The following is a 144,179-nucleotide window of genomic DNA, read 5'->3' as shown; positions in this document are numbered from 1 at the left end:
ATAATTTTATTGCTTTTCAGTAAAGTTGCTGACATGACTGAATATCGTGCAATATTGCTTTTCTGCAATTTTACTGGTATTCTATTAGGCACTGGTGTTATATCTGTTTCTTTATTGTTTATTATGTTGTAATTTTTCTGTTCAAATTCAGGCATAAGAATTTCCACCAGGATGAATAAAGTTCATTTGTATCTTGAGAAAATGTGAGATTTCATATAGCAGCAAGCTCAAACAGGTGATTTTTTTGTTCAATCCTAAGGCTTGGACAACGTAGAAAAAAAATATGTTAAAAAGAGGGTTGGAAACTCTATGCCTGCTAACACCTTCCTTACTTCCACACTACCCCTCACAACAGCTGAAGATGCCATGTTTGTTAACCCTCAGTGGACCACACAAAGTGTCCAGCAGATGTCACTGTTTTACGTTTATCATATAACCTCATATGGCTCCTGTACTTTCACTCATTTTATTAGTAATACCATTCTAATGCTAGGATCCTCTGTCGCTTTCAGAACAGCCCGAATTCTTTGTGTCACAGATTCAATAAGGTGCTGGAAACATTCCTTAAAGATTCTGGTCCATGTTGACATGATTGTATCATATAATTGCTGCAGATTCCACATACCCAAGATGCTCTATTGGATTTACCTCAAAAAAGTTTAGTAATGTTCAAATGAATAATAATGATTACTCAATAATTTATCAGTCTACTCAGGCTTTAGCAGAGCTCAGTAACACTGAGACTAATAACTGATCACATTGATTTATTAGTCTACTCAGGCTTTAGCAGAGCTCAGTAACACTGAGATTAATAACTGATCACATTGATTTATCAGTCTACTCAGGCTTTAGCAGAGCTCAGTAACGCTGAGATTAATAACTGATCATCACATTGATTTATCAGTCTACTCAGGCTTTAGCAGAGCTCAGTAACACTGAGATTAATAACTGATCATCACATTGATTTATCAGTCTACTCAGGCTTTAGCAGAGCTCAGTAACACTGAGATTAATAACTGATCATCACATTGATTTATCAGTCTACTCAGGCTTTAGCAGAGCTCAGTAACACTGAGATCAATAACTGATCATCACATTGATTTATCAGTCTACTCAGGCTTTAGCAGAGCTCAGTAACACTGAGATTAATAACTAATCACATTGATTTATCAGTCTACTCAGGCTTTAGCAGAGCTTAAACTGGCCTTGAATGACCAGAGAAACCCAGTATGGTTTTCTGCTTTGTTAGTCCATCCACCTCAAAGTTTGATGTGTTATGTATCCAGGGATACTTATAGAGAGGCTATTCAAGTTCCTGTAGCCTTCCTGTCAGGCCATTCTCCAATTACTTCACATCATCAAGTCCTCCACTCACTGGATGTTTTTTGGGATGTGTAAATTCTGTAGACTTGTTTTGCATGAAATCTTAAGAGATTCTGAAATTCTCAAACTGGCACATCATCCATGTCACAATCAAAGTAACTTAGATAACATTTTTTCCCATTCTCATGATTGATGTGAATGTTAACTGGAGTTCTTGGCCATGCACTGTGCTGCTGAACTGTGCTGATTTCCTGCATCACAATCTCGTGGGGCAAGGTGTTATCTTGTAAAAAGAACATCTGGGGCAGCCGTGAGAAATTCAGGCCTAAATGTGGATTTTTTTTTTTTTTTGTATTGAATCCATATGCTCTGGGCCTTTCTTCTGCTCACAATGAAAATGTAAGGTAATCCATGTCTTTAATGATATAGGCAGGGTTGTAGGGACTAAGGAGGAGCCCATCAACAATCACAATAGCACAGCAGCTTGAGTGAGAGCATGAGTAAGAACCAATGAGAGGAACCAAGACTTGGAAGGATAGACCTCTTAAGAGCATGAAGTAGAACCACTGAGAGGAACTATGAATCAAAAGGATATATTTCATAAATACATGAGGGCAAGCTACTCAGAGGAAACAAGACTCGGAAGGACAGACTTCTTAAGAGCATGAAGAAGAACAAACGAGAGGAACCAAGACTCAAAAGGAAAAAACTCCCTAAGAGCACGAAGAAGGACCACTAAAAGGAAGCTAGTCAAGTCAAGTCAAAGTTTATCTATATAGCGCTTTTTACAACAGAAGTTTTCACAAGGCGGCTTTACAGAAGGTCTGAGACCCCATAAGCATCACCAATGGTGACAGTCGCAAGGCAAAACTCCCTAAGAGCAAGAGGAAGAAACCTTGAGAGGAACCAAGACTCAATAGGGGAAACCATCCTCCTCTGGTCGACACCGAATAGCAAACAGCATTAGAATAAAATATTAGAATACAAAACGGGAAAAACAGGTGGAGCAATGGTTAATTACATAGTTTGAGTTTATGCAGCAGCAGCAGCATCAGAAGGGTCAGTTCATGAAGGTGAGGTTTGCACGGCATTGTACAGTATGAAGCTCCATGGTGGTCAAACTGGCCCCGAAGGCTGGCGAGCACCTGATCAAAGAAAAAGAAGCAACAGCATCAGACTCACAGGATGGGCAGTTAAGCTAGACTCAGAAGGATATCCTTCTTAAAAGCACGAGGAAGAACCACTGAGGGAAACCAACAATCAGCAGGATAGACATTTTAAGAGCATGAGGAAGAACCACTGAGAGGAACCAACAATCAGAAGGATAGACATCTTAAGAGCATGAGGAAGAACCACTGAGAGGAACCAACAATCAGAAGGATAGACATCTTAAGAGCACAAGGAAGAACCACTGAGAGGAACCAACAATCAGAAGGATAGACATTTTAAGAGCATAAGGAAGAATCACTGAAAGGAACCAACAATCAGCAGGATAGACATTTTAAGAGCATGAGGAAGAACCACTGAGAGGAACCAACAATCAGAAGGATAGAAATCTTAAGAGCACAAGGAAGAACCACTGAGAGGAACCAACAATCAGAAGGATAGACATTTTAAGAGCATAAGGAAGAACCACTGAGACGAACCAACAATCAGAAGGATAGACATCTTAAGAGGAAGAACCACTGAGAGGAACTGAGACTCCAGAGAAGCTTCCTATGTGCATGAAGAAGAAATCAAATAGAAACTAGAAAGAGTGCAATCTTTGAGATGAGTGAAAACTAGAAAGGGGAACTCATTCTCTGCTAATTGATACTGTACAAAAAGAAAATACAAAAAAAGTGGAAGTGAAAGCAAAGCCCAGCTTGTAGCCCAGCACTTCTCACAGATGCAGCTGGAGTACACAAGCAGTGTTCTTCAGTTTAGTTAGATTTGTTAATAATGTAGCTTATCCTAGATACACCGATCAGGCATAACATCATGACCACCTCCTAGTTTCTACGCTCATTGTCCATTTTATCAGCTCCACTTACTACATAGGTGCACTTTGTAGTTCTACAGTTACAGACTGTAGTCCATCTGTTTCTCTGCATACTTTGTTAGCCCCCTTTTACCCTGTTCTTTAGTGGTCAGGACCCCCATGGACCCTCACAGAGCAGGTACTATTTTGGTGGTGGATCATTCTCAGCACTGCAGTAACACTGACGTGGTGGTGGTGTGTTAGTGTGTTGTGCTGGTTTGAGTGGATCAGGTGGCTGGTGAATGAGGCCCAATATCAGGTTAGACAGCTCACTGGAAGTGATGCAGATTTTTTTCAATTTTTTGTGGGGAATAGAAATAAAAGACCAGATTCTACATAGTTACATTTTCATTTTTTTAATTTATATTTAAACAACACACTCTAAATGTTTCATATGAGCTTTCTTTCTTTGCTGTTTTTTTTACATTTTTTGAAGTGTGGTGTGCGTTTCACATGACTTTTTTCATGTATGTGAGCATTTGAGAGGTCAGACGCTGTCTCCTGTGTGTGCCAGCAATCAAGAAAAACTGTAAATACAATCAGGTGGTCAGACCTTAAAGTCCATGTTTCTAAACACTTTAGGAATGTTAGAAAATATTTCCTGAAAACGTGTGAAAAGACTGTGAACTATGTAGTATTGAGTTGTGGACAGACGGTTAAACTGTTTTTCATCATTTTTGTGTCCAGGATTTTTGGGCAGGCCTAAAATCGTGGCTCAATGATGCACTGAAGCAGTACTTAAAATCACCCCTCCACTAACGTTACAACATTATAAAAACTACAGCGCTAGCCTCGCTGACTTCAGCAAAGCTAAAGGAGCGATCAGAAATTTGGCAGGGTGGTTAAGAAGGCATTTTTCTGTGGTTGCCAACTCAGATCACGTATTTATTATAGCTTTAGACAGAATTTAAGTTTTCAGTATTCCCTGTTTACAGGGATGGGGGAGTAGCTAAGTAGCGTGCTACTTTCTGTAGCTAACTAAAAATCTTTGTAGAGAATAGCTGTAGCCGCTACAGTTTTATGAAATGTAGCTAAAAGCTGTAGTGCCAACAAATTTTTGTGTAGCTATAGAGATCATTTTCGCTACAATGTTGCTACTGGCTTCAGGCGGTCTGCACAAAATTTGAGCAATAGAACAAGGTTGTTAACTGGGCTAGTGGCGATTGTGCAACCTGGACTGAGCCATGGGCAGTCGAGCAAACGGTAAATTTTTGTTGGTTGTCACGCCTTTGGTTGTGTAAATTTGATTGTTTGTTTCTCTTAAACTCACTTGTTGCTGATCTTTTTGTATATTTGCAGGTTTTCAATTGTATGTTTCTTTCTGGCACAGGATTAAATGCAGTGTCTTGTTCACACTGTCATTTGGGCTTGTTTGGTGTGTCAGGTGGAGATTCACAAACATTCTGCAATCATGAAAGTAGCAAAAAAGTAGTGCACTACTCCTCAAAAAGTAGCTAAAAAGTAGCGACTACTTTTTCTGGAAAAGTAGCTACAAAGAGGGCTGAGGGCTCTTTTGTCCCAGGTGGTGTGATGGTGGTGGTTCCCTGTGTTGTACATTAGTCAGAGATTGTCCAGACAAAATAGAGCACCACCAAAAAAGACTGTGGCTGGCACTCACCCTCAAGTACTGTCCTAGTCTGGTCATGCTTCAGTGGCTCAACTGTACACAGTTCCCCACATGTGGATGACCCATTAGTATGTGATGCTACAGCTTTTTAAGGTTGAGTTGATCCACAAATTGTAGTGTAGACGGCACCTCCTCGTCAGGAGCTGGGGGACAGGTGGTGGAGGTCAGGCAGTGAAGGTATGTGGGGCAGGGGCACCGTCAAACAGAGAATGGAGGACAAAGCAGGCCGAGTGAACCAGCAGGTAATCAGTAACGCACCAAAAGTTGAACAAAAGTGTCCCCGTAGATTATCCTCACTGTATTTTTGTTGCTGTTGATTAAAGGGAAACAAAAACAAACTGCATCGTTCACTCCTCCCTCTTTTGTCTGTCTTCCAAGCCTTAAAATGGTTTGACAGAGAGCTTTGAGAACTGTAATTAAACAAGAGATTCAACTTTTCTACAGATCAGTTTGAATGTTAGTGCTTTGCAAACAAACACAATAGATGTTCTTTTTGTCGTACTTTGCAAAAAGTCTCATTTTCAATTGAAAACTCAAATATGAGATTATTGTATAATTTGTGCTTGAGAAATGTAAGCCAGCATGCAATAACAACTTTTGAGCAATTGAGAAAAAATGCCCAGTTACCAAAATATGTCTGGACTACTTGTGAATCACATCCTGGTGTTTGTTCTGGCCCAGTATACCAACTGGGTCTTCTGCCCAAATCCGGCCCACATACACTGTAAAGTGAGTAGAAACTAATGGATGTGGCCCAAATCTGGCCCAACTATAATGTTGGTTCCCAACATTCACTGCAGAATTGGCTCACAAATACAGACACAAGGCAAAATCATAAGAAGCTGTGAAGCTGAAGCTTAATAACACATTTTTATGTGGTGTGACAAACTCAGATCAAAAAGAGTGTAACATCCTGTCTTGCCCTGCCCTCGTCTTTCTGTTTCAGCCTTTGTTTTCCTGTTCTATGTGCTTTTTTTTGTTGTTGTTCTGTTTTTTGTCTTCTCCCCGGTCCTACCTTCTTGCCATCTGTCTCACCTGTGTGTTGTCTATAGCCCCATCGTCTCATTAGTCCTAGGTGTTTCTGGTCTGTACCATGTGTATTTATACCCCTGCTTTTGTGCTTTTTGTGCACTGTTTCGGTTTCTCTTGTTTGTTTTCTAGTTTTTTGTGTGCCTCTTTCTTTAGTTTTCTTTCTGTTTCAGTGTTTTGTTCTGTCGTTTGTTTGGTCACTTTTGTGGACACCTTTTTGTCACAGATTTTTAGTAAAACCAAGGACTTGCACTTGCATCCTGCCTCTTTGTCTCCCTCAATGTAATGAGGACACTTTTTTAGACTTATTTACCAACCGGGATGGAGAGACAAAAGAAAATGAGAATGATCTGTGGAAAATAATGCTTTTTTTATATACTTGGCAATGGACACAAGGCAAAACTGTATGAAGTTGAATTTGCAATTTTGGTGTTTTATTTGCTTGCAGTTTTTGGTTTGGTCATGGGCATTGGCACTTGTCGGAGAAAGAGGAACCAACCAAACTAAACCAGAGAGAAGAAGAGACACACAGAGAGGACTACACATTACAGAGAACCATAGAATTGACCTCTGAGGAGATCAAAATATTTGAAAACAGTCGACAGTAAAGCTGAGATCCAGTTCAGGATGAAGATCCTCATAATTTTCACCCTCTACCTGACCTCAGGTCAGTTATTGTACTTCAAATGAACTGTTTTACTGTTTTTACAGCGTTTTTTGTAACGTAACATTATATCGAAGTTGTATATTTGTATGATTTTTGTGCTAAAGTTAATTTGATGAGAATATGTTGGAATTTAATGAGTGAGATAGCGGAAGTCGATTGGGATTCAGAGTCGACTCTTGGCCAACGCCCCTGAGAGTCGAAATCAGAGTCGGCTCTACCTATTAAACAACATAAGCGGCTGCTAAGTAGGGGGCCACCAGGGAGCCCCTAACAACTTTCAGGTAATCACTGTAAGTTACCACTATTATGTCTAATAAGAGGCTGGAAAGAGGGCGAAAGTGACGGGTTAATCATGTCTTAAAAGAGAGAAGATTCGGTGGATAAGCTAAAAGATAAAGGCACGTTTTGATTTCATTTTGAGGTGTTAACGTCATGCTTTTTTCTAGCTTTTGTAAATTTTGAACTTGCAATCATCAGCAATACACAAAATTTCAAGTTTTTTTTTAATTTTTTTTAAATTAGCCTCTAATTTTACAGCACATCAGCCAGCAAGCAAACAGCTTTGCTAATGTTATATAAAAAACTTTAGGATTCATAAATTAGGAATGTTTATTTAACAGTCTTGTCACACTGTGGGTCAAACTGACCTGTTTCAACATTATATCCTCTCTCTTTTTTCTAGAGAGAGCCAGATTTTAAAGAGTCTATGCTCCTCACTTGATTCACGGAGAAGAGTAGCTCTCACATGTGTGTGTTCATGGCGGCTTCACATCTCCACCACCACAAATATCTTTAATTCATCGATTAAGTTAATAAATGCCAAATTAATAAATGAGCTGTCCCTACATGCAAAAAAGCTACTTTACACCTTTATTACCTTGAGAAGTTTAAAATATTTGTAATAATTTTTGGAGCATGAAACCTTTTCAGCTGGACTTACTTTGTGTAACAAACATGTAAACGGAAAATGACTAATTTAGAGAGTTTGTGGCCCCACGGCACGTGCACATTACACACATAAGGCTAAGGTCAGTTTGACTCAGCATTGAGAGTGGAGGCTACAGAGAGTAAAAATATCAAATTTTGACTGAAACTGATTTGCATTCTTTTGAAGTTGGACACACAGTGTGATTGCCTAATCCCTCCCACACACACAAACACACACACTCTGATACACACACACACAATTGTCTTTCTTTCTTGTTCAGGTTTCCTGTTTTAAACATTGGTAAAAAAAAATAAATAAATGTAGTTTTAAAGTAATTCTTTCAACTCATGCTGTGTGATTTGAACTGAAAGGGTTCATTTGACCAGGAACAGATGTTTTGTTTGTGATAATCATCAGATAATATGTCAAAAATCTTGAAAAAGTCTAAATAAGAATAAATAAAACAATGTCTAATTTTTGCCAATGTACAGAAAAAAAAACCGAAAAAAAATATTTTTTATAAAAACGAGTGAATTGTCATAAGTAAACCATGAACTGTAAGGGGTTAAAAACTTGATTACACTCCATATTGATTAAATTAATATTAATGAGCTAAAGACAATGTTTATGGATAAACATATATAGCTTTAACTAGTTAAACATGCAATATTGATTAAATTAATATTAATGAGCTAAAGACAATGTTTATGGATAAACATATATAGCTTTAACTAGTTAAACATGCAATATTGATTAAATTAATATTAATGAGCTAAAGACAATGTTTATTGGTAAACATATATAGCTTTAACTAGTTAAACATGCATCAGGTCAAACATTACTGCTGTTCCTTATGCTTGAACTCAACAGCAGGGTTAATACTTGTCCTTATTTCCACAGTAATCCAGCAAATCTTTCCCATATTAACCCTTGTGTGGTGTTCAGGTCTGTTGGACCAAAAGAAAAAAAATTGATGCCATTTATTATTATTTTAGCCTCAGATTGTTGGTCTTTGCTCATTTTCTGTGAAGAACATATAAAATAACCCATTTTCAGTGTCTTCACTCCGTTCACCCCCCACACATTTATATTACACATGTGGTGTTGGGTGAACCTGCGGGGAGTAAAAGTGTGGAGGTGCTGTGTCCTTCACTCTGTTCTCCTCCTACATGGCCTGCTGTTAGTGTGTGTGTGTGTGTGTATGTGTTTGTATATGTGTGTGTGTGTGTGAGGGTGGACAACATGGACAGGCTGCTGACTGGCTACAGCTGCTAAAGGAGAACCCTACACTGGACACTTGTGATATTTTGAACATCTGGTATTTCAACATTGTTATGGCTGTATTTATTTAAAAAACAATAATGTGGTGGGTCCACTAGTCCACTGAGTAACACACACATCAACACCACACAAGAGTTGAACATAAACAAAAGTAGACTAAAAAATAAATAAACATGCCATGATACTATACAGTCAAACTGACAGCTAAAATATGAATAGGACACATCAAATTTAATAATGTTAATAACATCAATAACTCCAAACGATAGCTGGAGGCTTCCGAGAAAAATGTCATTCTCTATGCTTTTTTTTTTTAACCATTTACAAGGTTTACATCTGAAGGAGTGCCTAGGCATGTGGGGACCCCCCAAAAAATCTGCTTAAGGTCCCCAAAATGCTAGAGCCGGCCCTGGTCAGGATACTTGGAATCGAGTCTTCAACTAAGTCGACACAAAGTTATTTCCAGTGTAAACTTGTGATTGACTTGAGGGAGTAAAAGCTACTCCTGAGGCTTTTTATCTGGTACCCTACTCACTTAAAATGATGGTTCTTCAAAGGTTCTTTAGTGAAGAAAATGGTTCTACAACACTCGAAGAACCACTGATTCTCATGGGGCAGTGACACGGGGCAGTCGTGGGCTTTAGGTCAGGGTACCAGCCCTGTGACAAGAAGGCCGGTTTGATCCCCTGAGCCGACAGGCCATGACTGAAGTGCCCCAACTTCTCCCTGGGCACTGTGGATAGGGCTGCCCAACACTCTGGGCAAGTGTGCTCACTGCTCCCTAGTGTGTGCATTCACTAGTGTATGTGGGTGTTTCACTGCATGGATGGGTTAAATGCAGAGGTCAAATTCCTCTGGGTGCAAACACAGTTGGTCAAAGGTTCTTGATTCAAATGTAAAATGGTTCAACAACACTCAAAGAACCATTTACCATGGTTCTTCAGATTGACAGAGAACGTACCATACATGGTTTTATATAAAACATTTTGAATTCTATATAGCACCAAAACAAGTTCTTCTATTCAATAAAAGCTTAACATCATAGCAATAGCAGTATGATTTTTGGTGCTATATAGAACCATTTTCAAATAGGTTCTATATAGAATTAAGTACAACATATTCTCCATCAATATGAACAAACGTTTTACGGTGCAAAGGATCCTTTAATCATGCAGAGGTTTCTTTGAGTGCTAATGGTTCTATGTAGAACTATTTAATTTACTGTCTTTTTAAGAGTATAATTGAGTCCTTCTGTATATTCCATGCCAGATGCAAACTCTGGTCACAGTATTACTGAGATGATGCTCTTCTGAGATGCAGCTCATTCTATGGAAAACAAAACTTTTCATAAATATGCTTCATACCCGGGCTGCAATAAATGAGGCTTAAAATGGAACAAAAACAGCATTTTTCATAGAATAACATAGAAAACATGAAATCAAAAACACGTTCAGCCATTGTTATGGAAATCCAGAGATGCCATAAGATAGTTATAATTTTCTGCATTGTTATCTTGAGATATCGAGTTGATTATTTTGTTATCCTGAGATAACAAAAGTTGTTATTCTGAGATAACAAGTTAATTATCTTGTGATTTTAAGATAACAAAGTTGTTATCTTGAGATAATAGTTAATTATCTTGTGATTTCAAGATAACAAAGTTGTTATCTTGAGATAATAAGTTAATTATCATGTTATCTCAAGACAAAGGTGTTATCTTTAAATAATGAGTTAGTTATCTTGTTATCTCATAAGTTATTATTTTGAGATAACGAGTTAATTATTTTATGATCTCAAGATAAAATGATCCAGAAAATTATAGCAACAGCTCAAGGCCTCTTCTGTACATTCTGGACTGAAATCATTATTTTTAAAATTGTTGACCACATTCTGCGGCAGTCAGGTAGGCAGCAGCCTAGGACCCCCATGAGCAAAGGACCCCCCGAAAATGCATATTATGGTTTTATCTTTTCTGCGATGCTGAATAATAAAGATAAGCTGTTGAATTAGAGGGACAAGTGAATGTTGTATCTCCTGTTTGTACGTAGTTACTCTGTCTTGTTTTTTAGAATTTTTCTTTGTATTTAATGTGATTTGTTGTATGTTCCGGATGAAAGAATGTAAGAGTGACTGCTTCCAGATCAATTTTGTCCTTGCAAGATAACAATAAAGACTGAACTGAACTGTATGTGCTGTATGTTAAATAACCTAGTCTGAAAGATATATATATATATATATATATATATATATATATATGTTCAAGAAATGTTTACATATTAGTTTTTGGTTGATGTCTTGACTGGGTTTATTTATAAGGACTCTTATTGTAGGGGGCAGGGCTTTGAGTCACCCCTGAGAGAAAGAGAAAGAGGGAGAGACGAGGGAGATGTGTGAGCTGGGTTGAGAATGAGAAGGAGTACTGGGTTGAGTGGCTGTGGCCGACAACAGCTGGAAAATAAAGCACCATGACTCATGCTAGAGCTGTTTCTGTTTTAATAGTAATGCTTGCTATGATATGTATTATTGTTATTATTATTATTAATAATAATAATATTACCGTATAGTAATTATTATTATAAACGACATTCAGCCATTAATATTTCATGAACCATTCTTTCACTTAACGCACTTTTGATTGAATAAATCTAGTTCAATTGCTTCTTACACTTTTTTTGGTTGAACTGACAAATGTTCAATGTGATTGGCAGGTCCAGTGAGCTGCTTTGATGTGATTGGCTACATAGGAGGTAGCGTCCTGATCGTCTGCAGGCACGAACAGCGTGGAGTTCTACCTAAATATTTTTGTAAGGAAACTCCAAAGGAGTGCGTAGAAACACAGAACGCAGAATCGGTTGAAAAAGGCAGAATTTTGTTAAATGACTCTGCTGAAGGTTTTGTCGTGTTGTACCAAAACCTGAGCTCTCAGGATGCTGGATCGTATGAGTGTGGAGAGGCTGGAGTGTGGAATCATACTCTGAACCTGAAGGTGAACACAGGTGAGAAATACTGATATGCTACAAAAGATATTTATATAATAAAGCAATAAGCCACAAGAGGAATTTTACCACAGGTGACAAAATCACTGTAACGCGCAGCCTCTCATGGCTTATTACATTAAATATGTTAAAATACAGAAAATATTTCAGAAAATAATTTAAGTTATTATTAATAATAATCAACATAAACAAGTATTCCGCCAATACATATTATTCCTTTAGAGTATGGTGTTGTTCCCAAGCAACCATGGGCCGCTGAATAAGGAAAACGTTCGGTCGCCCATCGCTGTTTACTGCGGTCATTTCATGATTTTTTTTTTTTACTTCTTGTTGTATAATAATGAATATATGATAACACAGAACAGGTTAATGCAGAAACTTTTGCTTTATAAGCAATTTTTGGTACCAAATTACCACTGCGAGTCTTATTTAGCACCAACCCAGTAGCGCCCTCTTCTCACACTGAGGCTGACTCTCAGATGTCTCCCTGCTCCCTACATAGTGCACTACATAGGAGTTTAAATACTGGATCCTGCAGCCCAACAAAGCAAAATACAGCTAAGAAACAGTCATTTGGGACTCAGACACATCCACACTCGATACATGATGCACTGTTGGGCTGTAGAGGCTAGAATTTCTAAACTTTCATAGCTAGAACACTATTAGGGACTACAGAGCCGTCTGGGATTCAGCCTGGGTTTGACGTGACTTCTGACTGAAACACGGACATTTGAAGTGTGTAAAACATTCAAGTGACATTTTTAGTCTTTTATACTGCAGTTTTACAGTTAATCATACTGTAAGTGCTTTAATTCAAGTCTGTGATATTAATGATGGAGCTGTTTAGGCTGTTGGCTCTTTTAGCCTGTTAGCTAGCTGACCAGCCCAGTTCTAGAACATAAGTCGCCCCTCAGTTTAAACAAAAACAGGTTCTTACTTCATCAGTACACTTGGTGCTCCATGTGAGCAGCATGAGAGTCAAAGTTTATTCCATTAACAGCACAAGGTCTTTTCATGCCAGTATATGCCAGCAGTGATACAGAGTTAAGTCACTGTGAAGTCACTGTCATAGCTGTGCGTATCTCATGGATTTAACAACAGCTTTGAACGCGGCTCAGCCAATCAGATTTTAGGACTGGAACTATCCGTTTTATAAATGGAATTATTTTAGAATTGTGTGATTCTCGTGACCTAAACTAATTCATCTACTGTGCATTCTGAACAGACCCACATTGTTTGGGGGCGTTGACTGTGACTGGTTATCTGGGAGAGAATACCACCATCAGCTGTTCCTATCCGGAGGAGTTTAAGGAGCATACCATGCTCTTTTTCAGAGTGGACATGAGAGGTTTCGAGTCTCTGAAAGACAGATTGTCCATCTCTGAGGACAGGTCATCTAGAATTCTCAATGTGAGTATCAGTGATGTGAGAGAAGATGATGCAGGACTTTATTACTGTCTGGCTGGGACTGGAGGGACATCGCTCAATTACATCTTCTTCTGCAAGGAGATTCAGCTACAGGTTACTGGTGAGAAATGTTTACTACTGTCTCTCATCATCATCATCATCATCATCATCGTCACTTTTATTTATATTATGAGAGACCATTATTAGTCCCACAACGGGGAAAAACCGATGTACAGCAGAAGCCATATTACACCAGCGTACTTACAGCAGAGCACACACACATTTATGTATCATTTATGTATTGTTTTGTTCTGTGTAGACTTCACTGAAACTGAAAATAATGTTATTTAGTAAATATTGCAACAAAATGTAACAATAAATCTTGGTGTATCATAAAGATGATGACGAGAATGAGGCAAGTGCCTTTATTACACCATCATAAACAACGCAGCTCCAGTTAATCACTGTTGAATTAAGAGTTGCTTACACTGTTAGGAGTATGAAAATAACACCTATTACAGTCACACTAACTTTCAGAGGTTTGGAATCACTTGCCGTATTCATATTTTTTGTCATTTTATACATGCTAATAACATACAATGTGGAATTTTCAGATGCTTCATTCAACAATTATATGAACAAGAAGTGAAGAACATGAGAAATAATATACTATAATTCTCTATTCTAATCATATTTTTCTCAAGTTATCTGCTTAGAGATTTGAGCTTCATTTTTGAAATGTGATTAATTCTGGATATTAATTTTATTACAACAATTTTTACCATTTAACCATTGATTCCAAACCTTGAACAGCAGTTCCTAATGCTTGAATGCACATTGTGTAACTACACGTCTGAATTTCTCAACTTTTTGCAAAAAATTGTCTGAATTTCACATCTTTTTAAAGTGTCATTTAATTATGTAATATGTTTCGTTTCCACATTCCAAACCATGTGACTATTTACAACAGCTAACTGTTTAATATTGATTCAAATATGGAAATAAGACCATAAAAGCCTTTTTTTTTTTTAAAACAGCAAACAAAACAACAGACGCTCCAGAAGAATCATCACCAGCAAGTTCAAGCGATACTGGTGAAGAACATTTCAGTAAGACCTTCTTTCTATATTCATGTTAAATGTGTTCTGGAAAAATCTGCTTTTAGCTGCAGCACCAGTGAGCTGGTATTTATTACAGGAGTCTCTAAAGCTTCACTTTCTGGTGTCACATGACACATTGTTTTACTGTTTTTTTTATTGTTGTTTTTTATTTAACTGTTTTTCATTCATTATATTTTATATTTATCCTTATTTTATCTTATTTATTAAGTTACTATATTATTGTAATTTTATGGTGTATATTTGTTTATTGAGTTTTCATGTACTACTATGATTATTATTACTTTTTAGCACTTGTTATGTTTTTACTATTTAACATCTCAATCTCTGATCTCTGTATTGGCTCAGCTACACTATAAATGAGGGTCTCCCTCAATGTACTCTGAGTTTAAATGAAGGTTGATTGATTGATTGATTCAGGCAGGGGTTCAGTGGTTTAGGGCTCCACACCAGTAGGGGCTGGTTGCACCAGTTAAACATAGACTAGTTGTAATGTAAGTGTTTACTAAGTTCAGGTTATGCATCACTAAACCAAAATGAGTTGCACTACAAACTAGTTTTAAAGTAGTAGTTTTAAGTAGTTACTAAATATTTACACCCTCCTCAGCAGGTGTATGTTTTGGGAAAAACACCAGAAACCAGATAGAAAGCACAAAAAGACCAAAAACATTACTTTTTTAGATTAACTAAGCTGAAAATACTAAACACCAACATATACACTGCAATTTTACTTACAGCTCCTAACTGGTTTTTAACTACAAGCATGGAAGCAGTTATGTGGCAGTTATTCAGTTTAACTTGTACACATCATTTTCTTCTATGCTGAATATTTTTTGTTTAGTTCAGATTGCTTCAGCCTAGAGAGAGTTAAATCAGAATATCCAGGGCATCTTTCGAGTGAATCTCCCTGTATAAGTGTGTAATAAAACTTTGGTCATTTAAGGGGTTAGGACATGACTTAAGGATTTGTGGTGCAACCAAATTTAGTAATAGGACAGTCTGAAACTAACTAGCATAACTAAGGACTCAGTAAAGACTTTACACACAAACTTAAGTATAAATAACATGACATCACAGCACCTGTACAGATACATTGTGGTGCTACTGGAAATAAAAAAAAGGATAAAAATTAGACAAAGTGTTTGAGGTCAGGAGTGAAAATATTGTGTTATTTTTTCTATCATGTGTCTGTGTTTCATCTCCAGGTTGCTCCATCATCATCATCATCATCACTGTATGTATCTGTGCAGCTCTGCTGCTGATAGGAGGATCAACACTGATCTTCTACAAACTGCAATGCAGGAAAACACAAAGTAATGTTCATACGCACACAGTGACAATACTAAACATAGGCAGTGAAAACACTGTAACAGTTACCCACAACTGGTTAATGCCACAGACTCCCTCTAGTGGAGAGTAGATGAATAGAAAATATATATGAATGTTTTGTCTCTTTCTGCAGACTCTGCCGATATGAGCAGACAACCAGAAACACATGCTGTTGATAAAGTAAGTAGATGAGGCTGAAGCAAAACACGTAAAAAGTGTTGTCTACTTATATATAAAAAAGTGTTGTCTACATATATATATAAAAAAAACAATTATCATAAGAGGAGAGACTTTTGAACACAGTCTCAAATCCAGCATTAACAAATCAGATTCAGCCCTTCTGAGTCTAAACCCCAAGTTCAACCAATCAGATTCAGTCTACAAGAGCCTAAACACCAACACTGTGGGCAAAACACGTAACAAATTTAAGTGTTGTCTACTTATATATATATATAAAAAAAAACAATTACCATAAGAGGAGAGACTTTTTGAACACAGTCTCAAATCCTGCATCTTTGACAGAATTTCATTTTGACCTTAAATTCACTGCCACCTTAAATTTACTGCCACCTTAAACGTACTGATACCTTAAATTTATTGCCACCTTAAATTCACTGCAACCTTAAGTTCACTGCAACCTTAAATTCAGTGCTCCCTCAAGTGCAGTGCAACATTAAAGCCATTATTTGTGCTGTTAAGACACCATAAAAGGAGAGACTTCTGAACACAGTCTCAAATCCAGTATCTTTCACAGAATGAATTGATCACAGCGTGTGTAGTACAGAGAATCAAAAAGATAGTGTGTATTAAATTTATTTATACAATTGCCCCATTTACATTTTCTGCTCTTGGAAACTTCTGGTGTCTATTATTTAGTGATGAGTGGAGTTCTAACCTGACTCAGAATATGTCTAAAAGTTATATATTAGCAAGTGAAATTATCTTAAACATAGCCTAAATATTTCATATTTTTCGTTTTGAGATGGTTGAAAGAATATTATAAGATTGTTCAATTCATTTCTAGACATTTTTAATTATGTCTTTTTATTAAGTGAAACTCTATAACTATTTTGGAAGATAATTTTGCTTATTTTAAGAATTAAAAAACAAGCAAATTTATCTTGAAACAAGCAAACTTATCGGTCAATATAGTGAGAATTTTGTTTAATAAAATTACCTTTAAAAAACATAGGAAATTTCTAGACTAATCTTTAATATTCACACCTCAACATAACAAATATTACATATGTACACTAGATTCAAGATAATTTCACTTGCCAAGGCATACTTTTTTGCAGTGTATGCTTTGCCAATCTGTACTGTTTTTCTCTGATTCCAGGATGATGCTGATTATGAAAATGTACCTGGCAACCAGAACAACATCAGCATGGAGCAAATCTACCAGAATATCTAACACAATATCAATCAGATTCATTTGAGCAGTGCCTGGACTCCAAAACCAGAGAACTAGATTCAGTTTACCACAGTCTAAAGCCCAACAGCAATTTGACAGACTGAGTAAACCAGAGTCTAAATCCCAAATTCGACCAATCATATTCAGTCTACCAGAGATTAACCAATCAGATTCAGCCCTTCTGAGTCTAAATCCCAAGTTCAACCAATCAGATTCAGTCTACAAGAGCCTAAACCCCAACACCAACCAATCACATTCAGTCTATAAGAGCCTAAACCCCAACACCAACCAATCATATTCAGTTTACCAGAGTCTAAGCCCCAACACCAACCAATCAGATTCAGTTAAACAGAGTCTAAACCCCAACACCAACCAATCAGATTCAGTCTACAAGAGCCTAACCCCCAACACCAACCAATCACATTTAGTCTATAAGAGCCTAAATCCCAACACCAACCAATCATATTCAGTCTACCAGAGTCTAAGCACCAACACCAACTAATCAGCTTCAGTCTACCAGAGTCTTTTTGTTTCCTATACATATCTATGTCTCTCTATGGTGTCTAGCATGTCTAAGTGCATTTGTCTTTGTTATATGTATGTATATTTTGCACATTGGAGATGTAGAAACAGTCTCATTCAGTTGTGCATTCTGTGTTGTATAGTCTGAATGACAATAAAGTTCATTTTGACTTGACTTTGACATTTTCAGTCTACCAGAGTCTAAAACTCAACACTAACCTATCAGATTTAGTCTATCAGAGTCTGAACCTCAACACTAACCAATCATATTCAGTCTAGCATGTCAAAACCCCAACATCAATAAATCAGATAGTTTAGTAGTGTGCAAACCTCAACACCAGCCAATCAAATTCACTCTACCAGAGTCTGAACCCCAACACCAACCAATCAGATTCAGTCTACCAGAGTTTAAACCCCAGAATAAACAAATCAGATTCAGTTTAGCAGTCTCCAAACCCCAACACCAACCAATCAAATTCATTCTACCAGAGTCTAAGCCCCAACACCAGCCAATCAGATTCGGTGTACCAGAGTCTAAACTCCAACACCAACTAATCATATTCAGTGTACCAGAGTGTAAACCCCAACACCCACCCATCAAATTTAGTCTAACAGCCTGACCACTGAAAGAAATTCAGTGTGCTAGAGTCCAACATCAACCAATCATATTTGGTCTACCAGATCATAAACCCCCACACCAACCAATCAGATTCAGTCTAACAGAGTCTAAACCCCAACACCAACCAATCAGATTCACTCTACCAGTCTAAACCCCCACCCCAACTGATCAGATTCAGTCTATCAGAGTCTAAACCCCAACACCAACCAATCAGATTCACTCTACCAGTCTAAACCCCAACACAAACCCTAACCACCAATCTGTTCCAGTCTACCAGAATGTGAAGTCCAACATCAGTCAGATTCAGCTAAACTCGCTGTAAAAGTTTATGGAAGTTAAAAAGTAAATAACCTGGTTTGACTTAGTTCATTGAACTTCCAATACTAAGTTAAACAAACAATCATTTGTGTTTTATATTTGTTAACTTATTATTTGATGTTCATTAAACTCAAAGATTACTTACTTTCTTATGTCAGTGTCAGCGTTTATAGTGCATTCCAGATTGGTAAAAGTTTATGATTGCATTATTTTTCAGAATAATGATAAAATGCATCATGGGCTTATCCAGATTGATTTTTGATACTCTTGACAGCTAAAATCCACATGAAATCTGATTTTGGCTTATCCAGATTGATTTTTGATAGTCTGGACAGCTAAAAACCAATGAAATATGATTTTTGGCTTATCCAGATTGATTTTTGAAAGTCTGGACAGCTAAAAACCACATGAAATCTGATTTTTGGCTTATCCAGATTGATTTTTGATAGTCTTGACAGCTAAAGACCACATGAAATCTGATTTTTGGCTTATCCAGATTGATTTTTGATAGTCTTGACAGCTAAAAACCATATGAAATATAATTTTTTGGCTTATCCAGATTGATTTTTGATAGTCTGGACAGCTAAAAACCGCATGAAATCTGATTTTTGCAGATCAGATCCAAACCACATTTGGAGGTTGTTTGAAATGTTATTCCAATCAAATTTTTACAGATGTGTCACAGTCTGGACGCTCTGGACACTCAAATCGAAATTCAAAGTGTCTTTTGCATCACTCGCAACACAACAAACAACAGCGATGTCAAATCAAGAGTGATGAAGTGCTGGGATTCAAGAAGAGCTCCAAAGATTCATGATGATGAAGAGAATCCTGAAGAGTTTGGAGGGTGAGATGATGCTCCTCCATCTCTCCTGCATCTGCGTTTGAAATCCACATCACCAGCATAGCTATAGTTACTGACACCTAAGTCGTTGCCATGGCAACCCATGCAGATAGACTGGTGATGTCTGGACACACAAATCTGAACACTTGTAAATATCAGAATGGAAAGTCAACTCAAAAGATCTGATTTATAAAATCTGATTTGCCTGCAGTCTGAAGACAACCTTGGAGGTGAGGCCATTTTAAGACTGAAACATCTTACAGTGGGGCAAAAAATTATTTAGTCAGCCACTGATTGTGCAAGTTCTCCTACTTAGAAAGATGAGAGAGGTCTGTAATTTTTCATCATAGGTACACTTCAACTATGAGAGACAAAATGAGAAAAAATCCAGGAAATCACTTTGTAGGATTTTTAAAGAATTTATTTGTAAATTATGGTGGAAAATAAGTATTTGGTCACCCACAAACAAGCAAGATTTCTGGCTCTCACAGACCTGTAACTTCTTCTTTAAGAAGCTCTTCTGTCCTCCACTCATTACCTGTATTAATGGCACCTGTTTGACCTCGTTATCTGTAGAAAAGACACTTGTCCACAGCCTCAAACAGTCAGACTCCAAACTCAACCATGGCCAAGACCAAAGAGCTGTTGAAGGACACCAGGAAGAAAATTGTAGCCCTGCACCAGGCTGGGAAGAGTGAATCTACAATAGGCAAGCAGGTTGGTGTGAATAAATCAACTGTGGGAGCAATTGTAAGAAAATGGAAGACATACAAGACCATTGATAATCTCCCTCGATCTGGGGCCCCACGCAAGATCTCATCCCGTGGGGTCAAAATGATCATGAGAACGGTGAGCAAAAATCCCAGAACTTCACGGAGGGACCTGATGAATGACCTGCAGAGAGCTGGGACCAAAGTAACAAAGGCTACCATCACTAACACACTACGCCGAGAGGGACTCAAATCCTGCAGTGCCAGGCGTGTCCCCCTGCTTAAGCCAGTACTTGTCCAGGCCCGTCTGAAGTTTGCCAGAGAGCATATGGATGATCCAGAAGAGGATTGGGAGAATATCATGTGGTCAGATGAAACCAAAATAGAACTTTTTGGTGAAAAACTCAACTCATTGTGTTTGGAGGAAGAAGAATGCTGAGTTGCATCCCAAGAACACCATACCTACTGTGAAGCATGGGGGTGGAAACATCATGCTTTGGGGCTGTTTTTCTGCAAAGGGGACAGGACGACTGATCCGTGTTAAGGGAAGAATGAACGGGGACCATGTATCGTGAGATTTTAAGCCAAAACCTCTTTCCATCAGTGAGAGCATTGAAGATGGAACGTGGCTGGGTCTTCCAGCATGACAATGATCCCAAACACAGCACTCGGGCAACGAAGGAGTGGCTCCGTAAAAAGCATTTCAAGGTCCTGAATTGGCCTAGCCAGTCTCCAGACCTCAACCCCATAGAAAATTTGTGGAGGGAGTTGAAAGTCCGTGTTGCCCAGCGACAGCCCCAAAACATCACTGCTCTAGAGGAGATCTGCATGGAGGAATTTGCCAAAATACCAGCTACGGTGTGTGTAAACCTGGTGAAGACTTACAGGAAATGTTTGACCTCTGTCATTGCCAACAAAGGTTATGTTACAAAGTATTGAGTTGAACTTTTGTTATTGACCAAATACTTATTTTCCACCATAATTTACAAATAAATTCTATAAAATCCTACAAAGTGATTTCCTGGATTTTTTTTTTCTCATTTTGTCTCTCATAGTTGAAGTGTACCTATGATGAAAATTACAGACCTCTCTCATCTTTCTAGTAGGAGAACTTGCACAATCAGTGGCTGACTAAATACTTTTTTGCCCCACTGTAAGTCTGCAGCAAGATCAATACTTTGAGTCAAGTCCAAGGCAAGACCAAGACCAGGAGAGTGCAAGCCTAAGGCCTAATCCCATTTCTTATTTTTTCCCTTACCCCATGTTTTCCAGTGTCACCTTGCCCCCTTGGAACTGAGTTACAAGGGGTGTTGAAATCCTCCCTCTGAAATGTGCCCCCTTAAAAAGAGCATTACTTCATTAACAGCTACTAGCACTGCTCTGGAGGTGACCCTGCCAGTCTGCAGTGATAGCAGAGGAGGGTAAAGTTCAGCTCCTGACTGCTGGGCTTTAGTTACATTTAGGGAATCATATGCTTTTAAAGAGGGACCCACCCCTAATTCTTTAGTGATATGAAGCTAAAGTCAGATATTCACCAGGTTCTTCTTCGAAATTTAGTTAGCTAGCTACTGAGACATCAGCATACTACTAGTGATTTTCATGCTTGTTATGAAGAAAAGGGCCATAATACACTGAAACAACATTAAACTAAGATAATACAATGACTTGTATTTTTTTAACAGAGTGAATTCTCACATTTGTGGGTTTCTTTGGTCTCTTGTCCTCCATCTGGCCGTTTTTTCTTTTTTTCTCATAACCTCCATTTGGAGGCCATGTAGCTCCAACACTTCGCCCTACCCCTCTATCTAAACAAGAATTGGGACACCCTACCCCTAGACATGAACACATAAAATGGAGGGTGAGGGCTAAGTCGTAGGGTTGAGGTGTGGAATGGGATTGGGCCCAGGTTAAGACCAAGACCAGGGCCTGTACTAATGATTATTCTCAGAGCATGAGCACTGATCTAGGATCAGCTTCCTCTCTTACTTTCTATGACCTTCCTAATGTTCCTTACTTTCTGTGTTTTTACTACTCTGAGAAACTTCATGAATAATTTATTAACTTTGTTTATTTAACAGGAAAAATACATAAATCCAAATCATTACTTCATAATGTAAATGTGCCAGATTTAGCCAGATGGCTAATTTTCATCTGCAGTCCCTGGACAGGTTGATGTTAATATTAAAATAAACAATGCTGCTCACACAAAAACCACAAGGCCATGTTAAAAAGTGTTTAGTTACCAAATACATTACACTAAACCCAGAAAAACTTGAACATGGACATGTCTACACAGGCACAAAAGCCTGTAATATAATGAATTGTTCTGTTGACAGATTTGAGTATCCAGCAATGCATTTTTTGAAAATACATCAGTAGTGGTCAAACTTTGAGGTAATGTGCATGGAAAGCAAATGCAGACTGACCATAAACACTTTTCCTCATTACATAGTACAGTAAGAATGACTGTTGTAGGGTGTTAATAATTTTACACGACCGCATAGAATAATGAAAATGGCCAAAAACATAGCAGAAAATAGCCAAAGATTAAATACAGTTAATAACGTTCTATCAACAGATTTTTAAGCAATGTAACATGAACAGTAAACTTCAGCTCTCAGGAACATTATTATTCTTTTAACGCTGGTAACATTTTCTGATAAGGAGCTCCACCTTAAATGGTGCATGAGTGCCTCAGTGGTCAGTGTGAACATCACTGATGGTTTTATTTCTGTGGAGTGAATGTTGAAGAGGAACCAGGCAGTTATATGTCCATCTACGCAGAGAATAAGCTACATGTCACAGGTAAAATGCAACAACTTCGTCAATTCTTTAAACATGAATTGTTTTTCTGTGCAGATTTGAAGGAGAATTCCTTTTTTCAAAAATTTTCCATGATAAAATCTGTGTGATATGTGATGTAAACAATCATTCAGAGTGTTTGGATGTGGAATGCTCTGTTTTAGAGGAAACTTAAAGTCTGAGAAAAAGTTTCTTTCAAACCACTATATACGTATCTAATATCAAACAATTTATATGAGAAGTTTCAGTCAGGTTTTCGTTCTAACCATAGTACAGAGACAGCATTGATTCGCGTTATGAATGACCTCAGGCTCAGCACTGATGCACAAAATCCTTCTATTTTGGTTTTATTAGATCTTAGTGCAGCCTTTGATACTGTTGACCACAAGATTTTACTCCAGCATCTTGAATACTGGGTCGGCCTCTCAGGCACAGAGTTTTAGAATGGTTTAAATCATATTTAAGTAATAGGCAGTTCATGGTTTCACTTGGAAATCATTCATCAAAACGATTTGCTGTTTCTTGTGGAGTCCCCCAAGGTTCAGTCTTAGGGCCTTTGCTTTTCTCTTTGTACATGCTACCTCTAGGTGAGGTTATTAGGAAACATAGTATAAATTTTCATAGCTATGCTGACGACACCCAGTTATACATTACTATTCCTTCTGAAGATCAAGACTCTGTAGACAGACTAACCAGCTGTGTGTCAGATATTTCTCAGTGGATGTTGCAAAATTTTCTACAGTTAAATCATGAAAAAACTGAATTACTGATTGTTGGTACAGAAACTCAGAGAAAAATTATTTTTGAGAAACTTCGTTCTTTAGCTTCATCTACCAAACCTGAAGTACAAAACCTGGTGTGATGTTAGACTCTGAGCTCTGTTTTACCCCACATGTAAACACGGTCACTAAAGAAATATCGCTAAAGTTTGGCCTTTTCTATCTCAGAGCGACGCAGAGAAACTTGTTCATGCATTTGTTACAAGCAGGCTTGACTACTGTAATGCTCTTCTAACAAGTAGTCTAACAAGTAGTATTCTAACAAAAACAAAACAGAGAGATCACATCACTCCCATTTTGAAAGAACTGCACTGGCTGCCTGTATCATTCAGGATAGATTTCAAGGTTCTGCTACTCATTTTTAAAGTTCAAAACAACCTTAAAGCACCTGCTTACATCAAAGAGTGTCTGTCTGTTTATGTTCTGGCATGCAATGTAAGATCTGCAGATAGTGGCCTTCTACTAATACCCTCTGTAAAATACAGAAAACATGGAGAGACTCTTTCAGTTATTCTGCTTCTAAACTGTGGAACTCAATTCCACCTTTTATTAGACAGTCAAGCTCAGTGCTCACTTTTAAGAAGCACCTAAAAACGTATCTCTTTAAATTAGCATTTAACTAAAACTGAATGTCTCGTGGTATTTATCTTGTAATTTAATCTTCTTCATTTTCTTCTGATTCTAATTAAGTACTAATGATCTTTTCTATAACTATGTTTTATCACCTGTCTGTAAAGCACTTTGAGCTGCCACTGGCATGAAACGTGCTATATAAATAAAAATTTTATTATTATTATTTATTTTTATTATTATTATTAACTTACAAACTTAAGATCAGTTGTGGAACCAGACATCAGTTCAATGCAGGGCTTTGTGGAGCAAAATAGTCAGTGGTTAAAAAAGGATAAAGAATAAAAAATATGTTTTCTGGTACCAGAGTCTAAACCCCAACATCAATCAATCACATTCAGCCTATCAGGGCCTAAACTCTAAAACCAATGAATCAAATTCAGTCAAACAGAGTCTAAACCCCAAGAACAACCAATCAGATTCAGCCTACTACAGGCTAATCTCCAACACACACTAATCAGTTTAGTCTGATAAAGCCTTCACTCAAATACTAACCAATGAGATTCGGTCTACCAGAGCCTAAACCCCAACACCAACCAATCAGCTTCACATTTTGCAAAGAGGGCTTATTCTCCTCCTAATGTTGACCCCACAAGAAGAAAAAAAGAGGAAACATTTACAGTTTATGTGTATTAATTAATCATTGATTAAACCTAATTACAGCAAGCTTTAATGTATTGTACTGGTAGAATTTACAGTGTGTTTGCACATGACTAAGCCATGAAAAGCTGTTGTTTTTTTTACAGTGTTTTTTTCTCTTTATTAGATTTGGTGTTTATTATACATCACAGGTTTCATCTTTTTAGTGTAAAATAAATGCTTATTCACATCTTGCTTTATAATAATAAAAAAATTGTGATGTTATTTTAATATTTTTTCTATTTAAACATTTAATAAATTTACTGAAAAAATATCACTACCTTAATTAATGACCGTCTATCCCCCAGAGAACTGGAGCTATGGGTCCTCATCCTCTGGATGTTTGGAGATCCATCGACTGCTGTGTAAATTCTTACAGACACAGTAACAAAAACATATAACATTTTCAAATATGTATGTAAATTAAAGGTAAGAGGCATTAAAACAGCCTATTTGCATGCTTTAGATAAATACCTTAAACATTAATAAAAGCAGGCTAGAGCACACAGAAAACAGTCTTTCCTATAAAACACTTCATAATAATTCATATTATTATTAATTATTTATTAACAATGCTTACTTATATACAAGATCTTATTATTTTTACATATTTTCTTATTACATATTTATATGCCTCTATTTTTGCTTGAATGTGTGTGAAATTAGCATTTCAAGCTTGAAACATCTTTTTTCATGGGTCGTCCATCAGTGGTTATCAAAACTATTTCATCATTTTCCACAAGTCACATGTTCTACATGAATTTGCATTAGATGTCTTGAGAGGAAGGAAATTAAGTCCTGCCTCTTTTTCATGTATGTTCAATGATACTGTGAAGTTGATTGACGAGATAATTTTGAAAGTAAATTATCTTTTGAAAAATCCATGAAACATACAGTCGACAGAATGACCCTGATGTCCTCCTGCCATTAGCATGGATGCTAGTTAACCTCATTTGGTGTATTTGCTAATTCTGTACTACAAACTCAATGCTGTAACTCATTTAAGCTGCTGTCAGTGAAGAAACATTGTATAAATGAAACCTTTCTCCTGAGATGAGGGCCTTTCACCATCCACAGCTTTTAGCTGAGCACTGTTTACCATATAAATAATTGTGATAAATAAACACCTTCTAAAGGCATCACTAACAAACAGCAAATAAACAAACATCAGAAAATTCCTGTTAAATAAATGAACTATGTAGAACATTAATTAGTACAGTTTATTTGTGTGTGTGAGAGAGAGAGAGTCGGTATTTCTGTTTATTTGTGTGTGTGTGTGTGTGTGTGTGTGTGTGTGTATGTGTATGTGTGTGTGTGTGTGTGTGTGTGTGTGTGTGTGTGTGTGTGTGTGTATGTGTGTGTGTGTGTGTGTGTGTGTGTGTGTGTGTGTGTGTATGTGTGTGTCTTTTTCACTTTGCCAGAAGTCTTTCTTTTTTCAGGCCATCCCTCCTTTACAGTGTTCAGTACGCTCTATTTAACAGTGAATACACACACACACACACAATTACAAATAAACACTGTGAATGGAACTAACCCTGTAAAAAGAAAGGGGGGGGGGAGAGAGCAGAAAGAAACAGATGTAGAGAGAAAGGGAAAGAAAAGAAAGAAAGAGATGTAGTCAGAGAGAGAGAGGAAGAGAAAGAAGAGAAAGAAAGACGAAGAGAGAGAGAAAGATAGCACAGAAAAAGAAGAAGAAGAAAGATGTAAAGAGAGGGGAAGAGAAAGAATGGAATGAGCGAGAGAAAGAATAAAGAGAGAGAGAGAGACAAAGAAGAAAAAGAAAGAGATGTAGAGAGAGGAAGAGAAAGAAGAGAAAGAACGATGAAGAGAGAGAGAAAGATAATACAGAATGGGAAAGAGAGAGTAGAGAGAGAAAGATAAAGAAGAGAAAGATGTAGAGAGGAAGGGGGGAAGAGAAAGAAGAGAAAGAAAGAGATGAAGGGAGAGAGAGAAAGGGAAAAAAGAAAGAAGTAGAGAGAGAGACAGGAAGAAAAAGAAGATGTACAGAGGGGGAAGAGAAAAAGACAGAAATAACAAGAGAGAGAGAGAAAGATAGTACAAAATGGTAGAGAGAGGGGTAGAAAGAGAAAAAAGAGAAAGAAATAGAGAGAGAGGAAGACAGAGAAAGAGAAAGAAAGGAAAGAAAGAAATGTAGAGAGAGAGAACGAGAGAGAAAGATAGTAGATAGAGATAGAGAGAGAGAGAGAGAGCTAACCCTGTCATACAGAAACAATCCTCTCTCACTCCTTTTCACAGGTTTGGTCTTGTAAAACGTAACAGTACCATCACCTCTCAGTGGTGCTCACAGACGTGTTTCGTGCTGGTGAGGTGTGACTGTGTACCGTGGCTGCTGATGCAGACCCTTCCTGCTGGTCTTGCTGGCGGTTCAGACCGGTTTGAACCAGATTTCTGTCCACAGACGCCATCCAGAGGACGCGCTGCCTGGATTTCAGAGAGCTTTCGCTACAGATAGAAGGGCAGGTGTGTTCGTCACCCTTCAGACAATTCAGACTCACCGTGTGTCTCATCTCTTCATCTAACGCTCAACTGCCCACTTTCCTCTCTCTGCCTCACACTTGTTGAGTTCTCCATCTTCCCGGCTGTTCCGTATCCTGGCCAGAACCTGTCCCTTTGCCAGACTGGGTTAACCTGTGGTCAAACCCACACGCCGTCTGTTAGGAGCCAGAGAACTCTCTGTCAGCTCTCTGCCGGCTTTTCAGAAACAGTACACAAAGAACCCAGAATCTGTTACCCTTCAGAACTTTTCATGAAGTTTCTGAACAATTCAAAGACAAGATAGTGATCCTCAGATCATATCCTGAAGGTTCTGAAACAGTTTACAGCCTAGTGTCTCTAAACCAATCACAGCCTGGATGGTAGATTTCTAAACCAATCACAACCTGCATTGTGGGTTCTCAAACCAATCACAACTTGGCAGTTGGTTTTTGAACCAATTTAATCCCATCTTCAGAGTTTCTGAACAAATCACAGCCTGGCTTTTGGGTTTTATAACAACTCACAGCCTGGCTTTTGGGTTTTAAAACCAATCACAGCCTGGCTTTTGGGGTTTAAAACCAATCACAGACTGGCTGTTGGATTTTTGAACCAATCAAGCCCATCTTGAGGGTTTTTGAACAAATCACAGCCTGGCATTTGGGTTTTAAGACCAATCACAGCCTGGCTTTTGGGTTTTAAAACCAATCACAGCCTGGCTTTTGTGTTTTAAAACCAATCACAATCTGGCAGTTGGGTTTTAAAACCAATCACAGACTGGCTGTTGGATTTTCGAACCAATTCAAGCCTGTCTTGAAGGTTTTTCAACAAATCACAGCCTGGTTTGGGGGTTTTAAAACCAATCACAGCATGGCTTTGGGGTTTTACAACCAATCACAGCCTGACAGTTGGTTTTTGAACTAATTCAAGCCTGTCTTGAGGGTTTTTGAACAAATCACAGCCTGGCTTTTGGGGTTTTGAACAGATCACAGTGCAAAGATTGGGTTTTGAAACAGTCACAGCCTGGCTATTGGGTTTTTGAACAAATCACAGCCTAGACATAGGTTTTGTAATTAGTCACAGCCTGAAAGGTGGGTTTCTTGAACAAATTGCAGCTTTGCTGTTTTTCAAACTAGTCATAGCCTAGCTCCTAGCCTAGCTCCAAACCAATCACAGCCTAGCTACTGGCAGTTGGTTTTTGAACCAATTCCAGCCTGTCTTCAGGGTTTTTGAATGAATCACAGCCTGGCATTTGGCTGTGATTGGTTCAAAAACCTAACAGCCAGGCTGTGAGTGGTAAAAAAGGCCAATGGCTAGGCTGTGAATCCAACAGCCAGGCGATGATCGGTTGGCTGTTGGAAAATCCAACAGACTGGCTGTAGGATTTTACAACCAACTTAAGCCCGTCTTCAGGGTTTTTGAACAAATCACAGCCTGGCTTTTGGGTTTTACAACCAATCACAACCTGGCAGTTGGTTTTTGAACCAATTCAAGCCCATCTTCAGGGTTTTTGAACAAATTACAGCTTGGCATTTGGGTTTTAAAACGAATCATGGACTGGCTGTTGGATTTTCAAACTAATTCAAATCTCCCTTCTAGGTTTTTGAACAAATCACAGCCTGGCTTTTGGGGTTTTGAACAGATCACAGTGCAGAGATTGGGTTTTGAAACAGTCACAGCCTGGATGTGGATTTCTTAGCTAGTCACAGCCTGAAACTTGGGTTTCTTGAAATTACAGCTTTGTTGTTTTTCAAACTAGTCATAGCCTAGCTCCTAGCCTAGCTCCAAACCAATCACAAGACATGCAGTCAGGCCAATTGGAAATGCTGAGTTGCCCCTAGGTATGAATGTGTGTGTGATTGTATAGGTATGTCTGTCTGCCCTGCGATGGACTGGCAACCTGTCCAGGGTGTATCCTGCCTTCTGCTCAATGACAGCTGGGATAGGCTCCAGCACCCCACCGCGACCCAGAAGGATAAGCGGTTTAGATGATGTATGTATGTATGTTTAAATCTAGTAAAATGTTTTTTTTTTCATTTGTTCATTTTTTTTTTCATTTGTTCATTTGCTGAAATATATTTAATGAAGAACAATGTTTATGTGTTTTATTGCTTATTGTGTATTATGTCTTGCATCAAGATGACTAATGGCAAGAATATCTTAACTATCCTGATGAAAGATTTTCAGAAATCATCGCATTTTAGAAAAGCAGAATTCGTTAAAATACACAAAATATACATTTAAATGAAAAATGTCAGATGAGAAATGTTGGACCTCAGTGTAAAAGTGACACTCGAAACCAGCAGCCTCACATTTGTTTCGTTTTATTTTTTATACAAAACATTTCTCGTCTTTCTCTTTTACAAAGCCCTATCCTTCTGTCACCCGCTCGGAGAGTAAGAGCAGAAAAGAAAGAGAGGAAAGAGAGAAAATCAGAAAGATAAGAGACAAAAGAGAGTGACAGAGGGAGAGAGAGAAAGAGAGAGAGAGAGAGGAAGAGAAGAGACAGTATCATCCAGGTCTTCTACACATCCTTTTATGTTTTTTTTTTTTGCTTGTTTTCTTTTTGTTCATGACTTTTTTTTTGTAGAGATACAAGAAGCACATCCTCAAACGCTTGTTCTCTGACTTCTATTTACAGGAGATACACCATGAACAGCCTCCGAATCACCATGGCAACATCAGCATCCGTCCTCCAACCTACACTGGGTCCAGAAAAGGAGGCGGAGCCTCCGAATCAAGGGAGCCAACTGGTCGAGGCCCAGGTTTTTAGCGATCCACAGGGGTCCAAGCACTAAAAGTCCAAACACACAAAGTTCCTGTGTTTGTTTGTTATGACCAGAGCAGACCACATAGTCACATTCTAACTGGTCATTTGACCCCCGACCTCTCGGGAAGGTGTTTCAGTGAGCGAAACACTGAAAGCAAGACGAACAGAGAAGTGTGTGTTTGTGTTTCCTTTAAAAGGATTTTTGGCAATGTTGCAAGTCTTTTTTTTTTTTACTGGTGTCTCTGGTAAAGGTGTTATCACATTCTTCTGAGAAAGGGTTAAAGGCGGGAAACGAATAATCTGACAAAACAAAAAAATTGTGACACAAATCCACCACTCCACCCCAAGAAAGAAAGACAGAAAGACAGAGAGAAAGATGGAGGGTCAAAAGGAAAGACAGAGACGGAGGTAGAGAAGTAGAGCATGGGAAAATGAGGCCTTGTTCACAGGTATATGGATATTTCTGGAAACTTATGTTTTTATACACACTAACAGCATTTCCAAAAGTCTTTCTGTCCCCACAAGGACACAAAAACAATATGATAATGCTCACATAAACTTGCAAACCCAATAGTTGGTGATATTACAGTGTTAAAATTTGATGCCAAATGCCTTGACAGGAACATTATAAGTATGTCTATGGATGTCTGAAGGGCTGAAGGTTTGACGTTTGTGTCTGTTCACTAATATCTTCCAAAGTTTGTTCTTAAGTGTGTTCTTGAGAAAGGTCCTAAGAAAAAGTCTATGTCAGATTCATGACGGGTTCTGAAAGCGCAGAACTGTTCGCACCTTTGTGCTCTTGAGTGTGTGTAGATTCTGTTCTTCCCTAAGAACAAATCCCACATAAGAAAACACTGGTGAATGTCAGTCTTCATGAAAACTGTGCTCTTCTGAAGAACGGTTGGTGAATGACACCCTCTAAGAACTTGTTCTCTATAAGAAAATATGAATAGCATTTTCAAAAAACTCCTGTTATGTCATCCTGTGGTAGAAAAAACAAAGCTAATACATTTTGTCCTGTGTATATTTAACCCCGAGATTATGAGGTTGTTTAGCAGCCAAAATACAAATAATGCTGCAAATGTTCTACAAGCAAAATAACGTTCCTGCATACTGAAGTGACGCCAACTGAAAATGAGTCTATTATTAAGCTTCAACACTGTTATATACCAACACCAGCTACTCAACCTGCGGCCTAAATCTGCCAGAGGAACTTTTGACAAAGGTTTGTGTGGTGCCAATCAGTTTACAGTGTTAGCTTTAGTGTTAGTGTTATGATAACACTAAAGTTACATTCAACTTAATATCTACTAAACTGACCATAATTGTCTTTAACTCTAAACCGGCTCTAATCCCAACCCTAACCTTAACCTCAACCCCAAACCCTGGTCCAAATCCTAACCCCAACCCCACCACTGATTAGAATCAACTGAGTGACAATAGATAGTTTGTTAACAATTTGAACATCTGTAGATAATCTATAGTGGACTATTCAAATAAAGTGAGACCTATTATTTATATTTTAACTCTTCAATTGTGGCACAATTCAGAGGATCAGTTCAGCCAAAAATGTATGTACAGCAAAATGCATCAGCTTTGGAACGTGTCTGTTCACCCCAGGATGCAATAGCAGCAATTTTAGAAAATGCCTTTCATTTTCCCCATAGAGGAAACCAGCTTTAGGCCTGATTCTCACATACTGCTTCTGTGTGGCGTGAAAAGTCTTGCTTTTCATTTCGGCGCCCATGTTAACAGGTCAATGCTTTCACACAGGCTGCACGGCAGAGCGTCCCAGACGCCGCACTGAAGTGTGTTTTGAGAATAGACCCTGGCGCCAACTTTTTCTGCACGCATCATGCAGCAAAACACACTAAAATAAGCCATGAAAATCAATGAAAATTAAACAGAAAACCATACACAAACTTTAGAAATTGAATTTGAATTAATAATGAAATACTAGGTAAACATTCTGTGCTGCAAACAGATTCGCAGTTGGTCTATCCAGCTTGAAACTTTTGACTAATCATGAGTCAGAATGCTGTCCAGGGCTTCCGAGTGGTGCAACGGTCTAAGCGTTGGCCCTATCATCAGGAGATCGTGAGTTCGATCCCTGGTGATGCTACAGCTGTCCATGGCCGGGAGTCCAAGAGAGCACAATTGTCCTCGCTCTTCACCCTCCAGCACTGGTGGTATTGGGTGACTGCGGGGGGAGTCCTAATGACTAAATTGGGGAAAAATCCACAAAACTCATCTACCGTGTACTTTCATAAATTAGATTTGTATTGAGCAGAGTGACTGAGGTGACCACTCACAAATGCTGTATGTAGGAAAGGCCACTTTACACAGAAGCAGTATGTTTGAATAAGGCCTTAGACCTGGGTTTCCTAAGATGGGCATGTCTTCAGAGGTCTATGGTGCAGAACACAGAGATCAAAGTCGCAGAGAGGATGTGATGTTGTGCAAATTATAAAGATATAATATATGATATTGTGTCCACAATTATAAAAAGAAATACGAAGTAAGTATTAATTAAGTACTGCCTTCCGCCCAATGACAGCTGGGATAGGCTCCAGCACCCCACCGCGACCCAGAAGGATAAGCGGTTTAGATGATGTATGTATGTATTAATTAAATAAGTATTATTATGTTTTTAACAAAATGAAGAACGGCAAAATCAGGGTGTGTTAATATTAAAAAGAAGAACAAAAGTTAGAGATACGAATATGTCAGACTGACAACGTAGTGCTGATGTAAAGCTAAATCAGACGAACATCTCAGATAATCTAAAGAGTCCTAAAGCTGAACACAGTCAAAGAGCACTGAGCACATACAAGCTGGCCGTGATGTGGTTTTTTTGGAAAGTATACATTTAAAAATATGAAAACTGAGCTTTTTAAATGCTCTGTTTTAAGTTTTAAAACACAGGAGACCAAAACAGCTTCCAAAATGATCCGTATACACAAGGACGGTCTCTGAGAATGAGACGGAAAGAGAGAGAAAGAGTGAGAAAGAGACATAGGATGACAGGAGGACAGTGAAATGTAGAATATACAGAGAATACAGGCAGTCAGACAGACTAATATACAGTATATAAAGAGCTATGATGAGAGAGAGAGAGAGGGAGAGAGAGAGAGAGAGAGAGAGAGACATAGAGAAGGAGTTTATGAATGGCAGTGAGATGGGCAGGGTGGGTGTTGGGGGTGACCAAGAGACAGAGACACGGAGGAGGAAGCCATCATCTTGTTCTTCTTCTTCATTGTATTCTTTCATCATCATCATCATCATCATCATCATCATCATCATCTTCCTCATCAGGTCAGGGGTGGATGTGCTTTTTTAAGGGTGCACTCAGCACCATCAGTTCACTAATACATGGAAATAATTACTTGTTTATCAGACGTCGCAGCAGCTTAGCAAGCGTAAACATCTTCAGTGTACCCAATAAATCACTGCTGTTGGAACAAAACCTTGTATCTCCATTTTGTATCGTTTTTCAGTTTTTGACATAATTTGAAAATGCCTATTGGTCTTTACATTATGTGCAAATTTCATGAGAAATTGACCAAAAGAAATGACCCAAAATAGCCTGGAAAAAATTCTGGTTGCACTGAATTGCATTAAAAGTAAAGTATGTTTTTTCCTTCTCCTGTAAAGTTACCATTTTGGAGATACGAGGTTTTGTTCTGACAACAGCGATATTTAGTATTTCTTTTATTATGTATATTATGTGATTATTATACGATTGCTATGAAGAGAAAATACATGTTATAACTTATTTGCAGACATTTAAACTTATTTAAAATAACAATTTGAAGTGAAATTCACAAATGTCTGCTATCATAGCAGAATCGTTTCACCTGATAAAGTAAAATAAGTAAAAATGACTAGCAATAATATTATAATAATCTTACAATAATCTTGTAATAGGAAATAATAGCTATATTAGCTACATTTGAGATGTACTTTATGTGTTTCTCCATTGTAATGTAGTCAGATTTCCACCCAGTCTCATGGAACTATCATCTCTAATCTGGGATTACGAAATGTTTACAAATCATACAGCTCATATGACACTGCCACAGTTTTACAAATGTTTAGCCTAGTTCATTTGCAAAGTGTTCGAGCTTGTTTGGAGAAAAACATTCCTTGGCTGTTCTGCAGAATCATACTGATGAATAGGTTTAGTCATTGCCTGAGTCATTGCAGTGAGTCAATAAACGACATAATCAATAATCTATACATTTTGGAATACACAGAATTGATACTCCAGGTTCGATCCCATGACTAGATCAGATACCTCCTCACTGTGATATATTCAGACAGGTTTGATGCCAAAACTAACTCCAAAAATCTCCTGTGTAACTCAGTGAGTGTGTTTAAATCCATTAACTGCAGAAAATCAGATTTAGTCAGTACTCCGATCTACATGCACTTGAGTAATCAGATAATGGGAAACTCTGGGTCTATATGAGTTAGACAGTAATCAGATTTCTGCTTTACAACCAGCCAATAAACTCACAGAAGACGACGTGACATAAACATAACGTAAAACTCCAACTTCATACCGCAGCTCTTTTTTTTTACAACACCACATTTTACACTAAAATATGAACAGACATCATCTAGAAGATGAAGAATATTTAAATCCTTACTCTCGTTAATAATGTATTTGGTTTCAGCGCTGCTCCAAAAGTGTTTCGCTGCCTCTCGTGGCGACGCTGCTCGCTTATTTCCGGTACCGCCGTCTGTTTTCACACATGCTCAGACTGAGAAATCCGAAAGAAATCAGAGTAAGAGTTCACAGCACTGAGAAATCTGATTACTGAGCTAAAATCCAGCACTCCTTATCATATTTCTTAATCGATTTTCTAGACCTTACACCGATCTAAGAAATCGGAGTGTGCTGTTTACATGACCAATCAAATAATCAGATAACTGCAGAAATCCGATTATGATCAGATTATTGAGTGCATGTAAACACACTCAATATAGTTGCAGATAAGGTACAATTTTAAGCTTTTTGAGCATTTTAGGGTCGTGAAATATAATGTAACTGCACCAATCTTGTGTAGAATATTTGAATAGAATAGATTGTAATTGACTCTAATATTTAATAAAGTATGCATGATGCTTTTTGACTAAAACTAAATGCTTGGACTATTTTTGAATAGAAAGAAAACAGGATGTATTGTTTTTATTGTCTGTATTCCATTAAAATAGCCCCTGCAGTCACTTTTGTGTATTTTTAATCATATTAAAAGACTCAGATTGAGTTGAACTGTGGCGTACATCAAGTTTTGGAGACTTTTAAGTCAGATATGAGTTTGTAAGTATGTAATTTAAGGTGAAGGCTCACCAAAACCACCAGATAATAACGATCTTTCATAAAACTTTCCATCTGTACAGCAGTACAGTAGTTGATGTTGATGATGATGATGTTGATGATGATGATGGCGACATCACACCTCCTCTTCCTCCCCCAGATCTCCGTGTCCTGGTCACCAGCGCCCTAGTCACAGACTCGTCACCAGCTGCATCTGTCCATCACCCTCTCCGTGGGCGGGCTCCAGCCCCAGCCGAGCCTCCTCATTGGTCCGTCGCGGCGGGGGCTGGTAGAAGGCAGAGACGTGGGCATGGCGTCCCGTGCTGAAGTAAAGCTCGTCTGGGGGCAGGGCCGACCGAGGCTCTGTCCCCAAACCCTCTGGGCTGCTGTCGGGATAGGACGAGTCCCTGTCCCTCGCGTACAGGGAGGCGGAGTCAGGCCCGGCTCCACCCACACTGTCTGTAATTTCAGCCGAGAAGCTTTCGGAGTCCTCCTCACTCTGGTAGAACACGGACTGAGCGTGTTCCAGGAGGCGTGGCTTCTCAGGAAGGCGGGGTTTTTCAGGAAGGCGTGGCTTATCAGGTAGGCGGGGCTTCTCCAAAGCCTTGTAGAGCGGCTCGTCCTCGTCCTGCGGCGGAGGCGGCGGCGGGCGGGGCAGTGGGCGTTGAGGCGGTTCCCTGTGACTAGAGGTGGGATGATGATGAAGTTTTAGTATCATGGCTGATTGAAAAATGATTAAATCGCAATAAACATGTCATGTTATTTTAATGAATATCATCACCGTCTCGAAACAAACAAGGACCTTCATAACGGCAACTTTAGAGAAACTTAAAATGTCTTTACATTAACTTAATTTTAATTTCACGCAATTTTGGGACATTTTATTGGTCCATTCCTCATGAAATTTTCACATAATGTAAATGACAACTTCTGTTCTCAAATAAGAAAATAAAAATTAAAAATATTTAAGATACACTTCTTTTTTTGAACGGTGACGATAAAACATCAACAACAATACTCATATTTGAAAAGCAGACAATTACTGAGGCTGTAGTCGGTTTAATTAATGAAACAGAGGGGAAAACAAATCAAATAATAATAATAATAATAATACAACCAATAATCAAAACACCTTTCAATAGTCGATTATGATTCCACTATAAAAACCTCAAAAACTCAATGTAACTGCATATTAAATAAACTCACCGTTCGCAAAATTCAAACTCATGATTGCAAACGTTAATCAATTCCATGTTGAGGGTCAATTAATTAAAGTAGTTATTTTTACTTTTTTTAATAATTTTTATAATAATAAAATTCAGAATAACCTGTGTCCCATCGCTGAGGAAACATAGTCCTGTCGCTCTGTTGCTGATTCGGCGGTCGTTCCGTAGCGGTCAGTGGCCGGGCGCAGGTTGCTCTGGACCAGCTCGGAGATGATCATCTTCTCCAGCGCTGCTGCATCCGAAAGGTTCCTCCTCAATCCGCTGCCTGGCGGCTCTGCCCCTCTGGGGGTCAAGAGGGCGGGGCTAACATCTCCGGAAACACCCCCGGCACCCACAGGAACGCCTCCCAGCAGGTCGGAGCTCCCGCCGTGGACAGAGTAGCTGTTGTTGTAGTTTCCGTTTAGACGAACTCCCTCCAATCCGCACGACTCACGGCTACGGGACAGAGTGCCCTCTACAGGACAGAGAGAGAAATGCAGCAGGTTAGTCAAGGCTAACTAATCAACATCGCAGCATTTACTACAGGCCAAAAGTTTGGAAGAAACACCGATTTTGTAAGAATAAAAACAAACCTGTCATTTTTTTGATGAAATAACTGAAGTTTTGTGTATATGAAGCTGGAAGAGTAGGGTTTGTTTCTGAATGTGTGTGGTAATACTGTGTGTGGTAAGTGGTAGTGAGTTGATCCACATGGTTCCTCCCTATCCAAAGCTCAGTGTTATGTTAGAGAGTGTGAAGAACTGTTACCAACACAGAGTGTCAAAGATTTTCCCATTGAATATGCTACAGTAAAGGCCACTGCATGCACTGCAGATGTTACAAAGCACAGCTATTGCACATAGAATGTGTCACAGTGAGAGTTCGTATCATCAAGCTCAAGCTCATTTTACACTCTACTACTTTGGATTTAATGGAATCAAACTTTCAACATGATTTAGTGAGTTTATTAGGTTTGGTATCATCTACCTAACTACTTACAAACTCACTGTTATTCAGCTGAAATGTGTTACAATGTGGCTAAACTAGTAATGCTGTAATGATTAGCATTTGTCTGTTTATCTTACAGACTTTAGACTGATTCCCTTTCTCAGTGTAAATTTCAAGGCACAGTTAATCTACTATGTTTTTGGGGTCTGTCATGGTTTTAATTTAATATACTATTTGTGCAAAGCTGACAGATAAGCTGTGGCGCTCTGAAAAATGTGTGCTGGAAGTCGCTGTACATCAACAGCAAAACAGTAGTGCATCACAAATAATATTGTGGCATGCGCCCGTCTTCTGGGCCTGATGAAGGCCGCAAGAGCCGACAGGAAGGTGGGGCCCGAACTCCGAGCCCAGACGAACCCCCGCAAAGACAACGGGGAGAGGAAAACATGAGTGGATGGGGGATGGCATGTGAGTCCCGAGCCCCGCTTCCTGGGTACCACCTCCGGCCCTGCAGCAAGACCACTTTAAATTGCCTCACGCTCGAACACGTGGTCAAGTTGAAGAGCAGGGGTGGTGATGGAGGCGGAGCAACTCGGCTCAGGAGCACCTTTAAAAAGAGCAGAGAGGAAACAGAGGGGAGAGGGACAAACAGCAGCAGTGGTGACAGAGTGAAGAGCGAGAATAGAACTGAAAAGCCACTGAAAAGTGACCAGCTTAGCTTTGGTTCTGTTTCCGTTTCATTTGTTTGTGTTTGGCTAAATGTTAACTGGCTGCTGCGACTGTCAATCCTGCCTCCAGTGTCCTTCCGGAGCCTGGGGTAGCACAGGGCGTGCTACACTGGTGCCGAAATCCGGGACCAGGGCGCAGACACCAAGGGAGTCTGCATGTCAGAAGAAGAAGCCATTTAACTTTAATTTTCACACCAAACTCAAACAAATGAAACTGAAACTGAAACAAAGCTAAGCAGGCCATTTTTTAGTGGCTTTAAAGGAGACTTTTCAGTCCTTTTCTTACTCGAGCTTTCCAGCTCTTCACTCTGTCGCCACTGCTGCTGCTCGTCCCTCTCTCTCTGTTCCCTCTCCGCTCTTTTAGCTCTCTTTCTGCTCTCTGCTCCTGAAAGATAGCTTGTTGCTCCACCTCCATCACCAGCCCCGCTCTCCAGCTCGACCACCGGGATCGAACGTGAAGCAAATTAAAGTATGTTTTCTGGAAAATGTATTCTGGAACAAATTACTTTGGGTAAATTAATGTTACTGAATATGTTGTGTTTTGGCTGTTGGAAAATTGCCTTAATTGTTCAGATTTTTGAATTTTTCAAAAAAACATGTTTGGTAAAACATCCTATTATACAATTATACCAGATATACTTGATCAGCCGAGACATGTTTAGTGTCCAAATTCTGCTGCTTTAATTTAGAAGTGAAGCTATGAAGCTAATGCTAACAAACACTAGACGTCAATAGTCACCCAATTCTTTCTGTACATACATCCCCGAAACTTCTCTCAACCTGCTTTTAGGTCTTTATTAAGGTTGCAGAGACCTGTGAGGTATAAAAATGAACAAAACTGCACTTATTTTAGACAACAGGTGCCAAAATCTGACTCCCCTTCGAGTTCATGCACATCATGCCGGCATATAGACTGTACAGATTAAGTTCCCAATTTTTTATTATTTCATTTATATATAACTGTTTAATCTTGATTTTTTTTAATTGAACATGCATGTTTATGAATGCCAACAACAGAAATCACCAGTGTTATCTAGTCTGATGTTTTTCTTAGCGGAAAGAGGGCAGTCAGATTTAGCAGCGTTCAGCTACCCGGTGATGTTTTGTTCATTTTTACAGCTCACAGCAAGAGATACTGTGTCCTAACCCACGTCCACGAGTCTGCGCCGCCTTAATAAAGATTTGGAAGTGGTTTGAGCGGGTTGAGGACAGTTTTGTGGATGTATTTACAGAAAAGATTTCGGTGACTATTGGCTTCTAGTGTTAGTAGTGCAAGTCTTGTAGCTCTCACGTTGAACTAAAAAGGTTGGAAAATTCTGTACCTTTTTCGCTATAAAGAAATAACTGCTTCTTTCCATATTTTTGGCCTGACAATAAATAAAGTATCACAATGGCATTACATCAAAGCACCAATGCAAATATCGATTGGCATCATTTCAAAATGCACAATAAAAACATCAACGTCCAAATCCAATGGAGCTGTTAGTTCATGAGATCAGCTGAATAGACACAAATAAACACAACACAAAGTTCAACACAAAGGAGATGAAATATTAATGCAACTCCTTTCATGCATATTGCACGACAACAGCAGACAAAGGAAAGATGAGTGAGGAGGCTGTTGTGTTATTAGGTCATTATTCACCGAAGCGGCGACATGAACATATACAACGAATATAGAGATGGAAAAATAAAAGAAATGCCATAACAGAGATTCCGTACTTGAGTTTCTGAAGGTACCTGCAGGTCAGAAAGAGAAATAGAGACAGAGATATACACAGATAGAGACGGAAAAGAGAGGGAAAAGATAGAAAGAGTGCAAAAAGAGACAGATACAGTGAGAAATAGAGCAAAAAAGCAAGAACAGAAACACCAAAAACACAAACAACAAACAAACACCCAGCTGTGTAGATAGAACTGAGAGCACAACTGTAAAATAACACATCTACTCACGCATAGACACACATACAGTACTGTGCACAGACCTCAGCATCACTGAATGTGGTTAGGATTACAACATGCAGCCCTGCTACTGTCCTGTTGTGGCTCCACAGCAGAATTAGATTTGTAGGTAAAAATAAAATAATCCTCCTTTACAGTAAAATAAAGCTCTGCTGATCGTTCAACACAGTTTAACAATAAATGGTCTTAAACTCTGGAGTTAATGTAGAACTGCTAATTCACCCTTTAACCCTGAAGATCAGCGCAGACTGCTGGTCACCATAACAACACGGACAACAATCTCGTCTAGCTAGTAGCTAACGAAATGGCAAAGAGAGAGATTTAAGATGAACACACTCCAAAAAATGTATCTTGTCAAGTAAAATTATCTTAAACATAGTCAAGAAATCTAATATTTCTCCTGTTGAGATTGTTATAAGCTTAATTTGAGATTATTTCACTTATTTCTAGACCTTGTTTACTTGTTTTAAGTAATTTTATGGTCAAACTGTATTTGGATGGTCTCCTATAGATGATCTACTGATACCTATTAACAAACTTTCTGGTGATAGTTGATTATCAACAACATTAAGGTTAAGACTAGGTTTAGGAGTAGGTGTAGGTTTTGTCTTGAGCTTAGGGTTAGGGTTAGATTTAACAGAACCTTTCAGTGGACCATCCAAATAAAGTGTTCCCAAATTATGCGTTTGGGAACACTTTATTTGGATGCGTTTATAATGCGTTTATAATCACTCCAGCTGGTTTCCCGATACACTCAATCTGCAACGAGAAACTGTCAAACACTAAAAACTCATGAAGATGAAGTCAGTTTCTCGTTCAGATTTTCCCGTTCCACCTTAAATGGTACCTGAGGCACTAGAATGTAACTGCGGCACCATCCAAGGTTGAATGGTAAAATTAGAACAAAAAGCTGGTAAGTGAGAAGCAACTTCAGCCTCATAAAAAGTAAAACGCTGAGAGACATTTTATAAGAAACTGTTCTACTTTTGAGGAAAAGTTTCCTGCTGGAGATGCGAGAAAAGCAGCTACAGCTGAGCTAAAGCTTAAAGCAGAGCAAAGAAAGTCTGTGTTTTGGTTATATTATATTTTAGCCTTTACTAGCACATTAACACATACTGAGACATATTTACAGCCAAGATGGATAAAATGTTGTGGCTCCCAAAGTGGTTAGATTTTTGTTGAAAGGACAAAATGGCTCTTCTTAACATTTGGCTTGCCGACCGCTGGACTAAACCAGCTTCTAAGACTGAACTTTGGAGGTGTGTCAGTTCTTTGAGGAGCTGAAAGTGAGTCTCCTGAAAAGAATGGAAGCTGGAATAAAGGGAAAGAGTGACTCACTGACTGAACACAGCTGAGAGTAGATTTAGTTATTGAGGTTGCTTTTATTAAATATGTGTTTTCTGCTTTTTTCTGACAATGAAAAATTAATAACTTTATGGCTGTTTTGACTGGGAATTTATTAAACAAATGGGGGTCTTAGACTTCTGCACAGTACTGTTTATACACACACATGCACACACACTCACACATACACATACATGTACACACACACACACACACACACACAGACACACACACACACACACACTGACCAGTGGAGTTGAAGACTGCTGTTGAAGACGGGTTGAAGGTTTCTGCCAAAAGTGTATTATAGGGAGAGGAGCCAGAGCGAGTCTGCAGCACAGGATTGGCCAGCAGGTGATTACCCATAGTTCCTGAGATTCAAATGAAATTAAAACCCAACAAAATATCAGCCAATCACCTTTTAAAGTCTTACTGAGTCAAGCTGAACCTAATACAGTGGACCGCAAGTTCATGCATGTAGGGGAGGTTGGGGGCTTGCGACATCACGCCTGAGGAACTTACAAAAAAAACAAATACATTTTTATACATATTAAATTACATTTTTATAAAAAATTAAATGTTCTGTTAATAGATTGAAGAAAAATACATAGTTGATGCTAAATTCTCAGTGTTAGCTAGAAAAAAAGTTGGCTTAGTTTACTATAGTAGACTGAACTAATAGTTCATACTGTTGAATGAAAGCCGGCCACACTGCCAAAAGATTATTTTTGGAAATTTTGCAGAAATTTGGTTTATACTGAAACTCTTTTCCTATATTCAGATACAAATCACTGCATAAAAATATTACATCCAAATATACGTGCGACATCCTCATGGTAGACCGCCACCAAACCAGGGATGCACTAAAATTTCGGCTGAAAATGATGAAAAATGGCACCTTTGGTTTACGAAATAGTAAAAAGGCTGAAAATTTCAGTGTCAAAATCATTTCATCATTTCAGTTACAAATCATTTCAATGGAAATGAAAATGAGAAACAGTGCTTAACCCTTGTGTGGTGTTCAGGTCTGTGGGATTTTCAATGATTACCAAAAGAAAAAATGATGTAATTTATTATTATTTCAATCTCAGATTCTTGTCCTTTGCTCATTTTTTTTCTGTGAAGAACATATAAAATAACCCATTTTCAGTGTCTTCACTCTGTTCACCCCCCACACATTTATATTACACATGTGGTGTTGGGTGAACGGGGAGTAAAAGTGTGGAGGTGCTGTGTCCTTCACTCTGTTCTTCTCCTACATGGCCTGCTGTTAGTGTGTGTGTGTGTGTGTGTGTGTGTGTGTGTGTGTGTGTGTGTGAGGGTGGACAACATGGACAGGCTGCTGACTGGCCACAGCTGCTAAAGGAGAACCCTACGCTGGACACTTGTGATATTTTAAACATCTGGTTTTTTCACCTACATTGTTATGGCTGATTTAAATAAACAATAATCAGTCCACCAGACCACTGAGTAACAAACACATCAACACCACACAAGGGTTAAACATGCTGTTTGTTGTTTTTGATCTCCTGCTGCCACACAGAGGCAGTGAAACTGATCAACAGTGGAAATATCGTCTGAGTGGAATCATTATACGGTTTCTACGAGGAACATTAGACACGAGATTCATCATCTCTGTTAATGCGGAACATCAAGAGGAGATAAAACACCCAAAAACTTCTCCACTGCAGGTCTGACAGCAGCTGAAACATGGCTCGATACGCGGGACACAGCAAAATGACAGAAGCAGGAAGGAAAGTCCCTGCGAGTGCGCCCACAAATTCACAAACGACAGCTAAAATAATAGCATGCACTGCTTTAAATGTCAAAGGCACTGGACTTCATGGCATCTACTGTAGCCTCCATACTGTAATCACTTTAATAAGCTTATTTCATGCAGGCAGCAGTTTCCATTTTCAGCCCAATGTGTCTTGAATATCAGTATCTGTTTTGGCCAATACATTTCATTTCAGTGCATCAGTAATAACAATATTGATGTTAAAAATAATGTTAAACTTTAATAATGTTAAACTAACACACTGCAGACAATTAAGGACAATATCAGCCCCTAAAATGGCTAAGGCCCAATGACAGCCCCAACCCTGCAAAAAAATGGTATCTTGTCAAGTAAAATATATAAATATAGTCAATAAATCTAATGTTTCTCCTGTTCAGTTTATTGTTAGCTTATTATAAGATTATTTACCTTTACTTCTAGACATTTTTACTTGTTTTAAATAATTTTAAGCAAACCTATGTCAGTGTATTGGAAGATAAAGTTGCTTGTTGTAAGAAATGAGCTTGAAACCAGCAAAATGATCTGCCAGTATAGTGAGATACTTTACGTAAAAATTATGTAAAATGGGTGAAACGTCTGGAAATAAGCTAGATAGACTTACAATAAGTGCACAACCATGTCAAAATGAGAAATATTAGATATATTGACTAGATGTGAGATCATTTCACTTGACGTCATTTGTTGCTGTGAAAGTTTTATTACACACTTCTATAATCTAATAGTAGCTAAGACAGTTTGCATTGAAGTACCTGTAATTACTGTATAATAAGCCGTTGTATGTAATAAGCCTGGAATAAGCGGTTATTTAACAACTTGTAATGGCCAAAAGCCACTGTCAGGAATGGAGGCTTCCATTCTTCATTCCTATAATGTAAGAAAAACTAGTTTACATTGTTTACTATGTAATTCTAGGTAATTTTGCTATGTAATCACTTCAAGATAAGCCTTAGAATATAGTACACCTGGGATGTGAAGGGGTTAATGATGAAAGCTGTTTTGTCAGATAAGGACAAAGTGGAGCTTTTGAATTTGGACACATTACATAAGAGTGGAGACAGATGGGAAAAAAGAGAGCAGAGAGTGAAGAAAGTAAGAGTGCCTAACAGAGTGAGAGATGCATTATAGAGAACAGAAGCAGATCAAAGGAGAGACGAGAGTGAAACCGACAGGCGGACGGACAGATGGACACTGACAATGATGTAGACAGACAGAAGACAGTGTAGACAGACAGATGGGCAGGCAGACATACAGACAGATTGCTGGATAGATGGAAACGTGACAGATGAATAGACAAAGACAGCCACTCAATCAGAGATGGACAGGATGTGGTTGTGGGAGAACGTCCCAAAGAACCGCACTGTGGACTCCTAGCATTCAGCAGTGATTCAGATGAATTCAAATATATTTATGCAGGACTGTTTACAACAGACATTGATACAAAACAGATTTATAGAAATCTGGGTCCAATACCCTCATAATCATCACTGAAGGCAACAGAGTCAGGAGCAACTCTCTAAGAACATGAGGAAGAACCACTGAAAGGAACCAAGACTCAAAAGGAGAACCTCCCTAACAACATGAGGAAGAACCGCTAAGAGGAACCAAGACTCACAAGGAGAACCTCCCTAACAACATGAGGAAGAACCGCTAAGAGGAACCAAGACTCAAAAGGAGAACCTCCCTAACAACATGAGGAAGAACCACTTAGAGGAACCAAGACTCAAAAGGAGAAACTCTCTAAGAGCCTGAAGATCCACTCTGAAGAACCAAGACTCAGAAAGAGAAATGAGAACCACTCGAAGGAACAAGATGTCCTATGAGCATGAAAAAGAACTACTGAGAAGAACCAAGATTTGAAGGTGCAGTGTGTAAGATTTAGTGGGATCTAGTGGTGAGGTGGCAGGTTGTGACCAACTGAATCCCCCTCCCTCACCTCTCCCTTACCAAGCGTGTAGTAGAACCTACGGTGGCTGTCAGGTTTTCTGTTGTCATCTGTCCCGATTTCCCGATTGCTTCTTCATGTTTTCTCTTCTTTGATGGTGAGGATTCACCCTCTCTCGCTTTTTCTGGTGCTACATAATAAGTCTGATCCTCCATTTGTCAAAATCTGGGTTCTCAAACTTCTCACAACACAAAATGGTCAGCAGCACCAGCAGCGTCCACAGATTCTTCTTCTTTCTACTCTATCTTCCAGTCGGAGCTACAGCGCCACCAAATTCAAGCTGCTGCTTCGGCATAAAAATGTGAAAGGTGCCTCTAGAGGCAGTGTTTGGTTTGTCCATTCTGGGCTACTGTTAAAACAATGGTACAACATGGCAGCATATCTGTATGCAGATATGAAGGGCTCCCTCTAAGCTAACGACAATTTGTAGTTACAGGCGATTGTACATTAATTAAAACAAGGTTCTGTATTGAAGAATCCAAACCCACCAAACCTGGGAGCAGCCTTAAGTCTGGGAAATGAAGTTTATTTCTTCTGCACAGGTATCAAGACATTTAGCCAGCCCATTAAACAATGGACGGTCACAATTACATAGGCTGGACTGATGCCAAGACATGACAAGTGCCAGGTGTGACAGACATGACCATGTAGAGATAGACAAAAATAGGCAGAACAAAATGTTCTAAGTACAATCACATCACATGCATGGTACAACACACACAATACTGAATATCATAGCATATCGCTGTTGTCTGAAGAAAACCTCGTATCTCCAAAATGGTAACTTTACAGGAGAAGGAAAAAACATACTTTACCTTTAATGTAAGTCAATGGAACCAGACGTCTTTCCAGGTCATTTTGGGCCGTTTCTTTTGGTCCATTCATCATAGAATTTACAAACAATGTAAAGAACAACAGGTATTTTCAAATAATGCCAAAAACTGAAAAATGACAAAAATTGAGGTACGAGGTTTTCTTCCGACAGCAGTCGATATACTGCACAGCACTGTAGCACGACACAGCAGTACATTCCTTCAGTTTACTATACTCCATTTCTGCTAACAGAGTCCCCTAAATCTTACACACTGTGCCTTTAAAAGGAGAACCAAGACTCAAAAAGGGAAGCCATCCTCCTCTACTCTTCACATGTTTTGATAGCAACAACATCACCCTGCTGAAGTGGAAGGGCTTCAGCACCATGGACAGTGACCCCCTTAGAGCTTCCCTCTCTAAGCAGAGAACCTACAGAGCTTATGATCCACACGGCCTCATTCTGACAGACTGTAACACATTACAGGAGGTGAAGAGGCCAACATGCCTTCCTGTGTTAATTGCACCATAAAAGAAGAGATCGCTGGTAGCACAGACAGAACTTTGAATGATGGCGATGCTGGGATAAAGTGAGAGGAACTGGAGAAGACATAATGACTGGATTAGCTGAATGACCTACTGAACCTACACACTGATCAATGGATAACGAGAGATGGAAGGAGAGAGATGATACAATGACACTTCTTCTGATATTAAAACCCTGAGAATCAGCTGATACTGATTTGTTTTGCTTTAAAATGGGCTCTTTTTAATTGAAGCACTTCACTTAAAGGTGATTTTTAAAATACTTCTTGTTCATTTAAGGACTATTTTGCCTTACAACAGCATGCAAGAACCTTGACACCATGAATGGATTTCCATTAATATGTTTTAGGCCAAAACCTTAAAACTATCGTAAAACAGTGTCTCATAATTTATACCCATTTCATGTAACAAATGTCCAGCTTTTAGAGGTGGACGTCTGGTTCCTGTCACCACCACTGTGAACAGTTCTGACTCAGTAAGTTTCTCTAGAACAGCGTTTCACACCAAAACCACTTGAATGACTGTAACCCTACTATACTCCCCTTAAGAAGAACTACACAGCTAGCAACGTCACATCACACAGTGTGAGTGAGGACTGTTTCGGTATAGAGTTGTTACAGAATTGAATCACATTCATTATTTTATTCACTACTATCTGGCATCCTGCTGATATCAGCCTGATACTCACAGTACGGATGTGCATGGACACTCAAGTACTCGACCATTTAACCATTAGAGGTGCCAGTATTTGAATCCTGAACTCACTATTTGGTTACTTGTTTATTTTTATCAGGAAAGACATAGAAATTGTACAGACAAACTGCTGATTTTATGTTTTAACATGCTGCTTCACTCATACTTGTGAGTAAACATATTCTATTACACATTGCTACGATGCTGCCAAGGATGCTTTGTAGCAAAGTGTAATAGAATATACCGCTAGCATGACTGGCTCTGGTGTAGCTTTGTTGCTAACTGGGCTAACTAGGTAATGCTAGCTAGGGCCAGAAACAATGGAATTCTATTTCTCTGACAAACTAACGATTTTGGCATATCGTCCACTTGTAGGATGACGAGTCCTCATGAGCATCCAGTGGTTAGAGCCCATGAGCTCATCTGAAGAGGCAGCCTCTGTTACTCATCCTACATGAATGCCTAACGATGTCCTGTGGCCAATTTTAAAACACGATCCTCTGTGTGCTGCAGCATTTTTGTGCAACACCAGTGCTGTCGCCTAAAAAAGTAAGCCTACAAACCTATATTGTTCCTGTGCAAAGTTTCCGCTCCATGTGTTTAACCTATTATTCGTCAATTAACCCATCAGTCAGACATCAAAACTACTCAAAATGCACATCGCCAACCCAAACCCACCAATACAGATACCTCTAATGGAGAGGCAGACAGACAGACAGGAAGACAGACAGAAACAAAGATGCACATAGAGATAGATAGATACATAGATAGATAGATAGATAGATAGACAGATAGATAGATAGAGTTAAATAGGGCTGTTACCTCTATTGAGGGTGGGTGTGTTATTGAGGTCAGCCATAAAGGAAGACTCAGTCTGTCTGCGAACCGTGTCGTTCCACATCCTTCTGATTCGACTCTGCACACAAACACAGACACACATTTGAATTGTACTATGATTTCTATGATTTCAGTTACCACATCAATCATTTATCACGTTAGCACACTGGTAATAAGAAGCTTCACGCTGCTTCACATGGCTCATCCAGAGGTAACCAATCATGGCTATGAATGAGGGCCAGTTGCTCCCTGAGGATCAGCTTCATCTTCACCAGCATCACAGGAGCCACCATGAAGCTTCACTGACTGACAGCTGGGCTCATCACCCAGAATGTGTTCGAGTTCACCGTAAACAGGGTGTGGTCACTTCTTTGGTTCGCGTCCTCGGATTCTTTAAACTTTGTTTTTAGTCTTTTAACTGTTCTTTGACGCTGCAGCCTCGTTCTCCTGCGGCCACGTTCGGACATTTCTTTCGAAACCTCTACGAACACAGAGGGGTTTGGATGAGTCTTCTGATTTTTGCACAGAAATATTGGCCTAAATGTTTAGGAGTCTCAGCAGCGCAAAATTATGACGAATGTCGAGTTGGATTGATGTAAAAGTCAGAGGAATTCCGATCTGGCTATTCAGAGTCACATTGGCCCATATCGGATACCTATCGGAAAGCGTCTCAGATCGGAATTAAAAAATATCAGATTCAGTGTGTTTATCTGTTCACACTGACACACAGACACACACCCGCGAGACATATGAAGAAGAAGATCAGAAGAAGATCAGAAACCATCAAATGTATCTGGAGTCAGAACACTTGGTAAACCATTAGAATGCCTTACACTGTGATATCAGCCCATCAGGAAAACAGAGAAAACCATTACTGACAATAGGACACCACCAGGAACTACCAGAAACCTTTAATGGTTTCTATGATTTTTTCAGCAGGATTGTTTATTAAAGGATACTAATTAGGTCAATAACACCTTATAAAAGCATTATAAGCAGTTACGCATACATGTAAATAAAAAAGGTTGGTGCTTGCCAAACTGTGAGCCCTACACTGTTAAACCCCACTCATTACTTATCTCAAATTGTCTTCTCCATTAGTCAACCTTAAATATTTCAGCTCAAATGTGGCATTTTTCTGTGAACTTTAGTGCACAATTTATATTTGCTACAACATTTTACAAACATATTGTTTATTGTTTATATAAAAGGTGCCATAACTTTTGCATGGGCCACAATATATGTTTTACTTCATGTGTTAAGTTCAGCACATAAACAGTAACTGTGCAGTAAAATGTGTGTTCACTGTAGAGGATGTGTTTGACCAGGGGCGCCCAAACTTTTGCACACGAGTGTGTATACTGTACATGTTTGTGTGTAGTGTGTTATGTGTGTGTGTGTGTTACCTGTCTGTGTGCGGGAGCGTGTCTGGATTGGCCCCCGCTGTAGTAGCGATTGTTGCCACGGTGGGCGGAGCTCTTGAGGGAACCGTGGGAACCAGAAGAGGAGGCGTGGCCGCAGCAGGATGACTGACGGAAGCATTTACCGTATTCCTTCTGAACCTGAACACGCATCGTTAACAGTGATCAGTAACCAATAATCAAAGAGTATTGTACTATTGACGACTTCTGTCGTAGTTACAGGATTTACAGATTATTGGAAAATATGTATTCATAATAATATACATTAGAAATTGCATATCGGCATTGGGGCTATAGGTAGAGGGAAAAATGAGTGAAAACTTGAGCATGATAGCCTAATTTTAGATGATCAATTTAAGTGAAGAACTTCACCTAAATACTCTGACTGTAAACCTTTTTAAAGAAGAAATATGAGATCGATATCGGCTGATACTCAGTGTTTAAATATTGATATTGATATCAGTAAAGAAAAAGTGATATCGTGCCATCTCTAACAAGTACAGTTCATTCAATCAAAGTTAACCCCACTAAGGCAGGTTGGTTAATCGAATAACTGTTTACATATTATAATGACATAATGTTACAGTTTATTACACAGCTGTAAAATATAATCCTGTGCAAAAGTCAGAGACCCTTCATTTATTTAATATCCAGTCAAAACAGCCAAAAAACTAAATATATTACATATCAGCTGTTTGAGTGTTCAGTGAGTCACTCTTTCCCTTCATTCCAGCTTCCATTCTCTTCAGGAGACTCACTTTCAGTTCCTCAAAGAATCTGCAGACACACCTCCAAAGTTCAGTCTTAGAAGCTGGTTGATCGTTTTCTGAAGTAATCAAACACATTCAGTGGTGTTGAGGTCTGGACTCTGGGGTGGTCAGTCCATCGTTCAGCTTCTTTGTTTGGTGTGTCCGTCTCCTTTTCTCAGTGAGGTTCTTCTTGATCAGCTACACATCCTTTCAGACCCACAGCGCTGAGTCGTCTTCTCACAGTGGAAGGATGGACAGAAACACCTGTGGATGTTTTCAGATCTGAAGCAGCTTGATTTTCTCCTCTCTCTCAGAGATGAAAGCTTTAAGGGCAGTTTTGGGGTCGACCACCTCTTCCAGGTGGTTGTTAGGAGCCTCATTTTCTCAGTTTGGAAAGTTTTGGAAACTCACTTTTTTCACTTTGAGGTTCTCCTTCCTCACTCAAGTGGATTATCTTATATCTAATCTCTTCACAAATATCTCCTGATAAATGAATAACTTGTACGTTATGGCTGTTTTGACTGTGAATTAAATAAATAAATGTTCTCTGACTGCTGCACAGTACTGTATATAAGGTAACAATAGGGGCTAAGCAATGTAGCAGTTGAAGTCTCGAGATATTATCAGATATGAGAAGGTTGCTGAACCAGGTCTGAGTGGAAAGTGTCAGCGTACCTTCTTCTGCAGGGCGCAGTGGAAGATGAAGATGAAAAGGCCGTGCAGGGCGTTGAAGGAAGTGAAGAGATAGGCCATCACCACACTGTACTCATTAATGAAGAGCAGGCCGAAAATCCACGTTAAAGTGACCAACAACAGCAGAGTGACTGAACTAACTGTCCAACACCTACAGAGAGAGACAGAGAGGAGAAAGGAAAAAAAGACATGAAAAAGCTCTGAAAAGACAGGAAAATAAGAAATTATAACACACATTTTTATTGAACCAATTTATGACCCATTAAAAGTAACATAAACTGTCATTATATCCTTCCAAACCCCACCCCACCCATTAGCTATGACCCTAGACCCCCGTACTTGATGTTGTCGAAGCGACTCGAGTCGGGCTTAAGCACGGTGGAGTGGCGGATCATCCTGTGCACGGTGATGACCAGAACAGCTAGGTTCAGCTAGGGGTCAGGAGACAAAGTTTAAACACAAGTTTACACATTTCATTTAAATAAATAAATAAATGAATGAGTAAAAAAGCACTTTTTAAATGAAAGAATAGAAGTTGTATAATATTGATTATTTGTAGCTTACCAAGATAACGAGGGAGACAGGACCAATAAACATCCATATGAAGTAGTTATCCACACTGAGCCAGCAACTACACAACAAAACATGCATGTTAACTCACAGCCATTATACGATACAAAATAAGGTAACACTTTCTAAAAGCCTATATTCATAAATAGCTATAGCTGTGCTTATAACCCCTATATAAAAGTTTCTATGAATGTCACCTTTGTAAGCATCTATAAACACATTCATAACATGTTATAATGCATTCATAAGACATTATAAACATAGCTATAAATATTTATAAAAATGCATTACACGTTATAGCCATGCTTATTATGCATTATGAATTAACATAATGCATTATAAGTACTGATCATAACAAATTATAAGAGCTCATAAGTCGTATTTGTCCGCTCTAAGTAAAGTGAAGCGTACTGTACTAAAGCCTCCTCCAGTGTTCAGAGTGAGGCTTCAAGTTGAAGTATTTACTGAAGGATTTACTGAAACACTAAAACATTCACAGTAAAGCACATTACAGGCTTCAAATGTCAGAGTTTAAACTAGAGCTGCATCAGTGTTTTACCCAATGTGGGAAAGGTAATGTACACCACCGTTAGCTTGGTATTTGTCTTTACTTTACGCTCTCCAAGCTGGGACTGACTTCTTTGGCACTGACATTATAACATGTTATTAACACTATTTATAATGCATTATATTAACAATTCATAATGTTTAATAAACGTGGCTATAAAGTGTAATTCAGTGTAATTCTTTTTTATAAATATTTATAACCATATTTATAATGCCTTATGAATACATTATAACATGTTATAAATGTGTTTATAGATGCTTACAAACGCGACATTCATAGAACGTGTTACCACAGTTTCTATGAGTGTTAATATTTAAGATATGTGCACAGGTCATTATCCATTTAAAAGGCATTATAACGAACAGTGACACTAGTGTTAGGTATTAAAGACTTATGAAGCATTATTACAGTTTATACATATTACCATACAAGGCATTGTTGCCATATGAAAAGGAGTTATAAGCATATTTATAATGGCTTTTGAATAAAATTAGTGTCATCAGTAACTTGCTGCGTAACTTTGACAGCACTAGTCATTATGTAATCAATTATGTAACATTCTGACTAATATTCTGCTAAACAGTGCAGCGAAATGACTGTAGCAGCTCTAGACTTTCTAACAGTTAATGTTCACACAGGCACACGGATGGACTCACGCTCTGGGGCTGCCGCCGTAGCTCCTGTAGTCGATGGCGGCGGAGATGGCCACCACCAGCAGGGGGAAGCCATAAGCAGAGAGGTAATAATACTTCCTGCGGGACGTCTCGCTCTCAAACACTTCCACCAGCAGAACGTACAGCTGCACAGCTTCTACACACAGCCAGCAGAACGCGGACAGCAGGAAGAAATGGAGGAAACCGGCCAGAACCGGACACACCACCTACACACACATACACACACCGTACACACTTTAAACCTGATAGGCAAACCCTTCAAACTGTATAAACTCACTGATACCTTTATAGAACATTCCTACTGTTAAAATCATTAGCAATAACAGCACTTTGACCAGTTTTCTTTAATGAGTCATATTCCTCTGTAATCATATTACAGCTCTGTTTCCAGACAAGTTGGGACACTGTGGAAAATGTACATAAAAATAGCATGTAATGATGTGCAAATCATTTAAACCCTATATTTAATTGAAAATAGTGCAAAGACAACATATCAAATGTGGCAAATTGAGACATTTTATTGTTTTTTGAAAAATATATGCCCATTTTCAATTTGATGCCAACAACATGTTCCAAAAAAGTTGGGACAGGGGCCTGTTTACCACTGTGTTTCATCACCTCTTCTTTAACAGCACTCTGTAAGTGTTTGGGAACTGAGGAGACACTGCTGTAGATCTGAAAGTGAAATGTTTTCCCGTTCTTGTTTGATACAGGATTTCAGCTGCTCATCGGTTTGGGGGCTCATTTGTCATATTTTTCGTTTCATAATGCACCAAATGTTATCAGTGGTGACAGGTCTGGACTGCAGGCAGGCCAGTTTAGCACCCAGACTCTTTTAATACAGAGCCATGCTGTTGTAATACATGCAGAAGGTGGTTTTACATTGTGTTGCTGAAACAATCAAGGCCTTCCCTGAAAAAGACGTCGTCTGGATGGCAGCATATGTTGCTCCAAAACTTGAATATATCATTCAGCATTAATGGTGCCTTCACAGATGTGCCAGTCTGCCATGCCATGTGCACTAAAGTCCCCCCCTTCCATCACGGATCCTGGTTTTTGAACTGTGTGCTGATAACAAACTGGGTGTTCTCTAGCCTGGAGGATGCAGTGTCCATGATTTCTGAGAAGATTTTAAAATTTTGATTTGTTGGACAACAAGATACTTTTCCACGTCACCTCAGTCCATTTTAAATGAGCTCGGGCCCAGAGAAGGTGGCAGCGTTTCTGCATCCTTTTTATATATGGTTTTAGAGTTTTAACTTCTGGACTTGTATTTGTGGACGCAGTGCCGAATTGTTGCACTATTTGTCCATACGGTCTCTCACAGAGTGGTGAACCTCAGCCACTCTGAGGTACTCTTTTTATACTCAATCATGTTACTGACCTGTTGCCAATTAACCTAATTAGTTGTGAGAACTTCCACCAGATGTTTAGCATTACACAACTTTACCAGTCATTTGGTGCCCCCGTCCTAACTTTTCCTGTTGCATCAAATTCAAAATGGTCATATAATTTTTTCAAAAAACAATAAATTTCAGCTTTTGATATGTCTTTGTACTATTTTTGATTAAATATTGACTTTAAATGATTTGTACATCATTGCATTCAGTTTTTATTTGCATTTTGCGGGGTTGCAATCACATGCATGTGCCAAAAATGTTCTTTAGAGTGATGCCACAGAAGCCACTTTAATTCAGTAGCTTTCAGTGGATGGTTCGAAGGTGTGACTCAGTCTGAGAGATTGCATGTGTGTGACTGTACTCACAGTGTAGTCTTTGCTCTCCATGCCGATGAGGAAGAGGAGCTGGGAGATGAAGAGACTGAGGCACAGGTTCTTGTGGATGGTGGTGCGGTCACTCTGGAGACTCCTCAGACAGCAGAACGTGGAAATACACAGCGCCAAACAAACCAGAGAAATGACCATACCCACCCAGGTGATTACAAAGAGGATTAATCCCTGAACTCCGCCCGGATACTTAGGGTGAGAGAGAGAGAGAGAGAGAGAGCGAGAGAGAGAGAGAGGAGAAAAAGAAAGAGAAACAAATACGTTAGCAGGAAAAAAGGAGACGGGGGTGTACAATATAATAGAAACATCCCATGACATGCTCATACTCACTGACCATTTTATAAGGAAAAACATACCATACAGTCATAGGCAAGTTCTGTGCTAAAGTTGTCCTATCAGTAAAAGAAACGTTATTCTTACAGTAAAACAAGTTCGCAAAATTATCCTTACAGCAGTGTTCACAAACTTGTTACAGTCCTGTACCCCTGTCCAAAAAGTGTGTAAAAGTGATCTCTACAGTATAAAGTGTGTAAATGTTAACTTTACAGCACAAAAACTGAGTAAAAGTCATTCTTATTTTACAAAGCGTGTGTAAAAGTCATGCTTACAGTAAAAATGTGTAAAAGTTAACTTTATAATACAAAAAGTGTGTAAAAGTTAACTTTACAGTACAAAAAGTGTGTAAAAGTTAACTTTACAGTACAAAAAGTGTGTAAAAGTTAACTTCACAGTACAAAAAGTGTGTAAAAGTTAACTTCACAGTACAAAAAGTGTGCAAAACTCATCCTTAAGTGTGCAAAATTCATCCTTACGTTACAAAAAGTGTAAAACCCATCTTTACAGTACAAAACTGAGTAAAAGTCATTCTTATTTTACAAAACGTGTAAAAATCAGCCTTACAGTACAAAACGTGTGTAAATGTTAACTTTACAGTAAACAAAAGTGTGTAAAAGTCATCCTTACAGTACACAAAGTGTGTAAAAGTTAACTTTACAGTACAGTACGTGTGTTAAGTCATTCGTACAGTTCTCTTTAGTAACTATACAGACAGTACAGTAATATTCAGAGTTTACAGTGAAGTTAAGTTTGTTTGAACTCTATTGTGTGTGTGTGTGTGTGTGTGTGTGTGTGTGCAGGCTCACTGCAGGCTGCTGGTGGTTCATCAGCAGGGCGAAGTTGGTGAGGTGTGAGCAGGAGCAGGTGGTGTGTGTGTTGTTGGTGTCTATCAGCCTGCAGCCCTGAGAGGACCACTGTCCGGTCATTGAGCGCTCAGAGTAGTTCCAGAACGAACAGTTTGGACTGAAGTGATTCTCCAACTGCAGGAAAAACACACAGACACACGTATAAATGTATTAACACACACACTGACCGTCAAAAGACTATACAGAGTTATTTTAGTGTAAATGACTGTGTTTATATGTGTCAGTTAGACAGACAGATAGACAGAGAGACAAACAGATAGACAGACAGGCAGACCGACAGACAGAGAGACAGACAGACAGGCAGACAGACAGACAGACAAACAGATAGACAAACAGATAGACAGACAGATAGACAGACAGGCAGGCAGACAGACAGACAAACCGATAGACATACAGACAAACAGATAGACAGACAGACAGACTGTGTGTTTGTACCTGTAAGTGTCGTAGAGTAAAGATGACCGGTTCGGTCAGAAACACACGACTGGACTCCTTATTCATGGAAGCAGAGATTACATGTGAATTGACCGCCAGGTTCCGCCCCCCCGGCTTTAGCTCTGCCTCCGTCTTCACCGTGGCATTTTGGGTAGACAGGAAGGAGCCAAGATTCTTATAGAGAGCGAAGACCACCTTAACCTGACCTGCAGAGACAAATGACAACTCAGTCCGACCTGTTTTCTCCCACCATAGTTGAAGACCTGTTATCCCTAAAGGGCCTTTAGCCCTATTGGAGCTGGATTAGTATTATATACGGAGATATTAACGTCCTGAAGACGAGGCTGTAACCCTGCATTCACACCGGCAGCGACCTGACACGACAAAGCGGCCGGAGGTCATTCATTTTCAATAAGAGCTGGTGATTTCCAGGGACAGGAGGCGGCACGGATGCTGGCAATGCGGAGTGGGCGGAGTCAGCGACACAACAAATCTGAGTTTAACTTTATGCAAATAAGGAGCGAAGCGATGTGGCGACTACCATGGGAATTAAGCACTGAGCAGCGTAGTGCGCGCTTTATCTTTATTATTTTTATTTTATTTATTTATTTCTCCCAATTTTCTCCCAGCTGTGTTTAAACACACAGTGAAAAGTTTTTTTGAAAATTTAAGATTTACTCTTATTTTTATTATATAAATTATGCAAAATAATTGAAAAAAACAAACAAACAGAGGCAGCATAATGCTATACAGTCATATGCAAAAGTTTGAGCGCCCCCAGTCAATCAATATGCTTTGTTCATTTTCTACGAGAAAATAAGTTGAACAAGCTTAACTTTTAGTGCACCTTTTCTATTGAGTCTGCTGAGATTAACATTTTGGGAAAAAAATAAATAAAACATAAGGCATGAGAAGTTCCATAACTTTTGCGCAGGTCATATTTTACGTCTTATTTTTACGCTAAATTCAGTAAATGAACAGTAATAGTGTATTAAAATGTGCAGTTGTGTGTCTGTGTAGAAGATGTGTTCACTTATTTACACTCAACAACAACGTGGAGTTTGACCAGGGGTGCACAAACTTTTGCACATAACGGTAACCTCATCTTCATCCTCAGCGCCACAGAATATTTTTATACGACGCTTCACTGGAATTCTGGGATGAAAGCAGAACGAAACTCTGAAGCTCTGAAAGTGTGAAGCTGAATGTTAACCTGAACTGCTGAAGTTCGAAACACGACTCTGTAATTTTAGCTTTGTCTTATATGATGGATGTGAATGTGATTATCGTGATATTGTGACATCTCGGCGTTCTCACTGGGCGTGGACGTCGTGTTAGGTGTATTTGGACTGTTTCGAGCCCCCCGTTTTATTTAAAAACTGGCACCTGCAGATTTATGTCATTCATTAGCCGATGCTAACGCTAACTGCCTCGGCTCGACCTGATACTCGACGCCGCCGACCAGGATCCACACAAAGGCACACGCGCTCAGCGCCGTCGCCACGGCAACCTCCACGACGGTGACCATGGCAACTGTAACTGTGGGAACTGTTACCGTGACAACGGGAACCTTCCAACCTACCTACCTGTACTGTGGAAAGAGAGAGAGAGAGAGAGAGAGAGAGAGAGAGAAAGAGAGAGAGGGAGAAAACCAAGAGAGGAGAGAGACAGAAAGATAGAGAAAAAGACAAAACAGAGAGAGAGAGAACAGAGAAAAAGAGGGAGAGAGAAATGGAGAACAGAAAGAGAACAGAGAGGGAGAGAGAGAGAGAAAGAACACAGAGAGAACCAAAGGAGAGAGACTGAAGGGAATAGAGAGAAAGAACAGAAACAGAGAGAGAGAGCAAAAAAACAAAAGAGAGAAAGCGAGTGAGAGAGAAAAGAAAGAGAGAGAAAACGGGGCGAGAGAGATGGAAAGAGAATAGAAAGTCAGAGAGAGAGATGGAGAGAGCGAGAGAGAGAGAAGAGAGATGGAGAGAAAATAGATAGTCAGAGAGAGAAAGAGATGGAGAGAGAGAGAGAGGGGGAAAGAGATATGGAGGGAGAATAGAAAGTTGGAGAGAGAGATGGAGAGGGAAAGAGATATGGAGGGAGAATAGAAAGTTGGAGAGAGATGGAGAGGGAAAGAGATATGGAGAGAGAATAGAAAGTTGGAGAGAGAGATGGAGAGAGCGAGGGAGAGAAAGAGAGATGGAGAGAAAGAGGGAGATGGAGAGAGAATAGAAAGTCAGAGGAAAAGAGAGAGACTTAGAGAGAGAGACAGAGAGAGGGAGAGGGAGAGACAGAGACAGAGACATAGAGAGACAGAGAGAGAGAGAGAGGGAGAGACAGAGGAAGAGAGAGACAGAGAGAGAGAGAGGGACTGACCGTTGCGGCTGTACTGTTTGATGGTGGCGGGCGAGAGGTGGATGGTGCTGTCGCTGTCGTAGGAGTGAGGGAAGTGTAAATCTCTGATCCCCATCTCTGTGTTCAGCACGTACACCTCCAGATCTGACACACACACACACACACACACACACACACACACACACACACAGTGAGGATAAGAGCCTGTGTCCTCAACAGTATAACATCACAGAAAAAACAATGTCATACAAGTCCTGCATCAGTCCTACTACAGCTACAAGGGGGCTTCAGTGTTCTAGCTACAGGCAGAAACTGCCCAGAGTTCTCCTCAATCAGTCTTCCCTCATACTACCACCACCATGTTGAAGGCATGATCTGAACTCATGATATGTAGTTATGTTATAGCTGAAGTTTGACATGCCTGAAACCCCTCTTCTTCCAATCTAACGCCCTATAAATTCACAACCTCACCTTCCGTTCCCGTGACGAAGGGTTCTCATCCCCACCACCATCCCATCTCCTCCCTGTTCCTCAGTCCTACATCCGCCCTACTACAGCTATGAGGGGGGTCTGGCCTTCTAGCTACAGGCAGAAGCTGCCCAGATCTCCAGCCCAAGTTCTCACAGTTCTCCTCAATCAGTCTTCCCTCATACTACCACCACCATGTTGAAGGCATGGTCTGAACTCACAAACAGAAGTTCAGCGCACCATCATCTCTCTTTAAAAATGTGCTACGTTTTGTCGGGGCTGAACGCAGACCTGGTGTCTTCAAACATAACAGTTTCTAGGCTATGAAGGACAAACTGGGTGAACCAGTCTGCTACAGCGCCACCCTGAGGCAGAGTAGTGCTGCAGCTCTAGTTAGTGAAGAACACCAACGACAGAAGCTGATTGTTGGTGAAGCAGATAAACAATGAGCTTCACTGAATCTGGATTTGAGCGTCTGTTTTTCCGTAATGGTCAGCATAACGTCATAATAAGTTTTCAGGGCCCCCCAGAGTTTAGATTTTGAGACATTCATGGGATCCAAGAGGTTAATTAGGGGGTTCCAGACCCTCCAGGACCCCTGTGCGTCACGCCTTGACTGCAGAAGTGTGTCTTACCCACGTTCGGCGCTCGGTCACTGAAGCGCCCCTCGTACAGGTTGTTGGCCAGCAGGAAGGACGCCTTCTCCATGACATCCAGCACCATGGTGGCAGTGTGGGACTGCTCCGTTACGTTCATGTCCTGCCACGAGTCCAGAGCCTCCCAGCGCAGCAGGTTATCCACCGTCTGGACCAAAGCCTGGGACGAGGACGGGAATCATTCACTCACTTCAAAGAGGAAGATTTCTCACCCTCAGCGTCAGTAGCTGCCCACTGACGTCTGTATGACCGTATGATACAGACGGGGCTGATAAACGCTGGAATAGTCCTTAAATGAGGAGGCAGATCTGATCTTTCAGGCTTTAATCCAGTCAATGAAACTAATAGAACATGAGCAAACACTGCTGAACACACACACAGGAAACAGACATAAAACCACAGTGCATGATTCTTTATACATAAACCTCACTGTCATCAGTTTGGCACTTTCAATAATCCTAATATTGGAAAATGACCTAAAATGATTTTGATGCTTCATATCAACCATAATAGAAGAGAGAGAGCGAGAGAGAGAGAGAGAGAGAGAGAGAGAGAGAGAGACAGAATAGAGAAACAGTATGTATATAAATAAAGGGGGAAAGATAAAAAAGAGCAAAAACAGAAGGAGGAAGAGAGTAAAAGAGAGAGAACAGAAAGAGGGAGAGAGAAAAAGAGAGAAAAGAAAGAAGGAGAGAGAAAAAGAGATAACAGAAAGGACAGAAAAAAAGAGAATAGAAATATATAGAGAGACAAAGAGAGAACAAAGAAAGAGAAAACAGAGAAAGAGAAAAAGAGAGAGAACAAAGAGAGAGAGAAAAAAGGAGGTATAGAAAAAGAGAAAAAGAAGATAAAGAGGGAAAGAGAAAAAGAGAGGACAGAAAGAGGGAGAGAGAGAGAGGGAGAGAGAGAGAGAGAGAGAGAGGTCTTAGCAGCCTGGACCTTTTGCATCTGCATTATCTAAAAGACACACACACACACACAGACACATACACACACACACACACACACACACACACACACAGACACAGACACACACACACACACACACACACACACTCTGTGTGATGATTTGACTAAAACAGAGATGAACACACACGTGTGTCCTTGAAAACTGTTTAGTGTGAGTTTCCTCTGCCTGAGCAGCTGCAGTGATACGGAGTGTCCAGCGTCCAGCAGGTTCTCTGGAGTTTCACACTGACCTCTCCGACTGAGAGACGCTTATCTGACCAACATCACTGCTGAAACTCACACACACCACCACTCAGACCAGCTCTGTTACACACACCACCACTCAGACCAGCTCTGCTACACACACCACCACTCAGACCAGCTCTGCTACACACACCACCACTCAGACCAGCTCTGTTACACACACCACCACTCAGACCAGCTCTGCTACACACACCACCACTCAGACCAGCTCTGCTACACACACCACCACTCAGACCAGCTCTGTTACACACACCACCACCCAGACCAGCTCTGCTACACACACCACCACTCAGACCAGCTCTGTTACACACACCACCACTCAGACCAGCTCTGTTACACACACCACCACTCAGACCAGCTCTGCTACACACACCACCACTCAGACCAGCTCTGCTACACACACCACCACTCAGACCAGCTCTGTTACACACACCACCACCCAGACCAGCTCTGTTACACACACCACCACTCAGACCAGCTCTGCTACTGAAGGTATGATGTTCTGATGGTTGATCTCCACACGTACCTGAATGAACGCTCTGCAGGTTCTCTCTCTCTTCTGGAGCTGGAACACATGAGGTCAAAGATCAGAGGGGACTCAGAGATTTCATCATACACATAAACATTATAATGTTCAATAATATTCCATACAGAGTAGATTAAAATATCATTAAATACACACCACAATATTTATATTTCAATTTTTCATTCTGGGTATTAATTTTATTAGAACTTCATTCTGAATGTTAATTTTATTGAAACTTCATTCTGGATGTTAATTTTATTGAAACTTCATTCTGGATGTTAATTTTCAGAATTTATTCTTGGTCTATTTATAATCTTCTCTCTGTTCATCATTCTGGACATTTCTAACGTTTCTTCATGTTCTCCACATTTTAACATCTAAGATTTTCCTCATATTTACTGCTGCATTAACTGTGTGAAATCTGTGAAGACATATGTTTTTATGTCGTACTTTGTTGTAGTTGCGGGCGGCTGAGTCTTTGCTGGCCGGCCGCAAAGCCTGTAGCTGTGAGTCCAGGATGTCCAGGAGCTGCTCCATCAGACGCACAGAGGAAGTGACATCACCAGCATAGACACGCCCCCGTGTGTGATTGACAAGCACAGCAGCAACATGGGCTGCATTCTCCCCACTCTTTATCTGCAACAGAAAGAGAGAGAGAGAGAGAGAGAGAGAGAGAGAGAGAGAGAGAGAGAGAGAGAGAGAGATTTCTATTGTCAGATACAAGCAATACTTTTAGAGATATTGACAAGAATTTACTGTCAGAATTCATGTCTATGCTTGCATTTGATTAAAAGCTACATGTCAAGTAGCAAAAATCAGCACTTGTTTAATAGTTTTAAGCAAATGTCTTGATTTGTGTGTAATCGGTGGTGACCCATGACCATACTGACCTTCTGAGCGACCTGGCTGACCCAGGGTGAAGTACAGTTACTGAGGTCTGGACCACGGGTGTTCCACACCACGTCATCAGCCATACACTGATAGGAGGCTATGCCTGAAAGAGAGAGAGAGAGAGAGAGAGAGAGAGAGAGAGAGAGAGAGAGGTTGATGTCATCTTGAGGGCCTGGAAATTTGTTAAACCTCTTCCTAAAAGAGGAGGAAAACTCAAATAATGCTACATCAATTCATGTCTCGTGAAATAATATTTGTGAAGAATCTTTTATAATATTTTATACGCAGCTGAAGAGCTTTTCATGAAGAGAAAATGTTTGTAATACGTCTGGTTTAAGTAGGGCCATATCATACCTTCGGCACCGGCTCTTTCTGTAAATTATACTGTATGTGCACTTCAGATAAAGCAGCTATTGTTCCAGACTTGTCAAAGGCTTCTGACACAGTTGACCCTGATTTGCACATTTAAAGGCTGTGCTCAATTAGCCTTGACCAGCAGGCTCTCACCTGCTATAATAATAGTCTTACTTTAATAAAAGAGCTCTTGGAAAACAGTCACAATTCCTGGACATTGTTAATGGGGTTCCTCAGGGTTCTGTCCTTAGGCAGGTGCCGTTTACATTATATAACCCTCTAATGGATTCTCATATATAATTCAGAATAATTCATATCTGAAATTTAAAATTTTCACAAATTTACTAAAGTTTCACATGTTCTCTGCATTTGCCTGAGCACAAATCTAAAGAACTTCTGAAAATTAATCAGACAAAAAGGTGAATTTTTCTCATTAAAGTCAGTCTATTAGTCACACTGGACTGTATTCTCACAAAGGCAGATGAGATCTCATAGCAGGAACATCTGCGGATAACCATGAGAATGTTTGGGCTAAATGTTGGTGGGAGTGTAGACTTATAGGATGGGAACAAACTGAGTGTGAAATTTCTAAACCAGTCCAACACCCTGTTAAGATGGAGCTCAGTGTAGGAGTCAATGGGGTGCTGATCAACACTATCCGATGGACAACAAGCTGGTCAGTAGCACATGAATGTACTGTAAAATAATATGGCTGAAAAGTAACCCAGGAACTCCAAATAAGCATGTAGATGTGAGCTCCCTGCTCAGAGAACACATAACATACAGTAAAAATGAAAACCACTTCTTACAAAAAAAAAAAAAACTTCCATTTCTGGAAAAAAAGTGGGTCCAAATTAAACAGACCAGCCCCTCTCCAGTACCTGTTGAGCAGTGACTGTCTCAGGATGCAACTCTGCTTCCCCTGGAAAAATTGACAACAACCTATGTCACCAAACGGACACATTTCAGAAAGTTTGGACCCCCAGTGGACTCAAATAGAAAATCTAATGTCTTAAAATCCTTTGTATGTTCCAAAAGTCCGCAGAGGCCATGAGGTTGTTATGATTTTCTGAGTTAATTATTGTGATCTCAGGATAACAGTTATGTTGAGATAAGGAGATAATTATCTTGTGATCTCAAGATAACAATTTTCATCTTGAGATCACAAAATAATTAACTCGTCATCTCAAGATGACAACTTTGTTATCTCGAGATCGCAAGATAATTAACTTGTTATCTGAAGATAACATCGTTGTTATCTTGCGATCTCAAGATAGCAAAGTTGTTATCTGGAGAAAACAGGTTAATTATCTTGCGATCTCAAGATAAAGTTGTCATCTTGAGATGACAAGTTAATTATCTTGAGATCCTGAGATAACAAAGTTGTTGTCCTGAGATAATTACTGCATTGACACCAACTGAGCTTTAACACTAAACAGCCCAGATTTGAACTGTTCTGATTACATTCATTCAGTGTAAATGAAGTCCAATATCAATGCCACTCATTTTTTTCCAGTGTCGTTAATGCATTTTTCTAGTTTGACCCTTTGAACCGTCCGTAGTTCCAGCCTGAAGCCCAGTGGCTCGTATGCTGTTGCTATGACTGTGAATGTAGCCCTCTTGTTCAAATACAGCTTTAACATGACTTCCATTGTCTGCTGTCCTAAAAAGATGGTTTGACAACAGTGCTACTGAATTACAGAAGATAATACATACATTCTGATGGAGCTTATTTTATTTACTCATATAGCTGCACCAAAAACTTTCAAAATGGAAAAAAAATGTTTAGGGTCAAATTTGGTCAAATAAGACAAATTCTAATTGTTATTTTCAGTCATTTTACAGCCCTGGTACTGTTGGATGTCCATTCATGGTATAACTGTACTACATTTCATCATGTTGCATCACATCTTCAGCGTAACAGTGCATGTTTGAGGTCAGGTGGCCTGAAAGGCCTCTCATAGGATGGTGTGCTTCCTCTGTGCAGACACCCATTCATCTGGAGGATGTGTGTCTCTCTCAGAAAGACAAATACACACAATCACACATGCTGTTGGGTTCATTCAGAGTGCAGCAGATCCAGATTCTGGGTCGTCAGCCCCACACTGTCTCACACATACACACATCCCGCCATTTCAATTAAAATCCACCAGCCTCTGATCTCCATAGTGATGGTGCTGATGGGGGGTACTGATCTCCCCTGGCAAGCCTCTCTGTGTGTGAGTGTACACCACTCTGTAATCTCACTATTTGCTATTTCACCATCATCTTCTTCCCTCCCACATCTCCCTCTCATTCTCTCTCTCTCATTCTCTCTCTGTCTCTCTTTTCTCTCCAGGCAAGTTCATTCAGAGGACACCAGGCTGCAGCTTTAAGAACAGCTGAAGAGGAAACACACACACACATACACACACTGTATGGATCATTATACTGAACGGGTTCAAAGTCAGAGCTGAAAACATATCGCAGAACAAAACTTCATACCTCCAAAATGGTAACTTTACAGGAGAAGGAAAAAACCTACTGCACTTTTAATGTAAGTCAATGGAACCAGAATTTTTTCCAAGCCGTTTCTTTTGGTCCATTCATCCTGAAATTTACACACAATGTAAAGGACAACAGACATTTTTAAATTCTGACAAAAACTGAAAAACGACAAAAATGGAGATAAGAAGTTTTGTTCCAAGAGCAGCTGGACTTCTAACTGACCTTGATTTTAGCTTTGAGTGACGCTACACTTTAATTATATTTATTTTATTAAACAAATGAATTAGCGTTACATTTTGTCACTAACAAAACAATCATAACGCCACTGAAACTTTCCCAAATGTTTCAGTCGTGACAATTTGAACTCTTTTGAGCAGAACTCCAAAACGTGACCCCTTAAAAAAACAGCTCAGACAAACAAGCATTTCTGGTCTAAGCTGGTCTGGCTTTGGTGGTGCTGGTCACCCCAGCATGGTCTTGCTGCTGACCAGCATACCAGCATCAAAATCACAAGACATGCAGGTTTTGCTGGTTATTCTAGCCAGTACATGACTAGCAAACACAGCTCTGAACAGCTGTACATACATAAAATTCTAATATTTTTTTATTAAAACACAGACAAGTTGACTTAATTGCAGAAAATGTGTTTCGATAGTGACGATTCTTAATGTTCCACACTGATTTTCAGACTTTGGGACACATTTAATTCAACTTCTCACCATGTGGCCATGAGGGACAGGGATGCAACCTTCACGTCCTGCTCTAAAATGCAGGGGCGTTGCTAAAATGAGGCTCCGCCTACATACTAAAACTCTCTTGTGCTTCAGTAGTGTTTAAAATTTAATTTTACTTCATTTAAAAAATAAACTAAATTATTCTATATTTTTCAACTCTGCTTTTAAAGAAATCAATAATATATATAAAAAATGAAATATTACTTTCTCAACTGTAAATTTAGGGGTTAGGGTTTGGGACAAACACCCCCCAATAAAAAGCACCATATAAATTATGATATTGTATATATTTAGCTTATCTCTATCTCTTATTAATGTCTTGGATTTAAATAGATCAAAACATTATCCTTGTAAATATCTAAGCTCTGTTTTTTTAAATAGTTTTTACTGTTTCAACTAAGTTGGTAGAACGGTCCACAGGGGTCTAGAGGTCTGCAAGGGTGTGAAACTGAAGCCTGAGCCCGACTCGTACCAGGCTGACTGGTAGAGCTAAATCTGAGACCGGAACCTGATCCAAAGCAGCGTGCCCTGGAGACGGATGGATCATCACAGACACAGTATTCTGAGCTCTGCATTGTTACTAAGTGCTTGAGTTAAGCAACAAAGCATGTCATGCTGGGATGAACCGGTACTTTACACATCTGTGATACAAGAACACCAGAGCTGGACCCAACAGGCTTTTACAGGCTTTAACTATTTGTTTGTTAATTGGTTATTTGCAAAAATCACCACTAATACATCAATATTAATGTTTCATAATGAACCAGTTTGTATGTTCGTTTGCTTTTAATTAAAATGTTCCAGTTCTTTAGTCGACATTTACACATTTATACATGCCTTTTTAAGATATTAAGAGACAGATTGTAAATCATTCATTTTTATTCATTTATTCATCTTTAACCACTTAATCCAGATAGGGTCTGGATCTGAAGACCCTGTCCCCCGCAACTTCCTTCAGCTCATTCTGGGGGACACTGAGCTGCTCTCAGGCCAACTTGAAGATATAATCCCTCCAGTGGGTCCTATGACAACCTCGGGGTCTTGTCCCAGTAGGCCGTGCCTGGCAAACCTCCACCAGGAGGGATCCAGGGGGCATCCTGATCAGACGCCTGAAGCACCTCAACTGGCTCCTCTCAGTGTGGAGGAGTAGCGACTCTACTCTGAGAGCAAAATGTTTCAGTGAGCGCTGGAGGCATCCATGCAATGGAGCCAAAAGGACAACATCATCCACAAACAGCAGAGACCCCACCCTTCGGCCTCCACACATAACGTCCTCCTGACTTCGACTACACCTTAACACCTTGTCCATGAATATCACAAACAGAAGTGTAGACAAGGCACAACCCTGGTGAGTCCAACACTCACGTTGAACAAGCTTGACTTAATGCAGAGTATACGTACACAGCTCCCACTTCGGGAGTACAGAGACTTGAATGGCCCTGCGGTAGTGGCCCCAGCACCCCATACTCCCGAAGGCCCTCCCACAGGATATCTCTGGGAACATGGTTGGAAGCCTCCTCCAAGTCCACAAAACACATGTAGACTGGGTAAACCAGATATATAAAGTAAGTTTAAGATGTAAATTTTTTTATCTCTATTTTGTGGTGCTTTCACAGTCAGTTAAGCTGCTAACAAAATGCAGTGAAGTTCATATTCCACTGCTTCAAGTTCATGTTCCATTGCAAGCGAAATAACTTTGATTGAGGATTGAATCTCACTCAGGGTGACAAATTATTACATTGTTTTAGACTATGTACAGATTAACGGTCTCCATCTCTCAGCTCTACGGCAGCTAAATGAGTGACTGTGCACACACTTAGCTTCTTCACCTGAAACAAATAAATATGCATTTGGCTGTTTCTCTTAATATTTTTAACATATTTCACTACTTTATCTTGGGGCGGCACGGTGGCGCAGTGGGTAGCGCTGTCGCCTCACAGCAAGAAGGGCCTGGGTTCGATTCCTGGCAGGGAGACCGGGGTCCTTTCTGTGTGGAGTTTGCATGTTCTCCCCGTGTCTGCGTTGGTTTCCTCCCACCGTCCAAAGACATGCAGTCAGGCTGATTGGACATGCTGAATTGCCCCTAGGTGTGTGTGTGTGTGATTGTATATGTATGTCTATCTGTCTGCCCAGCGATGGACTGGCGACCTGTCCAGCGTGTATCCTGCCTTCCGCCCAATGACAGCTGGGATAGGCTCCAGCACCCCACCGCAACCCAGAAGGATAAGCGGTTTAGATGCTGTATGTATTTTATCTTGTTTCATGGTGAAATCGTAGGGAGTGTGTGGCTGTACTCATGGGTGGGGCCGGCTGGCGGCGCATAACTGCTGACCCGGCTTCTGGCAGCGCCTATAAAAACGCTGCTCTCAGCTCAAACGGGTGAGTGTTTTCATACACGGCCCTATGCTACTGTGCTGTGTTCTCTCCCCTGGTTTCTCTCTCTCTGCCTTATAGAGGACCGAAGGCTAAGAGAACCGGCCAGACACACACCACTTACCTGTGACTCTGCGACTCACCTCCACCCCAAACCATGCTGCTTTCCCTCTCTCCCTTTCTACTGGGGTCTTATGTTACCACAATACTACCCTGCCTTCACATATTGTAAATACACTTTTGGTCTCTGTTGCTCTCCGGCCCAGCAGCGCTGACCCACACTAGGATATTTAGTAGCAGAGCTGGTCCCGACCTCCCTCGGGCTCTGAACAAAATTCTGCTGCATGTAAAACAATCGCCTCACAGGCACACTTGACACCCCAGTGGTCCCACCACAACCCTCCCTCCTTTAAACCAGTCTGCTCCATCTGTCAGTCTAAGAATAAGCAGATATATACCAAACAGACCAAGGCATAAACTAACAACACCCAAAATTATAGATACTATTGTTGATTTGGTTATTATTTACTGAGAAATGTGCATCCATATTGCCCAGCTAATCAACATTTTAAATTCAATATTTATTCAACAGTCAATTATTCTTAAGCTCCTCTCCTTTAAGCAAATAGCAAAATACAAAATTACAAAAGCATCTTTTGCTATTGTGAAAACAAAAGGAAATTAAATACCAACAGCTGCTTACATCTGAACTGCAAGCATATTTTGTGCACTGAAAGGAACAGTCAGCATTACCTCAACAGCTTGTTCTACAACAGCAACAAACAAATAAATATTTATTTCTTCTTATATAGGCACACACATACATGCTTTTGTTTATTAATCTATTTAGATATTTACAGTATATAAATCTATGTTTTATTTGCTTGCCATTTTATTTTATTTTATTTTGGTTTTCATTTAATTCAGTTCTTTATCTGCTTTCATGTTTAGTTCACATTTTTAATAATCCTTTGAAAACTATTCTTTTTAGCCTAGTTACTAATTAAAATACTGTTGTCATTTATTTTACTTGTCATTGGAAGCGGGAAGGTGTTTTAAGTTGGGGGGGGGTACTGAAATTTTAAGCAGCATATCTGGAATATGAACAGTGATGTCAATGTTATGTAAAATTGTTTTTTCCTTTTTATTTTTTTTTTTATTTACATCAAACAGAGCATAACGCAGCGACCCACACAATACCCACACAACTGACACAGTAAACCATTGATGCACACCCTGATTCCAAACTTTATGCAAATAAGCGGAGCTACATCCAATCAGATTGTTCATGTGTGGCACAGTAACCAGTGGCATCACTCCTACTCTTACACACATGAACACACTCCAAGCAGGAGATATAACAGTTGAAACAGTAAAAAAACAGTAAAAAAAAAGAATGTATTCAAAGCGTGAGACATCATTATGGTTTCTTTGAGTTTAAAAACAATATTAGGCGACTTTGGGCTCAGTAAAGTCCTGCAGCTCTGCACACACTCTTTGCACCTCCACCTGCATGTGTTTTAGCGACATGCACTGGCCAGTGCTCATTAGTGTAGTAGTGAGACGCGTTTAACAGCTGCTCTGTTTGTTTGCTGCTTATTAAACACCTCCATGAGAATGTTTGAGGGGTTTGTTGATTTAGGAGCTTTTATTGAGGCTTTGTATTCACCAACTTTCCTAATCGTTCAGCTTTTGAGGTGCCTCAGTGTAACTGCAACACCATTTAATGTGAAACGGAAAATTCAAATTTGAAGCTGGTGAATAAGAAGCTGACTTCAGCTTTATATCTGTGTATGAGTTTATTATTTAAGAGCTTTGGCAGTTCTGGTAGCCACTTTTATTAGTTTCTGTAAAATCTCATGAATTTGAATGCAGGCTGTACAGATTCAGTCCACCAGTCTTCTCCTCGTAGTGTTTTTTTTTGGAGACGCATCTAAGGCGTCTACATACGTTTTCATGTTTTTGTGGTCATTCTGGTCTGTTTTATTGGTGTTTATCCTCCTGCAGGGCTGTATCTGCAGTAACGGTGATGAGATAAGCTCAGTCAGAGTTACAGCTCACCTACCAACATGGAGACGGGGTCTTCTTAATGGCGCAATCCAACACTCAGGATTCGGCTGTTAAGCCTAATGGTTAAGTCCCTCATCCTCTATGAGGGAGAGCAGCGTTCAGTCTCACAGTGTGTGTCGGTAATATAATGACCGGTTCAGTCATCGCAGCTCTTAACGATGTGTTTATCACACAAACTTATATCGCGATAACGATAAAAACTGTTTATCACGCAGACCTATTCTGTAACAACACTTTCAGTTTTAACCCCAAATCTTACTGTACTTGCATGAAAAGTGCTCTGTAGTCTATAAAGCTGTTATTATTCTAGGTGATTGTAGGTCTTACCGAGCGATCCTTTAGGGCAGGGTCTCTCCACTGTCTCTCCTCGGTGTGTGGGGGGCCACTGAACCCCTCTGCTGACGCGCCCCTCGCACATGCGCGTGTGCGGAGTTTGAGTGTGCGTGCGCCGTGGCCGCACGGTGACCGGCACGGTGGCGGTGAAGGGGCGACCGGCCGGAGCGCGGTTTATCGCCCCTGCAGGGTTGTAGGTCACTGAGGGAGGGGGCGAGGGGCTGAATCCCAGAAACACTGTAGAGGAGAGAGGAGAGAGGGAGGAGGAGAGAAGAGGAGTGGAGAGAGGGTCTGAGAGAGAGAGAGAAATAGAGAGAGAACAGAGAGAGAGAATTATAAATATTAAACAGCCCAGAAAAGCAGTGAAATATAAACATAAATGAAGAAAGAAAAAGAAATTAGAGAGCTCATCATCCCTTTCACTCTTCTTTCTTTCTTTTTCTCTGTTCTTCTTTAATAAAAAGCATTATATAAGTGAAGATCGTGATTATGACTGTGATGATTACCGTTGGTGGGCTGTGCGGGGCTGAACTCCAGCTGGTATCTCAGGACATTGTAGTTGTTCCACACGTACAGCTGGTTGTCTCTGGGGTTGTAGCTGATGGAGGAGATGTGCTGGTACGGGTTCGGGAACGCAATGTGGACAGGGCGCTCGGCGTCACGACGCGTGTCGTAGGCGTACAGGATCAGGTCCCCTCCGGCCTCGCTGTCGTCGTCCTGATACACCGAACGCACCGCGTACAGGATTCCGCACGCCACAAAGGCGTCTGATGCCATCCGCTTCTCAAAGCTGGTCTGCCACGTACCCTCGAAACGAAGAGTGTACGGGTTCACCTGCAACATAAACACCATGGCCAATCAGATTACAGCACTCAGGGACACTCGGCCAATCAGATTACAGCAGACAAGACACTCAGCCGATCAGATTACAGCGTTCAATGACCACAGCCAATCAGATCATAGCAGACAGTGGCAGGCAAGGACCACGGCCAATCAGATTACAAAATATAGGGAAAAAACAGAATTTTGATTCGGATAATTGCACTTTTTCCCTCTTTTTTCTCTGTCTTTCTTTCTCTCTCTCTTTTTCTTAAAGAAGATTTTCCAGGTGCACTTTCACGCTGTGAATCTCCCGTTCTACCAATTCCAAAGGTGTTCCTTTGGCTTCAGAACTGGTGACTGAAGATCCCTAAACTCATTGTCATGTCTATGAAACCAGTTTGAGATGGCCTTTGAGACACCTTTGTGACATGGTGCATCATCAGGCTGGAAGTAGCCAATTGAAGATGGTCAGTTGCGGCCATGAAGGGATGCACATGATCAGCAACAATACTCAAATAGTCTGTGACATTCAGGCCATGATTGATCGGTATTAATGGCCCAAAGTGTGCCAAGAAAACATTTCCCACCACATCCATACCACCTCCACCAGCCTGGACTGATAACACAACCAGGTTGGGTCCATGGATTCATGCTGTTAGTGCCAAATTCTGACTCTACCATCTGTGTACCTCATCAAGAACAGATCAGGCTATGTCCTTCCAGTCTTCTGTTGTCCAGTTTTGGTGACCTGTACCCACTACAGCTTTCTGTTCTTGGCTGACAGAAGTGGAACCCGACATGGTCTTCTGCTGTTGCAGCCCATCCACCTCAGGGTTTGAAGTGTTGTGCATTCTGCGGTTATCTAAGTTACCATAACCTTTCTGTCAGCTTGAACCAGTCTGGCCATTCTCCACTGACCTCAACAAGGCATCAACAAGGTATTTCCATCCACAGCACTGCTGCTCACTGGATGTTTTTTCCTTTTTGCTCTATTTTGACTAACTCTAGAGATGCTGTTTGTGCAAAAATCCTAGATCAGCAGTTATAAAAATATTCAAACCAGCCCATCTGGCACCAACAGTCATGAGAAGGTGTACAAGCATTCTTAATAAAGTAATTAAACTAATTAAATCTTTTAAAAAACTAAATAACGTATCATGTTAATACTTTTGCCACATCGGCCACCCCTATGAAACAGTCAGTCGTAGGCTGGAGGTTAGGAAACCAGCCTTGTAACCGGAAGGTCGTCGGCTCGATCCCCTGAGGCAATAGTACGAGAAGGAAGTGCCCATGAGCAAGGCACCTAACCCCCAACTGCTCCCCAGGTGCCATGGATAGGGCTGCCCACCGCTCTGGGCAAGTGTGCTCACTGCCCCCAGTGTCTGTGTTCACTAGTGTGTATGTAGTGTTTCACTGCATGGATGGGTTAAAATGGGGAGGTGAAATTTCCCCGTTGTGGGACTAATAAGGGTCACTTAAATGGAAAGTTTGGATGACAAATAATGGCACCTCTAACAGTTAGCCGAGTATCCTTGAGCAAACATCTTCTGCACGCTTGCTCAGAAACGTATTCATCCAACAGCAGAGGCAGCGTTGAGCTTCTTTTATATACCACTAGAAAACATCACTTTAAATGATGCTCACTAAGAACTCTGTGAGCAAATTTTAAGCAGTTATAGGGGACAAACACAATCACGACAAATGGGTTGGCCACCACACGTTAGGTCTCTCACCTGGCTGACCACCAGTCGTCCGTTGTTGGCCTCTGTGGCATAAATGACCCACAGGCCGTGTTCGTCCACGGCCAGGTCGATGTCGGATTTGCCCCCCCAGCGGTATGGTGAGGTGTCGTGGTAATTAGCGTTGGTGATGATGGCCTCTCCACTCTTGATGCGCGTCCTCAGGTCGTACTTCACAATGTTGCGCGTTCGCTCTTTATTGTAGAACACGGCGCCGTCGTACACCACGAAACCTGTGCCGTCCACTCGACTCGGCAGCCTGAGAATGAAACACAGGGGTAACAACGTCATCAAGAATTCACATTCATGCAGGACACATTTGAGTCTTTATATTGAGTTTAGTTACACCAGCACAGAAAAGGCAGCCACTCGTATCAGTTACCAGTTGAGATTAATACTGCCAGTTCATATCTATAAACTCTGCCATCCATCTCTCAATAACTCAAGCAGAACTAGGCCTGACGAGTCTCAGCAAAAGTACAGTTCTTAGCAAAAACCAGCAAAAAAGAACTTCTACAGAAATTATCTCATAACATATAAATGAACACAAACACACACTCACTTGTAGGTGGTGGTGACTCTGTTCTGCCGGTAATCGTCCCAGGACGCATACTCGAACAGCATGTCCGTGCGGTAAGGAGTCCAGGGCATCACGTAGAGGCGGTCACCAGCCTGCAGGGGGTCTTTACACCAGGCTCCAGACTGATGCTCTGCCTCCTTCATTGAACTAACATCCAGCACGCGCACCAGAGTGCCGGGACAAACGAAAACTGAGAGAGAGAGAGAGAGAGAGAGAGAGAGAGAGAGAGAATAAGGAGAGTAAGGAAAGGAAGAAGAAAGAAATGACAGAATGAGAGAGGAAGAAAAAGAGGAAGAGGGAAAGAGGGGAAGGTATTAAGGTAATCGAGGAATAGATCGAGTCACAGTATCATCCTGCAGCATTCACACACACACACACACACACAGAAAAACACACACACTTCTTTCAGTGCTACTTCCGATGGTGTGTGTGTGCCTGTTTGCGTGAAAGAGAGAAAAACACTGATTAACCAAACAGACTTAAAGTGCAAGTGTGAGTGGGTGGATGTAAGAGATCGACAGACAGACAGACAGACAGACAGGCAGACAGACAGACATAGACAGGCCATTTAGCTAACTAGCTGCCAAGAATGACAGATAAATAGACAGATAAATATACGTATCAACAGATCATAAAGCTAGATAGATAGACGGATAAACAGAGAGATAGATAGATAGATAGACAGACAGACAGATAGATAAACAGACAGACAGACAGACAGACAGATAGATAGATAGATAGATAGATAGACAGATAGATAGATAGATAGATAGACCGACAGACAGGCAGGTAGACAGGCAGATAGACAGGCAGACAGACCGATAGATAGATAGATAGATAGATAGATAGATAGACAGATAGAGAGAGACAGATAGAGAGATTGACAGATGGAGAGGTAGACAGATAGATAGATAGATAGATAGATAGATAGATAGAGAGAGACAGATAGAGAGATAGATGACAGAGAGAGACAGATAGAGAGACAGACAGATAGATAGATAGATAGATAGACATAGAGAGAGACTGATAGAGAGACAGACTGATAGAGAGACGATAGAGAAATTGAGAGATAGACAGATAGAGAGAGAGACAGATGTCCTGCTACATGTAAACCTGGTTAGTTGAGGTAGAGTCAGACTGAGGGAAAGTTCCTCTGGATCTGAATGGAATGCGGTTAGTGCACAGAGGGCTGCTACACTGAGCTCAGGCTCTGACTCCAGACTTTGGCTGGTCAACTCAGGGTCACACACCCTCACTCACACACACTCTCACACACACTCACACACACACTCACACACACTCTCACACACACTCTCACACACTCACACAGGACACACCACCTCACAGAGAGTGACATAAATAAACACTGGGGCTGAAAACCTTCAGGAGCACTTCATTCATCTGACTACTGACACCAAAAGAGAAGATCTGTTCTTTTTCTGTTTTCAGTGACAACAAATGAAACAACACGTTGATCCTGAGGGAAGCAAAGGGATGAACGGATGAAGAGACGAGTGGAAGGAGGAAGAGGGATGAGGAGGAGGAGTAGGAGGAGGAGAGAGAAGAGGAGGAGGACGAGGAGGAGGAGGAGAGAGAAGAGGAGGAGGAGGAGGAGGTTTCACTTGGATCTGAGGAATCGGAATTGAGTTTAAAACAGCAAGCAAATGAAAAGAACAGCAAGAGAAATACATACGTGTGTGTGAGTGCGTGGAGAGAGAGAGAGAGAGAGAGAGAGAGAGAGAGAGAGAGAGAGAGGTTGCATTGCACTGGAAGAACGAGAGAGAGCCAGAGCAGAAGTGCGAGAGCGTGTTGGAGAGACAGTGAGAGAGTCTGTGTGTGTTTTGGTTTTGCTGAGAGAAAGAGAAGAAGAAGCGAGAGAAAATGAAGGAAGAAAAAGGAGTTACATCAAACTCGACCACATCACAGGGGCCAGGGGTTTGCAGAACGGAGGAGAGAGAGAGAAAAAAGGAGAGAGAGAGAGAAAGAGAGAGAGAATGAAAGAGGGAGAAGGAAGGAAGGAGAAACTGCGGCGTTAATGGTCTTTACCTTTTTGGTCCACTTCTACTCAAGCGTCGGGGAGAGAGAGAGAGAGAGAGATAGAGAGAAAAGGAAGAAAAAGAGAGAAGGAAAGAGGGAGAGAGCAGCAAGGAGAGAGAGAGAAGAAAGAAAAGGAGGAGGAGAGGAGACAAAGTGACAGTGAAAGAGAGCAGAGAGAGAGATGTTGGAGAAAAAAAGAGAGATTTAGAGATATTTCAGTTTTACACAGCAGTCTTCCCATTGCTTTAAAATTGAAAATCAAGTGAAGTTGATTCAGTTAGAAACTTCCTACTGCGTGGAGAGTGGGGGAGAGGAGGAGAGGAGGAGGAGGAGGAGGAGGAAGGGGGTCCGACAGGATAGACAGGGCGGCATATAATGGGGGGATACGGAGAGAGAAAGAGAGATAGAGAGAGAGAGAGAGAGGTGGGTTTGAATTGAAACGAATGGGGAATGAGGGGAGGGAAGAGGGACTCACGTACTTATCCAAGAATTACTCAATTACGGAAACATCAAATATTCCCTTTTAGTATCCTGCATCACCCCTGTTCTCTCTCCAACCCTCCACCCCTCCCCTCCCCTCCCGCCCTCCTTTCATCCATCATCCATCCATCCATCCGGCTGTCCTGCTGAACTAAAGCTGGAAAAGATAAGCGAGTCAATGGACAGAAAGGAGATAGCAGATCAACAGACTGTAAAAAACATTTCAGATGATGATGATGATGATGATGGTGGTCAGAGGTGTGTGACTGAGGAACGAATTGTGCTAAGGAAACTTTGGGTTCCACAGTACCCGTTTAAAGTCCATGGGTCATCACTGAAGGCGTCTCAAATGACCATCTCAGATTAATATATTCAGGAAGTCATGATGAGCAAAACTTTGGGCTTCATTGTTCAGATTTTCCCAGATACATCTGAGCTCACAATGAGGCTTCATTTACAGATAGTTACAAAGACAATTAGGCTACACTCTGAAAAAAGATGGTTCTTCAAGGGTTCTTTAGTAAAGACAGTGGTTCAATATACAAGCATGAACACTCCAAGAAACACTTCCATGTTTAAAGCGTTCATTGCATCATGAAATGCTTCCACAGATTGATGGAGGACAAGCTGCAGATGGTTCTATATAGAAGCTTTTTGAAAAGGTTCTATATAGCACCACAAGTGGTTCCACTATTGTTATAAGCCAAAGAATCCTTTCTGGTACGAAATACAGCCCTTTTTGCTAAAAGTGCAGCTTACACTCTTAACAAATATGGTTCTTCAAGGGTTCTTTAGTAGAGAAAATGGCTCTAAATAGAACCATGACCACTCAAAGAACCCTATGCATGATTAAAGGGTTCTTTGCATGGTGAAAGGGTTCTTCAGATTGATGGAGCATAAGCTGTAGATGGTTCTATATGGAACCTTTTTAAAAAGGTCTCTGTATAGCAGCAAATAGAGTTGTGGTATTGTTATGATACAAGCTTGTAACAATAGTACAAGCCTTTTTGGTACTATATATATAAAACACATTCTCCTTCAATCTGAAAAATGCTTTAATGATGCAAAGGGTTCTTTGAGTGTTCATGGTCTACATAGAACCATTTTCTTTACTAGAGAACCCTTGAAGAATCATCATTTTTAAGTGCGTAGCTACCTATAGGACACCGCCCATCTAAAGAAGACTTCCACCATTTTTCAAAATGTCAGAAAAATAATTTGTTATGAAGGAAACAGTTGTTCGAAGTGTTCTGAAGACAAACTGACCATTCTAGATTAACTTGTTAAAGAGAAACTGACCATTCTAGGGTACCTTGTTGAAGAGGAACTGACCATTCTAAAGTAACTTGTTGAAGAAAAACTGACCATTCTAGGGTACCTTGTTGAAGAGAAACTGACCATTCTAAATAACTTGTTGAAGAAAAACTGACCATTCTAGGGTACCTTGTTGAAGAGAAACTGACCATTCTAAAGAAACTTCTTGAAGAGAAACTGACCCTTCTAAAGTAACTTGTTGAAGAGAAATCGACCATTCTAGAGTAACTTGTTGAAGAGAAACCGACCATTCTAGAGTAACTTGTTGAAGAGAAACCGACCATTCTAGGGTAACTTGTTGAAGAGGAATTGACCATTCTAGAGTAACTTGTTGAAGAGAAATCGACCATTCTAGAGTAACTTGTTGAAGAGAAACCGACCATTCTAGGGTAACTTGTTGAAGAGAAACCGACCATTCTAGGATAACTTGTTGAAGAGAAACTGACCATTCTAAAGTAACTTGTTGAAGAGAAATCGACCATTCTAGAGTAACTTGTTGAAGAGAAACTGACCATTCTAAAGTAACTTGTTGAAGAGAAATCGACCATTCTAGAGTAACTTGTTGAAGAGAAACCGACCATTCTAGGGTAACTTGTTGAAGAGGAACCGACCATTCTAGGATAACTTGTTGAAGAGAAACTGACCATTCTAGGGTAACTTGTTGAAGAGGAACCGACCATTCTAGAGTAACTCGTTGAAGAGAAACTGACCATTCTAGAGTAACTCGTTGAAGAGAAACTGACCATTCTAGAGTAACTTGTTGAAGAGAAACTGACCATTCTAGAGTAACTTGTTGAAGAGAAATTGACCATTCTAGAGTAACTCGTTGAAGAGAAACTGACCATTCTAGGGTAACTTGTTGAAGAGAAACTGACCATTCTAGAGAAACTCGTTGAAGAGAAACTGACCATTCTAGGGTACCTTGTTGAAGAGAAAATGACCATTCTAGAGTAACTCGTTGAAAAGAAACTGACCATTCTAGAGTAACTTGCTGAAGAGAAACCAACCTAGTCTTAAAGTCACAGAGAGCAAATAACAGAAAATAAATATATTTGTATGGTATTAAAATTGGACAATTCATCATTAAATTTACACACAATGTAAAGACCAACAGGCGTTTTCAAATTATGACTAAAAAACATCAAAAATGGAGGTTTTGTTCCAAGAGCAGCGACATTAGTTCTATTATTAGTTCTATTATGAAACAATAGGTACCAATAGCCACATTTCTAGGCCTGTTTGATTTGAGTGATTTCAGTAAGTGGACTTCTCTCAGATCATTTTGCTTGTTTTAAGAAACAAGCTTGAAAGAAGCAAACTTGTTTGCCAACAGAGTAATAAGGAGTAATGTAGGAGTAAAGTAATGAGTAGAAAGATTACTTTTTCCCAGGATGTAATACGAAACATTTACTACAGTTTGAGAGAAGCAATGAATAACTTGCAATGAATTACTTAAGACTGGAGCTATCTTTATTAACATCAGCACTAGCATTGTGCTCTGCCTGCTGAGCCTGAGTTAGCGTTAGAGATGAACTCTTTACTTCCGTCCCACTTTTTTGCGTCTCACTGCTGCGCTTGTATAACTTCATTAGATTTTTCCTCTCAACTCCCAGCAAATCACGCTAAAGAAGCTCCTCTCTGTAATGTAAAATTTTCTCTGAACTGCCTTGTTCACACCCGTCTTCACATAACAACATGGAATAATCTATTTTAATAATGAAATTACTGAATATAATCACTACAATTGCAAATAACAGCTATTTTTACAGTCTATATTTTGGAATAATTTAACATTAACACATACAGAATGTCTAATCTGTATTTACATGGGGCTCTTGGCTCATGGGGGCTTTAGACAGCTGCATATCTTTACCTACACTCTTAAAAAGATGGTTCTCCGAGGGCTCTTTAGTAAAGACAGTTGTTCTGTATAGAATCATGAACACTCAAAGAGCCATTTCATTGCATGATTCTTAAATGGTTCATTGCATGGTGAAATCTTTCTTCAGTTTGATGAAGAATGTGTTGCATATGGGTCTTTATAGAACGTTTTTGAAAATGGCTCTGTATAGCACTCAAAAGGGTTCTTCCATTGTTACAAGAACCCTTTTTGGTGTTATATAGAACCATTTAAAACACACTTCTCCATCAATCTGAAGGACCATTTCATTATGCAAAGCATCCTTTAAACATCCACACTGTTATTCAAGCATTCATGGTTCTATATAGAACCACTGTCCTTACTAGAGAACCCTTAAAGAACCATCTTTTTTATGAGTGCAGTGTAAAGATGGCCCCCGCCAAAAGCTAGTACACTCCAACTTAATAAATTCCAACTAAGCAGTCTCTAGTAAGGAACCGAGATGTATCTGTCTTCAGCATCAGAGGAGCAACAAGAGGAGATCTGTTTGGTTCCTCTGATGCAGATAAGGAACATTATTGATGCCCCACTTTCATCAACTATTTCACTGTTTTTAACCGTCACCTTTTCTGATGGTTTAGTTTATTAAATCGTATAACTGTGTTTAACGGAATTTGACAGATTACTAGATTTAAATGAAATACAGATTAATCATCATTGTGTAGCATGAAGTGTGTAGTTTATATTTCTCTCTTCTATGCAGGGTACATCTTTGATAAATACAGACTTAAATAAAGACTTCATATTTGGTACATTTTTTTTTTTTAATTACGACCCTTCCTATAGGTCTTATAAATTATTTTCTATTCCCTTTTTTTTATTTTTAATTTTATATAATATAACATTATATAATTATAATAAACCCTCACATTACTACGTTACTTTGCTGCCAAAATGTACTGTAAGATGATTCATAAATAGTATTTTTTGATGTGCTTAAGTGTGAAAAAAAAGAGGCCCAAAACATCCTGATATTAATAAAGCCATAAAAGGCAAACATGCATCTGTTTTGTAGTTAAATGCACATTTAATCAATAAAAACATTTCATGCATCTACCATCAATAGTTTGGAAATATGATTTTAACTTATTCTATCTTAAGTTAGCAAAAAGGCCACACCTATTTTTAAAGTCTCTAGAACTCAGAAGCTAAAGGTAAAAGCCAAAAAATGTGCATATGATTATTATTATTATTATTATTGGAGAAAATGACAATATTTCCTGAAGCAAATCTGAGACGGTCAGTCCAGAACCTTTCCTGAAACCTTCTGATTTGAAGTGGACCCACCTCTGAGGGTCCTGGAGGGCTGGTTTCCAGCACAGTTTGATCACTTCTCGACTCAAACACACCTACCAAGCCTCTATTGCTAAACTGTGCTGGACACCTTCCCTCCAGGACCAGAGTTGAACAACCACCTCAAATCACAAGGTGACAATATTTCCTGAAAGAATAAAGCAAATCTGAGATGGTCAGTCCAGAACTTTTCCTGGAACCTTCTGATTTGAGGTGGATGTAACTCTGGAGGTCCTGGAGGGATGGTGTCCAGCACAGTTTAGCAATAGAGGTTTTGTAGGTGCGTTTGAGTCGAGGAATGACCAAACTGTGCAGGACACCAGCCCTCCATTTGAGGTGATTTGAGCTGAACAACCACCTCAAATCAGAGGGTGATGATATTTCTTGAAAGAATTAAACAAATCTGAGATGGTCAGTCCAGAAGATCTGAGATCTTGTTCTGGAGAGCTGGTGTCATACTGCAAAAAATGGTGTCTTGTCAAGCAAAAAAAAACATCTTAAACTCTTATTCTCCATAGTATTTTTTTGTTTTGTCCATCTGAATTTACATGACCAAATCGTAAGGCAAATTATTGTATTACAGTAACTCCATGAAAGAAATGTAAATATTTATTTTACTTATTTATTTTTAGTGAAATTTTTAGTAAAAAATTAACAGAACATGTGTTTTGTGATACACATATTGCTATATGCTTACAATTTACTGCTGAAAGCTAAAAATCTTAGACGCTCTTTGTATTATTTTATAGAATCATTTTTACAGAGCAGATCACTGAAGAGACGCCATCTGTTTATAGTTTATAGCCCAGATTTGTGGAAAAATGGGTCGACTTTCAGTAGAAAAAAAAATTAGTTCAGCTTCTTTTATTATAAGGGTTTAAAATTACTTCACCCATCTATTTGACTGGAAAGAAGACAGTTACAGCTCTCATACGACCCCCACCTTTAGAATGTAGCTTATAAAATATGAAAGTTATGAAGAAGTGCGTTTTGGGACCACCGGTGGTCTCAAGGAGTTGAAGAGGTTTTTAAATATAGTCGATAAATCTGATATTTCTCCTGTTGAGATTGGTGTAAGCTTAATGTAAGATTATTTACACCATTATTTACATTTAGATTATTTACATCTAGACATTTTTACTTGCTTTAAGTAAAATTATCTCATTATATTGACAGATAATTTTGTCTTTTTTAAGAAATATGCTTGAAACCAGCAAAATGATCCACCAGTATAGTGAATTTTACACAATAAAATTACCTAAAACAAAGAAAAGTGTCTGGAAATAAGTTAAATAATCTTATAATAGGTGCACAACCATCTCAAAACGAGAATTATTAGATATTACAACTAGATTTAAGATCATTTCACTTGACAAGATGCCATTTTTTGCAGTGCAGTCTGAAATCTTCCCACTGTACAGTGAACCGGTCACGGTTTTATGGAGTTTGCAACCATGAATCTACATTCAAATCACCTTTAATTACACTTAGAACATGTACAGAAGGTATATTTCAGATCCAGGGCAGTCAGAGTTGTATTTTTGTTTCCTTGGCAACACGTTCACTCAATCACACATGCAGAGAGCCTTCAAATCAACAGCGTTTCTCGCTGATGCTAATTTGCATGGACACACACACACACAGAACTGCGGATGGGAAAACTAATGTCAGCTCTCCGACGCTGACATTAATCTGGGCTGACACATGCGCAGACACTCGCATGCATAAGAGAACGCTCTCCCAGGGGAACGGGGAACGTGTCACAAACACTCTGGTCTTTTCAGACAGAGGACACTGGAACTGACCACAGCTTTGGAAAAAAAGGCATTGGGCGAGCTGTGTCACGACCAAGTCTGTAAAACAAACAAACACATACACAAACACAGCCTCTCTCTCTCTCTCTCTCTCCTGAGTAAACAGTCAGTATCAGAATGCTGGCCAAGCTGAAACAGAGAGCAGAGTGAAAATGGCAGATCGTGGCTGGACCGTACCATTACCCTGTGCTGGGGGGGTGGGGGGTCTGGGGTGGCGAGGGGAGGTTCATCTGAAAACACAAGAAGCAGGAATTAACGAACAACCCAAGCATCACACCTGAGCGGAGAAACGGTTCGGTCTGAAACGCAACGCTCTGACGTGCGAAAGCTGCAATAGAATTTGTTCGGTATGAATAGCAAAACAAATACGCAAAGGAGAAGAAGAGGAAAATGAAAATTAAAGAAACAGACGAATGATGAATGACTGAGTTAGTGAGTCACCCTGCAGGATAAGAACCGGCCCTGTCCTGTGGGGAGAGAAAGGAGAGAGGGATTGTGTTAGAGAGAAAGAGGAAAAAATGAGAAGCTTTTAAGGAAACCCACAGTCAGGCTCTCCCAGGCTGCCCCCTACTGAAAGAGAGAAGGATTACACCTGAACTACACCCGAAAAAAACACTACACCCAGTGGAGGAGTGGAGAGAGGGAGGGGGTGAAGACAGGGAGGGGGGGAGAGAGGGATGAGAGGGATGGGAGGGAAAGGCCATTTAAAAAAGGGGTTGAGAGTAAAAGGTGAGAACGAAGAGAAGAGAAGAAAAGAGAAGAGAAGAGAAAAGAAAAGAAAAGAAAAGAAGAGGAGAGAAGAGAAGAGAAGGAAACAAGAGAAGAGAAGAGAAAAGAAGAGAAGAGAAAAGAAAAGAAAAGAAGAGGAGAGAAGAGAACGAAACAAGAGAAGATAAGAGAAGAGAAGAGAAGAGAAGAGAGGAGGACAGGACTGGGATGGATGGATAGATGGATGGGGTATTGGTTTTTAAAGAAGAAAGAAGAGGTTGCTTGAAGTGTGTGTGTGTCTGAAGAAGAGGAGGAGCATGTAGGCATGGATGTGTGTGTGTATGAATACACATCTCCGCTTGTACACATGAAAGTGTGAGGTTTGTGTGTGTGTGTGTGTGTGTGTGTGTGTGTGTGTGTGTGTGTGTTTGTGCAGTAGTGTTTTTGTTTCATGTATGATGTACTATGTTTTTATGTGTGTGAATGTATGAGTGTTTATGTGTGAGTGTATGTATACAGTGCATACTTTTGTACATTAATGTTTTGGGGTCAATGACAAGACATGCAATATTTTCCTACTAAATAATGTAATAAATACATATATATATAGTGGACCCAGCAGGGTCTATTACACCATCAGTGTATGTAGAGCCCTTTGCATATAGTGTAAGTAAAGGGCTCTACTTATACAGGTGATGTCACAGCAAAACCGCTATGTTCGCTCACGAAAACATTAACTCCTATATGTTTATTTATTTAAATATTTCTCAGATTTTGAGGGCTGCCGCATAAGTATTTTTAAAAATTATAAAATTTGCTTTGTGTAAATTCATTTTCAGTGCACCAAACCAAAACTCATTTCAGGAATTTATCTTTCCCAAAATCTTAAAATGTCAGGTGGTGCGACCGTCCAACTACAAACCTCAATTCCAACAAGATGTGTAACATTTTATCTCATTAACTTCACTGTTTTTTGTACTAGTAAATTAGTACTAGGAATGATATGAAAGTTTCTAATATGTTTCAGGTCATGCAATCATGTTTAGATATGAAAGGAGCCTCCAGGAAAGATCAAGACCGTTATGACTGATTAACAGCTTAGGTCAGAGGTCGGCAACCCAAATGTTAAGAAGAGCCCTTTTGTCCTTTCAACAAAAATCAAAGCACCTTGGGAGCCACAACATTTATGTCCATCTTACCATCTTGGCTGTAAATATGTCTCTGTGTGTGCTGATGTACTAGTTTAGGCTACAGATATAAAATAAACAAAAACACAGACTTCCTTTGCTCTGCTTTAAGCTTTAACTCAGCTATAGCTGCTTTTCTCGCATCTCCAGCAGGAAACTTTTCCTCAAAAGTAGAACAGTTTCTTATAAAATGTCTCTCAACTTTCGACTTTTTACCAAGCTGAAGTCGCTCCTCGTTCTTTTTCTACTGTTACAAGCTCGACATCGTAATAACAGAAGAACCCTTTTTGGTGCTATATAGAACCCTTTTCAAAAAGGTTCTGTATAGAACCATATACAACACACGCTTCATCAATCTGAAGAACGCTTTCACTATTCAAAGAACCATTTCATCATGTGAAGGGTTCTTTGTATATTAATGATTCTATATAGAACCATTTTCATTACTAAAGAACCCTTGAAGAACCATATTTTTTAAGAGTGCATAAAAATGTGTGGTTGCGCCACTTGACATTTTCTGGGTGGTAAAATTGATGATCCTGTTTGGATAAAATGGATTAAATGATTTTATACCATTATGAAGGCTATGAAACAGATACAGATACAAAATACATGTACAATTGTTTGTGTTTTATTTTGAATAATTTTATTATTTATTTTATTTCGAAAAATTATAGATTATCATTTTAAAGGCTTTATTTGTCATTGACCCGTCTGTAAGTGAGTGTGACAGTTTTGGTATATATGCATGTTAACAGGTGAATATGTGTATGCGTGACTGTACTCACTGTATGGAACACACTCATATTGGATCTCCAGGTATTTATATGTTCCTGGACAGGGGTCAGGAAATACGTCGGCCCCTGCAACGACCACGCACTGTGTCCGGTTATTACACCTGAGAGAGAGAGAGAAAGAGAGAAACTGATGTTTATCGGCTGTTTTTAGTTGCGAAGCACCTCACTGAACTCATTCAATCACTCACTCCCTCATGTTTAGCAGGCTGAAGATTCTCCACAAGGGGTGCTATTAGCACTCACATAGATTTTGATGCTTCAGAACAGCAGTGCTTCACATCAGTGACACTTTGTGTCCTCGTTGATGTGTTTATCCTGTCTGTTCACTTAACTTTTTAAGACTGATCTGCTGTTGAAATTCTGGCCCAGAGTTTGGGTTTTTGTGAAACTCTTTTTCATTTGGTTTGGTTGGTTACCATTTTAATAATAATAATAATAGTAATAATGATAATAACATTTATTTGTAAAGCTCTTTTCATGCCGGTGGCAGCTCAAAGTGCTTAACAGACAGGAGACGAAGCTTAACAGTAATAGGAGAAATTATAAGTATTAATTTAGAATCATAGGAGAAAATAATACAGATCAAATTAAAAGATAAACCCCACAAGATGTAGACTTTTAATTAAGTGCTGAGTTAAAGAGCTGCGTTTTCAGATGTTTAATAAAAGTGATCACTGAGCTTGACTGTCTAATAAAAGGCGAACTGAGCTCCACAGTTTAGAAGCAGAATAACTGAAAGAGTCTCTCCATGTTTTCTGTATTTTGTGAAGGTGTTTGCAGAAGGTCACTATTTGCAGATCATAGATTATGTGCTGGAACATAAACAGACAGACACTGTGATGTAAGCAGTGATTTAAGGTCATTTTGAACTTTAAAAACGAGTAGCAGAAGTTTAAAATCTATCCTGCATGATACAGGCAGCCAGTGTAGTTCATTCTAAATGGGAGTGATCTGATCTCTCTGTGTTGTTTTTGTTAGGATGCTGATGCATTTTGTATGAGTCGTAAAGGATGTATTGTTTTCTTAGGAAGTCCAGTAAGAAGATCATTACAGTGATCAACTCTGGTTGTAAAAAATGGATGAACAAGTTTCTCTGCGTTTCTCTGAGATGTGATATTTCTCAAATGATAAAAAGCTACTTCAGTGACTGTGTTTACATGCAGATAAAACAGAGCTCAGAGTCTGAGAGCACACACAGGTTTCCTCCTTCGGGTTTGGTATATGAAACTAAAGAACCAAGTTTCTCAAAGCAGCTTTCTCTGAGTTTCTGTACTGACGATCAGAATTTCAGATTTTTCGTGATTTAATTATAGAATATTTTTCGACATCCACTGAGAAATATCTGACACACAGCTGGTTAGTCTGTCTACAGAGTCTTGATCATCAGAAGGAATGGAAATGTATAACTGAGTGTCGTCAGCATAGCTATGAAAATTTATATTATATTTCCTAATGACATCATCTAGAGGTAGCATGTACAAAGAGAAAAGCAAGGGCCCTAAAACTGAGCCTTGAGGGACTCCGCAAGAAATGCCAAATTTTTTGATGAATGATTTCCAATTAAAACCATGAACTGCCTCTTACCTAAACATGATTTAAACCATTCTAAAACTCCGCACGAGATGCCGACCCAGCGTTCAAGACATTGGATTAGAATCTTGTGGTCAATGGTATCAAAAGCTGCACTAAGATCTAATAAAACTAGAATAGTAGGTTTTTGTACATCAGCGCTGAGCCTGAGGTCTTTCACAACATGAACCAATGCTGTCTCAGTACTATGGTTAGAACAAAAACCTGATTGAAACTTCTCATATAACTTGTTTGATATTAGTTATGCATTTAATTGTTTGAAAACAACTTTTTCTAAGACTTCACTTATAAAAGGCAGGTTTGAAATTACACTTTCTTTGTTTGGTTAGAAGTTTGATAGGTATAGAAGCACTCATTACTTCCATGTTTGCCTCCAATAAATAACCTATTTTTAACTGTCACTAGACTATTACTGTAATAAAACTCTCCTTCAATTACCTTTTAGATTAAATAAACCATTTCATATCCTGTTGCATGAAAATAAAGACATCTACATGTGCTGCAGTCAGAGTAATAAAAATAAACCTTATTTGATCTCTCCACCATGATCGATTGGCAATTACGCATTAATCCGATCAGTTGCAGGTGTCTGGCCCCGATCTATCAACAATACCTCTGCAGACCATGTGACAAATTCAAATGCTTCTCCAATGTTCAGCTGCCATTATTAGCAGCAGGTCCTGTTGCAGGAATGATACGAGCATCTGAAAGGAGTCAAATGTTAGACAAGCAGACTACACAGACAGTAGAGTGGTGACAAGCTCTGAGAACAGCGTGCTCTGATGTTGAATTCCTTCAAAAATGCATCCCAGCAAGCGAACTGAACCACAGTTTGCTTTGAAGCCGCTTGAGACCTGTAATGTTTGGGGAACCGTGGTTTATTTGTTTGGTGCAAACTGAAGAAGAAGTTCAATCGGTCTGGATCAGAAATTGGTGTGCCATCAGAGGAGCTGCTGTGCCCCATCCTGATTTCACTTCCCAAGGACCCTCAGCTAGAGTTAGCAAGTTAGCACGGTTTCATGCAAGCCAGCGCAGTAAACTGTAAAAAGTCAGGCACATACACATCTACCTATGCCTTCCAGAGTTCCTCCCAGAGTTGTTGATTCATGGCGATGATATGTACATCTCTAAATGCTGTGACCGGAAACAAGAGGAAGTAAGATGAGGGTGGGGATGTGAGACTGGGCACCACAACAGCTTTTCTAACATTTGACTCCTTTCAGACGCTCGTATCATTCTTGCAACAGGAGCTGCTGCTAATAATGGCAGCCGAGCACATGAGAAGCATTTGTATTTGTCACATGGCCTGCGGAAGTATTGTTGATAGACCGGGGCCAGACACCTACAACGGATCAGCTGAATGCGTAATTGCTAATTGATCACGGTGGAGAGATCAAATAATGTTTATGTGTATTACTCGGACTGCAACATATTTAGATGTCTTTATTTCCATGCAACATTATGGATATGAAACGGTTATTAAGTCAAGAAGGTAATTGAAGGATAGCTTTAATACAATGATTGTCTACTGAAAGTTAAAAATAGATTGTTTGATGGAGGCAAACGTGAAAATAACCAAGTGCTTGTATACCCATCAACCTTCTAACTAAACAAAGAATGTGTAAAACGATGACCGACCGCCACACCAAAGAAAGGAAAACACTGTTTCTGATGGCGTGTAGCACCACATCGAGTGTGTAAGGGGGTAAAACCAGCACTGGAGTTTAGGATCAAAGGTCAAACTCTCAACTGCACAAAATGAAATTGTTTTCATTATCAACAAATGCATTTAAATGCACTTATCGTTGCTGATCATTATCAGATTTCTGTAGTTATCGGATTATTAAGTGGTCGTGTAAACAACACTCACTGATTTCTTTGATCAGATAAAGGTCTAGAAATCTGATTAAGAAATCTAATAATGAGAGCTGGATTTGAGCTCAGTAATCTGGCCTCTCAGTGCATGCAAACTCTTACTCTGATTTCTTTCGTTTTTCTCGGTGCACGTGCGAAAACAGCAAGCAGCGTTTAACACAGCACCTGCAAGACGCAACAAAACTCTTTTAGAGCGACACTGAAACCAGCAATGCTTGACTGACACGATCTGATTTTCTGCAGTTATCAGATTGTTAAGTGTAAACACACTGAACCAGTTACTGACACAATCTGATTTTCTGCAGTTATCAGATTATTAGGTGCATGTAAACACACTCAGTATTGATAAGAGTTCTGAGTCATCTCAGCTCTTCTAACCAGTGATTGAGTTGAGGGGATGGTAACCTAACCGGTGGTGGTGGTGGGGCAGGAGGTAAAACCTTTTCAAATGTGTCATCTTACTTATTATATATCAAAGTATGACATATACTACAAAGTTTAACCTCTCTGTTATAATAATCAATCCACATGTTCATTCTGTTACAGCTGTATTAAGTGTATTTGAGGACACACACAAAATGTTTCAAACTCAAACCATTTTCGTTAGCTCTGTTGTTGACAGTTAGCATCAGGGTCACTGGTATCCTCTTTTAGACTCTGAGCTGTTTTGTGGTCATTCAGCTCTCTAACGCAGCCATCTTCCATCCTCAAAAAACTGTAAGGCATGAGCTACTGCTTTAGAATATCAGGCACAATGTTAACACCCATCACCATATTAAGATGATCCCTGAAGATTATAATCTATAATTTTCAGGTTTATTAACTTCAGACATCTCTCGTTAGTTAAAGCTGGCTATCAAACCTGCTTTTCTTTTTAAAACGTCTACAGAGCTTGCAGTAAAATATCGATAATAGAGATCTTAAGTGATCCAGAGGGGATGGAAAGTGGGGGCGGTCATTTTACAAGGTGGATGGCTTTTGTCATTTCTTTTTTTACCGTGGGGATGGCATCCATCAAATCGAGCCCTTCAATCTTCTGGGCCTGTCTAAAGCCAGATTTGTTTATCTGGGGGTGTGCTGTACTTTGAGTAATTGCCCACAAGATACTGTGAAGTAATAATTTGAGAAATAACTTCCATGACTTGCCAAAGTCAGATCTCTTTCAGTAAAAGTAGTCCTGTTCAAATCATCTCAGTAATGCAATAACAAAGCCGGGTAATAGAAAACGACTACTCAGCTAAAAGTTCATGACAAAGATACTGAAATCCATATTTTTTTGGTGATGACTGAATGACAAGGAGTAAGAAAATGAAATATCTCGAAACAAGACGATGCGTTTTCTGTCCTATAATGGTAATTCATTTTTAGCGGCTCCATAAAGCTGTTTAGCGGTTCATAAAAATGTGTTGCACAGAATGTAGCAGTACACACTAAAAAATATGGTTCTTCAATGGTCCCTTAATAAAGAAAATGTTTCTATGTAGAACCATGAACTCTCAAAGAACCATTTGCATGGTTAGGAGCCAAAAAGGGTTCTTCTATTGTTACACACACTTAAAAAAGATGATTTTTCAAGAGTTTCTTCAGTAAAGAAAATGGTTCTATATAGAACCATGAAGACTCGAAGAACCTTTTGCATGATAAAGGGTTCCTCTACTGTTACAATGTTAAGCTTGTAACAATAGAAGAACCCTTTTGGGTGCTATATAGAACCCTTTTCAAACAGGTTCTATATAGAACTATCTGCAGCACTATTTTCATCATCTGAGGAACCCTTTAATCATGCAAAGGGTTCGTTGAGTGTCCATGGTTCTTTACTAAAGAACCGTTGAAGAACCATATTTTTTAAGTGTGTAACAACAGAAGAATGCTTTTTGGCTGTATATAGAACAATTTTGAAAAAGGTTCTGTGTATATATATATATATATATATATATATATCTATATCTATATATATATCTATCTATCTATATATATATATATATATATATATATATATATATATATATATATAAAACACATTCTCCATCAACCTGAAGAACGCTTTCATGATGCCAAAGAAACCTTTAATCATGGAAAGGCTTCTTTGAGCATTTATGGTTCTAAATAGAACCATTTTCTTTACTAAAGAACCCTTTAAGAACTATATGTAGTGTGCGGTAGCCTCCTTGTATCAAATAAGCAGCACTGACCCAATATTGTGTCCATCTCATTGAAATAAGGACACTGCAGTGGTCTTTCTTCTGACCTCCTGTTATATTTGCTGGAGTCTTTATATCTTCGTTTTAGGTACTCGATTCTTTCACGGCACTTCGATCAGTCACCAAAAGCAGCTTTGAGACCCAATTCAGTGTATATTCCCTCCCATACTCTGTGATTATGTACCATCATTTCCAATTGCCGTTGATAACAGGCGTCACTGAAATGTGATGTAAATATTGGGCATATTCGCCCTTTAGAACTCTAGACCTCATTCACCAATATCTTCATAAGTTTGTTCTTAAACGTGTTCTTGAGAAAGGTCCTAAGAAAAAGTCTGCACCAGATTCATGACGGGTTTTTAAAGCGCAGAACTGTTCTCACCTTTGTGCTCGAGTGTGTGTAGATTCTGTTCTTACCTAAGAACAAATGGTGAATGACAGAATCTTCGTAAAAACGCCATAAGCGGGCTTTCAGAAGAAAGAATGGCTGGTGAATGAGACCCTATGTGTTGTTATTGTTCGGAAGTGTGGCACTTAATGCTGGCGTAAAGGTCTGTGCAATGGTGTTTCAATCTGGGCTATTTGGGGTGATTTGAGGAAATTACAGAGATCCTTTATTCTGTACGAATCAGCCAGTCAAATCATGCACAGGTAACATCACCAGGCCTCCTCTGCTAAAGCTAATCCAGCTCCAATAAGGCTGAAGCCACACCTGTTTGGTAAGACGTGCCATTTCAGTCCCGTAATGTGGGCGCAGGCGGTGTTTCTGTGTTTCTTTAGCTGAAGCGGGTTTGTTACCGGGCCGCGGCTGGACGGAGCTCGAGTTACATACAGCACTGTATTACATTACTGTACGGGCTCTGACTGAGAGCAGGAACGACTCTCGACTGTGGAAATCTATCTTCTTTTCTTCCCCTCTCTCTCTCGCTGCTCATCGCTCTTTGCTAGGCGATTAAATGAAGCTAATGTGCTAATCTGTTTGTGTGCGTCTCTCTCTGTAAGAGGAGAGTGAGGGGGAATTGATTTTTACTCTTCTAGGAAACAGCAGCAGCACAAACAGAAGGGAGACACCGTGGCGCCAGTGTGGACACACACTCACACACACACACTCACATGAGCAGACACACTAGCGCTAGTGTACAGCCGCCATTAGAATTGTCATAATTTATCTCTAAGACAGACAGACAATTGAGATAACTCAATATATGAATCACAATAACCTACATTTAGAGTCAGTTATTCATTCAACCTAATGAGAAACTGTAGAACAGACTCAGTTTATATCACAATACCTACATTTAGAGTCGGTTATTCATTCAGCCTAATGAGAAACTGTAGAACAGACTCGGTTTATATCACAATACCTACATTTAGAGTCGGTTATTCATTCAGCCTAATGAGAAACTGTAGAACAGACTCAGTTTATATCACAATACCTACATTTAGAGTCAGTTATTCATTCAACCTAATGAGAAACTGTAGAACAGACTCAGTTTATATCACAATACCTACATTTAGAGTCAGTTATTCATTCAGCCTAATGAGAAACTGTAGAACAGACTCAGTTTATATCACAATACCTACATTTAGAGTCAGTTATTCATTTAGCCTAATGAGAAACTGTAGAACAAACTCAGTTTATATCACAATACCTACATTTAGAGTCAGTTATTCATTCAGCCTAATGAGAAACTGTAGAACAGACTCAGTTTATATCACAATACCTACATTTAGAGCCAGTTATTCATTCAGCCTAATGAGAAAGTAGCACACAACTCAGTTTTTGTTAAAATTATTTAACTTTAAAGATGCTGCATAATGTTGAGGTTTCAATGCCAGCAAAGAATCATGCCTACTTTTCCACTTCTTCCTCTTCTCCATTGACCATGCAATATTCCAGTGCTTTTGCTACATTAGCTTCATATGCAAAGAACATAATCTAATACACTACAGATAAAAAATTATATATTTTTTATTTAGTTGGATTACAAACTAGCTTTCTGAGCAAAAACAGTGATAGGAATATAAGCCACACATCAGTTGAATTTTATTGTTTAATCTGATTTAACAGAAGAATAATAAGCACCTATGGATCAGAACTGTGCTCTAAATTAACTCACCAGGTCACTCAGCAAAAATCACATTGAATCCAACACTAAAGGAAGCTGAATGCATATTATATACAGTTATAGAAAAAGAGCAGCATACAGAAAGCTCTGGTTATACACACTGATATGTTTCCCTCTGGCCAATGTGGACATGCATGTGCCGTGACTCCTCTGGCGGCAGATTTCAATGAGTTAAAGCAGCCATCACCAAATTCTCAGAATGGATTGCTGGCGAAAAAGCTAACAATCAAGCGAAAGCTAACCCATTCAGCATAACCAAGCTGGCAAACTACCTCATCTGTCATTCATTCGTGCATTTGTTGTTCAACTACTCATGCTAACAATGCGTGTATGTGTTTTCCCAGGATGTACAACCAGCAGTGAGGTAAATAAAGCAGTGTGGTTGGTCTAGTGTGGTGGGTAGCACCTCTGCCTTCTCCAAATACCATAAATATAAATAAGAACTGTGCTTTCTTGAAGACATCGATGCAGAAAAACAGGATAGCGATTTCAGTGAGCTGTGGGACGCAGTGGAGACTACAACACCATATACGTAGAGTCTGTTTCAATATATTTCTCTGTATTTATGATACAGGTTCAGTGGCGTAGCACTCCCAGTCTGGGAGTGTTGGACTTAATCAAGAGTGCTCATTTAAATACTAGGCCACGCCCAGACAGTTTACAGACTGGCTAAATCAGTGGATTTAGCTGAGGTCTGATTCTTTTCATTTTAAAACTTAGCTGGTCAATTTTAATATTAGACCTTCATTATTTACACAAGTTCTTTGGGACTTTATAGCAACTGGTAACCTGTCATGTCATAACTAAACTGGATTGTTTTTGCTAACTACTTCAAGTGTACACTGTGTGGGTGTCACGCATCCCTCTGGTTTTGAGGCTTAGCGCTCCAATCATCGCTTACATTCACCCAAGTACTAATTTGGTGTCTTGTTAGATTTAGTGTAAAGCCCGGGCTTTTAGAGTAGAATCTTTGCAAGGTATTGCTTCTTCCCATGAGAGCTACTGAGTGTTTTCTTCTGATTGCCCTTTTGTGATTGTTTACCTGCCTAAGATTTTTTGACTTTGTCTTTTTGTCTCTGCCCTTTGGATCTGGTTGCCTGGTTGTGTTATGTTCTCTCTGGATTTGACCACAGCCTGTTTTTCGGCTTCGGGTTTTGCCAAGGCCCCTCACAATAAAGCCTCATACTTTGTTTTACCGCGAGCGTCTGACTGGTTTGGTGACGTTACCGTGGGTGTATTACCTATGAACGCAGATGCACAGATACAGCATGAATCGTTGCTGTCCAAAGAAAAACATGTATGATTTTTAGTTTTCTGCATCATTTGAACAAAGTTGTCCTTCACATTGTGGGAAAATTTCATGATGAATGGACCAATAGCGATGCTCTAAAACTACTTAGATTCTCTTCACATTGACTTACTCTAAAAGTAAAGCATGTTTTTGCCTTCTCCTGTAAAGCTACCATTTTGGAGATACTTATTTTTCCTTGGACAGTGACGATATACACATACACCCACCTGTGAGACATGATCTTGAAGGCATCTGGTTGGTAACACTGGACATTCTCCATCTGAAAGGGGTCTGCGTCGCAGATCTTGTCATCCGTTCGGCCATAGTTGGCCGTCTCGATCATGATCACATCGCTTCCTGGGCAGCGGAGTTCTATGGGGTAGCCTTCACACGCTAGCTCTCTTCGCATCAGACCAAACGGCATGGCCGCCCTGCTCAGACCTGAGTTAGAGAGAGAGAGAGGTAAAGAGGGCGGCTACCGAACGCACAGGAAAGCTTAGCCAGCTAAAACACCCCCAGACTTCAGTGGGGAACGACTGAAAGGAAAAAAACATGAAACGCTGGACGTCCTACAAGGTAGGCCTTGAAGCCGAAAAGCACAATGAAAATTTAGACGCTCGCAAAAGCAAAAGGATAAAATAAGTTCGCAACCCACTCGAGCTAGCTTCTGAGGTGCCTGCAGCCATATTCCCACAGGTTGCCATGGAAACCAGACCAGCGCACTGCAGGGAGATGGAGTTTCCAGCTAAAGTGCAAGAGCTCTCAGACAAAGGGAAAAAAAAAACACACAAAGAAAACCCCGATAGACTCTTCGCAGGTTTTATCCATCGTTATGGCAAGACGATCACAAATAACCCCATTTTTCCAACATTCTGCGCCAGTCTGCGAGGAAATCTGCAATCTGTAGACACAGCAGATGTTTCTTCAAAGACGCCATTCGACAGGATTGTTGTATGTGAGAATGGAAATCTGGACGCTGACAGCCTCGTCTCTACAGTCGAGTATTATTAAAGGACTGATTACAAAAATCACATGCATACTATTTTCACTCAGCCAAAACGTTTTGCACTGGAGCTATTAGGCTAATGTAGCTAACGAGTAATGAAAGCCTGTAATCCACCAATTAGAATGGTGCTAATTGTTCTCCCAAACCACCACACACTTGCATCAAATTGTGTGGAGTTGTTAGGCAATCTCTAGTAGACATGATCTGTGGTTTCTGACACTGTGCGATATACTGTTAAAGTAAATGTAGACAAAAGTAGGGACATAATTCAGGTGACTTCTGTCCATTTATTAGATAACAGTTTCTTTTCTATTCCTTTAATTCAGGGCAATGAAATCAGCCTAAGTTCTTTTGAAGGCAGAGGCACAATGAGATACAGACAATGAGGAAGAAGGCCTAGAGGCAATGCCCTGATTGCACACCACAGTGTTGTCCTCTCACAAACAGAGGAGAGAGAGGCTGGCACTGCTGGAGCTGGACTTGGCTGATTTTAAAAAGCACACAGATCTGAGAGGAGGTCCGGCAGCTAAAGAGGAAGAGCCAGACCATTAACGAGCTCAGAGTAACCCTACAAGAGCTACAAGAGGTTGTTGGTTGGTGTACCATAGTAGATAAGGCTGCTGTCCTTCAAAAGGCTGATGGGATTCCATTTCAAGCCTGGGAAAGCACAACATGCTATAAGAACAATAAGAGTCCTTGGGCAAGACGCCTAATACATTCATTCGCCTACATCTGCAACACGATTAAATTGTATGTTGCTTTGGTTAAGGGCATCTGCCAAATCTCTTAAATGCAAAGGGAAAAAGGACAACCAATGCCTGCAAGCTTAGATGGCAAAGCTGAAAGGAAATGGAGCAACAAAAGAGGGAGGACCTTCATAGAACAGCTATTGGTCCTTGGCTTGTGCATTCTCAGAAAAAAGGCACTAAACTGTCACTGGGGCAGTACCCCTCTTGTCACTGGGGTGGGACCCTCAAGGGTCCATCTCAGTACCTTTAGTCAGGGAACATAACTGAACCATAATCCACTGAAATGATATGTTCTAAGCTGTACTGACTCCACACACCCCGTCTCGTCTCCAGGCTTTTATTTTACTGTTCTGTTTTAAAACATTCGGTTATGAAAAGATACAAGTACAAACTTTTCACCTGAAAAAACTTATTTAAGGTTCACAATCGGACTTTGAAACCACTGTTGTACCTTTGAGGGAACATGTACATTGTTTGTACCTTGATGAATGAAAAATGTACCTGAACAGAACCTTTATTTCTAACTGTGTCAACTGCTGTGTAACTATTACATTATGTGGCGGGTCTTTAAACTTTGAAACAGTTCTTCACACATCTCATTCATATCCACTGAAATGTGGAATCAAAAGTACTCCTCGCTCCCAAGAACTCCTTTTTTTGGATCCATTTGTCCAACCGTTGTTTTTTAAGTGTGAGCAATACGTGAAGGAACAACTCCTGGACAACACTGAAGCCTTTGCTTCAACTCTGAGGATATATATCTCCTCTAAAGGTGATGATCAGGAACCCACATGATAACCCACACAAATTTCAACAACCTCCACTGTCTGAGGTTGTAAAAGTTGCTGAATAATAAGCTTTAATATGTAATAAGCCTGAGATTTTAAGGGCTTATTGTCCATCTAGTGCAGGGGTCAGGAATATGCAGCTCTGGACCAGCATGCAGCACTTTTACTGCCCTGTTGCTCCACAGCAGAATTAGATTTGCAGGTAAAAATAAAATAATCCTCCTTTGCAGTAAAATAAAGCTCTGCTGATCGTTTAACACAGTTTAACAATAAATGGTCTTAAACTCTGGAGTTAATGTAGAACTGCTAATTCACCCTTTAACCCTGAAGATCAGCGCAGACTGCTGGTCACCATAGCAACACAGACAACAGTCTCGCCTAGCTAGTAGCTAACGAAACGGCAAAGAGAGAGACGAACATTGATAATTTGGAGACGAATGGACTGATTTACATTCATAATCACTCCAGCTGGTTTCCTGATACGTTTAATCTGCAATGAGAAACTGTCAAACACTAAAAAGTCACGAAGGAAAAGTTTCCTGCCAGAGATGTGATAAAAGCAGTTATATCTATATCTAAAGCTTAAAGCAGAGCAAAGTAAATCTGCCCTTTTTTATTTTTAGTCTATAGTAGAACATTATCACATACTGAGATATATTTACAGCCAAGATGATAAAACGTTACTTCAATTAAATGGACAAGAATTGTTGTGGCTCCCAAGGTGGTTTGATTTTTGTTGAAAGGAACAAATGGCTCTTCTTAATATATGGGTTGCCGACCCCTGATCTAGCCCATTACCCACCAATCATCCTCCATTATATCCGCGATGGGCTTCATCTATTCAAAAAAGGTATGCAGATTTTTTTTTTACTGTTGTTTTGGGACAAGAAAAAACATCTTATGTCTTTGCCTTGTTTCTTGACTTTGAAATAAACAGAAAAATGTACAAAATACAGATTCAAATGTGTCGATACAGAATTTAAATGAATGAATTTGCACAATGAATTACATTTACATTTGCTATATATCTCTATTTTGTACAGATTTTCATGTGTCAATACAGAATATAAAACAAATGTAAATGTAATTTATCATGTAACCTAATATGCCATTAATTATATTATTAGGTAACCCATCAAAATTATGGCAGAACCTGACAAAGTAACAGTTAAATATTTAGGTAATATGAATCAAATATGTACAGATCTGTACACAGCCAGAAAAAAACATACTACGCAGGAACATTTTCTGGTCATCAAGGTACAAACAGTGTAAATGTACCTTCAAAGGCACAGTGACAGGTTTAAGGTTCTACTGTGTAGCCTAAATGAGTTCTCCTCAGAGGAAAGATACATATTTATTCTAAAGTTTTAAAACAGAACATCAAAATAAAAGGCCTGGAGACAAGACAGTGTGTGTGAAAACTTAAAAAATTCAAATTTCTATGGAACAAGGTATCATTACGTTCCCTACCTAAAGGTACTGAAGACGTACCCTTGAGGGTACCACCCCAGTGACTACATGGGTACTGTACCAGTGACAGTCTACTACTTTATTTCCTTAGTACACAAGAAGCAACCTTGGGATGCCACACCACAATACTCAGCTTCACATCACCTGTAGGAATCATCAGGCCATGCTCTTTCTCTCTCTCTCTCTCTCTCTACATCCCTAGGCATGACTCTTCATCACCTGTAAGACCCAGCAATCCCTGGACTCTTTCTTTCCTCCACTCACCTCTGGCTGCAAAGCAGAGCCTCCCCTAGCATAATATTTACCTGTTGTACCATCCCCTGTGAAAAAGTGCCCCCCTTTGACAAAGGCCACAGAGATGCTCTGCAGGTGTGGACTAGCCCCCTGACACAATCCCTCCTCCAGACAAACCAGAACAGGCAGACATCAAGGTGATCCGTGCTACCATGTACACTACGGCTGCACAACGAGCTGTATTTTATAACATTAGTGTGACCTCAGAAACTACTCTATCCTGAACTATCAGCCTGTAAAAATGGTTAAAATGGCTCACTGAGCGTAAAATGCGTAGATGCATGGTAAAATTTCTGCAGCTGTAATGGCGAGTGTCACAACAAATCCCCATCAGCTTTTTACAGAATTAAATCTATATTTCCTCATGTTTGCAATACTGTATTGAAGATAAAATTATACATATTAATAGAAAAAGTAGCTATTAGTATTTCTTTAATTTTATGATGTACAATAGTGAAATATGCTTTTGTAATTTATTTTATTTATTTATTTTTGCTTCAAAGAGAGGTTACTTAGATATCTGGGTAACACTTTACTGTAGGGTGCTGTTCATAAGGCTACATATCACCTACATAAGCTTGTCATAACAACTGACGTAACTACATAAATGTTTATAAATGGTTATTTCAAAAGGTGTCACGCGATATAAAGGGTACTTTTGCCAGTTTTGATCAAAGATAGCTAAAGTAGCCTTTACATCAGAGTTATGTCAGTAGTCACAACATGATTGAGTAAATGTCATGTAGCCTTATGAACAGTAGCCCACAGTAAAGTGCTACCGATTTCTGTTTACCCAGAAAACAGAAATAAATTTTCTAAATTTTGCTAAATTTCGGGATCAATAAAGTATCTATCTATCTATCTATCTATCTATCTATCTATCTATCTATCTATCTATCTATCTAAAGTCTGTACTTGCAGCACATCCAGTCAGAGAAAACCATTTTTATGATAATTTTGTGCTTTGTATATAATTTGATTTAGTCCAAAAAATGAGTCAATACTTATTAGTCAATAATGAATATTGTAATAATCAATTATAACCAATGCTAACATTGCAAAATTCAGTGCAATCAGATCGTGCTGCGCTTTCACTGCCTTAATGACCTTGAAATGGGACAAGAATCCAACAGAAATCCTTCATGTAGACTTCTGCACAATGCTTAAAAAACTAAAGGAAACACCAATGCATGCATAGAGGGCTGAATCCTTTAGTCTTATCCAGTACTCCTACGTGCTAGCTAGGTCCACCATCACGTGATGCCACCAGGCTGAAAGGGTGAAGGCTAGCATTTCCTCCTCCGAGATATGAGAAACACCAGTGCATCTTTTCAAACTGCTGCTAACGCAACATCACTGGATGGATAAACATGCTTGGAGGAGAACACTGATTCTGTTACACCAGCCAACAGACGCCTGCCTTTAAATTAAAATTACACTTTTTTAGTGTTTACGTATTTTGAACTGTTCTTTCAAACCAGCAAACAGTTCTTGACGTCTAAAATTGAAAATTAGTGTTGCTGTGGTCACAATAATCAAACCGAAATGGTTTGTCAACACTATGATTTAATACAGCCATGCGAAAAAGCCTTTCTGAAGGGAGTTCGAGCAAAACACACACAAAAAAAAAGTGGTGGGGGAGAGGGAGGACCATCCTACCCAGCCAGACAGAGAAAAGAGAAGACACATATGCTCTCTTGCCCCCCTGGCTACAGATGGCTGTGGCATCACCAGCGTTTAGACAGATGCTCCACTCAGGAGCCCAAATAAAGCTGATTTCTATCAATAAGGACACAAAAAATGTTCTATCAGGAAAACTTTGCCCTGATGAGTCTTTTGCGAAGTCTTATATTTCTCTTGTGTGGAGCGATTCTAAGCTTTGGCTGGTTTCCTGTTTCTCTGGATTTGGCGGTGTAAGTCTGACCTTCATTCTTGTTACCTGGGGCCTGATTTTAGGTTTGCCTACTGTATAATTATCCTGACTACTGAAGGTCTGAAAATCTCTGCCTGTGCTTCCTGGAAAAGCCCAAGTAGAGCCCATTTGGCCTCGCAACCTACTCACAAAGATTCCTAAATGGTTCTTGGCTTGTCTGTGCGGAACCTTAACATTATGTAGCATTACTTCAAGCTTTTAAAAGCTTCTTTACGTTTGCAGGTTTCATTTACAAAGGTGATGATAATAGAGTTAATGAACTCATGCTTCCTGCATGAGAATGTCATGCAAATCTAATACAGCTTGTCTGACTGTCAAGTTTTGTTTCTTCTTGTGAAATTATGCATTAAATTAAAATCACACTTTTTAGGTTTTTATGTATTGTGAACAGTTCTTTCTGGTGCAAACAGTCTTTGTGGTCTAAAATTGAAAATCAATATTTAATGCACACAATAGTCGAATTTAAACACTTTGCATGGCAAAAAAAGCCTCTTTAAGGTTGAATTTGAGAACTTTGTTGCTGTGGAGTTTTAAGTCCTTATTTAGTGGTGCCTTTCGTGACACTCAAGCTCACCTTACATCATATAAAGTCAGTAATAAGGCATATACATATAATATGCAAATACAAAACATCTATAACATTAGTGCTGTAAAATAAAATAAGTATCTATTAAAATTAGTAAACAAGTTTAACAAGGTCATTTTTTTAATTTTGTATTCGAGTCCAATATTATGGAGCGTCCCCTGAGGGGACGTGGTGTATTTTTTTTTTTAGGTGAAAGGGACGTGGTGTATTTTTTTTTTTTAGGTAAAAATCTGGTGCGCACCGGATACTATCACGTGAGCACCAGATACTATCAGGTGAGCACCAGATACTATCAAGTGAGCACCAGATACTATGTGGTAAGAAAAAAAAAATGCCTATATGCATAAACAGTGTCGGTGTTCACTGGCAACAGGTGGCACAAGAACAAATAAAGCTACTTAAAGATGATAAGGTAAGTTTATTTGTTCAGACAGCTATAAAAACCTTAATAATTTACCTATTTGTCCCTTTCAAAGAGATATAGCTAAATGTAGGCTGCCTTTGCTATATACAGTTAGCTATAAACTATGTAAAAAGTTCCAGCTGCCGAATGAGGTGGTGAAACTGTCTGTGCTCCTTTCACTTTTCCAAAATGGAGAGTAACCCAGCCAACGGAATCGTTTATCCATTTTGCGAGGAGCAAAAGTTCTCTATGTCACTTAAACTTGAAGACATTTTGCCCACTGGCTCATTTTTGTCGCAGGTGTGTATAGTTTTAATGCAAAAACATGCATTTCGTAGAGAACAATGCAAGCCTTAGAGCTAGCTAGGTTAGCTAGCTAACTGTATATAGCAAAGGCAGCCTACATTTAGCTATATCTCTTTGAAAGGGACAAATTGGTAAATTATTAAGGTTTTTATAGCTGTCTGAACAAATAAGCTTACGTTATCATCTTTAAGTCGACTTTATTTGTTCTTGTGCCACCTGTCGACACTAAAAAGTCATGAATGTCTTCTTCCATGATGGAATGACAAAGGATAACAAGCACAGCCGGTGTACAGAGTAGTGGTCTGTGAAGTCATGATACTATGGAGCCCAATGAACACTGACAGTTTATGGATATACAGATGCACACACACACACACACACACACACACACACACACTTTTTTTCTCACCATAGTATCTGGTGCTCACCTGATAGTATTTGGTGCTCACCACATAGTATCTGGTGCTCACCTGAATGTATCGGGTGCTCACCTGAATGTATCGGGTGCTCACCACATAGTATCTGGTGCTCACCTGATAGTATCAGGTGCTCACCACATAGTATCTGGTGCTCACCACATAGTATCTGGTGCTCACCTGATAGTATCTGGTGCGCACCAGATATTTACCTTAAGAAAAAAATACACCATGTTCCTTTTACCTAAAAAAAAACACCATGTTCCCTTCAGGGGCTCCGTACAATATGCAAATGTGAGGGGGAAGTTTAGGAGCAGCATAGGAGAAGGCTCTGGTACCCATGGTGCTAAAGTTAATGGCTGGAAGTGCCTGTAAACCTAGTAAAGAAGACCGTAGACAGCGGGCAGGGAGTGTAGGGCTGCAGAAGATCTGTGAGGTGGGCAGGGGAAAATGTTATGAAGAGTTTTAAATGTTAGTAATAAGATTTTGGAATTAATCTGTTGTGACACAGGGAGCCAGTGTAGTTGAATCAGCAGAAGTGTAACATGGTCAGTGTATTTAGAACGTGCTGCAGAGTTCTGAATAAGCTGAAGTTGGTAGTTAAGTTTGTTAGGGATGCCTACCAGGATCGCAATACAGCAGTCAATGTGTAATGTGACCAAAGCATTGACTAAGACCTCCGTGGGGTGCTGTGTTAAAATGGCGTAGTCTGGAGATGTTTCACAGGTAGAAAAAGGCACTCTGGGAAACATTGATAATATGACTGGAGAAGATAAAGGCACTGTCTAAAATAACACCAGGGCTCTTAACCTGTGTGGAAACATGTACGATGGCTCCAGCAATGGGGAGCAAACAAATATTAGTTTTTGAAAGTGTAGATTTAGAACTTATGAGGAATAGTTCAGTCTTACTTCTGTTGAGTTTGAGTAGTTTTTTGTCATCCATATGTCGCTGCTGTCAGAACAAAACCTTATATCTCTGAAATAATAACTTTACAGGAGAAGGAAAAAACCTACTTTACTTTTAATGTAAGTCAATGGAACCAGACGTTTTTCCAAGTGATTTTGGGCCATTTCTATTCCACTCATCATGAAATTTACACACAATGTAAAGGGCAACAGGCATTTTCAAATTATGCCAAAAGATGGAGATACGAAGTTTTGTTCTGAGAGTAGCAATATGTATTTTACTCGCCCGTAAAAACACAGATGTTTTATTCTGCCAGCCATCTCAGCTTTAGAATTATATCAAATTCTCTAGAATTATATACAAAATACACTGTGATATTTCCACCCGCAAAACTAAACCAAAAAAATCGAACTGCAAAAAAACATCCACTTTGTCGACCATAATCTAGACATCTTTGTATTTTCCAGGAATATACTGGCTTCTGTTCATATGAGCCCTTCCGCCGATTTCCTGGGCCCTGCAGGTCTACAGCAGGTAAATTGCTATGTCGGGATTATGACTCCTCCTTGCTTGTATACCTAATCCTTTCCCATTTAATTAGCGTCAAATTCCCAGATACAAGAACATGTACGAAACAGGATTCACACAGTCAGTTTATAAAACCCAGATGAATTTTCCACTGCAGTACCTACCTTGTTCAGAGGGGGCGATGTTGCTAAGCGAGGCAGCAAACATCCACAGTAGCCATAGTGACAGTGCCATGGTGGCAGGTAGGAAAAGGGCAGGGCCAGGTGGAGTGGGCGGAGTCAGCCACTCAGTTTCCCTCTCGGTTCAGACGACGCTACGGGGAAAAAGAGAGAATACACCAGGCCGTAAGAGCTTGTGTGAGGAAGTGTGTGATTTGAGTGTGTGTCACTGTGTGTTTTTGGGCAGATTGATGAGGGCTGACCCAATTCTGTCTGCCATCATTACTCTCAGAGACCCTCAGGAACACACACACTCATAAAAGGCCTGCATAACAGTAGTCAGTGGCATGTTATAACCCCATATTAGCACACGTACACAGTGAAGAGGCTCATTTTATCTGGACAGTGCACTGTAGCCCCTGTAGATTATCTATTAGTGTTAATATTATTGGCAGACTGTCCATTGAAACTAAGTTAGGGTTAGTATTTAGACCAGAGTGAGGAATAGGAGTAAGTTTTGTGTTCAAATATTTTCCAAATGTCTGCACAAATCAATGAGATGTGATTCTTTACAGTGGTGGTGATTGGAACCAGGGGTCACCATGACTACAACACAAATATAGCCATTTTATTTACTATCAAAACCACCAGTGAACCTACACGAGCCTTCTGACTTTTATATGGAATGCTGATGATGGCAAAATAGTGAAAAATCTGAAATAATAAATTTTCTTTGGGGACTGTTTTGCCTCACAACGCCCTGCATGTCATGTATACCTCCACCACAAATAGATTTTAAGGCCAAAATCTTCTCAAACCTATCATAAAACTTAAAACTTAATTCATAACCATTTCATGTAGTAACTTTCTGTGAGGGAGCTTTTAGAGGTGGACGTCTGGTTCCTATCACCACTGTGAACAATTCTGACTCGATTTCTTTAGAATGGAAGATTTAGGCTGTGTTTTTGTTCAATGTAAGTTAAAGGTAGGTTAAATCTACATCTATCTACATCTACAAAGCATCTAAATTGTACTCTTCAAATAAAGTGTTACCAAGAATACTGAAGTTGATTGAATTTCTTTACTACATTTAACCATTTAAATGGCCAGTTTTATTATACACTTCTATAACCTAATAATAGCTCAACCAGTTTACACTGAAGTCCCTGTAGTTACTGAAATAATAAGACTTAGTATGTAATAAGCCTGGATTTAAGTATTATTTTGTAAGGTTTCTATCGTACCTTACAGTGCAATATTATAGACATTCCTGCAACATAACACTGACATAAACATGCCAAAACACGTAATGGCGGATGTTGTTATGAGTTGGCATAACAGATTATTTTCGGCAATATAACAGTGTCATTTTACCATTATTGGCAGTTGTAATGACAGATGACATAATGTTTGTTGTCGTGACAGCTTACGTCACATCATGTCTTATGATATATGACATGATAAATAATGATAATGGTAATATGACATGGTGATATTACTGGATTTATCAGTCATAACCGCGTATGACAGCCTCCGTGGCATGTTTACGGCAGAGTAAACCACACTGAATACTTCCTTTACTCAACAACATTTTTAAGAGAAAAACACACTGTTTACTCCTAATACCACAGCTGCATTTGAATGAAATGCAAGCATGTTTTATGAAAGGGGCCCCCAAGACATTTTTCTTTGTTTTAATTCTCTTGCCAGACAGTCTGATCAGATATTTTGATATTTAATTAAAATATCCAATCAAAGTTCACATCAGCATAAACAAACAGAGATTGAGAGATAATGCTGTGCAATGCAATAACATCACACTGTGTATGCACTCTAATTCAATCTTTGTGTTCAAGCGCCCCTGATTTTTGCAAAATCCACCATGAACTACTTCAAGAAGCATATCATCACTGTCCAAAAAAAAAAGGATCTTTAAAATAGTAACTTTACAAGAGAGGGCAAAAATACTCTTGCTTTCAGTGTAAGTCAATGTAAAGAAATTTAATTCCAAGTGATTTTAGAGCATTTCTATTGGTCCATTCATCATGAAATTGAACTGTACGATGTAAAGGACAGCTGGTGTGTTGAAATGATGTAGAAAAATGAAAATGGCCAAAAATGGAGACACATGGTTTTCTTTGGACAGCGACGATATGCTGAAGCTTTAGAAATGGCCCTCAGTTGTCTGACTTCAACGTAATTAAAAAACCGTGGGTAGATCTTAGCATGCTGTGCGTGCAAGACGCCCCAAGATGATCTAAAAGCAATCTGTGAGGAAGAGTGGGTGAAAATTCCTAAAACGAAAACAGAAAAACTTCAAAAATCAACAAAATATGTACTGAGAGAAAATATCGTCACTGTCCAATGAAAAACAAGTATCTCCAAAATAATAACTTTACAGGAGAAGGAAAAAACCTTCTTAACTTTTAATGTAAGTCAATGTAAAAAGTGTTTTATTCCAAGTGAATTTGGAGCTTTTCTATTGGTCCAATCATCATGAAATTCTAAAGCAATGTGAAGGACAGCTGGAGCGTTTAAATGATGTAATAACCTAAGAATCGATAAAAATGGAGATGTTTTTTTTGAACAGCGACGAAATTCTTATCATCTGTTATTTTCCCTTATATGTTCTTTTTTGTTGCAGAAAAGTGATAATCATCACCTGACCTTTACAGAGAAGTGATAACTGTCACACTCTCACCTTGTCAACTCACTCCTTTGTATTGAGATGACCCTTCATCTCATGACCTTATGGTGACGGCAAACCCCCTTATCTCTACCCCCTACATCTCCTTTCATATCCCCTTCCTTCATCCCCCCACAGTTCTCAATGTATATAAGGTCCTCTCAAAATATTTCTTGTAAGATTGATGATGGACTGATGACCAAGCTGTCTTTTCTACACTGCAAAAAATAGTATCTTGTCAAGTGAAATGATCTTAATTCTAGTTGATATATATATAATGTATCTTATTTTGAGATGGTTGTGCACTTATTATAAGATTATCTAGCTCATTTCTAGACATTTTTACTTGTTTTAAGTGATTTTATCACTATGCTGGAAGACAATTTAGCTTGTTTCAAGCACATTTCTTACCACATAAACTGAGATAATTTTACCTAATAAAATCACTTAAAATAAGTAAAACATGTTTGGAAACTAGTTCAATAATCTTAAAATTAGCTTACAACAATCTCAACAGGAAAAATATTAAATGTATTGACTAGATTTAAAATTATTTTACTTGACAAAATATCATTTTTGCAGTGTAACAGTACTTTGTTCAAGGGTGCACAAACTTTTGCATTAGTTATAGTCTCAGTTTTGTTTCTCCATCTCTCTCTCTCTCTTTCTCTCTCACTCTCTCTGTGTCTCAGGCCAAAAGTTCAGGCCCTCAGCTCTGCTGAATCACATTACGTTCTCCAGATTAATGTCCACACATGTACACGCTGTCCCTCTCCAATTAGTAAGAATAAAGATTTATTTACAAGCTTGCGGAGACAGTCAGGGACACTGTGGCGTCCCTGGCCACTTTTTTAGAAACCCCTCTCTTATAGTTCCACCTTACTAGTGTGCAGTTTTAGCTAATCTGTTGATCAGAGGCCTCAATTTCAGGTCGAATCTGAACACAGCCTGTGACTTTTTTTTTCCAAGCTAAGCAGCTGCTGATCAGACGCTCCTTCGTTGCTGTCAGGGCTGCATTGGGATGGTTTAATGTTCATACTACACTGTTAGAAATAAAGGCTCTCTGCAGGTAATTTTTTGTTCATCAAGGTACAAACAGTGTAAATGTTTCCCTCAAAGGTACAACAGTGGTTTTAAGGTCTGATTGTGAACCTTAAATAAGTTTTTCCACGTGAAAAGTTCGTATTTGTACCTTTTCATAACCGAATGTTTTAAAACAGAACAGTAAAATAAAAGCCTGGAGACGAGACGGGGTGTGTGGAGTCAGTACAGCTTAGAACATATCATTTCAGTGGATTATGGTACAGTTATGTTCCCTGACTAAAGGTACTGAGATGGACCCTTGAGGGTACCAACCCAGGGACAAGACAGGTACTGCCCCAGAGACAGTTTACTACCTTTTTTTTCTGAGAGAGTAAATATTTAATGTGGTCCCTAACCACCTCAAAGACACACTGGACCCCATTCACAGCTGTACTTAGCGCTGTCCACCAACGTTCAGATCAACCAAGCCGCATGTTAGCCTTTTTATGCAGATCCCTTAGTGGCCATTCCACTTTTAGCCATGATTTAGCTAGTGAAAAGGAAATTGACTTGGGTATTTTTAATTAATAAGTAAATAAGCTCACTGGACAAAAATTAGCCACCTATGACTGTACCTAATAGCTTGTAATACCTCCACAAGCACGAATAACAGCTGTGATTCGATTTGGCCTGGACTGGACAAGTTTCTGGATGTAGGCAACATCAATGTTCAGTCACTCTTGCATCAAAGAATTGTGCAGTTCAGCCAGATTTCGTGGTGCCCTCCCTGTTGTCTCACTCATTGTTCCAGGCAGTCCCACAGATTTTCAAGAGGATTCAAATCTGGGGATTTTGCAGGACAGTCCAGATGTGTGAATGCTCGTGAAAGATCATCATGCCAATCAGTCACATTTGCAGCTCTGTGAAACGCGAGAATTGTCATCTTGAAATCCAGGAATAGGAATGTTATGTTCCTTGGTAAGATGATAAGCAAAATGCAAAACCTGGTTGTCCAGCAGCTCAATGTGGGCACTGTGTTTCAAATTTACTGTTACCTCAACCAAAAGACCCATTTCTGCATAATTAAAACACCCCAGAACATCACAGAGCCTCTTGAACCACACCTGCATGCAGTCCTCACTAAAGGCTTCCAAAGGTCTATGATGAACGTGACGCCGAGCATCATTCACATACAGGCAGAAACAAGATTCATCAGACCAGATAACATGTTTCCAGTCATGAACAGTCCAGTTTTTGTGTCTCTTCATCCACTGTAACCAGCAACTTTGTGAGCAGAAGTGAGTAAAGGCATCTTGTGCGCCACTCTGCTCCATATGTTCATGGTATATGGTTCCCTACGGAGAATTCTTTCAGAAATTGGTTGTGAAGAACCTGTGTTGACTTCTAGAAGCAATTCTTGCCTGGAAGCAAAGCAATTTTTATTCCCAAGCCATGAAACACGCCAGCGGTCCCTGTCTGTCAGTTTCGTCTTTCAGGAACAATTCTGACAAAAATTTCCTGTAGACTAGGATTTTTGCCACTGCTAGTCGACCCGTATGACCATACGCCCTTATACACCTGCAAATTCAGCTCCTTCCTTCACATTATGGCCTTTGACACACCCGAATGCAATCTTTCCTTTTTGCCAATCATTAATATCTACTTTGCAACCCATTTTCCACACATCGAACGAGACATTCACTGCACTGTACCACCTTTTCTCAATCTATGAATCCTGTCGCACGCCCCACAGGTATTTATAGCCTGATCATCCTCGTGCAATGCCACTCTTGTCTGAATATTGTTGGGTGGACAGTCCACTCTCAACCTAACAGTGATACTGTGTAAAAACCCCAGCAACACCACTATGTCTGACACACTCATACCAGCACCACACACACTACCATGCCAGTACAAAATAAATAAAAAATAAAATAGAACTACAATAATCAAATATACTGGAATGCACACTAACTACCCAGATAAGTAGCTACATGCTCCGGCTCTTGTACTGCCCTGTTGCTGCTCCACAGCAGAATTAGATCTGTAGGTAAAAATAAAATAATCCTCCTTTACAGTAAAATAAAGCTCTAATGTAGAACTGCTAATTCACCCTTTAACCCTGAAGATCAGCACGGACTGCTGGTCACCATAACAACAGTCTCACCTAGCTAGTAGCTAACGAAAAGGCAAAGAGAGAGATTTAAGACAAACATCAATAATTTGGAGACAAATGGACTTATTAGCATTTATAATCACTCCAGCTGGTTTCCTTTAATCTGCAACGAGAAACTGACAAACAATAGAAGGTCGCGAGGATGAAAAGTCAGTTTCTCATTCGCCAGCTTCTTGTTCGAATTTTTCTGTTCCACCTTAAGTGGTGCAGCAGTTACATTCTGGCAGTTCAGGCACCATTTAAGGTGGAAGTCTTTCTTGAAGTACTTCAGCCTGGTAAAAAGTCAAACATCGAGAGACATCTCACAAGAAACTGTTCTATTTTTGGAAAAGTTTCCTGCTGGAGATGTGAAAAAAGAAGCTATAGCTGAGCTAAAGCTTAAAGCAGAGCAAAGAAAGTCTGTGTTTTTATTTATATTGTGTTTTTAGTCTATACTAGTACATCAGCACATACTGAGACAGATTTATAGCCAAGATAATAAAAGGGACATAAAATGTGGCTCCCAAGATTGGTTTGTTTTTGCTGAAAGGACTAAATTGGCTCTTCTTAACACATGGGTTGCTGACCTCTGGTTTAGTTTATTTGACAAAGAAAGCAAGAATTACATCTCAGCTTGTTTGTGAAGGATAACACAATAAAGTCGGACACTTGTTTTCATTGTGTTCCTTGATGTATAGCAGTAAAGACATTGCAATTTATTAAACTATTTAGGGAGAGGAAGAAAGAAGCTACACAGCTGTTGATCGAATGTTCTTTCGTTGCTGTCAAGGCCACATCAGGATGGTTTAGTATTCACACTACAAATGTAGTGTGCCCATAACCACCTCCGAAAGTGGCCTGAGTGATCGGTTCACAGTACGTCTTTAAGACACATTGTACTTGGCGCTGTCCAGTTATGATCAGATCACCCAGGACGCATGGTAGACTCTTTAGGCAGGCCCCCTAGTGGCCATTCCACTGCTAGCTATGCTTTAGCTAGTCAAAAGGTAATGGACTTGTTTATTTTTACTCCGAGTCCTGTGAAGCACCACCGCATCTTTTCGAATGGCCACTAATGCAACATCAGTGGAGGAAAACGCTTACCACCAGTTCTGTTAGCTAACAGATGCCTGTGCTGGCCAGCATCACGCTGAGTGATGGGGGTAGACAGGGGAGCCATCCTACCCACTCAGAGAGATCGAGGACAACTGTGCGATCTTGGACTCCTGACCACGGATGGTTATTGCATCACCAGGGATCAAACTGACCTGTTTTTTTTTTTATTAATATGTCTTTCTCCGTTTAATTGAACACAATTTTCAAGACGATGGTTCTTTAAGGGTTCCTTTTCATGCTTAAATGGTTCTTCGCATGGTGAAATTGTTCTTCAGATTGACAGAGAATGTGTTGTATACGGTTCTATATAGCACGAAAAAACTTCTGTTGTTGCAAGCTTGGCATCACAACAATAAAAGCACACTTTTTGGTGCCACATAGAACCATTTTCGAAAAAGTTCTATATAGAACCAAGCACAACATATTCTCCATCAATCTGAAGAACCATTTCACCACGCAAAGAACCATTTCTATATAGAAATAGAACCATTCCCAACTGAGGGAGCTCCAAAACAGCCTGAAATTGCATTTTATGGTTGTTCTGTCTGGTGTGAATGGGGACTTTCGCCATCTGCTCTGGAGCGGCGCAACTGTTAGCGATGCCCCAGCCATCAGTGTCCGGGAGTCCATGAGATCATAAGTGGCCTCGGTTTCTCTGAGTGGGTGAGTGGGTGGGGTGGTCCTCCCTCTCCTGGCATCACTCAGCATGATGCCAGCCAACTTGTACGTCCGTCTTAACAGCTGATGTTAATTGGCAGTTAGTGTTCTCCTCCAAATGTGTTGAGGTTGCTGTTGCATTAGCAGCAGTTGGTGGAAGGTGCCAGCCTTCACCCTCCCAGCTGGGTAGCATCGTGTGATGGGGAGACCAGACTGGCGGATGGAATCGGCACTAAACTGGGAAGAAAAATGGTAAAAATTCAATTTGAATAAATAAATTTGGGAATCTCAATTCGTTTGGTCTCACTACAAGTCACCTCCTCCCATAAGAAATGAACGTAAACGCAGGGAGACATTAGATAAGAAGGGGCAGATCTGTGGATAAGTCAGCTCTCTTTCCCTGTCTATCCCTCCATCATCTCTCTCTCCCTCTCCACTCTGCTCGTGACAGACATGCATGTCTTCAGGCTCTGGAAAAATGATTTATAAGCGTCAGTAAACCACCATGCCTGCAGCCTCACACGCACACAGGAACGCGTATCGATCCACTGGTGTCCAGGCGCTCTATGCACAGTAACCATAGCAACACTGCAATGAGGGCTGCAGCAGCAGCAGTGCATTCAAATCTCTCTCTCTTTCTCTCTCTCTGTTTCTTTCTCTCTGCCTTTCTTGTTCTTCTCTCCTGTTCCCTCTCTCTCTCTCCATTTTCCTTTCGCTCTTTTCCCTCTCCATTCTCTCTCTCTCTATTTTCCTTTCTGTCTCTCTCTCCTTTTCCATCTTTCTCTCTCTCTTAATTTTCCTTTCTCTCTTTTCCCTCTCCATTTTCCTCTCTTCTTTCTCTCCCATTTCACTCTCTTCCTCACTCCTTTTCCGCCTTCCTCTCTTCGCTCTCTCTCCCTCCATTTTCCTCACTTCCTCTCTCTCCTTTTTCATTTTTCTCTCTCTGTCTTTATTTTTCCTTTCTCTTTCCCCTCTTCATTTTGTCCCTCCATTTTTCTCTTATCTGCCTCTCCTTCCATCATTTTCCTTTCTCTTTCTCCCTCTCCATTCTCTTTCTCTCTCCACCTTCCTCTCATTTTCCTTTCTCCACCTCTTATTCTCTCTCTGCTCTCCATTTTCTTTCCTCTTTCCCTCGCTCTATCTTTCCTGCCTCATTCTCTACTTTCTCTTTCAGCATTTTTGTCTCCTCGTCTCTCTTCCTTCTTTTCAATTTCAGTCGTTTGTTTCTCAGTTTCCTCTCTCTCTCTCTCTCTCTCTCTCTCTCTCTCTCTCTGTCCTGTGTGTGTCTGTTCTGTCAGTCCCTATGCCCTCAGTGATCTTCTCTCAGGGCTCCACACACTGGAGTATAATAATATTCCATTGTCCCGGGAGACGGACCCACCCACCCAGCCTTCGGTGGAGTTTTGACCCAGTAGAAGAGCAGCTAACAGGGCAGGACCTCGACTCCAGCCCCAGGCTTCAGCTCGGCCTACATCATTACAGTACAGTTAAACAGATTCTGTCTGAAAAACACCCCACCCTTCTGTTCCCTTCTCTCTTTCTATCCCTCTATCCCTTCTTTCTTTCTATCCTCGTTTCTTTCTCTCTTGCTCTCTATCCCTTCTTTCTTTCTATCCCTCTATCCCTTCTCTCTTTCTATCTTTTTATCCCTTCTTTCTTTCTATTCCTTTATCCTTTCTTTCATTCTATCCCTCTATCCCTTCCTTCTTTCTATTCCTTTATCCTTTCTTTTGTTCTATCCCTCTATCCCTTCTTTCTTTTTCTTTATCCCTTCTTTTGTACTCTCTCTCTGTCCCTTATTTTGTTATATCTCTCTATTCCTTCTTTCTTTCTGTTCCATTATACCTTCTTTCTTTCTATCCCTCTACCCCTTCATTCTTTTTATCTATCTACCCTTTTCTTTCTTTCTACCCCTCTCCCACTTCTGTCTTTCTATCCCTCTATTCCTTCTTTCTTTCTATCCTTCTATTCCTTCTTTCTCTCTATTCCTCTATCCCTTCTTTTTTTCTGTCCCTCTGTCCCTTCTTTTTTCTATCCCTCTATCCCGTGTTTCTTTCTATCTCTCGATCCCTTCTTTCTTTCTATTCCTCTACCCCTCTTCCTTTTTATCTTTCTATCCCTTTTTTCTTTCTATTCCTCTATCCCTTCTTTCTTTCTAGTACTCTATCCATTCTTTCTATCCCTTCTTTCTTTCTATCCCTCTCCTCTTTCTTTCTTTCTTTCTTTCTTTCTATATCTCTCTATCTATCTATCTATCCATCCATGTATCTGTATGTATCTCTTGGACAAATGACGCTGTATTCAAATGAAGGCGTACTGTTTGGGAGGTGTTGAGAGTTTGGGGGCTTTAGGGGGTTTAGGGGGTGTTGGAGGTGTTGGGGGGGTGTTGGGGGTGTTGGGGGGTGCTGGTGGATGTTGGTGGTTAGTCTGTATGTAAATCAGAGAGGACTCTGTCTGATGAGCTGGATGCTGGTGTCACAGAGGTGCACCTTCCATTCAAAACAATCCCACAGGTGCATCTTTCTCTCTCTCTCTCTCTCTCTCTCTCTCTCTCCCCATCTTTCTCTCTCTCTCTCTCTCTCTCTCTCCCCATCTTTCTCTCTCTCTCTCTCTCCCCATCTTTCTCTCTCTCTCTCTCTCTCGCTTTCTTTCTCCAATCTTCCTTTCTTTCCTTTATTCATCTCTCTCCATCTCTCCTTTGTCTCTTGCCTTCTCTCACTTGTCTCTGTCAGTATCTCCCTCCCTTTTCTCTCTCTGCCTCCCTCTCATTGTCCTTTCTCTTCCGTCTGTACCATTCTCTTCTTTCTCTCACTGCCCTTTCTCCTTCTCTCTCCCCTCCAGTATCCTTTCCTCCTTAATTTATCCCTTTCTCCTTTGTCTCTTGCCCTTTCTTTATTCTGTCTTTCTCTCCTTGTCTCGCCCCTTCTCTCTCCTACTTCTCTCCCTCTCCCTTCTTTCTCTCACTGTCCTTTCTCTTCCTCTCTCCCTTTCTCTCTTTCCCTATTTTTCCTATCTCTCTCTCTCCCTGTCCTTCCTCTTTCCCTCCTTGCTCTTTCTTCTGTCTTTGCCTCTCATTTTTTCTCTCTCTGCAATTCCTTAGTTTTTTTCTATTTCATCTGTTTTATTCCTCCCGTCGCGCTCGGCCTCGTTTTTCGCTCTGTTTATCGTTAAGCTTTTGCTTACTCGCTTCTTCTCACTCTCCTCTCCTCTTCTCTTCTCCCTCAAGGCTCCTCACTGTTTCCACTCTCTCTCTCCATCTTTTCACTCTCTCTTTTACACACACACTTGTGGGTTCCCTCGTTCCCAGAGGTAAAGAGACACACGCAAATAACACCTTCTACTTTAGAACATGCAAACTCAGGAGACTGCCACGCCCTCACACTCAGACACTGTTATGCATTTCGACAGAGCCTCATGCAGAATCCCTCTAATGAACCATAACCGGTCCAGTGCTCTTCACACTTGTGTCATATATCTAATTGTATGTTTATCAGGGTTGACAATATTTGCACATGCTGGGAAAAACGAATCCTCTGGGAATAGAAAAAGGCTCACAGTGGCACACGTGCTAAAGAATTTCATGTGTACATATCGCTGCTGTCGTATCTCCATTTTTTACGTTTTTCAGTTTTTGTCATAATCTGAAAATGCCTGCTGTCCTTTACATTGTGTGTAAATATTATGATGAATGGACTAAAAGTAATGGTCCAAAATGACTTAGAAAAACACCTGGTTCCATTTACTTACATTAAAAGTAAAGCATGTTTTTTCCTTCTCCTGTAAAGTTATAATTTTGGATATACAAGGTTTTATTCTGGTAACAGTGAAAATACATGCTCACACTGCAGTCAGTGAACTCTTCTCACTACACTGCAAAAAATTACATATTGTCGAGTAAAATGATCTTAAATCTAGTCAATAAATCTAATATTTCTCCTGTTGAGATTGTTGTAAGCTTAATTTACGATTATGTAACTTGTTTCTAGACATTTTTAACTTGTTTTAAGTAAAATTATCTCACTATGTTGGCAGATAATTTTGCTTGTTTTAAGAAACGTGCTTGAAACCAGAAAAATGATCTGCCAGTATAGTGAGATAATTTTACTTGATAAAATGACCTAAAACAAGTAAAGTAAAAAGTGTCTAGAGATAAGCTAAATAATCTTATAATAAGTGCACAACCATCTAAAAATGGGGAATATTAGATTTATTGACTAGATTTAAGATCATTTCACTTGACAAGACACCATTTTTTGCTGTGTGTGATGAGTGCAATATTGAACACGCTTCCAGACTGCCTGAACCATCTCCTCAGTCATGCTTAAGTGCTGCAATGCAGGTTAGGGTCTAGTGTTTACGGTAGTTGTAGTCCATCAGGTAATTCAAACACTATAGAATGAATCCAGATATTTGTAACCAAAGAATCTCATGAGGTACACAGTGCCCAAAAGTTGTTCATTTTGGAGCTGTAATGTTGTATCTATTCCTGTTAAAATTTGGGATTTTACCGTTTGATTGCTGAACAATAAGTCCACCAAAAAGTCTCTGGATTCAGAGGCTGCAGTTTGCCATCTGTAGCCTAGTTTGTATTTTAGAACTAACTGATAAAGCTAAGTCACACATTAAGTAACACTAGGCCTTACCTTTAGGTAATAAATTACTTTGCTTCCCATTTTGAAATCTGTGACAGTGATCATGATCCTGCTGGTGTGGGTTTCACTTATTTTAATGATGCACAGAAACACTAGCTTATTGCTAAGAGAGCCCCCTATGTGACATTTTTGCAGCAAATACATAAAACATGGAATGGCATTGTTTGATGCCCTGTATACAAAATAAAGGGATTAAAGGGCTTTTTAATGTAAAAGGTAACATAAAACAGAATAAAACAAAAAACAAAATAACCAATGATCCAAAAAGGGTGGGACAGTTAATATATGTTTTTTTTTGTTTGCTTGTTTTTTTTTGCTTCAAAGAACAAAAACAAGTTGTTCTACTAATTAGGATTATTATCTTTCAATACATATATATATATATATATATATATATATATATATATATAAATTTCAGTGCTACAGTATTGTAATTCATGCTACACTACCTACAACTTTTATAGCACCAGTGCTACATGCTCAAAAAGTCTCCATCTTGTCTTATTTAAGGTTCACAATCGGACCTTGAAACTACTGTTGTACCTCTGAGGGAACATTTACATTGTTTGTACCTTGATGAACGAAAAATGTCCCAGCAGAGTTCATTATCCACTCCTGAGATTTTAAACCTGTCAGGTTCTTTCTGAATCCTTGTAAAGTTACACTGGGAGGAGTCTACAAGCCTTAAAACAAACAGGAGAAATGTCAAGACCTAAATTAGCCTTTATTAGCTAGTAGTTTTGTACATTATGGCTTCTGTTCTAGATGACCTACAATGGCTTCTCGTCTCTATGGTGTAGTACTCTGCCAAGCAACAGAGACTGTACTAGCAATCGCCTGTAAACACCCAAAAGTTCATTAGGTTTGTTTACTCTCAAGTGTTTCTGCTATTGCTTCTCACTAGGCCAGCTGCACTTTGTCTTTGGATGACTCAATGTCTTTTCACGTTTCGTTCTCAGATAGACGCCCAGACTTTCTGCTGCACAACTAGGAATTTATTGAGTTCTCTGTGATTGCCTTCCAGGCCAAAGCATGAGGAGCCACACACCATTATACACCCCCTACCGGCTTCACGGCCAGGCTGAGGTTTTGCTGTTGGTATGCAGTGTTTTGTTTTCTGTGCACATTTACCAGAAAGTTTCAATTGTTGAATCATCTATTCACATAACACTGATCCAGTAGTATCCAGGCAATCTTTTGCAAACTTGAGATAAGCAACAGTGTTACTTTTGAAAAGCAATGGTTTTCTCTGTGGTCCCATGGACACCACCCCTGTTTAGTGCCTGATCAACAAATCACAGATAACAATATTCTATGATACATCTAGTGCAACAATCAGCGATTACATAAAGCCTTTACTTTAGTATCCAAGCTTTATAATCATATTGTTAACCTCCTCAATTTTTCATCAGTAAATGCCTCACTTCTTCAGCATTGTCTTATCCAGTTTAACACAGTACAAAGGCTTCATAAACCCTAAATAAGCTAGGAATGCAATGTAGAAACTCACTGTTTTCATTAAACCACCTGGCAACCCAGGAAGCCTTGGCCGCTTCTAGTGTAGTAGTTAAGACTCTTTAATAAATGTATTATGTTTAAATGTTGTACTGTGATGGAGCTTTGTAAACAACTTAAATACAGAATTTGGCTAAATGATCTCCGCAGAATGTAAGTATTGGGAGATTTATTAATAGAATAATATATAAATAGTCATAAATACACATGGTATCAATTGCAAGGAGCTGTCTACAGATCCTTAGGACTCACCGTCACTTGTTTGACAATTCTACATCCTCATTATCTCAGATGTCCACTACTAGGGGCAGTTGCAGCAATGCTGTTTTCCTTAACTTTTCTCTAATTGCTTGGCTGTGGGCCAAGGTCTTTTGAAACTCTTTCGGGAACGCTTCTCAGTCCACAGTGATTTTTCCCATGAGGTTCTCTGAGCTCTCCTTTGATCAGTCCATGTTGCACAGAGCTCTGATATGAATAGCAGGCAAGCAAAAACAGTGTTTATAGGAAGGCAGGTCCAACCAACCCGAATAACGTTAGGATATTAATTAAAATGTAGGATATCTATGATAACCTTCTTTGTGAGAGGTCACTATCCTACAGGTGCTTTGTCCATCAATTTTCTTCGTGTTGTTAACTATTCAATAAATGCAAAGCACCATTCAGTTCACAACTGGGTTTATAATTCGCCATTTTTCCTACAGTTTTGAACAAAATTTGAATAAAATAAAATGTTTAATCATCGTTTATCACAACTTTCTAGCAACACCTGAGCTGGGAGGCAGGAGGAGTGGTGGTGGAGCTGTTGATACGTGCTGATCATTTCAAAACACTAGTGTTTAAACAATGCAATCACATTAGATTTCATATTTAATGGAATCTATTACCATTAACATTTTTGATTAATCGGCTTCGATTAACCGATCACATGTGCTGTTTATCAGAAATGGAAACTGAGTCTGAGAGAATCTCTGCTTACTTAGATAGCAGCTATGATATGAAAGTAAAAATACATCTTTTATTTTTGATACCAACCTGTATTGATTCATAGGGCCATTTCATAGCCTATATGAATTGGCTAAACTAGTTTTCTAGCCAAACTTTGTTTTCATAGGTGGGACTCACCTTATTAGACTTTTTCAATATTTGTCAATTTTCCCAGGTTTTATGATGTGTTGCTTTTAACAGTAATCAATAAGCCTGTAACTCTGAAAAGTGGAATCTTAAATCTTGTTGGGGTCTAAGGGGTGAAAAAATGAACGATTACTCGATTAATTGTCAAAATAATTGCAAGATTAGCGACAGTCCTAAGAATGTTTATTGTCACTGTTTTGTACTGTGACATCACAATGTCATTATGCATCCTTACACCAATTGAAGGCACCATAAAATATACTTTGTGTTATTTGTTGATTACATCTGTCTGATTATTAATGTGATTTAAGATCAGACCTCTTTTCAGGACTCTGAAATCCAGATTATTCCAAAAGGTTTGCAGACATTTTTCTCACAGCTATCTACGTCCTGAAGTAGGATATCTACAAGGCTAGATTACGAGAGCAAGACCAGTTCCAGCTCCTGTTTCAGTGATGTCTCCCTACCAGACACAATGAATGACTTCTTTACAAGACTTGAGGCTGGCAACAGCGAGGCAGCGAGAGAGGCAGTGTTTCAGGCTATTGATCAGGTGTAGCTCCTGTCCACTGAAGATGCGAAGAAAGCTCTTTGAAGAGTCAATCTTCACAAAGCTGCTGTTCCTGATGGAATAACTGGCTGTGCTCTTAAGGTCTGTGCCTACTAGTCCTTATAGACATTCTCAGGATCTTTTTGTATCTGCCTTCTGTACCAGCATACCTCCTATCGATCACCATAATACTGGTCCCCAGGGCACATCTGAAGTTACTGACCACTACCCAGAATGACTATTTGTCTTCTGCACTGACCCCTATCATTACAAGGTGCTTCGAGACCCATAACAAGCCCACTCTTCTGGCTATAAGTGACCCCTTACAGTTCACCCACTGCCCAGATCGACAAAAGACACTGCTTCCTCAACTCTCCATCTGGCTTTGACTCACCAAAAGAAGTAGAAAAATGTACACAAAGAAGCTCTTTGGTGATTTCATCTCCAGCTTCAACACAGTCATCCCACAGAGACTCCCGAATTAAGCACATTTCAACTGAGTAAAACACTTTGCAGTTTGATTCTGGGCATCCGGATGAATCAGCCTCAGAGCATCGGATGTTCACCACCAACTCTGAAGACCCTCAGGGCTGCGTGCTCATCCCCCTCCTGTGCTTCCTATTCACCCACGACTGTGAGGCCACGCTCATGATGAAAACTGACATCAAGTTCACTGACAGCACTCATGAACATGATATCCGATCAGGATGAATCAACTTACAGGAAAGAGGTTGAACTGCTTGCTGCATGCTTTGCAAGCAAGAGCTGCTCTCTGCATGCTGACAAATCCAGGACCAGTTCTTGGGTTTAGGACAAGTGGACAGATCTTGCCCCACATTATATGGACTGGTTGGCCATTTAGACATTGAGACGATTAAAGGCTTCCAGTACCTGGAGGACATCACCTGGTCCACAAATGCATACTACCTAGCTGGTGAAGAAGGCACGATGGTGCATCTACTTCCTTAGTAGGCTCAAAAAAGCCAACCTGTTTTTTTGTCTGTCATTAAACTGATCCCTCTTTGTGTATGTATCATCTAAATTCATGGATATCACAACAGACACTTTGCCTGATACACAAACAATAGTTCTTCTACAATATATCCAGTGCAACAATCACTCAATTAAATCTTGGCTTTAAAAGTCTTGGCTTTAAAATCCAAGCTTTGCAATCTTTTTATCAACCTCTCCAAGCGGTGACAATTCATCGGTTAACCTTATCTGCATCATCTCACCCAGATTCACACATTGTCTTTATAATCCAAGACGACTTAGGAACGCTGTTTTCCGAATACAGTATTTTACAGTTTCCTTCAAACCCTGAATATCTCAGGTTTATTTCATACAAAGGCTTATTATTCAGTAACTACAGGGGCTCGCTGAGCTATTTAGATTATAGAAGTGTGTAATAAAACTTGGCCTGTTAGTGGGTTAAACCACCTGGCAGCCACTATTTCTGACTACGACTATTTCTTTAAGAAACCTACTGGAACTTTTAGTAATAATGACAGAATTTTGTAAACATCTTAAAACAGCATTCAGCTTAGATAAGAGTAATGACCTGATAGGCTCAGCAAGACGTAAGTGCTGGGAGATTTATTAATACAACAATAGGGAGGTCAAAATCACACAGCAAACCGATTTATCCAAGAACAAAGGAGAAACACGGTCGATGCCAGGAAAGAAGAGAACAGAATTCTTTATAAACACTCAGATTGAGCAACACTGCGGCAAGACAAAGTACAAACAGCATGATTGGGTATAATTGTGTGTAAATAAAGAGTGTGGTAGTGTGGTGATTAGAGGTCAGAGCAGACTGCTATGCTGAATGCGGATAAGCCAGTACTAGGGTCCTAACGATACCAGGATTTTGACTTTATTATTATCAAGTGTTGTATCACAATTCTATACCAAAGCGATACTATGAAAAAAAAACTTGATAGATATTCAGGGTATTCAGGGGTGCCCATGTTGGCTGGCTGTTCGTGGTTTTCAGGAAACCCCCAGAATTTTGAATTTGAGACACTCAGGGGGTCCCGGACCCCTCAGGACCTCCTGTATTTCGGCCTTGACTCAATGTTTATTTGACTGAACATAGAAAAGTAAACTGTTATGGTTTAACAGAATCTAGAATACAAAGTAGTGTTCGCCCGTATACTTAATTTTCCGTCTGTGTGGGCTTATATACCAAAACTCGATTATAATAATAATAATACATTTTACATAAACATTTTCCAACCTCTCTTTATTTCATCAGAATTAAACAGGCTGCTTCTGTTGCATATATGCAAAGGATATATGTAAATGAGCTTTGCTCTGATTGGCTGCCCTGTATTGTGCCTCATTCAAGAAGCAATATGGGCTAAAACACTCCTTATCACTTCAGTGTGAATGGGCGGGGCTAAACGTCTGAAGGCTGAGTAAGTGGGTATATGTGAAAGTGCTGGTTTTGTGACATCGCATAAGCAATGAATTTAAAAAAGGACAATTGTTATTTCCTATAAATGGACAATATGGATGATATGGTTTGAAACTTTAACCGTGTTTACATAATACGTCCATTTTATTGAAAAAATAAAATAAAACAAAAGGAAATTTTCCATGATAAAGGCTCTTTAAATAAAGAAATTAAATCACAGAACATTAGACTATTTAACTATTTAACTTGCTGTACTACAAAACTCTTGATACTTATATAACACAGGCCGGTACAGAGTGAGGCATGGCTGGACGTCTGAAAATCAGTCAGTCCAGAGCACTGTCTGAAAATGAAACACAAATGTTCAAACACATTTTACCAAAGAAAAGCCCAATTTGTTGTGTCTGGCCTGTCCTCATTACCAGACGAGTCAGTCTATCTACAGAGAAACAGGCCTAATGAGCTGCCAATCCACCGGCTTTCCTGATAAACAAGAAAAATCCCTAATAAAATGCAAGATAGACAACAAACAGCCATCTACTGTGTGTTTCAGTGCAGTTTGCAAATATTTAAACATTTATTAATTAAAATAATTAACCAGCTGCTATTAAATGTGTGCCAGTGTCAGGCCTTTCACCTTCAGTATTAACAGTGAATATTTTCACAAGGATAAACAGAGATATCTAATTAAGCTATTTAGAGGAATTCTGGGATATCTGTGAATAATACTCTAAATAACAGCAATACCAGCCAGATTATTCCACATAATGGAAAATTCAATTTCCCCTACTTTTAAGTTTAAACAGTTTGGTATACACGCTTAAAAAAGACAGTTCTTCAAGGGTTCTTTAGTAAAGACCATGGTGCTATATAGAACCATGAACACTCAAAGAACCATGTGTTTGCTTTAATGGCTCCTTGCATGGTGAAAGGATTCTTCAGAATGATGGAGAATGTGCTGTATATGGTTCTATATTTTAAATAGAACCTTTTGAAAAGGGTTCAATGTAGCACCAAAAAAGGGTTCTTCTATAGTTACGATGTCAAGCTTATTACAATGGAAGGGCGCTTTTGGTGCTATATAGAGCCCTTTTCAAAAAGGTTCTAATTAGAAACATCTACAGCACATGCTCCATCAATCTGAAGAATGCTTTCACCATGCAAAGAACCCTTTAATCATGTAAACAGATCTTTGAATGTTCATGGCTCTATATAGAGCCATTTTCTTTACTAAAGAACCCTTGAAGAACCATCTTTTTAAATGTTTACATAGCACCCTTTTGAAAACGGTTCTAATGTAGAACCTGTCTGAAAAGGGTTCTATATAGCATCAAGCTTATAACAACATAGGAACCCTTTTTGGTGCTATGCAAAACCTTATACAATACATTCTCCATCACTCTGAATAAGCATTTCAACATACAAAGAACCACTTAAGCATATAATGGTTCTTTGAATGTTAAGGGTTCTATATAAAACCATTGTCTTTACTAAAGAACTCCTGAAGAACCAACTTCTTTAAGAGTGTATGTAAACATTGTTAAAGTTTAAAAATGTTCTGTTCATGTCTCCACAGAGACCACAGAGTCCATATATGGAAGCTAAACTGCAAAAACAGCCTGTTTTGAATTGTGTAATGTCTCAAAAACCACCACCTGTTCAGCACTTTAGCCCCACCCATTCACCACACTGAAGCTATAAGGAGTGTTTCAGCTCTGAGTTCATTTTGAGTAGGGCACAATACAGGGCAGCCAATCAAAACAGAGCTCATTTACATACATCAACCTTATGGGCATAGTAACAAAAGCAGGAAAAAGGTATGAAAAGAGGATGGAACATGGCCATATCACAATTAATTATGTTTTTGGTCCATAAAGCCATCAACACGGCGTGAATGTCTTCAGAGAAAAGCGATATGTAGGATACGTAGGATAAGGGCAGTGTTGGGGTGGTCACCCCAAAAAAGTCATTTATTACAGATTACTTTACTCATTACTTCATCACCCATTACTCCACTTCTTACTTTAATCTCTAAAACCTGCACAAATCAGTTCGAAAGGAAACTCAGCAGCTGTTTTAGTGTGTTATTTAAGAAGAAAGAGTCACTCACAGTAAACATCATTTTAAAGGTCTGTCAGTATCACTGCTTCTCAACGAGACACGGCCAATTATGCTGATTAAACCGATGAACTAGTCAGGAGAAACAGCTGCCTCAAAAATAAAATCTTTATGGATAAAGAGCTGTTTGTGAATGTAAATGGAGGCTGGTGTGTTTAGGCGAGGTTTCTCTTTCTCAGCACGGGGATTTCGGACCAGTCTAGGCACTTCATATTCATAATCGAGGTTGGTAATCAGCTGGTATCACCCAGGTCGCAAATTACGTTTCAGTCACAGATAAAGGAAATTTATGGTTTAAAGAAGCACTATGAAGTACCTTTACTGAGCATGGACAACAAGGTACACACTAAAATATGGTGGGTGTGCGCTGCTGCCCGTCACCTTGTATAGCCTGAAATATTCTTTTAAAAGTAAGAGGTACAGGGAGTTTTTCGGACCATCTTTACCATTAATGTCACTATCCAGGCTCCAAAAGAAGCTCCAGCTCAATGTTAAGGCCCTAAATGATGTCAAAATCAAAACTATACCAATGAAGATATGATGACAATAGTAGATAATTCACTCGCATCCTCAGAAGATGCATCCTTCACCAAGTTTAGACTGAGTTCTCTTCAAATTTTCTTTCAATACACTCACAAAAGTGAGATTCGTCCAATTTTGGGGGCTGAAACATAAACAGTGTTACAAAATGTACTTCCACATGTTGCATGCAATTACGTATTTCCACCACAGAGATCTCCAAATCCCCAAATCCTACATAGTGTTGCTTTAAATCAGTGGTATCCAAGGGCCGGTGTGGAACAGGAGCTCACCTGATTCCACCTGTTTAATCAATTGGTCAGCTTTCAAACGACTGATCAGGTCTGCTTCTGCTTTGTTGGAATGAAAACTTGCAGCATGACCGTAACTTTACAGAGGAAGGAAAAAACTTTACTTTTAATGTCGATGGAATCAGACATTTTTCCAAGTAATTTTGGATCGTTTCTTTTGGTCCATTCATCTTGAAATTTCCACACAAAATAAAGGTTTTTCAAATTATGTCAAAAAACGACAAAAATGGAGATACAAGGTCTTGGTCCGACAGCAGCGAAATATATAGTACTAGAGTTTTCTTACATAGATTCCTCCTGTCTCTGCATATTTTGTGTATATTCATTATATTTCAGTTAATTAATATATATATATATATATATATTTTTTTTTTAGTATGTATTTAATGCTGCTCTTCTGTAGAGTGATTACCTGAGCCTGACCACAAGCATTTCAATGCATGAATGTCCTGACATGATGTGCAAATGACAGATAAACTTAAAACTTGAACTTAAAGCTATCAGACACCCATGACATCCATAACACATGACAACCACAATTAACCGGCCATCTGGCACCCTGAGTTCAGTGCTTGAGTCTGAATCCAGAAACACGGAAAAAACAGGCCTGAACCTCAATTTATAGAAAATAACCACAATTTCAATCGCAGTGGTTTAAAAAAAATCACAGTTCAATATCTCCCCTAATCATCCCCCCCACCCCCCCCACCCCCGGCTCAATAGATACAGGTAAAATAATCATTAAAGGTCAAAAAAATCATCCAGGAGAAGCAAGCGTACAAACAAGTAAATAACTAAACAAATAAACAAGCAAGAACAACCGAACCACTGGAATCCAACACAGATACGGAATGGGGTAATTTCCAAAATTTTCCCAGACCCACACACACCCTCACTCACACAGACCCACACACAATGCGTGTGTGTAATGATGAGGCATGGCATGGCTAGGAGAGTAATTGCTATGATTAAACCCCCTGTTGAGCTCACTCCTCTCTCCGATTCACGCTCTGCGATACAGACACAAACAAACACACCACACTCATCAGACCTGCACACACAAACACGCACGACTTCCAGCCAAACAGCATGTTTTAACCTCAGCCTCGACCTTGACCTCAGCTTCCAAAAGATCTGCTTTGGCCTCGTTTACTTTTTAAATAAAAGCCGCAGTTCTCGGGAAACAGCATGTCCACAGGGAGAGCAGCTCAAAGTTCCCACAGCCAAACAATGTCCATGTTTACTCTTCCTAGGGAGATTTGGAGCCTCACAAAGAGACAAACACCAGGCATTTTTGGGGTTGATACGATTGATCTGCCGGTCAAGATTTGATTCTATTTCCGTCATTTTTCCGAAACTGGACACAATTTTCCATGTACCCCAATGTAGTCGATCAACCAAGACATGTTTGGAGTCCAAATTTAGCTTCCTTTGTTTAGCGCTGGAGCTATAGTCCAATAATAAGTCAATATTCACCCAAATCTTTTTCATAAACTTCCCTCAACCACCTCAAACTGCATACAGGTCTTAATTAAGGTCGCACAGACTGCAGTTGATGTTTCTATTTGTGAACATAAATTTTCAGATTAAAACATTAAAGATTAACAGCAATCATGAGAATATGATGTGCTCATTATTGTCACATTTCTTTTAAATCTGTCTTGCATCACAGCAGCTATGTTACATAACACTTACATCTACGAGAGTCACAAAAAAACAAGCCTATAACACACATTACAACATCATTACATGTTACACCACCTCCAAATCCCCCAATGCTTCCCAGTTACCTCAATATTGCACAATTCTATTTCTTATTTTTACTGCTACCTGTTTTAAAGTGTCACCTTGCTCGTTGGAGCTGAGTTATAAGGGGTAGTGGTTGAAATCTTCCCTCTGAAATGGGACCCTCAAATAAAAAGAGCATCACTTCATTAACAGCTACTAGTGCTGCTCTGTAGGCGACCCTGCCAGTCTGCAGTGACAGCAGAGGAGGGTAAAGTTCAGCTCCTCACTGCTGGGCTTTAGTTACATTTAGGGATCATATGCCTTCAAAGAGGGGGGCAATTATTTATTATCACCCACCCCTAATTCTTCAGTGATATGAAGCTGAAGTCAGATATTCACCAACTTCTTGTTCAAATTTGCCTGTTCCTCCTTAAATGGTGTAGCAGTTAATGTAACCATTTAAAGTGGGAGAAATTTAGCTAGCTAGCTGCTGAAACATCAGCATAGTGCTAGCGATTTTTTATGCTTGTTATGAAGAAAAGGACCATAATACACTGAAATGACATTAAACTAAGATAATACAGTGGTTATTATATTTTTTACAGAGAAAATTCTCACATTTGTGGATTTCGTTGGTCTCTTGTTCGCCATCTTACCGGTTTTTCTTTTTTCTCATAACTCTCTGTTTGGAGTCTCTGAAAAACCTCCGTTTGGAGGGTCATGTGGCCCCAACACTTCATCCCTACCCCTCTATCGCAACAAGAATCAGGACACTCTACCCCTAGACTTGAACATGCAAAATAGAGGGATAGGGCTAAGTGGTACGGGCGAGGAGTCAAATGGGACTGCACCTAGGTCAGTCATGTTGCTACACGAGCACTTATCCAAATAGTCGGCTAGATTGATGAAGTTTTCACATCTGACTGAAGAAGAAAAGAGCTTCAAAACCTATTAAGCTCTGACTGCAGCACTCTAAAATATCTGTCTGAAGGCAAATTGTTTTGTTTAGCATGTAACAGATGCGATAGATCAGACAAAATACTACATTCTTATCATTTCGTACTTTTCCTATAAGCTGTAAAACCATCCTCCCTACAATTTTGGAACAAATTCATGTCAGCCTAAACAATATAGTCCTTAATTTCATCTAAGACGACTATACCATGTCACACAAAGTACTGCTTCTCGCTCTGATGATAAATGCAATTAACAAACATTGTGAACACAGTCTGTAATGTGTGACATCATGCACACGAAGGGGAGACAGATTTTGGCACAACACCTGAACGCCCGCAGTGTTTTGGTACACGGTGATGTTTTGTTTGTTTTCATAGCTCACAGTAAGTCATCCTGTGTCCTAAACCACGTCCACAAGCCGGTGTGACTTTGCGTCTTGAGAAACGTTTTGAGGATTCATTTACAGAAAAGCTTTGGGGGACTATTGACTTGAGTTTGTTAGTAATGTTAGCCTAAAACTAAAGAGGCAGAATTTGGACACTGTACATGTCTTGGCTGATCAACTATATTTGGGGTGAGTGGAAAATTGTGTAAATTTGATTTTTTTTTTTTTTTAAATGAGGTGCTTCAAATAGTAAAAGCTCATTTTAAAGTATAGCTTTTAAAGGAAAAATTTATGCTTCAGTATCTTATTATACTCAAGGTTTCAACATCGGAATTGGCATCAGTATCAGAAAAGAAAAAGGAGCATTTTTCCATCTCTAGTAAGATCTGCACAGTTCATAGTCATCAGCGAAGGTGGGCTGAATATACACTGTTCCAAATGCTGCTGTAATTTCCCTCTCCTTTTTACCATTGGACTGTAGGCTTCATTGAAGCTGTTACATACACTCAAACAAAAAAGGTGCTGGACTTACTGAAAAATGTGATGTCGAGTGGTTCCACTGGTTCCACGCAGCTGTGTTAAGTAGCTTTTAAGACACTTGATTGAGTAACATGTACTTGGTAAATCTAAGTAAAATGATCTGAGTAAATTCTAACTAACTAGACTGATTATTTTAATGCATTACCTAAAATCAAAGGTCAGATTTACTCAAAAATGTGTTGCCAAGTGGTTTTATGCAACTGTGTTTAGTAGCTTTTAAGATGCTCAGTTAAGTAATATCACTGGAAAAATGGCATCTTGTCAGGTGAAATGATCTTAAGTCTAGTCGATATATCTAATATTTCCCATTTTGAGATGGTTGTCCACTTATTATAAGATTATTTAGCTTATGAAGTAAAATGATCTCACTATACTGGCAGAAAATTTTGCTGGTTTCAAGCACATTTCTTAAAACAAGCAAAATTATCTGCCAATATAGTGAGATACTTACTTAATAAAATTACTTAAAACAAGTGATAAGTGTCTAGAAATAAGTTACATAATCTTAAATTAATCTTACAACAATCTCAACAGGAGAAATATTAGATTTATTGATAATTTTACTTGATAAGATACCATTTTTTGCAGTGATGTACTAGAAGTGGGCGATATGGCAAAAATATATGTTCCGATACCTTAAAGAAATTTTCCTGATATATGATATGTCACGATATTTATTTTTTTTCAGACATCTGATCAGTTGGAACAGAAAAAAGAACTAGCAATGCTATGCATTTTAAAATACTATCAAAAACTGTGATTTTTATTCCGCATTTGGCACTGCACCCAGTTAAACGAGACAATTTTGCTCTCTTTATAATGAAACATGCAGTTGGTCGGTGTCTACAAGCACTGACAATCTACCCAATATGTTCAGAAAAGCATATTTACTGTATTGACATGCACTTTCATACTGCCCAGTCCTAATATGTACTAATTGACCCCTTAACAGGCCAAAGTTTGATTACACACTTCTATAACCTAAGAACAGCTCATCCAGTTTGCATTGAAGTCCCTGTAGTTATTGAATAATAAGCCTTAGCATGTAATAAGGCTGGGATTTTAAGGGGTTAAGTAGGTTTCTGTATGGGAATCAGCCTCAGTATCAAGAAAAAAAAATGTAAAAAATATAAAAAAAAGGAAAAAAAGAAAAATCTCCCTTTTTACTAGCAGGACCCTAGAACCATAAACAACACATTCTCCATCAATCTGAAGAACAATTTCACCATGCAAAGAACCATTTAAGCATGCAAGTGGTTCTTTGAATGTTCAGGGTTCTATAACTGATCCAGCTATTCACACCATTTCACCAGGCTGTTGTCCGTTCTCAAAGATATCACTCTAATCCTGATATATGCATACAGTGATGCCATTTCTTTTAAGACCCTATTTATTTCTCTTTATATGCCAGTTTCTCTTTGACCGCTTCCCAGTGCAGTAGCTCTCTCAACACAGTAACGCACCAATGTGGGACAGTAAAGGGCAGTACATGCTCCCTCAGGGCCAAACAAAACTAGGGCTGCACGATATGGACAAAATACCATACAGTGATTCTAAGAGCCATTTTATGAAGTTTGTTCCAGTCCCAGTGCTGGACATTGCATTTGCTCCAGTTAAATGTGTTAAATTGATGGGCTACAGTAATAGCCATGGATTATTTACTGTTATTAATACAAAAATATCTGTGTGTGCTTTCCCCCCTTCTGTTTCTTCTAAGTGGACCAGTCCACTTGCGCTCTTCGTCGAAGTGTTATTGCATCATTTCATTATCCTCGCAAGATGGACGGGCAGTGGAGCAAGGCTTAAAACAAAAGGATATTGTTTGTAAATGTTCTGAATCCTCCGTTTGCATCAAGCTTGTTCTACGCTATGTGTCCAAAAGTTTGTGGACACCCGCTGATCCAATGTTTCTTCTGAAATGAAGGGTATTAACAAGAAGCTTGCCCCCCTTTGTATCCCTCCAATCTGTAAAAACAGCCTTGACTGTTCTTTGCACTAGATGCTGGAACATTGCTGTGAAGATTTGATTGAGCATTAGTGAGGTAAGGATGGTAGGTCTGGATCACTCCAACTCATCCCAAAGGTATTGGATGGAGCTCAATCACTTCAGAGAACACAGTTCCACTGCTCCACAGCCCAATGCTTGTGGGGGCTTTATACCCCTCTAGCTCAGGCCTGGCATTAGGCATGGTGACCATCCACCCGCCATTAAAGGAGCCCCCCGAGGGAACACGTCCATAGCAGTAGTGCTCATGCTATAGGACTCTTAACAAGAGCTCAGCAGCAGAACGATCCATTAGGAATATCTTGGGCAGCTTCTCCAGAGCTCCATTCTATTGGTCAATGCTTTTCTATGGAGGTTATACAATGGCTGCACCTTAAAGCAGCTCAATTCACTTATAAGAAGCACATATTGCATTTAGTAGCCATCTTGAACTAGGAAATATGAAGCAGTGCTTCTACAGTGATTATACTGCTACATTCGGCTATTGCCATATGCTCTTTTTAATATTTTACGAAACGCATCCCCCAATATGAGACTGGCCTGCCTTATTTTGACCAAAATTAGTTCTATTTGTGATCATATAAATGCTTTCTTTCATCAAAACACCAAGAGGAACCCATCAATAACATCCAAGGTAGATCAAGATGCTCAAAGCACACAATAAAACATTTAAGAAGTTTCTTAAAGGGCTCATTTGCATGTTGGGGCCTTCTGGGATCTCAGCATCATAAAGGCCAAAGATTGCAGTAACGATTAACAAACACATAACTGTGCAGCCCTACGCTCAGCTTTTACTCCTGAAACAGGGGCTCGAGGGTTTTTAGTGAAGACAGTGGTTTAATACAGAACCATGACAACTCAAAGAACCATCTGAATACTTAAACTGTTCCTTAAAAGTTCAGAACATGGTTATTTGTATGGGTAACATTATATCATTATATTGTACATATAATGTTCTTTATTTAGTCTGATGTTCTTATTCTTTGTCTTATTATTAATTATATCATCATTTATAATTCCAATGATGGAGAACCTGTTGTATATAGTTCTTTAAAATTATTCAAATCAAATTGTATAGTACATTCTTTAAAAAGAGGGTTCTTCAAGTTTTTTTTTTTTAGCAAAGACATAGAACCATTAACACTCAAAGAACCCCTGCATGCTTAAGTGTTTTTTGCATAGTGAAACAGTTCTTCAGATTGATGAAGAATGAGTTGTTTATGGTTCTACATAGCACCAAAAAGGGTTCTGCTATTGTTACAAGCTTGATGCTATATAGAACCCTTTTCAAAAATGTGCTATATAGAACCCTTTTCAAAGGGGTATATTGCATTTTACATGCCTAAAGCATTCTTTGCATGGTGAAATGGTTTGACTAATGAAGAATGTGCTGTTTATGGTTCTATATAGCACCAAAACAGGTTCTGCTATTATTACAATGTCAAGCTTGTAACTATAGAAAAACGTTTTTGGTGCTATATAGAACCATATACAACACATTCTCCGTCAATCTGAAGAAGCATTTTACCATGCAAAGAACAATTTAAATATGCACATTTCATTTCGAGGTCATGGAGAACCCTTGAAGAACCATCTTGTATACAGTTATTTTAAAATTGTTCTATACAGAATTGAATATTGCTCTATATATTCATCTAAATATTTTTATTTAAAAGCATTCTGCTATTGTTCAAACCCATAGAACCTCTTTTTGGTACTATACAGAACCATTACTGCTACACCCTTTTTCCAAAGGTCCTTTATTAAAGGCAATGCTTATATATAAATGGTTCTTTGCCGCTATGATGGAAAACCTTGTTGTATATGGTTCTTTAAAGACGAATGGTTCTATAGAGTACTGAAAAGCATTCTGCTATTATTAGGAGTCATAGAACCTCTTTTCTACTATATAGAACCTTACTTGCTAACAGAATACCACGCTGTGTCTTCTCAAGGGCAGCAGCAGAAAGGCTGTAATTCAGCAGGCCCAGCATTGGGATGCAGCCTTCGTGTAGGGTTCTTCAGCTGCGGAACCATTTGCTTTGGGTCAAAGCAAAGTCACCAAACACACCATCCAGCCTCCATTAAAGGAGCTCCCTAAGGGAACGCACGCAGAGCAGTGCTGTTCACGCTGTAGGACCTGTAACAAGAGCTCAGTAGCAGAACCATCCATCAGGAACATCTTATCAGGAACCTCTGTATCGGCACTGAGAGTCGGTCACCAGCCCGTCCACCACAGTCTAAACAGAGCCGAGTCTAAAGCACGAGCGAATGAAAAACAGTGGAAGAGCCTGAATGGAGCAGCGCAGCCTCATCGTAGTTCATCCATCCAGAAGATCAGAGAGTTAATTATCTGCTCATCTGTAACGATTTCTCTCTCTTTCTTCCTCCATCTCTTCCTCCCTCCCTCCTTTCGCTCGCTCTCTCTCTCTGTCTGCCACACACAAGCAAATGCACTTCAGTGCTGCGATCTCACTCCTTCCTACTACAACCATCGAGCGAGAGAGAGAGAGAGAGGCAGAGAGACAGAGTGAAAGAGAGAGAGAGAGAGAGAGAGGCAGAGAGACAGAGTGAAAGAGAGAGAGAGAGAGAGAGAGGCCGTGTTGGCGCCCATTTAAAAAACACTCACGCACAACAGGATTCAGCGTGAGGGCCTGAGGCTGGATTTCCAATAGCGAACACAGTTCTGTATGTATACGTATATATATACATATATATATATATATATATATATGTATATATGTATATATATATATATATATATATATATATATATATAGAGAGAGAGAGAGAGAGAGAGAGATATTGATATATAATGCAGGTGTATGTGTGTTTGCATACATATATTTAGATAAATACATATCTATATATACGTACATATATATAACTATGTATGGTTTTTCTTTATATAGTATATAAAGAAAAACCTCATACAAAACTGTATATATATATGTATTTATATAAATATATGTATGCAATGTGTGTTTGTGTGTGTGCATATATATATATATATATATATATATTAATATATGCACACACACACACGTATATATATACATATATATATATATATATATATATATATATATATATATATATATATATGCTCAGATGCCCACACATTCACATTGCCTCTCTGTGTTTGTGTCAGTGTGTGCTTTTACCTTCTCGTGCTCCTGTATCCTCCCTTTTGGGGGCTTTAGTGCCTGTCGTCCATCCTTCCTCTCCTCTTCCTCCTCTCCTCTCCTCCTCCTCCTCCTCTTCCTCTTCACTCCTCTCCTCTCCTCTTCGTCGCGCCGATGCGTATCAGATTAATTTTTAATAAGCTGCCATCTTCCAGGCAGGAACAGACCAAACCAAACCCAAACCAGCCCCAGCCCCACCTACGGACCCGCGCAGACCCCCCCTCCTGCCTGCTGATTGTGCCCCAGTCACGGGCAGCGCGGCGTCTCCATCCCCAGCCGATCACCTTATCGATCGGTTTGATCGGATCACTTACCCGCGCGAATCACGGAGCAGCAGTAAGAGCAGAAATAAGAATAATCGCATTGCCCTTTATCCGCTCCTGCAGGCCGGCGGGTTGGAGCGGGGAAAATGGAGGGGGGTGTATTTTACTTATTTATTTATTTGTTTTTAATTTTTTTTTTCACCGCGTCCTTCTGTCCGTGGGGTCAGTGGTGGAAAAGAATAATGATCAGTAAGAAGGAATGAAGGCTTTTCAGCGACGCGACTGGCGGCACCACATATCCAGCGACCAAACCAAAGGCGTGACGGTTATTATTGGCTATAATAAGCTGAAAATTGAATAATGTAGACGCCACGCCACGACAACACCCTGTGACTGGAAAAACGGGCCTGCGTACAATCAGAGCAGTAATAATTAGCCTATGTTAATTACAGTAACAATAATAAGAATAATAATAATGGTATTAATGATGGTTTAAAGCACCTCTATGTAGATGGATATCTCTGGTCAGCGTTAATGGCTCAGGCTAATACCCAAATACACATTTTGCGGTAACGTACGAGCGCATATGATCTTCCTCAGCAGGTCTCCACCTCTCAGTGAAGACCAAAGCCATCGCGGAGGTCCATACAGCAGGTCCTGTAATGTATATCTCCAGCGCCCAGTCTCAGTCAGCCAGCGCTAATCAATAGGAGACGCGGGTTTGGGTTAAAATCTCCATCCAGATACAACCGAGCTCCTCTCCGGACCGCACTGGGGCTCCATGCAGGAAAAACGACCACAGACTGGACTAAAACGACTCCACAGTTCCTAAACAACCAACGTTTCGCTCGTTAAAAAAAAGAAATAACACTATATTAGTCCGTGAGGAAGGACGGTTCCCTTCATTGCTGGATCTGCTGAGGCGTTGGTGTTTTCCCCCCACCCGTATTCCGGCTCGCCCCGCCCTCCTGCCCCGTGATTGGCTAACAACGTCCCGCCTCCTGCGCTCGAATTCCTCATTGGATCGCTCCCTGGCACTCCTGCGCTCTGATAGGCCACCGGAGGCCCACCTCCTACACGAGGATTGGCTACTAGGACGACGTTAACGGCGTAATTTTTTTTCCCCACCTGTTTTCGTCCGAAACCACGCCTCTGCTCAAGCTGACGCGCTGCGATTGGCTCCTCGCCTACTCTGGCTCGCTGGGATTGGTCAACGTCCTGCGCGCGTGAGAGCGCTCTGCAGACCAACGGCTCTCCCTGATTTGAATTTCCAACGGCTCTGAGAGAAAAGCTGGAGGAAATGAAGCTAACAGGCTGCTGGTTAAAGACAACAAACACAAAACAAAGGCCGTTTTAGCCTCTGTAGCTGAAAATATCCGATACGTGACTCCGATATCATCTCCACATTGAAGTGTTGTCCACCCAGGCTGCTTTGTTTTCCAAAGGATGTTATAACCTGACCTCATGCTAAATGTCTTAGCCGCTGAGTAGCTGTACTGAAGGCGTTACACATTCCAGCTCCCCCCTTTTTACTTTGTTAATAAAACAGCATAGACCAGCATGAAATCCAATCCTAAGCTAGTTTGTGCTGGTTCATGCTGGTCTACTGCTGGTTTAGCTGGTCACCCAACATGGTTGTGCTGGATGACCAGCATACCTGCATCCAAAAACACAACATATACTAGTTTTGCTGGTGAGCATATGAACTTCCATTGCTGCTGACCAACATAACAGCATCCAAAACAACATATCATAGCGGTCTGATACTGGTTCATTTGGAGTGGACGTGTGGGGCCTCCTGGGACAGACTTTAATTTGTAAATAGTTCGTATTATGGACATTATCCCAGATAGCGAACATATATCGGCCCGCTGGCTTAAAAAGGTCGGCATCCCCCTGACTGTTTGCCACTGCTGGTCCACCCTCGGACCACCCAGATTACTGTCATGTATACAAGTTTTAACTTGTTTTCAATCTCCTCAAACAGATTTTGAATGCACATAGAATTTTGGAAAATAAACTTAATATTATATAAATATTATAAATATTTGTTTATATTATATAATAAATATTATATAATATAAACAAATATTACATTATACATTATTATAACGAATGAGGGGAAAAAAAATCATGACTAGGCCTAATATAGGATGATTTTATAGAAAATGTTGTTGCTGACGCTGAGCTAGATTAAAATTATTTACTAATTTACAAAGTATAACTAAAGAACTAAAATCAGTAAATCAGACTGTGAGGGAAAATCAGCGATGATAGGTGGAATTTTGTCTATTACTCTGCTTAACCACTGGTGGGCCGCCCAGAAACACTGAGCAAAATGCCAGTGGGCCACCAGCGTTACCATCAGTGGGCCGACAGTGGTCTACTATCCTCCTGCTATCAGGGTATTGGCATGTTTACGTGTCAATAATGTCGGCCCGCCAATGGCAAAGCTGGTGGTCCACTGGTAAATTTGCTCAGCGTTTTCTCAGTGGCCCACCGGTGGTTAAGCGGAGTGTTAGACAAAATTCAGCTTATCTTCACTCGTTTTACTAAAAATTAGTTTAGTAAATCATTTTAATCCAGCTCAATGTCAGCAACAACATTTTCTATAGAATCATTTTCTATCAGGCCTAGTCATTTTTTTTCTCAGTTGTTTGCAATATTTGTCTTAGTTTATTTTCTAAAATAAAAGTCTCTGTCCATTTAAAATCTATTTGAGGAGATTAAAAACCAGTTACAGTTTGTATGCAGGACAGTAATCTGGGTGGTCCAAGGGTGGACCAGCAGTGGCAAACAGTCAGTGGTGTGCTGACCTGATCAAGTCAGCAGACCGATATATGCTCGCTATCTGGGATGTGTGGTTCTGTGCTGAGCTGTGGGGTTGATGGGGGGGTATTCTGTGCCTACCGTCCGAGTGAGTTGTGTGGCTACCCCGACCTCTCTGCTCTGCCCCACTTTGGTCAGTGCTGGGCAGTGGTGCTCCACTGCTGCCAGTTCAATAAAACAGCCTTTCCTGGAAGAACATTTGGGTTTTGCTGGTGACCAGCTATGATGGTCTGTGCTGGTTTTTCTAGCAGGGATAATAGTTAATAAAGCACAAGGCTAATCAGACAGCTAGTTTGGACAGAAAGAAAGACCAAACATCAAACATTTGTTTAAAGTCATTATACTAACGCTACATTTACATGTGTGCAGCAGACAGACAATGGCCAACTGTATATACCACTGTTTTTTAATGGAGCACCAATGGAAAATTCTGCCAACTGCAAGCATCAATGCTCTGTTGACTAAAACGGTAAGTAGAACATTCCATCAAGAGCTCAATTTTCCCAATTTTTGCTGTCGACCAGAGGTGCAATAAACCAGATGTTCATTTTTTGCAGGAGCCATGGACGCCAAACATCTCATTGTTGAATTCCCGATTAATCCAGGATTATACACACTTTAAAAAGATGGCTCTTCAAGGGTCCTTTAGTAAAGGCAGTAGTTCTATTTAGAACCATCAGTTAATAAAGAGCCATTTGCATGCTTAAATGGCACTTTGTATGGTGGAACTGTTCTTCAGATTGATAGAGAACATAATATACACAGATCAGGCATAACATCTCTTTGTTTCTGTGCTCATTGTCCATTTTATCAGCTCCACTTACTATATAGGTGCACTTTGTAGTTCTACAGTTCCAGACTGTAGTCCATCTGTTTCTCTGCATACTTTGTTAGCCCCCTTTTACCCTGTTCCTCAGTGGTCAGGGCCCCCATAGACCCTCACAGAGCAGGTACTATTTGGGTGGTGGATCATTCCCAGCACTGCAGAAACACTGATGTGTTGGTGGTGTGTTAGTGTGTGTTGTGCTGGTCTGAGTGAATCAGACACAGCAGTGCTGCTGGAGTTTTTAAACACTCACTGACCACCTGATTAGACGCACCAGCATTGTTGGTCCACCCTGTAGATGTAAAGTCAGAGACGATAGCTCATCTGTTGCTGTACAGTATGAGCTAATCATCCTCTAGTCCTTCAGTGGTGGTCACAGGACGCTGTTGGCTGGATATTTTTGGTTGGTGGACTATTCTCGGTCCAGCAGTGACACTGAGGTGTTTAAAAACTCCAGCAGAACTGCTGTGTCTGATTCACTCAGCCCAGCGCAACACACACTAACACACCACCACCACGTCAGTGTTACTGCAGTGCTGAGAATGATCCACCACCCAAATAGTACCTGCTCTGTGTGTATGCAGAGAAACAGATAGACTCCAGTCTGCTTTTTTCTTGGTGAGGACATCAAAGGGTTAAACCCATTTTCAAAAACGTTCTATATAAGTTCTATGACATCAAGCTTGTAACAATAGCAAAACCCTTTTTGGTGCTATAAAGAACCATATTCAACACATTCTCCTGTGTATCTGAAGAACCATTTCACCATGCAAATGGTTCTATATAGAACTCATGGAACTATTAACTTTATTAACTATGAACACTTTCATGCAACAACCATTCAATGTTAGCTTGTCTGTAGCGTGTACATAGTGATATGTGTATTTTACACTGTTCTAACATTTTTGTTTACCGCAGGTTGTGATAGTAGCGATTTTCAAAAATGCTCACAGTCTAAACCCTGAGTTCTTATTAAGGCATGATGCCGACTACAGAATGGCATGAACTATTCACCAGCAATAATTAAGGGAGGGAATCAATCATGACCTTTATCTGTTGCTGCTTCAGATTACTATGCAGGACAAAAACAAATTCCTTCGTTAAATATAATTTGCATTGGCTGTGCTCTTATTGCAATGCATCTCCATACCGGATTGCATGTCTCTCTATGGAAATCTGTCCTTTTAAATGGTGCCTGCCAGCCCAGTGAGGGCATTTTGCATTTTTAAAAAACATTTACATGTAGAGCTGCCCATTGGAAGAGAACTGAGGAGCAGCATGTCTCAGCATTCACACACACACAAAAATCTTTTTGTTATTCAGATTCATCCAACTTAGTTTACATTTCTAATGTCCATTTTTGAAGTTCTGCATTAGAATACATGCAAATTAGTTTGGTGTAATTCAATATATTTTAGTTCAGTTTTCAATCTGATATCTTTATGAGGGTACATTCATCATTTCAGACACTCCTTTGCTTTGTCCTCATCTGGGGAACGGCATCTCTTACAGCAGTTAGCACAGCGTTCAAAGTAGCACACAGGTTGTTACGAAGAACACTTGTTTAAAATCTTGGTCCCACTTTATATTAAGTATATCTAACAACTGTGTAGTTACATGTGAACAACATATGCAACAACAATGTAGCTACTAATGATTTAGTCACTGTTACAGGTGGTTAATAGAAGTACAGCCTATGTAATTATACATGTGTGTCACCTTCAGTTTTGCCTCATGTAGTTACACAAGTGCATCTTAATAGTTGTAACAGTCTATTCTCTCTCATGTAATTACACAAGGGTAATAACACAAATGTAATTACATTTGTAATCAGACTGGAACAGCAGTTTTTCCAGCAGTAAAAGGAAGTATCTAATAATGTATATTAAGGCATTACTTACACTGTATCTGACAGCTTTCCTAACATTTAGCTAGCATTTATGTTGCTAGTGCTGTGACACTGTAACCAGTATCAGCTTTAAGCTAGTCTGTATTGTGACAGAATAGCAAATGTCCCCTTATATTAAAATGTCACTTTTATGACATTAATTAAATGTGTTGCATTTCCCCTCAAAGCAGTGTCTATATAACCACTCCACTTAATATAAAGTGGGACCAAAATCTCTTTTACACTCACCTTACATACATAATATCAGTGGGACATAAATGGCAATCACCCCAAACATGCAGAACTGATAAGCCAGATGAATCACTGTGAATGTGGTGAGACTCCCTAAAACCACACACAAATATTTGGGTTTGTTGTTGTTAGTTGCTTATAAGATCAGTTTATCACACATGAAGTGCCGCTTTCCCTTTTCAAGGGACGAACTGCCTCACTTTTGAGTGTGATGTAAACACTGTTCAGGTTTCCAGATGTATATAATTCAAACCCCAGCCCATACAGACCACATATGGAAACTAACGTGCATTATAAATTAATTTCCATAGAAAAAGATGTCTGACTTGAATTAGAAACACCTTTCATCATCTTCACATTGCATTCTGCACCAAACGTGGTGTAATCAGGTATAAACTAAGGTTTCTGTGCAATGTTTCCCAGCACTTCATGCAGCCAAGTGCATGCAAGCCATTAACAGGCCCACAGTGAACTGGTCTGATGTGCTCAGTTGGTGTGAGTTAGCTAGCTGTTAACAAATTGCCATTTGCTTGCTATTGGACCACTTCAGTCATCTGGATCTAACCTGACACTTGCTAGCGTAGATAGCTAGTTAATATTAAACAGCTATCCTAGTGTAGTTAACACAATGACAGAGCAATAAGGACTGGACTTGAACATCAAATACCACATACGTGATAATGTTCTTTGTCCAAAGAGTTGTTTCTTTCATGATTAAAGCTATTAATCAGTTATGAGCTACTGTGGTCTAGCAGGTTGCTTGCTAGCTATTGCTAAGCTCACCATCACGATCTCGTTTTCTAACACTGTACTGGACACTTGATTTTGAAACAGCTAATATTTTGTCTAGATCTCAGATTTTTCATGATGGCCTGCTTTACCAACATATTGGTCATCATGTTGCAAGACTCCGGATGCAAATGCCACATTTAGACTCTACATATTTTGAGCAAGAATTAAGGATTCAACAAGAAACAACTGAGCACAAGTAGTTATGGGCTGCTGAAATGAGGAACGTATGTTGGAAAGGGTTGGAATTCCAGTACCATTCACTCAGTATCAAGGGTGCAGGGAAGATGTTTAAAATTGTGGGTGCTGCATATGCGTGATGTGAACAGTGACATCATGCAAAATGCTTTGCCTTTTTTTTCATTCATTATTCTTCATTATTTTTGACATACAGCAAATAGAACATACAATAACTTGCAACGATGCAACAAGAGACCACAATATACACATAACTGACACACTAAACCTGCTCACTCTACTTTCTCTCCTTCTGGATGGACTCACGGTAGGGTCACGGTAGCAGTAGGGAATGCAGAGAATCTGATGACCCTGTCCCCCACAACTTCTTCCAGTTCATTCCGAGGGACCCCGAGCTGCTTTCAGGCCAACTTGGAGACACAATCCCTCCAGTGGGTCCTAGGACGACCTCAAGGTCTCGTCCCACACGGCCATGCCTGGTAAACCCCCACTGGGAGGCGGCCAGGGGGGCATCCGGATCAGATGCCCAAGCCACCTTAACTGGCTCCTCTCAATGTGGAGGAGTAGCGGCTCTACTCTGAGCTCCTCCTGGATCACCGAGCTCCTCATCCTATTAAATAGAGTGTAGCCCGCCACCCTGCAAAGAAAGCTAATTTCCACTGCTTGTATCTGTGATCTCATTCTTTCCATCATTAACCAAAGCTGGTGACCATAGGTGAGGGTTGGGATGTAGATCGACTGGTAACAGAGAGCTTTGCCTTATGGCTCAGCTCCCTCTTCACCACTACAGTCCAGTACTGCTGCCGCCTGTCCCAGCCTGTGGCTGATCTCATGATCACTCTTCCCATCACCCATGAACAAGACCCCGAGATACTTAAACTCCTCCATCTGGGACGGGTCCTTTCCCCTTACCTGGAGGGGGCATGCCATTCTTTTCCAGGTGATTCAATTTGCTTTGTTGAAAATGGATCATATACTTGAACAGTGCTTAGCTAATGCAGATTTCAAAAATATATAAAAACTCCACTCTTAAACAAGCACACACAGGTCTTTACTATGTTCAAATCTTTTTAAACCTTAGATCTTTTATTGTTTTGTTTCTTTTTCTTCTTCTTCTTCATATTATTATTTATTGTAGCTATAAGAGCCATACAGTAGTAGGCCCAGGTGTCATTGAGGAAATGGAAGCTTTAGCAAAAGTTCTGCCAGGAAAACTCTAATGCTACATCAATCAATCATTCATTTCTCCTGACCAATCTTGGGCCTACACCTGTCTTTAAAATGACTCGACTTACGTACCTGTTCTGCTGCTTTCGGGTGCCTACATTTTGACTTTCCCTCCTTCCTCCCCACCACCACCAGCTGGGTCTCTGTCTGCTTGTCCAGGGGTAGGCTCCACCCCTGCCGTCTCCATACAGCAGAATCAGTGAGGGTTTCGACGCTCCAAGACCTGGACTGAGGACGGGGCCTACACCAAAGACTTTTTAATTTCTACTGAAATGAACTTGTAAAATCCCATTGAGGATATAAAAAATTGTCCTCCTTCACTCGTACGTCCTAAGTCTTCCTGGCAGAACTCTGGATTCTGGATTCATTGACACATTTAGCTGAGAGACCATATTTTAAAGTGGTCAAACCGTTCCTGTGCCCTCCATTTAGTCACACTTTGCCTACCATCTGTGAAAAGTCTGTCTGAAAATTCAACGAAAGCATAACTGAAGAGCTTTTTTTTATGTGACTCACTTTTCACCACATAAGTCAAGTGATTCACATATTGGATCGAAAAAAACCTGATTAACTGAAAAGACTGACTCGTGACTCATGCCTTCTATTAAGCCCAAGGGGCTTGTCTTCCTTAAATAGAACTACTGATGAGGCATCAGGTTCAACCCTGAAGCCTGGACAGAGGGGTTCAGGGCATATGGAGTAAGAAGTGTGTAGGTGGGTCAGTTTGCATTTGACAGAGGAGAACATTGCAGCATCTGTCAAAGGTTGTAGGTGCACTCCTACTGTGTTGGAGCAGGATAAGAACTTTCTTTTTAAATTTTTGTTGTCACTGACTGAGATTGAGGAACACTTTATATAAAAATGGAAGAAAATATACAACAAAGCATTCTCACATTGATTTATTACACTTTAAAGGTGATTTAAATCAATTTCTTATATTTACAACATACTAATTTGGAAGGGTCTGTGCAGAACCATGCCCTTTCCTGAGTTTTTCTATTTTTGCACATTTGTAACACATTGTATAAGCTTGAAATAAAATTTAAAATAGGACAGAACAAAACTGAGTAAACACCAAGTGGAGTTTTTAAATGATTATTTCATTTATTGAAGGAAAAAAGTTATCCAACACCAATTGACCTGTGAAAAAGTAACTGTTCCTTCAATTACTCAATCAAACATTTAATCAAGTTTAGCTGACAACTGAAATCAATTAAATTAGGTTTAATTACTGACTGGCTTGCTGAATGTAAACCTCACTTCCAGGAATGTGAAGTAGGCTAAAAGGTCTCAATAGGCAGCACACTATGCTAATTCAAAAGAATTCAGGAAGGCTGGAATTGATACACAAAACTCCTAACTTGAACCCCATTGAGATGCTAGAGGAGGACCTTAGGCTATGTTTACACAGCAGGTACAAGTGGCCCGAATTAGGGCCAGACATAGGGCCAGACAGTGCAAGACAGGACTAACCAGCATTTTTCCTTCGATAAATGAAATCATTTAAAAATAGCATTTTGTGTACTTGGGTTATCTTTATCTAATATTAAGAGTAGTTTGATGATCCGAAACACGCAAGTGTGACAAATAAGCAAAAAATAGAAGAGATTGGGAAGGGACAAACACTTTTTCACAGAACTGTATATGACACTATATGGACAAAAGTATTGGGACACCTACACATTATATCGCTTTTTTGACATCCCATTCTAAATCCATAGGCATTAATAAAGAGTTGGTTCCCTTTTCCAGCTATAACAGCTTCCACTCTTCTGGGAATCTTTCTACAAGATGTTGGAGACAGTCTGCGGGAATTTCTGCTCATTCATCCAGAAGAGCATTTGTGAGGTCAGAAACTGATATTGGACGAGAGGGCCTGGCTCCCAATCTCCGTTCTAGTTCATCCCAAAGGTGTGGGATGGGGTTGAGGTCAGGGCTCTGTGAGGGCCAGTCAAGTTCTGGGGCTCAGTCATGCTGGA

The 144,179-nt window shown here is 39.7% G+C and overlaps 1 protein-coding gene across 1 annotated transcript; it reads right to left on the bottom strand.

The window, feature by feature from the left end:
* Window positions 1–35,302: 35,302 nt before the first annotated feature.
* LOC118798141 (adhesion G protein-coupled receptor L1-like) lies at window positions 35,303–134,401 on the bottom strand. The gene is made up of 27 exons (XM_036557493.1): window positions 133,908–134,401; window positions 104,283–104,431; window positions 94,955–95,168; window positions 85,633–85,742; window positions 76,137–76,151; window positions 74,073–74,280; window positions 73,505–73,769; window positions 71,456–71,783; window positions 70,944–71,240; window positions 62,598–62,701; window positions 62,158–62,343; window positions 61,708–61,746; window positions 59,949–60,129; window positions 58,867–58,989; window positions 56,500–56,705; window positions 56,005–56,178; window positions 54,842–55,051; window positions 53,059–53,282; window positions 51,829–51,895; window positions 51,604–51,695; window positions 51,247–51,415; window positions 49,808–49,963; window positions 48,387–48,480; window positions 42,024–42,146; window positions 40,192–40,209; window positions 36,917–37,268; window positions 35,303–36,271 (listed from the first exon to the last, which is right to left on the bottom strand). Exons 2-27 carry the CDS (start codon window positions 104,350–104,352, stop codon window positions 35,779–35,781), a joined length of 4,518 nt encoding a protein of 1,505 aa, XP_036413386.1. The 5' UTR covers window positions 104,353–104,431; window positions 133,908–134,401; the 3' UTR covers window positions 35,303–35,778.
* Window positions 134,402–144,179: the final 9,778 nt, after the last annotated feature.

Source organism: Colossoma macropomum, unplaced genomic scaffold (genome assembly GCF_904425465.1).
Source record: "Colossoma macropomum unplaced genomic scaffold, Colossoma_macropomum, whole genome shotgun sequence".
Classification (NCBI taxonomy): domain Eukaryota; kingdom Metazoa; phylum Chordata; class Actinopteri; order Characiformes; family Serrasalmidae; genus Colossoma; species Colossoma macropomum.
The sequence above is the reverse complement of the archived record's forward strand: the minus strand, read 5'-3'. Positions and strand labels throughout refer to the sequence as shown.

What these genes read in the sequence shown, in the direction of transcription:
- LOC118798141 (XM_036557493.1), bottom strand. Translation starts at nt 104,352, where the DNA reads ATGGCACTGTCACTATGGCTACTGTGGATGTTTGCTGCCTCGCTTAGC. An exon ending in TTCAAGATCATGTCTCACAG is followed by an intron (nt 85,743 to 94,954) that starts GTGGGTGTATGT and finishes TCTCTCTCTCAG; the next exon opens with GTGTAATAACCGGACACAGT. An exon ending in AGAGTCACCACCACCTACAA is followed by an intron (nt 73,770 to 74,072) that starts GTGAGTGTGTGT and finishes TTTCATTCTCAG; the next exon opens with GCTGCCGAGTCGAGTGGACG.